We start from the raw sequence: 121,896 nt of genomic DNA, 5'->3' as shown, positions 1-121,896 counted from the left end.
CTGATTTTTGTTCTTCTGTAGTACAAGCCAGTTAGTTGGGTGTGCTTTCCCTTTTAATTATACTTTGTTCTCAAAACTGATTGGATTTTACCACTTTCGTTGAATGAAAAGGTCCTGTATAAATTTTAAGGTCCCTTTAAAAAAAAAATCTGTGTTAAAAGCCAAGTGATTTTAGGGTTTTGTTCATGGGCTTGCTGCTGGGGAGGAAAGGGCATAAAATAGTGACAATTCTTTTTCCTCCTGCTTGATAAGTGTAGGGGAGATTTACGTTGTGTATCGCAACCAGCAGCTATTCCAAGAAAAATCTCTAAGATGGTTACTTGGATCTGTGTACACTGCCCACCTGGTGGTTATGGAGTGAACTGTTACTTTAAAGAATAGTTTAAACAACAGCCATGTTTGGGGCAGGCTAATCTTGCAAAGAGAGCAGTACATATAACAGGAGTCTACAGTGTGATAAGGGGAAAATTCAGCTCACTGACTAGATGTTTTAATGTGCGAACTCTAGGGAAATAACATATTGACTATTCTGTTGTGCGCAAGAAAATTGAAGAACCCTTTGCAGACAGAGGGCTTGCAAAGGATTCTTTCTGTTTCTCTTAACCAAAATCTGTGGCAAGATGTTTGAAATCAGCAGGACGCTTAATGCTGCTTTGTTAAATAATGAGGTAATATTTTGTCACTTTTTCTGGGCAGCATCTGTTTTTTCTCCTTTTTCATATGTTGGTGAAGGATTCAGTTTAATCTTATGCAAGTAAGAGATTTTTTTTTTTAAAAAATCATTCTTCAATTTATTATTTTTTCTTTTTGATGCTTTTGGAGAATTGGGTTGTCTTTTATTTGCGGTTTCAATCGGCTGCTGTTGCCTAGGACATTATGCCACGTAAGGCTTCTAAACTGCACGGAGTAGGTAGTTATTAACGCTGAATTGGCTTCTGGTATAGTCCATCTGGGCTCTGTATGAGAGAGCTTGCTAGCGGCTACTGATGCTAAGATACCCGCAACCTTTGGGATGTATGCGTGGTGGAGAGGGGCTCAGTGATATGAGATCACTTCTTTTAAGGGAAACTGTCATTAATGAGTCAAGAAACTGCTCATTTATGGTAAGGAGAGGGAGGGGGGGGCTGGGAAACAACCCTGTGATTTCATTTTGATATTGGATTAGCTGTTTAAGACAAGTTTCTTTTTGTGGGGATGGAAGATTGCACTAAAAATATGCTTTGCTCAGGGGCTTGCTGGCTGATGCTGGAGAGACTGTATAGGGAATGTGATGCTTTACAAATGTCACCACCGTGATGCGGTGGTCAGTCCCTTTCCCTGAAAGATAAATGGTACTATTGGAAACACGAGAATAAGGTTGACTTTTTCAACAATAGGATTCTGCCTTTGTCTTGCCAGAGAGAGGCCTCTGAGGATGTTTGAGCATTTGTTTTAGTGTTTCTCGGAAAGGCTGCGTGTGTGGGGTGCTTTTTGGGAAAGCGGTCAGTGTGCGGAGTACCTGGATTCATAGATGGATAAGATTAGCTAATTTTTGAGAGGAGTAGCGTGTGATTATTGTTTCAGAAAAATGGCTGAATCTTGATATGCATAACGAATTTATAGTAACAAAGTAGGCTGAAGTTGAAAAGACTTAAAAATAATTTCTGGATGCCTTCTCTGGTGTTATTAACCCCTGAAGAGACCTTAAGTAAAAAATATGCATTACAGCTCTAACTTTAATATTTGATGTATGTTTGCACAGGAATCTGTGGTAATATACTAGCTGTTGTAGCATTTTGATGTCTGTTTTCAGTCTAATGGGTCACCTAAATTTGAGTCAGGAAATGTATCTTACAGGCTAGTTTAATCTATGCTAGTTTTTACTAAGCTACAAATGTGCTCAGAGAGATGCGTGGTGAGAGAAATCCTCTGCAGCCTTTCACATTGTTCATATTTTAATTGAATTCAGTGCTCATTCCACTAATAGATTGTATGATGTTTTTTAAATGTGATTTTTCTCCTTGCTTTGTTTGTGTATAGCTGGATTTTATGAGCTTTACTACATTTCATACGTTTTATTGGTGTGTTTAGTCTCTGTGTGTGTTTGAGCGTATCTATGGTTTAAAGAAATTTAAAATGTACTGAATGTCAGTCTCCAGCTTAGCAGTGTGGAGGGAATATTTATACTTTTAAAAAGATGAAACTTGTAGAACCATGATTTGATTTATGTGTTTTGAAAATGGTTTTGGTGGTTTGTAGCCAGGTTTTCTTTCTCTAGGAAAGAGCTAAGTGAGCTTATAATGTGGCCCATCCTAGCTTTCTCGGTTTTCAGCTCTTACATTTAAAAATGCTTTCAATGGTACTGAGTTTTTTTTAAAAAAATAAGGTAATTTAGTTGTTGAAATTAATCTGTGGATGGTAAAACTAAATGATCCTATGTATATTAATAGAGTAATACTTGGTTGCTTTAGTTGAGATAAATGGAAATTCAAGGTTTGTTGTAATTACAGAGTGCAATGCCTTGTTACTTAGTACAGAACATGCGTTAGGAAAATAGCTCTCAAGTAAAGAGAAAGAAATGAATGCTTCCCAACTTGTGAGAATTCTTACAGAACTTGCCGTGGTCGGAAGGGGGTAAAATATTGCTGCTTGGAAGTGAAGTTTTGTTAGTTTGTCAGTGGCAGCGAGCAGAGGATTAATGAGTGTGCATTGTTAAGTTGAGCACGTTTCTCTAAGGCTGGGAAAGAAAATTCTTTTAAATGCCCAAAGTTCGCCGTTGTTTTATTTCCTGTCGAGCTGAAGAATAATGAAGCGAGGTGGCAAAATAATTCTGAAATACTACTGTCGTTCGGGGGGAGCGCCCGATAAAGAGGTGTCTGCTGTACCTTAGACATTGTCAAGTGGCAGCAACATCAAATCCACTTCTTTAAAAATACGTATTTTAGAAAACCTCACCAGGCAGAAGGAAGGCGAGATGGGTTGATTATTAAAATCAATAGTACCTGAAAATAAATGCAGCTTTAAATGCACGTCAAAGTGCTTTTGTTGTGCCTTTAAGCCTAGAGGCAGATCATTAAATATGCATTTCTCCGGAAAGCAACTGTCGAAAAAGATAAGGTGGTTAAAATACGCCGGACCTGGGAGCGGGGCGCGCAGGAGGTAAGGAGATGTAGGCACTGGAGCATGGCCGAGGTATGGCACCGCCGGGCCCAGGGGTGGGAACAGGGGGAACCAAAAAAAAAAAAAAAAAAATTAAAAAAAAAAATACGGGGCTGCGTGTTGTTTCTTCAACCGGGCCTTAATTACTAGACACAAGCAGCAGTTCAGAAATCTGGTCTCTGTTGTTGTAGAGGTCACCGCATCATTAACATTGTCAATCTGGCAGCGGCTAATTTCAATAGCACCTGATGTCGCAACGCCTCCCCCCCCACACGCACCACACACACCCTCCCTCCCCCCTCCCGCTGCCCCCCGCGCGCGCGGCGCGCTCGGCCAATCAGCGCGCGGCGCCGCTGACAGATGGTCCCATAAATGGCGGTAAAGGGGCGACGGCGGCCGCCAGTCGCAGCAGGGCCCGCGCCGCTCCGCGCGCTCCGCTCCGCGCGTCCCGCCCCGCGCCGCTCCGCCCGCCGCCGGCGCCGCCGCCCTCCCGCCGCAGCACCACACTGAGACAACGAGATAATATACTTAGCTATTATTATTATTTATTATTTATTATTATTATTGTCGCTGCCGCTATTATTATTTTTATTATCGATAATAATTTCTCGCTGCACAAACGTCTAGCAGTGTGCTTTGTGGCTCTTCAAAAAAAAAAACAAAAAAGAGAATAATAATAATAAAATAATTCCCTGAAACCTTAGCAAAACCGTTAGAAGAGTTGAAGCCTTTCAAGACACCCAATATTTGCCATTAAGAATGGTTATGGTAGGTATTAGTAGTTTTAAAATCTGATTGTAGCGGGTTTATATAGAGGTAGATATAGAAGCTAACATACAGGTTTTCCCCGAATCTGCATCATTCTCAGTCTGTGTTTTCCCATGAATTTAGTTTTCTGCTACTGATCTGTTTGTACATGATCTCTCCCTTTCCCCCTCCCTTTCTCTTTCCCCCTCTCTCTCGCTCTCTCTCTTTCATATTTAATGTCTGCGTATCCTTTAATAAAGGATGTACTTTGTCATTTTAAGGTAATTGCGATTTCTCTCAGAATAAAGAGAAAAGCTCATTTCTAATGCAAGGCTGGTATGTGGCTAACTGAAATGCAAAAGGAAGAAGAGGCTTTTTTTTTTTTAAGGGTGGGGGAGAGTTAATTTCCACATTGACATTTTGAAGATACAAATGCAGAGCAAAATCCTTGGGGTGGGGGGGGGGGGGGGGAATGTTTAAAAAAAAAAAAAAGCCTCGAGATTGGTAATTTTGTTTTTGGTGGACTGCGCAATAGGTATGGTAATTTTAAAAGAGGGTGATTTATATGAGCTTCAGTAAATGCTGCATATTGTATTTCAAAGAGTTTCCTGTCGTGACCTCATAAAAAGAGGAGGAGGCTTGTATGTGTTGCAGTGCCTAGTATATGTCGATTTTGTTGCATCGTTGGGCAGCAGCGCTGTAAGAAGGAATGTCAGCTTTTACATAACGCTCTTTTTGCTTTTGACTCTGTGAGGGGCTGTAAGGGTCCATCTTTGTGATCACAGATGGAGTGGAATGGCTTGAAAATGGTAAGTGAACGGGGAGAGCCTGCTCGTGGGGTTTTGTCTCGTTTCTCGTGTGCCTCGCGAATTTCTTTTGTTCAGGGCTGCGGATCGTGAGTCATAAAATAAAATTAGAGAGCCTTGTTTATTTTCTTTTTTTTTTTTTCCGGTGGGATATGTCTGCCTGTGTGTGTGCATATGTATCTGTACATCCATTTACCGTGCCTAGCTGCGATGGCACTCCACAGCGTTTCCATTGAACGTTGCGTTTCAGTTGAGCGCGGATGGTCTCTGCTGACAGTCACGGTGTCATGGTACCGCGTGTGCCTGGCGGAGCGGGCGGCCGATGATGCCTTTTAATCTCCGTTCCTATTACACCAGCCTTAAATACAAACCTAATAATCGCCTCTAAAAATCCAGGTATCGCGTTTCCCATGGAGCCGGTGCTGTCGAGGATGGATGGGTGGATGGATGGAAGGATGGATGGATGGAAGCAAGGGTGTGTTTTTTTTGTGTCGGGGTGGGGGCTGGGGTTGGGGGGGTTAGGGGAGAGCCGTGTTGTTTTGTGCTTTTTTAAATGCCGGGAGAAGTCAAAGCCATTTATGTGAAAAATAGTATTTCTATTTTTAGCCCGTATTCTCCTGGCGGAGGAGCCCGGACGTGCTCATCTCGTCCCCTCTTTTGTGCTTTTCCTTACAGATTGTGCAAAATGGCATGATCAGACACACAACTGCGGGCACCGGGGCTGCGCCGAGCGGGGCGACCCGGGTGGGGGCTGGGGCCGCCCGCACAATACCCGGCCCTCCTGCCAGCCCCGGGATGGGGGGGCGCGGGGACCCCCCCTTCCCCCTAATTTAACGTTTTGCAGACTTTTGCCGCGGATATTTATTATAACCGGGGAAACAAAGCGACGGTCTTTTCCCATTCTTACAGGATTGTCTTTGTCTAGCTGCTTGTTTTGATGGGTGTAAAACAAATAAGATTAGACTGAGCAGCCGAACTGAAAGCGATAGCTGGGAGGAAAAGCCAATGAAAGGTTGCCGGGGAAACGAGCATAGGGGAAGCTGAGTGGGGGAGCAGGTGGCAATCATGTGGGAATACTGCAAACAGTGTAAAAAAAAAAACCCTAAAAAAAAAAAAAGCAGGGGCTACCTCGATTATCTCTGCTCTTCTTTGTGGCAGTCACAACTTTAATTATTCTTTATAAATAGGTGTTAATTACATTTCTGGCTCAGGCTTACAGTGATTTCTAGAAATCTGGTTTTAAGCATCTGTTCTTTCTCCTTTGCAAAAGAGGGTTATCTCTTTTTTTTCCTTCCCCCTCCCTGCTGTGAAATTGTACGTGCAAAAAATTGCAAGGAATCCTGTGAGGCAGTATAAAAAAAAATGTAAATTATATTGAATGAAGTTGACAGAGGTATAATAGTGAACTCCCACAGCTGATAGCTTCTGCAAATCATTTCTTAGAATTTTCCAGCAAATGTCCCTATGAGAACAGTAGGTAGAATGAATTTACCCTAAGCAGTGATTTTGTGTTAAGTGATATTGGTATTTTTACAAAATCAGATGGTTATATGGCAGAATAATCAGTTCAGGGGAGTTCACCATATTTTAGGGTTTAGGCACTGAGAGGAATTTACAGAAATACTGAAATTATTCTTCTCTTCGTCTCCGGCCCCACCTTTAGCCACAGTCTGTTCTCTATCTGCTGGAGCAATATCCACTTCCAGTGTCGGGCTCCTTGTGGCAACTCTACTTTTTAAACCACAGCTGAATATTTTGTTGATCGTGATGGTCTCTTAATTGTAGTGGCAAACAATACTGGGAAATAGCTGGTGGTGCTAGAAGTGTTAAAAAAGCGTAGTAGACTAGTAAGTGATAGACGGTAGCGTAAAAGATATAAAAATGTGGTTGCCCAGAAAATGTTCATCTATCACACATCAGGAGGCATAAGAAGCAAAGCAAGAATATAGAACACGCCTTTCTTTCTGTCTTCGGATTTGCAGATATTTTTACTTTATTCCTTTCTCTAGTGCAGGGTTACTTTGAATGCGAATTCAAGCAGGGATAGTAGTGCTTGGTTGAAATAGGAATAAAAAAGAATTAAATACCCTTTTTAATTTGTTTTGAGTATTGCTTCTGCTGCAGTCCTTTCTGTGAAAAAGTGATTGAATGGCCCTCTGAAAACTGCCCTGCTTTACAATGTAGAGGGGGAGAAAAAAAAATCTTGAGGGGGTGTGTGCGTGTGTAAAATTCCGTATTTTACAGTCTGTGCATGTGCAGAGATGCATTCTGACATGCATTGTAGTTGTACGTGAGAGTAAAATAATTTTTCTTCTGTCCAAAACAGAGATACTGTGTTCTAAATCTGTTAACTTAGTCATGACAATAAATAAGGGTGCCTTTTATTATACACAGCTGCATTGTTTGTTTTAAGAGTCATCAGCTAGTAGTTACATTTTCATTTTCTGTTCAATTTCGTGTTTCTACAAAGATTTAAAAATAATGAAATCCTTGTTTTATGGTGCACGTGTTCCTGCCCTGATCTTCCTCTTTTCTTTGTTTTAAGATTATATTAATGAATACAGCCTGCATGTACATAGTGACATTTTCTTTCTGCATGTAAAAGATTGCATTGTAAATCTTCCTATAGAAAAATAGCTCTTAAGTTAGTGAAACAGAATTAAGATTACTAGTAATTCTAAATGATGAAAATGTAAAACCTTTCTGTTGAGACAAAAAGATACAGAAAATATAGTTGTCCTTAGACATCACATTTTTCTTCTTTTAAAAACTGTTGTCTTGGTGTACTAGTCAGAGAGGAGGCAATCTTACAATTGGATATTGATGCAATGCGAATACCAGCCATCAGTTTAAAATCCTGTCCCCATGTACTCTGCTAATCAAGTTCCCATGTTAGGTACAGGGATGCCTCTCCACTGGTGACTGGCTTGGTAGCCTCCTTTGCTTTCTTACTCTTTATTAATATACCTTTTAGAGCTCTCTCAAAGTGAGCCCAAGCTGTTGTGACAAAGGATGGTTACAATGAGCTGGAAGGGGTGTACTTAAAAATCCCATTTGAATGGGTTTGAAATAGTCTTCATCATCTTCATTTGGTCCTGTTAAATATTGTGACTCTATTGAAAGAAAATCTAGTTGCATTAATCTTTTGTATATTTAATAGATTAATTTTTTTTTTAAATAACATCTTCTAATTTACAGAGAATGGTTTTTTTTTTCTCAGCCTTCCTATTTGGTATGCTGGGAGTGTACTAATTAAATGCAGGTTATTTTCTGTGAGTAATTGTCATACTGTTGGTACCTAACCTAGAGCCACTCTACACCCTGAGGTTTTTCAAAAGAAATACGGTATGATTGCATCCCGTATTCCGGCAGGGGAATTTGGTGTCTTCTTCGGGAGCTTGGACTTTGAAAACAATTTCAGCAAATAGCACAGGCAAGAAATGGACAGTGGCAGAGAGTATTATGGTGTGAGAGATGCAGATAACTTGACAGACCCATTTGTCCATTTTGGCAATCTGTGTCCTCTGGACGCCTCACTTACATGCCTGGACACATTTAAATGTACATTTGTTTGTCTGTGGGACAGCTAACTGGATACACTCCGATGCACTGGCAAATACTGCAATGCAGTATTTTTTCAATGTCATTGGGGTTTTGGGGGAGAAGTGGGCACAAACAGTTTTATTGCAAGTGAGGTGATGTTAAAAAGTGTGGTACCTCTGTAAGGGATAGGCCAGATTTTGCAAAATTCGCTAATCTGTGATGGAAAGTCACCTCTCCCCCTTGCACTCCTCTCGTTCTCTTGCTCTTTTCCTTTCTGTGTAGGGTGGAGGAAGAGATGGGTACGCGCGTATTTGTGTGTGTGTTTGTGCATGTGTATCTTCCCTTCCCATTTGAATGGTTGTTAAGGAGAACGCTGGGCTCTGGATGAGGAGGGAAAGGGTGTTTGTGTAATGTAACACTTCCCAACTGTTCCTGTAAATGTCCAGTTACCAGCGGTGTAGGACTTGGAGCAACTTTAAAAGAAGGCACATTTTTAATTTTCTGAGGAACTTTGTGAGGAGGAGGGCAGCGTTGCAATTCAGCAAGTATGATTGATAGATTAAATCCTAATAAAACATGTTTAAAGGGTGCCTGTACCTTGCCTTAGCCTTTGGGTATGTTTAACCATTTGAGATAATGTAAAGGGAAGATGTTGGAGAAACAGATACTTAGAGACTGCTTGCTTGCTTTTCCCCTCAAGTGATCAGTCTACTTTTTAAAATACTGGAATACTTTAGGTGCAAGGGGCTTTTGTAGGTCACTAGCTTTACAGCAAGAAGAAGAAAGGGGGGAGAAAAGGTCTCAATGTGTCAGAGGCAGTAATTGTATAAAATTAGCCATCTAGAAAAGGCAGGAAAGGCTTGGAGGAAAGAAGGAGGCACTAATATGTGAAACAGCACTGTGCTAGTCGGGGAGATAATGAGTGATAAATTTGAACTGGTGCAGTGGTGTGATGCCCATTAATTTCTCAGAACCTTGACTTTGCAGGTTTGTTACTCCGTTGTTCACACCTTTAATTATAACTAGTTTTGGATGATAGCTTAGGGCACTGAAGATGAGACCTTTTGTTTGTTGTTTACTCATTTAAATATTCAGAGTTTGCAATAGCATTGGAACATCAGTGTAAAAATTACATACTCTCAGATAAGATTATAATCAGAATGCAGTTAATTCTTGGAACTGCCTAACATTGTCTTATTTGTAGCATTTACGTTGCTTGCATGAAGTCATTAAGAATTAGCTCGGCCGTGTGAGGTTGAGCTTTATTTTCTGTAGTGAAAGTCTGTGTGCCCTAGTGGAACTCCTGTTGCGTTATTGCTTATTTAGAGCCCCAAAAAGTAGAGAGGAAGTGGAGAGCCTGTCTTACCTATTGTTCTACCCTTGACAGTGCCTTACATGATGACTTTCACCTCAGTGGCTAAGAAAATCTGTACAAGTCAGGAAATGCTGAGAACCAGTTAGGAATCATTAATTAAATGGGGAGAAAAGACAGAATATTAAGAAAATAATTAATTAAAACAAAGGATAGCTAAACCTTTGTATGTCCTCTCTGGGAAGGAGATGTAGTTGCACAGTGTAAAATACAAACCTGGCTTTGACAATATTTAGAGGCATAATGTATAGAAAATGCTGTAGCACGCCTTCGTTGCTAAGGCACGCGCAGTTGCGTCAGCAATGCTGTTGTGATGGGAAATTATTCGTCCTTGAGTTCTGGGGGAAAAATAAGCTTTCATTTATTTTATTCTTTTAAAATTAAACTTCTCTAATTGCTATAAAATTCCGTATATGTTGATGGTAGTTTTCCCAGTCTGGAGATGTGCGCCAGCATGTTTTCGGCGTCAGGGCGGTGACATTTGGTGGCTTTGGAGCATTGGGAACCCTTGGAGGTGTAGGCGGCGCGATAATGTGTGTTTGTTTCAAAGCAGACACCCGTGACTATGGGAGGTGGCTCTCGCTTGCAGTGCTTCGAGAAGGTTCCTCACGTAACGCGTCTGTGCCCACGTAAGTGATGTTGGTGTTGGCAGAGGGCAGCAACACCACTGGAGCCTTTCCAGTAGCGCCAGTCCTTCAGATCCAGCCGCTCTGCCGCGCACCTGGCGGCGCTCGCCGAGCCGCGCGAGGAAACCCAAACCGCTTCCCCGGGTTTTCGCTTCCTGAGGGACGCTTGGTGAGAAGGTCCCACCTGATCTCCATGTAGAGGTACCTAAAGGTTGCTGCTGGAGCAGGTAACTGTGCCCCGGTCCTACCTGTTGGCCTGTAGTTGCATGCACTCCCCTTTGGAGAGGCTGAGTGGTTTCCTGAGCACTTCCAAGTATTTTCTCCCAGGCTGAGTGCTGTTGAAAACCCTTTGTAGAGACATGAAGGATGAAGGACTCATGTCCTTCTTGCTCTTCTTCCTTTTAAGAATCTCTCATGGCTGCATTTTAGAAAACTAGCAAAGACAACAATTTACTCACAATTTATAATTGAAGGAGAACTACCTCCTCTTGTAATGTTATGTGGAATTGCCCAGCAAGGACATGGAATTTCTGCTACTGCTGGTCAGGACAGTTGCCGGAAGTCCTTGTTTCCCTACTGTTCTTAACAGCAAAACTGATGTTTGTGAGTTTGAGAGTTATTATCGGTAGACTAAACTTCATTGTAAGATTTGGCAATGAGGGTTTTTTTGTTTAATACATGGATTAATTAAGACTCTTGATGTCTATGAAGTGCTTGGTGTGTGGAAGTCAACCTGGTTCTAGTAGTTCTGATTAGAGAGGATCATAAAAACTACATGGGCAAAATACTAGCATACCTTTTTAAGGAGTTGAATGCTAATCTGGAGTGGAGGCCGGGCCTTTTTCAGTCCCCTTCAGCTGATACATAGATGCCCGTAGTCAGCAGCAGTTTAACATTAGATAATGTGAAATTCATGACTCAACGGCATGAAATAACCCATATTTAAGTCACTACACTGTGGTGGAGTGTTAACACTTTCTGTTTTGGGGATCAGAGGTATTTGGGGTATTTGGCTTTTCTGCCTGCTTGAAGGGTTTATAAATGTGACTGTTATTGCAGTACTGGTATTAATCTTCAACTGGTCCTTCTTAATCTTTTAATGGTGGTCGGTGACTTTTTCCTTTACTATGTGCAGAAGATCTTGTGGGCAAAGATGTTATTTCGGTAAAGCAGAAGGCACAGTCACGACTCCGTAGAAGTAATAATGTATGTAAATAAATGCTTCTTAAATAAAAATAGTTCTAATATATCTTTGTTCCAAATGAAGTTACTGGCAGTAGATGAGTAGGGGGAAGTTGATTTTTAGCAGAAAGCATGAATGCTGCAAATTCTTCCTAATATGCCTGTGCCAGCTATACTGTGACAATGTTGCTGTCGGTTCCCTTCCTGTGAGAGCAGCTGTTCAGGGAATTAAACTCTTTGCCTGATGCGGAGGGTCCTGAAAAATTCAGTGTGCAGCTACGGTGGTGGCTGTGGCCATTTTTAGTGTGGCCGTTGATAGGAACTAGCTCTGTGATCCAGCACAGTAGCATATTGTTCTTTAGCCTAACTGGGCCAGGACAGAATTATCATTCTGTATTTCGTGTGCTCTGCGAGAGATTCCGGAGAGCACTTCAGAATTTGACATTGTGTTTGATAATTTATAGAGCACAGTTTATATTTAACTGTAGACATACTAATCCAGGGAAAAAGAGTAGTATATTTTTAGATTCCTTTTTTTATTGTCTGTGCTTGTCATCACCCAACTACTGAAAGAAGTGCTCGCAAATGTAAATGCTCAGATAGAAATTGAGTTTAATTTCCATCGTTAGTCTTTGCTAAGTGCAAAAGTAAATATTACTTGTGTGATGTTCTTTGTGGTGATCAAGGCGCTTTGCAGCCATACGTAGCTGGTGCAGCTGCTGGAGGAGCCATGTTCTCCTCCAGCATTTCAGCACCAGGCTAGACCAGGACACTTGGGCTGAGTGCCTCCATGGCCAGGGTGCTTAGGTGATGTAGTAGTTTTAATAGTGACAGTGTGACTTCTGTCACCAGCCTGTTTGAGGTGAAGTGGATCCAGCTCCAGGATTAAAGCGCCTGCCTGTGGCTGCTGTGCATTGTAAGGAAAGCCTAGCCAACAGAGGACAGTAACTTGGTTTGTTTGACTTTTTTAATACTCAAGCATTAGTTTGTGTGTGTTTAGGCTGTTGGGATGTTTCCCCCTGCTGATGTCTAGTAGTGAATATTGTATTTCTAGCTGTCTTTTGCCATCTAAGTGAAATGTCATTTGTGGGGCTTAGAGTCAGGACAGCTGGTGTGGTCTGCATTGCCCCCTGTCCCCAAGCACCTGAACCTGAACAGGAGCTGAGCTTGGCAGGGCTCCCATTGGGTGCTTGAGCAGAATTGTTTGAACCAGGGGATTGTTATCCATGAGGTCTGCTCACCTTTTTAAGAGGAGTTTTGGTACATTTTTCATTTCTTGCTGTTCAGGGTATGTTTGTTAATTTACATTTATTAAGGAAGGTGTTTGGTTTGGCCTGTGGCATGCTTTTCTTCTATAGTACAGAGATTAATAGTTTATCTAGGATAAAACATAAGGATATGTTAGCCTGACCTATGAGAGATACGTACTCGATATTTTGTCCTTTATTGATGAATAATATATTCCTAATCTCTAATAAGTCTGAGTTTAGCACAGGTGCTTTCATGCATGAGATTGTTTGAATTTAAGCATTACTGAGATATTTATCACATGCAGTATGTTAAGACTTATGCTCATTTAAGCCATTTTTAGGTAGTTTTGTGAGACCATCTGAGTAAACAGCTACCTCTGTTTTCTCAAAGGTGTTTTGTGATATTTTGCTCACAGAAGCTTCTCAAACTTACAATTTCTATTATCTGCTCACTGTCTTTAAGATGGCATATTATTTTCAGTAGTTCATTGTAACTTTGTCTACCATAGGTATGTTAGAGAAGTAAGAATGCTTATGTTTTATGAGAAGGTTACTTCCTTAAGCAATGTTAGTGTGGTACAGAGCAGTAGACTAGCAGGTGAATTGTGGAAAAGGTGTAAATTTTTTTATTATTAATCTGGTTGAGTTTTAAGAGAAATACGGATAGCTTGCAGCAGGCAAACATTTCTAATGATGGAGATAGGACTTAGCTGAACATCATAGTTTCTATTTTGGGGTCTGTCTCGCTTAGACCTGCAAGCTGCAGTATCCATAGAGATGCTGTTGCCAGCAGTTGAGATGTACACATGTTGATTAGTGTTTCCTAATTGCATTTAGCAGTGTGTCTTCATTAACATCCTGTTGAGGACAGAGCCTTAAAACATCTTGGTTGGGTTGTGTGTTTCATTAAGCCATCCATTCCTGCCTAATAAAAGCCTGGCTTTGCATGAAAAATATATGGGCAACATTTTCAGAAGAGCTTATGGCTTAGGAGCTGAAAACCTATTGCAGTGAACTTTAATGAATATTAAATTGCTTAAGGGCTTCTGGAAATTGTAGCTTTTTGTTTCTAGAACTTCAGGAGAAATAATAGCAGTGGGGGGTAATGTTCCTAGGCTTCACGGAGAGCCTGCACTGTCCTTGCTTTGCTTTGCCTTCTGGTAAGTAGATGTTTCTAGGTTTCAGTATGACTCGTAACACAGGTTTCACTGACTAAACTCTGGGGTTGTAGATGATTCTAGATTATTTTCTTAAAGGGAGAAAAACATTAAAGTGGAATTGTGACAGGTCTACAACAGCTGAAGACTTGCAGCTGTCTGCTTCTTTCATGAACATGTACGTCCCCGTGGGAATCTGTGCGTCAGTACACAGTGCTACATGCATATTCCCAAGTCAGTAATAGAATTCAGTTACAGATTAGCAATATATAACTCAGTAATAGAGTCAGTAAACCAAACAAGTAAGTAGTGATTAGGAAACAAAACTGAGCTAAAAATAAAATTCAGAAAGTAACCAGGAATATAAAAAGACTCTCAATTTCCTTTGCTTTCATTTCAGCGTATTTTTAGGCTGCATGTCCTTTAGACTGAGAATCTGTCTTAAATGTTGATCTCTACCGTGTTCTTGCTGTCTAATATGTAAGCTTTTGAGAGAACCTCTTCAGTCCTTCAGAGTTTTCCTCATGTACTTAATGTTTTTGGTGGTAAATCTGTTGGGTTTTTTTTATCACCCCGTTAACACAGATTTCAAATCTGGTTTCTGTTAGTCACAGTTTCTTTTCTTCAAGAGGGACAATGCAGTCACTGGGAGACCCCTTGCCTTTGTGGTATCTAATAAACTCTGCAGCCCATGGAGAAAGAAGATGGTTTCATCAAATTTTGGCTTGGAGTGTCAATCAAAGAGCTCTTTTTGCTGAGACTAGATTTTTTTTTTTTTTTTATTCCTTTAGCCTTCATATGCATCTTGAAGAGAGCAAGTAGTAGCCTCAGTGAAAAGACAGGAGGGAATAAGAAGCAGTCTGTAATGATGAAATCACTAAAATAAAGCCCCTGTAAAATTTTAGGCACAGGGTTGCCTGGTATGAATTTGGCAGAAGTAGAAGTGTGATCTAAGAAGAAATAGATGTTCCTTCAGAACTGAAAGCCTGACCGTGTTGTCTTTATTTCAGCCCAAAAATAGTGCAGCCCTTTGAGCAGAGGCGGCGGGTGACCCCCGGAGACGCGGGTGGGCAGGAGCCATTGGTGGCCGTGTCCCAGGACAGAAGTAGGACACATCTCTGCCACCAGCCTCTGTTGCAGTCCTGTGGTCTGTGGGATCCAAGTGGTTGGAAGGGTTTTTAACCTGAGCTGGTTGGGTCCCCCATCTAGTAGACGGGACGCACCATTTTCCTCTCCTGGTGTTTTCGGTGATGGCTTTCTCCCAAGGTGTGTTCCAGAGTGGTGTTTGAATGCTGTGAAATCAAGGCTGTGTTTTCCCATCTCTTCATATATGAATTGCATTTAATGGCAGAAATTATCATAAACTCCAGTGAAACCCTTCTTAAAAAGGTAGGAGATAACTAGCTGGCATTCCTAAAGTCAGCTTGTCTTAATGAGAAGGACAATCCTGATCCAGGGACAGAACAAAACTTATGAAATGTCTGTGCCCATCACCTCTTACACCACTTTCTTCCCTACCATCTCCCAAGTGCTTCTGCTGTGGACTTCAATAAGATACTGGGAGAACACTGAAGAATAGAACCAAGCACCTCTGAGGTTTCCAACAGGCATAGTTACTCAATCTTTGCAAGAGGCAAAGAAAAAGCTGGAAGTAGTTGGAGGTAAAGCTCAGTAGAAGTTCATAAAGCATCTCACATTTTGTGGGCTGAGGCAATACATAAACACAGGATTATAACTATATTCTGCTTCTGGACAAACACTGTTCTTATAAATGTGCCACGCTTCCCAGAAACTGCTGTGCATGGAGTGCTTGTCTGTGCACCTGCTCCCCAGTTCTGAGTCTTTGCTCTGAGCTTTCCAGAGTGCTGAGCTGTATGAATGATAATTGTAGTTCTCCTCCTCCAATTTCTTACCCCCAGAGTACCTGCAGGAAGAGTAAGATGATGCCAAGTATGTGATATGGTGCCTTTGTTCCTATCTTCAGTGTAGTTATTGGATGTGTGGTTCCAAGAGTGTTTTCCCCTACTGCTCAACTAGTAGCTATTCATGTTGAAATAGTTGCAACTTATACTTTTTGCTCCCTACTCATTCTCTTTTGTTCTTAAAATTAAATACAAAACTGTAGAGCCCATACTTTGTGGGAACAGAAGACATTTATCTGAAACTCTCAAAAAAACTGTAGTCTGGTGTATCATTATTATACTGGTTTTCTTTTTGAAAAGGTTGTTAGGAGTTGTACTTTATCAGTGGGTTTAATGGTAGGGTGGTGCAATACAGGTCTGTCACAGCTTCCTGTGTATCTTCAGCAGTTTGCCTAGATACTTTCATCTGGTTTGACTTTTTTTATTTCACTTCTGTGAATTCTGGAATAAAAAGTAACAGGTTTTGACTGCTTTTCGTCACTGTGTTGGTAAAGCAGCAGTCCCTGCCTTACTGCCCATTTATACACCACATCTTGGTGCTGCCTTGGGTTATGTCCTTCAGGCACTGCTGTGATAACAAGTAATATTGCCAATAAACTTAGCATTCATTTTGCTGCAGATTGGGGACAGAATATTTTGGTTTAGCGTATTCATGCAAAAGCCTGTAATGGACTGGTTCAGGATAAATTTAGCTATTAAAGAAAATAATTTTCTCCTTTATTTGAACCAAGGCTTGCATCTTAAAATGAACACATTTGTTGTCTTCTCCATTTGGATCATTTTTGTGCTCTGTACAATTATTGTGGCACCCATAAATGTGAATTTGCTGAAAATGTTTGAACGCCATTTCAACCTGAGTGCAGCACACTCTGAAAGCAAGTTAAAACGGCTGTATCTGTGCCATGAGAGCCAGAGATTTGCCAGTTTTCTGAGCTGAGACTTTCAGCTATTTTTATGTTTAAAATATTAAATGTGACTTTTACTCCAAGGAAGGTGAAGATGTAGCATGTAGAAGTGTGTGTGAGTGGGGAACATATCAAAATATACTGAGGGTTAGATAATGACTTGTTTCTGGGGTATTGGATTTGCCTCCAGGCAGATAGACTTAAAAGCTTCATTTTCCTCCTTTATTTCATGTTCATGATGTATTTATTAGGTAAATAATAGCAAAGTCTAGTTGTGCAGTACGAAAGCTTTAATAAAAATGTAATTGACAGTGAAATTTGACAGTTGTTACAGTTAAGAGAATCTGTACTTGAGCTGCACACAGAGTATCATTTGCTGTTCCTGAGGTCACTTTAGAAAGAAGCCCACGTGTGGTCCATGTGCACCTGCTTCTTGCTCTGCCTGCAGTTGTGGTTTTGAACTAAGGAAGGCTTAAAATCACTTTGTTCTTTTCTTTTAACGCTCTGATGGCAAGGTGGCATGATGTGTCCTGAACATTCTGTGATCCAGTGCCTCATTCTGCAAAAATGTGCTAAATCCCCATGGAGCAAATAGCAGTTTGGTGCATTTTAAACTGGGGTGGGGTTCCTGGGCTGGAGCAGGGCTGAGGGACCTGGATGTGTTTGTGTGTTCTGCTCCATGCCCAGGGATCAGCCTCCTGGCTTTGGCATGGCTATTCATGGCTCAGCAGATGGCAAGGCTGTGGATGGACTGCTCAGGCAGCCCCTGTAAATGGGGTTTTTCTCACCTGCAGGAAAGTTCTGGGGGAACAGACTTGTACTGTGCTGACTTCCATTCAAAAGAGCAGATATGCAGGGAGTTAAAGCCTGTTCCTCATTGTATGAGGGAAACCTTTGTGAATCTACATTTATTTTCTTTGAGAGGTTTTGTTTGTTTCTTCTTTTGTCATCGTTTTTCACGAGATGGCTGTGGGACCTCTGCCATGGCACCATTTGTTTTCACTTGTAAAAGCAAACAACTTGCAATGCTAATTAAAGAGCTTTTTTTATATAAAGTAAGAGCTTTGCATTATTTATCTAAACTCTTTTTTTATGGGAGAATGTTCTGAGTTTGTTCATTAATGAACACTTAGAAATAATATAAAATTAGACCTCATGAATTCTTCATGAGGTGTAATTTGCCATGATCTTTTTTCTTGGCATTTAGGTGCTGTGAACTGTTCATTATTCATAGCTAACTTTTTTGACTTCTGAGTCCTCAAAATGGGTATGTCTGCTTGAATTTTCTGGGGTTTAGAATTTTTTTCAGATTTTGATTTCAGGAGAAGATTTTTTTTTCTGGTGTGTTTAGAAACACTTCTCTTTAGTGCCTAATAAATAACATTTATCCTTAAGATTTTTGTGATTTTTATTTTAATAAATACCAAATTAGTTTCTATTTATTGTGGACTATGGTCAGTGGGGTATACATAATTCAGATAGCAGGAATGAGTGCTGACTATTTGCTGAATGCAAGCTCCTTTTGCTGTACATCGGTGACAGCCTCATTTCAACATGCAGACCTTCTTTTAGACTGCTGAGAACAAATTTTGTAAATATAAAAAAAGTGTATTTACATTTACCGAGCCATTGGCTATTGCTTATGCATGCAATAGGGAGATAAGGCTGTCTTAAGTCTGTGGGTAGTTTTCCAAATGATTCATTAACTGTGCTTTGTAATGGTAGATGGATGTCACACATTTACTGTAATAAGTGAAGATTAGTGTCAGTTACTCCAGCTTGTAATAGTTGGTAATTGTAATAGTTCTGTTTATACATACAGGTATTTTTTGCGTTATTGTTGGAGCTAGTATTTTAGCAGGAATAAATTGAAATTAGTAGAATTAATTGAAAAAACAATGAAGATGTGATGGAAGTATTTCTGAAACATTAGTAATGTAGGAGTAGCTCTAATGGGTATTTGTGGCAGATACTCTGTGGGAGAGGTTTATACCAAGCCTTTTGGTAAGCAGTGTTTTGCAAAACACTGGCAAAGCTTCTGTTGTCTTCCCCAAAGCATTTATTTGTGAAATCTGTCAAACTAAAATACCTCATACTTTGCTGATACATTACCACAGTGAGAAAAGTAGTACACCAGGAAATGGTCATTTATTTAAAGCAGCAGTCTGATGAAATACATGCACAATTTGAAACACGTAACTTACAAAATCAGTGTTGAAATTCTGTCACAGATAGTATTTGTCAGCATTAGAATATTCAGATTATTGGTGGCTAGATGATCAAATGTCTATTAGCAGTAACTGCCATTTATTCCTTAAAGATGCTATTACCCTGTATATAGAGCATCATTGCAGTATTGGGAGTTTGGCAAGTTATTGCCCCCAAAAAAATAAAATGCCTCTTTATACCAGTAGCATGTGAATGCCACCACACATGACATTTGTGCTGTAATATTTCAGGAGCGGTAGTAACTGCCTAAATTGGGTCAGAAAAGGTCTACAAAAAGAGATGTTGCTCAGAGCACAGACATTGCTAAATTTACTTGCTTATGGAGGTTTAAGAATACCTTCATGGATAACAGTATATTTTGTTTTTAAAAAATTAACATAGGTGTTAAGTAACTCTTAAATTTTCAACATTTGTTTCACCTATATCCAAATAAGCCCTTGATGAGTTAGGTAGACTTAGTGCTTTATTTGATATTTTGGTAGAATTTAATTGCAGCCCAATACTTTTCTATATTTAAAAAAGTTATTACCAGTAATTTTAAAACACAGTAAGTTAACTGTGTGTCCTGGAAACTTGTGTATTGATTGTAAAAATACTCATATTGTGATACAGGTATCGAATTAAAAATTTAAACCTTGGTGTTGTGGATAGAGGAAAAAAAACATACAGCAACTGTCATGTTGAAATCTATTTGAATAAATAATATTCCTCTTATGTAATGTGCTGACTGATGTGGAATCAACAGCTACTTAATATTAAAAAGAGTGCTTGACAATAAACATCCCAGTGCATGCACACTGAACTCTGCCCGGGGTTTGAGCCTTCAGGCTTGTTGGGGACAGGACCAAATGTCTGGGAAGGAGAGCCAGGGCTTACCTTTTGGTTACCCTTAATAATGTGAGTTTCTACTCATGGCAGGAGTCAGTATGCACACCTAAAGTGTTATTCCTTGGTGCCTGCGAGAGATTCGAATACAAGCTCTGCTACAGTACTGCTTTTGCACAGAAATCACTCTGTAAATGGAGACTTAAAATTATGCAGTAAAAGAAAAAAATCTGAAGTCCTTTATCAGAAAGGCTTTTTATAATTCTTCAACATTTCTCTCTATCCATTATCTTTTTTTTTTATATGTATATAGAAAATGGATTTTCAGTAACCTATGACTTGGCAATAATTTGAAGGGCAAATAAGTGCCTTGGTTTTCTGTTCTACTATTAAAAAATCAGGAAAACCTAATTGGAATTGAGAGTAACTAGGAAGAAAACCTGGCACCTGGTGCAGAATTAGTTTATGCCAAGATACTTTGAAGTATATGAGGAAATGTACTTGTTCAGGAACAGATTTTTACCGAGCAGCTTACTCTTAATGTTCTGAATGTGTTAAATGTCTTGGGTTGAATTCTGTTCCTTTGCTTGGTGGGGAAAGTATGAATGCTGAAAATTTAACTAAAAGGCATTTGCAAAATGCCTAAGTAGGACACCAACCAGTTAGAAATTTTGTTTTCTTTCACAGATTTTAAAAGATCCAGGGTTATTGTCTACCGCGGGGAACTATAGATAGCTTTTGAGTCGGTTGCTAATAATAGATGATGTACCTTCCTCCGTGTGTCGTGCTGAAGTCCTGCTTCTGCTGAAACTGAAACCAGAGGTGTGGTGTCCCTGCCGGCTCCAGGGGGACAGGATCAGTCCCTAAAACTGCAGCTTGTCTTGTGGGGTTTTGTGTTGGGAAGAACATGGTCCAGTGATGTAGAGGCGCGCAGGAAGCTGCCGTTAACCATGTCAGCTGCTTCACTCACCCTCTGTCTGTGCCTTAGCGTCAGAACTGGGATTTTTTCCCCCAAATTTCAGTCGGGTGGCTGCCTGTAGGAGCAGGCTGTGCTGAGCGGGAGCACGGCCGCCTTGGGGTGCGAACCCCGGCCCCGCAGCAGCTGCTGGCGGAGCTCGGAGCCGTGGGGTCGCGGAGGTGCGGAGATCAAAGGATGATCTTCCAGCTGGAATTCCGAGCTGAACAGATTTAGCAGCATCTGAAGCGTTTAAGTAGTACGTGTGAGTAAATATATGGATGGAATTAGCTTGGAGAAGGGGAAGGAAGTATGGCCGATGCCGGGTAGAAGGGGGAATCTTGAAGGAAGAGTGTGTGGGGCTGGCACAGCTTGGCCAAGGATGCCAGCAGTACTTGGTGCTACGTGGCTGGTAAAATTGGCAGGGGGATTCTGGTTTGGATGTGCCCATGTCTTTCAAGAAGTGACTATTTTTGTGCGGTTTATTTTCAAAATGATTCTGCTGTGTGGTTTTAAGGCATTTCTGTTAAGCACAATGTGGCAAGGCTTCTTTTTATTTAAAAGCTGTTAAACCAAGTAGCTATTCCTGGGCTTGATAATAAAAATAATGGTAATTCAAAACTTATTTCCATTGATAAAAAAGAGGGTTATTTCCTAAATGAGGCATTAAACTAACACTGAAGCATTTCAATTAAAAAAAAAGACATGGCCAGAATATAACCTATTTAGACTCTGAGCCACCCTCATACAGTTAATTTTAGAATAGACACCCTTTTTTTGGGGTGTGTGTGTCCCCATCCTCCTGAATTACAGGCCTAATTTGTCACAATATGTACCTCCCTGGATTTAAAAAAGATAGCAAATTAAGTCTTGAGTAATTATAATAATTACAGGATCGGCAGAATACCAGGTTCAGAGTCTGTGGTGCCTTAGCCCTCTGTTCTCCCGTGTTTGTCACTGTCCCTGGGCAGTGCAATCTCCTGCCTGGGGCAGCAGTTTGCATTGCTGACTCTGGTGGAGGGAAGCTGAGCCCATCTGAGGGATGATCTTCGATTCCAGTGAAGCTGCACATCACAAACCTCAGCAGGCAGCAAAAGCCACCATTTGTATTGCTTTAATTTATCCAGAATTGAGGCTAAGCTGTCCCTTCCTTTGGCAGCACTGGGGAGGGTGAAGACTGGCTAGAACCCACAGTAGAGGCAAATTATTTAGAAAAAGCTTGAAGTACCCAGGTTTTTTTCTGCTTTCTTTGTCTGCCTGTGCAGTTTTGGGATGAAAACTTGTGTTCTGCAGATAAACATGCAGGCAGCTTTGCTCACGTGACGGGTGGCCCTGGTGACAATGGGGCTACTGTCCTGCAACACACTTTGCTTAACTGGGTTCTTATTTGTTGTTTTTTGCAAAGGTCTATTTAAGTCTCTTCCGTGAAAACTGGAGATTTGTGTTTCAAGATAGATGTACTTGTTATAATTGCAGCCTTCACCTGTGCCTGATAAGCCTTTCTTTGATTAAACCTTTTTGAGTCTAGTAAATTTCTGAAGACCTTTCTATCTGTGAAGATTGCAAATCCAGGGCTTTGTTATTTAAAGAGGTGTCAGTTCATTAGTGGAAAATATAGGTGGAGAATATAGGTCATCACTGGAGCCAGTCAATGGTGTGTCTTGGGACACCAAGTTTATTAATTGAAGGCAAGCTGAGTGACGACATGGTGCAGATTGACTGTGCCTGGTTAATGTTGTTGTCATTGCACTCTGTGATACAGTTATTAAATAGGTAAAATATTTTACCTTTTCGTATAGAGCCATACACTTACTTCATCTGATTTAATGGAACTATAATTTTAATTATGATTATTACCTTAAATTATAATTAAATTTATGTGGTTTAAATTTACATTTGTGAAAATGGCTGCGTGATGAAAGCAGAAATCAGCTTCGCATTAACAAAAAAAGGTTTTTTTTAACTGCATCTTAGTATATGCTCACAGCCAAAGACTAGCATGACCTACTTTGCAACAATAACAGAGGAATCAAGCCGGGTTTTTTTGTTGAAGTATCTAAATTGGCCATGAATGCTACCTACTCATTCGTTTGTGAGTATCTTTAAAAATAGCTATTGTATCTATGAAACTTAAGGGTGGTTTTTTTTCCCCTTTCTCTTATTTTGCTGTAGATAATTAGCACCATGGAGCCTCAGGTGTCGAATGGCCCTACTTCCAATACAACCAATGGACCCTCCAGCAACAGTAGAAACTGCCCTTCCCCCATGCAGACAGGGGCTGCTACAGATGACAGCAAAACCAACCTCATAGTCAACTATTTACCCCAGAACATGACCCAGGAGGAGTTCAGGAGTCTCTTCGGGAGCATTGGTGAAATCGAATCCTGCAAGCTCGTGAGAGACAAAATCACAGGTAAGCGCTTCGTGTTGTGGGTTTTGCCTGGTAAGGGTCAGCTTGTATTTGGGATCAGCAGAACCTTGGTGCTTTTGTATTGCAAGTGCCAACACAGGGAGTGCAGCAGATGCAGTGCTTAACTTCTGGGACAAGCCTTTCATTTTCAGTGCTGCACAGTGGATCTAGAACAGCTGAGAAGCCCCTTGTCTCTCAGCCTCTACAGATCTGGGAGAGGTCTGAACGTTGCTGGTCCACATGTGTGTTACACACTGTGCAGCTTCTTGCAGGAGAGCTTAGACAGTGGTCTTGCTTTCCTGTTCATTCTCATTTTTATTTAATGTGGACTTGTCTGAATGGCTTGAGCCAACTGACGGTTCCTAGTTTTGACTCTGCCATTTGAGTTTCACCAAACCCTCATTAGATTTCAGCCTGTTTAAGAGCACTCTAAAGTGAGGTGGTTCTGCATGTCCATCACAGCTTATTGACCATGGTATTCTGGAGCAGCAGTGGGCTATACTTGAGACGTGCTGCTCTGGATTTGCTTCAGACATCTGTAGATAATAGTTAATTAACTCTGGTCCCCAAAAACATTTTAGTTTGCAGGGATCCTTTTTTATATGAAGTAGCACCCGTAGGTAGGTGTCTTCAGAATGAAAGCCTCCCATGGCAGATGTTTCCTCAACAAGGAGAGGTCTGCACTGTCACTAGAGGAGGTGTGGATGGGTGCAGATGCACCTGGCCTAATCCATATCCTTGCTGCTGCAGCCAGGAATCCACTGGTGCACAAGATGGGATGAACAGTCAGCTTTTATAGGTTAGTTTTCTAGGTTGTGTGTCTACTCACACTGTAGGTGGGAGCAGCTGAAATTTCACTGCTGTTCAGTGCATCACCAGTGCTGTTATGTTTAGCACAGAGAGCAGCAGCCTTGGGAGGGAAAGGGTTCCAAAAAAGGACTGAGCTCTCCTCAGAGGCTCTCCTGGCAACTTGGGGGTGTGCTCTGTGGGAAGAGGCGCCATGGGAAGATGAAGAATTAAAATGCAAATCTTCATACCTGCTTCTATAACATCCTGGCAGCCATTGTATTGACAGCATTAGCATGATCTGCTTAGTGCTTTTCAACATGCAATGTTTTTTTTTGTTTACTTCCCGGCACACAGCAATGCTCTGGTTGAACACAAGGCACATAACAAATGGCAGTAGCTGCAGGGCAGTTTGAGTCCTCACAAGTGTAGTCCAGCAGAGCTTTCTTTAGCACGTTGACCGTGATGTATCTATTGCAGTAAATCTTCTGATTTGGCCACAGCTTCGGGTGTTCTAAAAAGAAGATTGAAAAATAGAATTGACTTTTATTTACTTCGGGTTTTTTTCTACAGGCCTTTCTTTTTCTTCTAGGCTGAAAATAATCTGAAAAATTTAACTGCAGGTTATTTCAGGCAGAAGTGAAACCTTCATCTACAGGAATCTAGGGTGCCTAGCTTGAATTTTCATCTTGTTTCATGGGCTTTTACTACTTGCTCTATCCCTCAAATTCACCATGATGGTCTTACAATATATTTTCAAGACTTAAGATATTCAGTGTTGTTTTCATAGGGAATGGGTTGTCTTTGGACAGAGAGCTGTTACTGCTTCAGCGAGGAGCAGTATTCTTTTTGTTTCATCCATCTCCAGGCTTTTGTCTTTCGGTTTGAAGATATGAGAAATTGGCTATATGATCTTTTGACTTATTCTTGGGTAGTTTTTTTGCCTATGCTTTTTCTTTCCATACAGAGTGCCTAAATCTATGATCACTAAAATACTTTAAAGGAACCAGTCTTTAGAAAAAACTTGTGCAGATGCCTTGAGGACATCACCCCTACATGTTATTTTAGGAGGTGATACAAGTACAAAAGAGCCATATTTGAAAAAAAAAAAATTGTTCTCCAAATTATCTGTGCTGTTTTTGAAAACAGAATTTCATCTGCCAAGGTTTTCAGGCCTGTTATCAAGGCATTGTGCAACATTACTGAATTTGAGGATGCATATTCATTCCTCACATTGAATTCAGAGTTAGTAAATCAAATGCAGTCCTCTGCCAGAAGCATGTTTTTAAGGTTCTTAGAACATGGAGAGTAACAAAATGGAATTGCACTGAGGTCATACCCAGCTCATCTTTCTGGATCATCACTGTAAGCATGTTCTTCATTAGGCCCCTGGACTGGTTTTTTGGGAGGGGAGGGGTGGAGGTATGCCAGTAGGCTGCAAGAGGAATGACTGGCTTTTCAGGGGTTCTTTGCTTTTTCCTTATTGAAAATCAATAGAAGTATTTCTCTATGACAGTGAAAGCTGTATTTCAAAAAGCCCAGTGAACTCTTAAGCTATTGCTGAAGCAGTGCAGATGTGAAGCAGTTAGGTTTTGCCTGCTTTTAGACTTTTCGTTGTTTCTGTTGAAAATTTTGTGGCTTTATTAAATCCAAGCTAAGCATGCTCAGTTTTGTTTTGCCTTTAAACAAATGTGGTGTTCTTTCTGTTAAAAGACTGGTTTGTCTTCATATACTGTAAGTTTGCTTCCTTCTTGCTGAGCTGAATTATCAGGCAAAGCAAAAAAAGTCAGAATAAAAAGCTGTAGAGAGAGCTTGCTTCAAGAAAAATAGAAAAGGTCATAAACCAAATCATGATTAAATAGTTCTCCTGGCAAAACCATAGTAGAAAATCTCCAATGTATTTCTGAAGCTAGGTAGCATTGAATTGGCTTATGTAAAATATTCCATTTCCTTAGTTAAGGAGCTGCAAAGTTTGGGGTTTTTTTTGGGGTTTTTTGGGGGATAATGTTGAGTCTTCTGAAATGTTGTTTTTTTTCAAGGAGTTAAAAGGTATCGAAAGTCTTTTTAAATATACTGGATCTCTCCAATAAAATTCATGACCTGAACTCTTTTATTAATTTTATATTTGATTAAACAATGACAGGAATAGTCATCTGCTCCAAGTCTTTTTGCAGTCTTAGAACAGTAGTAGGAGTTTTTAATAAAATTGGTTTATGGAGTTGCCCCCTCGCTTTGGAAAGGCACATGTTTAAACAAGCATATTCCTTTACAAAAAAACTATGCTAATTTGGTAGTACACCGCACTGAGTTGAATAGGAATGACAGCTTCTAAGACAGCCTTTAATTTGGTATTCAAAACCAAAATCGTAAACTTGGGTTTTGTTTGGTAGCTTCTCAGAACAGGCAGGATATACAGTAGCATTTTTTAAAGATGCTAATGACTTGAGAGAGGAGATGGAAGTCAGGCATACATTTTAATTATGGGGGAGGGGTTGCAATAGCAAAAATGGTTTGGGTTTTTTTTTTTCTACTGCAGAGATTTTAAAGGAATGAGACAAGGAAAAACAGACTGAAGATAGTTGCCTTCATTTGGCAGGGGTGTTTAATAAAAGCAGAACTTGTGGTTGTAAAGTGTGCTTATTAAATTCTTCATTTACACTACCTAATTAATTCTAGCATTTTAAATTAACAGTGAAACTGGTCCCTGCTGTACCATTTCATAGCTACAGCATATTTCGTCCAACAACCCAGTTGTTCAGGTTTAATCAGCTGCGCTCAAAAAATGAGAAGGAACTTGGGTAAAAAAAAAACCAGCTAAGTGGCATAAACATTTTAGAACAGCATTAGATGAGAGGAGGTGACTTCAGGGAGGAAACCTGTGGCTTTAGATGGATGTGAGTGAGGCCCAGAAATGCTAAGCTGGAGAGTGTTGCAGATGCTCTTTATTTCTTATTTTGTCTGAAGAAAACCAGTGACAAATATCTTCATTGCTTGAGGGAGAGGGCTTGAATTCATGGGAATTTTCAGAGAAGAAATGCCGAACTTGTTTTGTCCTGTGTTTGCAAACAAAAGATCCAGTCAGTGTAGTGTCCGTCAGACACTGTAAGTGCTGCTGCCCCTCCGAGTTGTCCTTGTTGACATAGTTTGTGTGTGGGAGAAGGGGATGTTTGTTACTATTTTTTTAATTAATTCGGTAGCTTTTTTTTTACCTTTTTTTGGGTTTTTTTTGTTTTTTGTTTTTTTTTTTGTTTCTCTGTAACTTATCCAGGAACTCTACCTCTTTGAATCTTCAGATGATTAGTATCCAAAAATCTTTGGCTTGCAAATCTTTTGCATCTTCAAATGATCCACTGTAAATAAACACTGTAAAGCAGAATATTTATTGATACAAGAGTTCTGTGTATCCCTTAAGTTATGGCAGGGTTTGCATAATTCTAGTGTGTGGTACAATTTGATGTTCTTTGCGTGTATAATCAGGAACTTTGTTGTTCTTCTGCCCCGAATGTAACTCTGTTGTATTTGGAGTTTTTTAATTGTTCTTTTTTGAATTTGCAATTCTTTTAAGATTATGTACAAAGACTGAAGCCTTTCACTTTAGTTTCAGGTATTTATAATAGTACTGATGCGGGTTTAGGTTAAAACTGCAGTTCAGAAATAATCATGACATAGTAAGTATAATTTAAATATCGCTGAGTGAAAAGGAGAGAGAGAAGCACTGAGTGCTTTACCTGTAGCCTTCTCTAGAAGGTATGGATCATCCACTCCTTCAAGGTTCACTCCTTCAAGCATACGACCCAAGAACCAAAACCTACTAAAATGGCAGAATCAGAAATCATGCAGCATTGTTAGAGTACAGGAAGGTATTTTTCACATGAGAAGTATGCAGTGCTCATTCCTCTGTGGAAAACAATAAATTGTTAACCTGGGAAGGCTGTTCTGCTCCTTCAATCAAGAAGTTTGTCCACACTGAGTTAAGTTGGTATCGTGCCCTCTAGAAATTTTTTCCCAACTTTCCTGTAAAATAAGAAGCCCGTATACAAAAGCTGCTTCTGTAAAAAGCAAAGACCCAGATTTTATTTAACCAAATGATGGGGAACTAGTGTGTTTCTATCTAGAACATGCTGTTCAGAGCTTCATGTTTGCAGTTTGCTGAAATTTAGAGCTTAATTAAGCAGTCTTAATTTCAGCATCTGCATTTGGAAAGCAAGGGATGGAGAAGGTCTGTATCCTCAGGAGCAGAAGCCGTTAATTGCGCACTGGTGGTGCCCAGGGAGGCAGGAGAGAAGGCAGGCAGGAATGGTCATGTTCTCCAGTAGGGTATTTCTGGGGTCTTACAGCAGATGTGCAGTAGCAGGAAAACACTGAAGCTTTCCCTGCTAAGCAGACATCATCTAGTATTGGCCCAGTGTTTGCAGCAGCAAAGTTTTATGTATTTTAATTGGAGATTTTGAAGCAGGATAGAGTAGATAACCAGAAGGTGCTAGTGGGTCCATCTGGGTTGGAGTCAAAGGAGGACTCTGGAATCTCCTCATAATGTGAAGAGACGAAGTAAAAATGGGACTAATGGCTAAATTTAGTTATAGGGAACAGGCCTTTGGTAAGGCAGTTTGTGACAATAGGTAACTATTGCATGGTTAAGTCTGCAGGTAAAACACTTAAGCTGGAAATTGCAGAGATATTAGCGAAATTGTGCTGCTTTGTCAAGGGGAGAAAAGATTTATTTTTATTTAAGGGAAATAGTTCACAGCTATTTATGCTTAGAAGCTGCAGATAGAACATGTATTCACTGAAAAATTCACATACAAAGGCTGGCGGTGTTTCATCTATCTTTTCTGTAATAATTTTGTAAAATGGTGTGCCGAAAGTGTCCTGTGGAAAGAAAAAAAAAACTCCATGTGCAGACTAATATATCTTACAGTGAAACCCAGCATTAGGGTAGCTGATCTGAGATGATAACTGACAGTCTAACCTGAGCATAAACTACTTCTGCATTTGATGTCCAATTCACTGATGGTGCTTTGGAAGTGCCTTCCATTTTGAGATATTACTGGTTCCAGTGGTTTTCCCCACGTAAAAGACATTAAACAGATAGGATTATAGAATGCAAGGATTATGTTAGATAAGACTTATAAACTCTTTAGAAAGTATGTAAACACTCATGCCTCATAGCATAAGCCCACCTAATAACAGGGTTTAGGAGAAAAATACCTTGTAGAGGTAGTTTATTCCCTTGTTGACTTGGAAGGGGTTTTTAGTAATTCTCTGTAAAGGAGTGGTAACTAGTCACTGATCTCTGATCATGTATTTGACACACATCTTGTTGCCCTGGACTGAGTGTTAGCAGCAATTTCATTGCTCTGGTAGAAGAGGAGAATTAATACAGTCCGATGTTCACCATAAATTGAGTATATATTTCTGGCATTTGGCTTGATTGCATTTAAAGGCCATATTTAGTAGTGCCCCTCAAATTGACTGTATAGGGGATCTCTGTAAGAAGCAGTGGAGTTCTTGCGTTTGACTTCCTTGAAAGCAAAAGACTTGGTATTTGCTGAAATAGGAAAAATATTTATACAGTGAAGTACTCAGCTAGGGTTCTTTTGTCTGAAAAAATAATACCAAATTAAGTTAATTGCCTTAGGTTTTTCAGGAAGTGACTGTATGTTGGCCTCACTGTATTTATTAGGTAACGGAGATTTGGAAGTTACTTCTTTGTGTTGAATGTATAGACAAATGCAGTGAGGAAAGAGTGGTCAGAGCAGTGTTAGTGCAGCTGAAAGTCAAGTGCCCAGAGAAGCAGAAGTTTAAGATAATGGAGTTTGGAACTGAAAAGAAATTTTCTGCTCATCAGATGGAATACAGACTATGCTTTATTTTTTCATTTTATGCAGAGAATGAAATATTAAAAGATATGGAAAACCAGACATGTTTCAGAGTCTTAAATTTAAAATCTAGAAATATTTTTTAAAGGACTAAATATATGGCTCTGAATGTTATTAAAGACCTTTGATAAATTGATCTTAATTTCATAGCCTAGTTATTTTTACAGCTTATTTCCTGAAGTATATTCTGTTCTGGAGCAGAGATAAACATAGTTTCCATGTTGCATATCCTTTTTAAGGGCTGCAGATTCAAGACAATCCCCAAATATTGATTATTTTAATGACCATTTGCATTAAGTGTCTGAACTTAGCACTGTGGGGGAGGAGAGACAGAAATGGTAGTGTCTCGGTGCTGGATCTCTAAAATGTTTTTTGTGTGGTTTGATGTCTGTGCTGAGCGCTGAGGAAAATGGTCAAATTAACATCCATCATTTTCTTTATCACTTCTCAGCAGTTCCCTGGTGCAGACTCTGTGCTGGCGAACAAAAGAATTTTGATTTTTTTATTATTGGAAAAAAGCAATTGAAATGAGAGTTGGGGCAAATAGGCAAAGAGCAAGCAGGCACGGCCCTTGTGCTGCAGAAGAGCTTTCTAATTAACTTCACTGGTTTCAATCCTGAGCTGCTTCTGAAGTGTAATAAATGCCTCTAATGTATATTTAGAGTATTGTTCAGTTTTTGCTGCTTGGTTTGAGTAAATAGCATCACCTTCCCATCAAGCCCAGTGTGGAAGGATTACCAGGGTGATTTTCCTCAACAGCACAAGCACGCCTACGCCCCTGAGCTCATGACCTCCTGATACAAGGTTACTTGTGAGGCTTTCCAGTGTGTCTGCTGACCTTCTACTCTGAGCCTTTTTTCCGTCCCTCCTGTCGCCTGCCTTGAAGAGAAGCTGTTGGGCAGGGAAAGGCCAGTGAAATGGCTCTGCTGCAACCTCTGTTGGTGGCACTCCACCCTTCACTTCTAGTGTTCCTTCTCCTTTTTGGATCGTTCTGCTCTCTCCTCCAGAAGCCCAGACCCTGTGCTTCAGCACTTGTGTGCAGCTGCTTCTCTCTGTAACTTTCTTTCCTTTTAGCCCAAGGAGAAAGGGGAGGAAAGAAATGTGAGTGCCAGGAAAGCTCTGGGAGACCGTCAGCCATTAGCAAGGCACTCCCAGCTGAGGCAGGGTCCTGTGGGGCAGCAGCAGACAGCACACCCAGGTTCCTGTCAGGGCTCCAAGGCTGACTTTCCCAGCTTTTCTCCATTGCCTGCTTCTCAAGGTGTTCTGCCCTCCAGCCACACCTAGGAGCAGCACAGCTGTACTGTGGCTGTTGCCTCTGCCTGGTTCCCCTGTGCTTTTGCTACACAGCTTGTCCAGAAAGAGAAGTGACCTGTGTAAAACCAGTCCAAATGCTTTGGAGAGTGATCCGCCTCCTGCTCTCCCTTTTCACAAGGCTAATTTTCACCAACACTGCATTTGGAGTTTCTTGTTGACTTTCAGAGGGTGTTCAGTAAACTCGTGACCGGGGTTACTTGACCTGCATGCAGTAGCTAGTTCTCTGAATCAGTGAGGCAAGGAGTCCTTGTCCCTTCTGTCTTGCAGAGCTGATCCATCATCAGTTGACTTCCCCCTAGCAAGCTGTTTGTTTTCTCTTCAGCCAAAAGAGTTCTGCCAAGGTGATCTTCACCTTGGCTTCTGGGAACAGTCAGTGTGAGACCTTCAGACCGGTATTGGGATCCACTGCTCCTAGGAGTGTGAATGTCCTCAGCATTCCTGCCTCTCCTCTGTTTTCTACCACCTCAGTTCATGTGCAGTCCCTAAGCTGATTGAAGTCATCATTCAGTTTCCATCCCCTCAGAATACATCCTTCAGATTTTTGCTGTTGGAGTTACTCTGTGACTTGAGGAAAGACCCATTTACATGATCAAGCCAACCTCTTTTCTATCTGTTTGTCAAATGAGATGCAGTTTGTTGAGGGCAAAGTTCCTGTTGGGATACTTATTGCATGGAGGCCTTGCCTGGCCTTAAATCCTTTTTTTTTTCTCCTTTGCTTCCAGAAAACTTCAGAAGTTCAATCTCATGGCTTGGAAACTTAGGCCACCATTCTAAACTGACTTACAGTTAAAACTTCTTAACTTTGAATTTTGCTGTTAAACAGAAGGATATATGGAGAGGATGTTTTCTACACCCTTAACACTGCTCACCACTTCTGTTCTCCTACATAAAGCGTGGTTTCTCTCGCTGCCTGAGCTGGGAGTCCAGCAGCCTTTGTGTGCAGCTCACTGGCAGTCCTATGCTTAGAGTCAGCACAGATAACCATCTCAGGAATCTGGGCTATTGGAAGTTGCTCTGATGCACAGTCTTTGCCAACAAATCTCTGGATTGCATCAGCATTCTCTTCATGTCCTGTGCTTCATTCCTGGAATAGTCATTGATAGGGTACTGCAGCCTCTGACTATTCAAACCATTTGTGATACAGCCTGAGTTGTTGTGGTTTTTTTTGACCTCTTCTGAATCTCTACATCTATTAAGAAAGGTTTTGTTCAGGTACCATGTTTGCCATTTCTGTGATGCTGCAGTCTCGTGGTCACTCTCCACTCATTCCTGTGAAATTCTCATTCTGTGGAAAGAGAAGAGAGAAACAAAGTATCATGGCCAGTTCATTTGTTTGGCTTTGCTCACTGGCACTGCTTTGGCTGACTCACTGCTGCTTGTTGTTGGATTCCTGAGCAGGATCCATCACTGACTTTGCAGATGTTGCTTCTTGTCTCTGCTAGGAATTTCAGTGCAAGTAACTGACTTGCAGGTGCTGCTGGAGGCAGGATATTGGACCAGGCAGACCTCTGCTTTGACACAGTCCTGCTGTTCTTATGACTCTCAGCATCTGTTTAATCAGTGGAATATATCAGCTTGAGGGGGGGGAAAAAACTGAACCCTTATTACTTTTATTCACAAGAGCCTAAACTGCCTTTTTTTTTTTCTAGTTAGGTGGTTTTCAAGGGGTGTTGCAAAAGCAGATGGACAAAAAGCTGCGTCATACTCACCTGCAAGCAAACAAATGGCAGCGTTGCCAGTGTGATTAATTGTTGCTGTTCTAGAGGGACTGCTGTTCCTGCAATACAAGCTCTCATCTCCCTGCTGCCCTATTCAGATAATTATGCTCACACACATTTGGAAGCACCTTAAGTTAGGTATCAACAGGCTTCCTTCCTCTTGCTGCAGAATTCTAGGCCCCAAAAAATGAGGCTGCCTCCTCCTTCCCTGGGAAGCTGTTGGCTGGATGGAGGGGGTGTATTGACTTTCCTGGCTGTGAGGATGGTAGGTAGGGCATGAGAAGATAGGACATGTAACAAGAAGTATTCTCCAGCAGTTCCTTTTTTAGACTCCTCTGTTCTCCTACTTGCTGTATCTGTGTCATTTCTATTTACCAGTGAATATCTTTGCCCAGTTCTGTTTCTTTAAACATTTTCCTGCTCCAGAAGCCACTTTGTGTTAACAAAAAAAAAAAACGCCAAAAACCTAGCCCCAAACATGAACAGCTTGGGAGCTTGACTGGTAACATATTTTTCCCTTATGCTTTCTGCTGCATTGGAATAGCTGCTCTGGTGCCTTCATTTTGGTTGTTGGTAGCATTGTGGTACTCACTTGCTCCAGGTTAGGTCTTTTGCCTGGAAATGAAAGGAACAAGTTTGACCACCTACCTGCTTAATATTGTGAAAAGCCTTTTATAAGAGTTGTGTATCAGAGAAATAGCACTTTTTTTAGTGGTGGTCAGCCAACAATGGCAGAAATCTGCCATCTTGAACAGAATTCTTCTGATGGAGAAAATTTACTGAGGAGCAGCATGTTGATGCTATTCTCAAAAAATTACCAAGATAAAGTGATAGAATGAAGTAGTATGTGCACACAAAGTCATAATATTTTCTCATTGAAGTGATTTTCATTACTTTTATTACCTGCAGGTACCTGAAAGGAATGTTGTAAACATTTGAAACCCAACTTGAATTCCTGCCCTTGCTTTAAGATTCTTGGAAGTTCTGCTTTAAAGCTGAAACCAATTTATCGTGAGGCTCCCTGCAGTCTATGTATCAGTGCATAGCAGAATTTTTATAGGTAGCATGTTTTGGAATATGATGAAGTAGCTTTACCTTTCTCAGCATCTTTCCAGGTGCTGTGTGAAGTCATCTACGTAAATCTAACTATTACAGATTAACCTTTTTAGCTGTCAGGTTGAAGCTTTTATTTGTGTTTCTGCTGATCAGATTAAAAATGCTGCAGTCATGAGTTGTTAATATTAAATTTTGTATTTCAGTCTGTAATAAATTACTTTCCTCTGTGCATTAGAAAAAGTGGTTAGTAGAGCTCAGAGTTTAATTAGTAGGCTGTTGATGAGACACAACAGGTATTGAGAGTCATTGTTCTGAATTATTGTGAAATTTGTTAGTGTTGTTATGGCTTTTGTTTTTTGCTGTTTGACAGAGGCTGAGGTACAAAACCTTAAATCTTGCTGAATTAAATCATTTAATGACAAAATTGCCAGGGCTTTTTGAGTTTGCAGTCAAACAGGTTTCAGATATTGATGCTGCAGTATAATATTATGTCCTACTTAATATGCTTGTTTTGCAAAACATACTCTTGTTTTTCTCCAGTTCTGTGTTTCTCTGCCATTTCCTTTAGACTGGAAGCATTACTGCCACCATTTTTACAGGAAATTATTCCAAGTTTGCTGATGCACTGGCTTTTTCAGATCTTGGCTGTGTCTTTCCCATGTTTTCTGCTTGCTTCCTTCTTATTGACAGAGTGTGTTCTTGGACTTTTAATAAAAATCTCTAGCCGATGAACCAAGATTTTTGTTGAGCCAGGGCTCTTTTCACTCTGCCGTTCTGTGACACTTCATGAAAATAGGAGCCCTGGTCGGTATGCAGGCTCTGTCCTATCTTCTACCACTCACTGCCTTCATTTTCTAGTGGAGCTTCTCATAAGCATTGACTCTGGGTGTCTGGCACTGCCCTTTTCCACACGAGTTTGGTACATTTGCTGAGTACGTGGTACGGTATGGGCTCACTGTACTCTGAACTCACTGTGCCTTTGGTTGAAGCCTAATTATTGAGCAGTGAATAATCACTTTCTCTTGGTTTTCCTTCAGCTTCTGGTCCATTGTTCAGTATTGAATTTTTAGTTGCATTCTACTTTCATCCAAATTTCAGAAGTGCCAGCATTTGGGATGTATGCAGGAGGGAAGATACATCTGCTGTAATGAAGCGTGTGCCTCTTCTGTGACCTGCTGGCTCATGCTCTTGGAGTGCCTTTTCTCTTTGGTTCCAGACAGTGATTCTTTCTACCCTCTTGTAATTTCATCTTTTTTTTTTTGAATAACAATATTAAAAGCAGCACACTTCTAATATTTCATCTTCAGTCATAGTCTTTACATTTGAAATATCTCTAGGCTTTTGTATCTCACTTTGGTCAAATTTCATCAAAGGATACCATATTTTAGTGTTTTAGCACTGAACACTTCTAAGCTTGTATCTTAAGTCACTCTTGAGCCTTAGGTCTTATTTTTAAAATGTCGTGACTGCAGAAATTTGCCTTCAGTTCGTTGCCTTCCTTTTCTCTGGTACGTATGTTCCTTTTTGGGGTTGTGTGGTCTTTTCCATTCTTCCTGTACTGCTTGTCCAGTGATGCTGTGTCCTTTCTCCCCAGTGTGACATCCCCTGTTTGGGACGAGAACTGCTTCCCACAGCGTAGTGCATGCTGAGTATAATGCAGTGACTTCTTTAATTCCTTTTGCAGATATTTTTTTTCCACACTGCTGATAACCATTTTTATGTGCTGCTACATCATTCAGGGGTATTTTTTTTCTGTTTCTATTTGTTTTCACTTTTTCTCACTGAATCTTGTTTTTACTTAGCCTGTTTGTTTCTCATGTCTGCATTCTTGTATTTAAGTTGTCTCTTCAGCATTGAATTTACTGTTCAGGATAGACAAGTCATGGCTGTTTCTTGTCCATTCATGCCTGTCCCCAGAACACTGGATTTTTATAGTACAGTCCCTGTTCTGTTCTGGGACAAAGCAGGGAGGAGTGCAGCCTTGCTCTTCTCGGAACAGCTGCTAATTCAGAGGCTGTGTGCTCCTTGAAGGAAGGGGGAGGAGAAGATGAAAAGAAGGGGAAGCAAGAGATGTCAACTGAGGGGAGCAAAATCCAAATATTTGCTCAGAAATGGAACTCACTTGTCTTGTGTATGTCAGGAGCAGTAGCTTTTCAAAACCTATTTAATCAGTTGCTTGCAGTAGTATGAACACACCCGTGCTGAAAATCCAGTTTTGCATTTAAAGAAACTTGATAAAAGCAAGCAAACAAAAAACAAAAAGGAGGATAATATATTCTACAGAACATGAAATGTGTGTGTTGCTTACAAGATATCTCTAGCCCAGCACAACTCTCAATGGGTCAATGATAAGGTTCCAATCTTAGAGGAGGGGAGCTGCAGTTTTAGCTCCCTGTTTTAGTGACTGTGTTATCTGCCCAAGTTCACCTTGGAAATTGTGATGCCTTTCAGTTTTTCTTCTCCATAATAGGAACAGAAGTGCTTTCCTCAGTGGTGTTTGTGAAGAAAGATGTGTTGCAGAGGTAAAATGCTTCCATGCTATGGTAATGGGAGCTGCAGAAGACTCCAGCCAAGTCAGCAGCATCTGTCTCAAAGTGCTACTGAAACTTTGCAGGCGAATTAGTCCATGTCCTCTGGCACAGCAGTGGCACAGCTGACTTGGTTGGACTCTGTAGTCTGCAGGTAAGAGCAAAGCCTTGTTTCATGTGAGATGCAGAGCATCTGAAATGATGGAAGCCTTTAGGAGACTGTAAGCCACAATTTTCAAGAGCAGATGTCTCACCTTGCTGGTGTGGTGAAGTATAAAATGGAATAGTTGCATGGTTTTGGAAGCCCTCTTGAAGTTTCTGTGGGGGTAGGATTTTTGGCAGGATCTGGTGGTGCTGGGCAGCAGCAGGCTGTCAAAGGGTGCTCCATCTTGTTCTCTGTTGGGAGTTGGATCTGTGGGGCCATTCTAAATTGAAAATGATTACTGTATCTAATTTAGAAAAATGGCAGCTACTGTGAATTGGTATTTAATTTAGACAAGAACTGCTACTGCTTCAGCATCTCTGACAATCAAGACATTAAATGACACCATCTTGCATTAAGAGATTGGTCAGAACTACAGCAGAGGACAAAACTCATGTCATCTCCTCTGGCACTGCCTGGAACAATAAAGCTTTCTAACAAAAGGGGCTGGGTGAATGATACTTCTTTCTGTTGTGGGGAGCTTGCAGATGGGCCTGGGGAGTCTTGCTTTGATTTTGAGGTCATTGTGCCCAGGTCCTCGTGGCTCCCTTCCAGTGACATGTGAAGGTCCCAGGCTTGCAGTTACCTCACCAGCACTAATTTGCTTTAGCTACATTTATAGGATTTGTTTCACATTTTGGGCAACACTTCCTTTTATTCCCCTTTTATTTTTCTAGGCTTGTTGTCATGGTATCTGGCACTTCCCATTCAGATATTAAAATTGAGTGAGTGGTGTCTGTATGTCTGGTTCATTTTCCCTCTCTTATCCTCTCCCCGAGGGAGAGTTTTACGTGGGATGTAGCACACTGTTTGCAAGGGCTTCCTTTGGGGGATTTTTTAATCACGTAGCAGCATCTCTGTTGGGGAGGGCCTGCTGCAAGGAGCCCCTTCCACTTGGGCTGGAGTTTATTAAATCCTATGTGCACAGGGCTCCCGTGGGACCTCATTGTGCAACTCGTGTCTCCCCTCGAGCTCCCCAAAAAGGCCCCTCTCCTGCATGAATGAGCTTTTAGCTGAGTCTCTCTGGCATTAAGGCAGTGATGGGAATGTTCTCTGTGCAGATACCTGATGGGCAGTGCCATAGTTGTTCAGGTACTGGGGCTCTGATGCCTTAGGAGGAGAGCTTGCTTGAGTGATCTTGTCCCATCTGAGGATCTTTGTGTCATTGTGTAGCCTTTGCAGGTGCTCTAGCTGTGGAACGTAGAGGATTTTTCTCAGAGGTACTTTATTTTTTTGTGAAATATAGGTGTGTTTCTTAGGAGGGGATCTGTTAAGAATGCATTTCATTGTTAGTCTGCAACATAGCTTTGCTCTCCAGTGGTATTTTAAGGATCTACTGAACTCGGATAATGCTGGTGGCTGTTTTTAACTGAGGACAAACCATGCTTGTTAATTGTAGGTGCACTTGTAGCATCACAGCATATCTGGGGCTCTAGATTGGATTGCATTTCAATACAGCTGACCTTTCCTAATGTATAGGAATGGGATCTTCTCAAAAGAACTAAGGATAATCCAAGCATAGTAATTTGATGGAAGGTTCCAAAACAAAGCTTGTACCCAGACACCTTCCTGCAAAAAACAAGTCATTTATCACTCATGCTTGTCTGGCTTTTGCTTTGAGAAAGATTGTGCATTTTTCCCTAAATTCTTGCAAAAAGTGAGAGTTCATGGGGGAAAATGTTTTCTTGTTTTTCATGGGCAGCATGTATTGAATGAATCCTAGTTTGTACAAACATAAGAAGTCTGTATTGTAAATAAGCTATAGACTAAATGGGTGCTGTGATAGAGCTGCACTAAGCACAGAACAAGTTACCCTTCATAGATGGGTTGCAGTGAATTGTGATAGTGACAGCCTTAGCTTAATTGTTTGGTCCTAGCAGCACCGTGTGCAGAAGATGCTTCCCTTCTGGTTTGGTTCTCCTGAGACTGCAGTGTGCATTGCTGGGGTGATAGCAGGTGATTCTCCTTGGTAAAGAGGTGGAAGATAAATGAGACTGACATTATTGGTATAAAAAGGAGCAGATTTTGAACTGGTCTCATGATCAGATCTCATTTTCCCTTGATCTGAATTTTCTCTCTATAGCTTACCTCCTTTTTAAGGTGAACAGTTCTATTTGTTGGTGACTATTGAGGAAACAACAAGAAAAAAAAATGAAAGTCATTCCACTTGACCCTCTTTGTACATTATGAATATATCATCTCAAGGATATTTATGTAACCTTCTCCAAAATCCTCTTCTTCATACAGCTTTTCGTATGAGTTGCAGTCACTCCTTTTCATCCCAGGAGTGTGTTTAAAAGACTTCTGAATTGGTTTGAAGGCTGACAGGGTGGTGTTCTGAAATGGACCTGCCTGCTGGAGCAGGGACTCCCTTGAATGTTAGAATTCTCTTTGGTTACTCTTGCTTAAAAGACAGAAGGCAATCTCCCTGCCATCCATCCATAGGTTCTATTTATTACAAACATCCCAATCTTGAGAAACACTGGGAAAAGTGGAAGAGTTACGTACCGATTTGCTTGGAAGAGCCACAGGTGGACAGCAAGTTGCTCTGGGCTTCTGCAATAGAGAGAAGCTAGCCCCGTGACAGGTTCCTTCCCTCAATTTCACCGAGGTTTGAACAGGCAAAAATGGATCTTGGGAGATGTGGAGAATTCGTGGTGAGCATTATTTATCTTTTGGTCCCAAAGGCAGAGTGACTGAGGGCTGTTACTGTCTGACGGCTCCTGCCTGGCTGATGCGAGATGAGCTGTCAGACGTGCCCTACTTCCGAAGGGAGGGATTGTGTCGGCGCTCGTGGTGCGGCTGTCAGGAGGGCAGCTTTAATTAGGTTTTACATTTGGGCAGGGGACAACAAAACCACAATTTGAGGCAGTTCGGATCGCTGCTGTCCTTGTGCTTGTTCTCATGAGTGACTTCTTATAGCTCTTTAATGTGATGTTACATTCCACAGTAATTTATTTCCAAATGAAAAGGATGTTTCTAACCATTTTTTAACTTACCTGGTCACAGGTGGGTGATTAAAAGTTGTACTCATCTCTAAGTTGCTCTTAGAATAGTTTCCTGCACTAGACTTTGAGAAAGTAGTTTGCTTCTGCTTTGCTTGTGGCAATGATCGTTCTTCACAGAACCAGCCGGAGCAGTGTATTTGTAGAGCTTCAGACTAGAAGAGATTATAGACCTCTTAACACATCCTGCCAAAGCGTTCCCTGGATTAATTGCTGCTTGAGCTAGAGCATAGCTTTCAGAAAAAAAAATCAAGCATTCAGAATTTTCAGTGGTAGAACTGACAAAATGGTTGGTAGGTACTTAAATTCGTGTTACCTTCAATGTCAAAACACAGAGCAAATGGCTTCCACAGGAAAACAGTTTTTGCTGTATTGTTTCTAGTCTGGTTTCACTTGCCAAGCAGTGAGATTTGGGATACATAACTCTATGGGCAAACATCAGTAAGAAAAAAAGTATTTCAGGTGAATACTAAGGTAGTAATGTTCAGGTTCAGCTTCCTTCAAATTACTATCACAACTTTTTTTATCAGGTAGGCAGATTGACCCCCTTATATCAACTGAACGAGTGCTTGTGCCCTAGTCAATTCTCATAGCCCCATCACCAAGGCATCAGTGTCTTGCTTGGAGCACATGCACCAGGACTGGGCTCTTCCTCAGCAAAGCACAGGCAGATCAGAAGCAGCAGTTTTTCTTTCCATTTCTGATTCTGTGACTTTTATGGCAAGAATAGTTCTAACTCTTGTGTCAATTTTGCAAGCTCAATGTAGCCTGTGTCAGTCTTTCATTTCAGCGTTCCTAAAGCATGTTAACTTGGTTTGTCAGGATGTAATCTTTGTGCTGTGCAAATGTGTGTATTTGTGATTTACTGAGGAACTTAAATTGCTTTGCGCTTTCTGTCTGTCCTCTTTGTACTTATCCTCTCCTCCTCCTGTCTTTCTGCAGTCAATTTTCTCAAGCAAGGAGTTTGGGTTTTTTCCACTTACTGGTGGAAATAAACAATTTTGGTCCAAGATCTGTTTCCTGAGATAGACCTGTAGGAAAGCATCTTTCTCGTGATTTCCTGTTCACAGTTCCCAGTAAGAGATCTGTTGGCTTTTTAATCCATTTAATGTGTGCCCTGTTAATTTTGTTTTAGTCAATTAATAAGCAGTGCTAAATCAAGTTCTTTAGAGAAGACCAAGTATATCAATGTTGATTAAATGGCATTCTTAAAATTTATAGGTCAAACTTGTAATCTCATCAAGAATGTTGTCAGTTCAGTTTGACAGAATCTATTTTCCATAGACTTAATTTGATTGACATTGATTTTATTACCCCTCACTAATTCTTTATTATTGAAGTCCAGTATTGAATATTCTGTAAATTTGCCTTGCTCAGCATTAGACTGCTGGACCTGTAAGTACTGGGCTGTCCAGTTCTCCCTCTTTGAATTCCAGTGCAAACATTTTTCCTCCAGGCTCCTGGAATTAGTTGATCACAAAAGAGCCATTGGCCCCTTTTTTTTTGGAGTCTGTTCTCTGCAAGTAATCCAGATCATTTCATTTAAACATCTATAACTTCAGGAGCTGCTGTTTAGCATTCACCTGGGTATATCTTCACATGCTTCTTCAGGTGTACATAATGCCTCTTGTCTCTGTAGTGTTACTATTAGTATCTCCTGGTGAGTCAGGATGAGTGTTAAGGGATCTTTTTTCAGTAACCCAAAAAAACTTTTGTTAAATATTTTGTTATTCCAACCTTTACTAGCCAGAGGGGTTTTATGCCCTTTTTTAATCTGTTTTCTGTGATATTTCTGTTCTAACTTACAAGGGGTTTTCTATGTGTTTTCCCTTTACCTCTTAAAATAAATACGGAATTGGCTAATGTAGACTGGCTCACAGAGGAAGTAAAGGAAGGTGCAGGTCTTGGACACTGCCTTTTTCACAGTGGCAAGTTTTTGGATGTATGGATAAAAATGATACATGGTGAATTGATTTTTTTTTTCTATCTTTCTCATTACTTGTTTTAAGCATAATTTTCAGCTCTGAAATGGAACTTTCTCAAATGCAAAACATGTACATTTCCAGCTTGGGCTTGGCTTTGCTTGTTTTGTTTTGGGTTTTTTTTTTTTAAGGCTGTCAAGTCCTTTAACTTCTAACCCTGTTGCTGCTCGTTTTTAGACCTATTCCTTACCAGATTCTGGGAGGTCCACTGTCCATTTTGTGCTGCTAGAGAAAACATTCAGAGCAGTGGGAATAGCAAGATAACAAGGTGTTGTTTTAGGATCATCTAGAAATATCTCTTGCCTGACCTACTGAATCACAGCATGTGATGAACTATTGGATTCCAAATCACAGAAAATATTTACTATTTACGGTGCTGTTCCTGGGAAGTGTAGCATGGGAATGAACTACAGTGTCTGTGTGGGATCCCACCGAGAGGTCCAGCTGCTTGCTTTGTGCTGCCAGATTGTGTCCAAAGAAGTGTTACCCTTTTGGAGAACATGCAGGAAGAGCACATGATGAAGAAAATAGGGAAGTTCATACTGTTTACTGTATTCTGGAACAAATCCTTTTCTTTCCTCACCTGTAACAGTTTTTAGTTCTTTCATATCTGGAGTCTGTTTTGTCTGACTTAAGGTACATTGCTCTTGAGAGGAATTTGAAACTCATGTTTTTAGCTGCATTTATAAATTTTTTTGGCTTCTTAACTGTAAATGTTTAGCGTAGTCAAACTTTATGTTGTTTTCCACAGTCATCATAAAGCTTTTCACAGACGAAAAACTAATGTGAGTCTTTCTTTTCAATTTTTTGAGACTGGGGTGTTTGTGTCAGTTTTCATACACATGATAATATTTTGGTGAGATGGTTTTGGTTACAAAGTAACCAAACAAAATACACCCCTGAAGTGGAAAGCTTTAAATGGGAAGTTTTTTTTTCCCTTCAGCTTCACTGGTACAGTGAAGTCTATGCCAGGACACAGCAGAAGATATTTGCTGATGGAAACAACTGCACTGAGCTTTCAATGGGCTGTGAAGGGTGTGGAGTTTGAGAGTTTTTAAGATAAAAGGGGTGTTCATTGAATTAACAGAAATTCAGTGTTCAAAATTCTGAGCATTCACCCTTTTTTGTGAGAGTACAGTACAGCTAATAGAGCAATCAGTGGGATATGAATTCATAACCAAATGCTTCTGAGTAACAGGCCTGCAATCCTGTTACAAATATCATATATTTCTTCATGTCCAAGAGTATATACACTAACAAGAAGAAATCCTGTTTCTGCAGACCTGTGGTATGACAGTGTAATAGTTTTCATTAAGCCAGGTTCTGCAGTCCTGCATGCAGACAAGACCAACTTTATTCGTTTTGGTATTTGTTATCCTTCACCTTGGAGAAAATAGATTTATCCATTGCTGCTTGGTAGTGAGAATGAGAGATGATGGTATCTAAACTGGAATGTTACTGGGGGACTAAAAAAAATGTTGTGTAATTGTGATCTCATTATTTTCTTGTATTGCCATTTATTTCTCTTTCCTACTGCTAGTGCTGTCTGTGGGTTTGCTGTCCGTGGTCTCTCTTGTGTAAGTACTTAGAGAAGCGAGAACATTTCTATGGGAGATTGTTGAAAAGCAGTGTATACATTGTAGAGGTTGGTCAGTCCATGTGCCTTGAGAATAACAGTGGCTGGATATGGAAGCCCAGGATCAGACATTGGCCATAAATCCCAGTCTCACATCAGCTACTCCTGCTTTCCATGTACCTTTGAAGCCCAGAGATGATTAATAGGGAAAGGATGCAAACACAGGTTATCCAGGCTCTGATCCTTGAGTCTCCTTCCCCCTATAAAAAGATGTTTGTTTCCTAGGGAATGGCTTTCCTCTCCCTATGATTGTTTAGGATTAAATGTATCAAAGATTTTATGTGTTCAGAGGCACGGGGATTTGGGCTGTATAAAATACCTCAGGTAGGCAAGCAGAAGAAGGCATGGCAGGGAAAGTATCTTTACAGTATTTTTGCTCCAGGCTTTGTGCTCAGCCAGACTTCAGGTCATTCTTGGTTAATGTCATGTAACTTGGGTAAGAATATTTTTGCTGAGATTAGTTCAGCTCTCCAGGAAGACAGAGTATGTTTTTATACTTTTTTCTGAACTTAAATTGATGGGACGGAATTGCTCTCTGGCTGTATTGTATGTTAAAACAGCCATTTCTTCTCCTTCGCCTGCATGTGGGCACTTCAGGCATGAACTGCAGTGTTTCCATGGATTTTTTTTTTAAGTCTTCCATTGCATAGTTAGCAGCTTTTAGGGCTTTGATCTGATTTCATAAGACAGAAGCGCTCCCTGTATTTGTGTTACAGCAAACGCTGTATTTTTGGTGGCGTCTGACTTTGAGAAACACACAGATGCTTTTTTGTAGTCCAGGAGACAAAGAAACAAAGCTTTGTGCTGGGAGGCAGGATCTGTGCCTCCAGGGGACATCAAGGCACTTGGTGTGCAGCTGCCTTCCCAACCTCCCCTTCCTCCTGGTGAGCAGGAGCTGGGTCGCTGCTTGCTGCTCCCGTGGCTAGAATTCTCCACAAATGCTGCTCCTCTCCTGGGGAGGCATTTTCACATGTTTCCTTTCTCACTGCCTGTGAGCAGGAGCATCCTGATCCCCTGCACATCGGTGCCGAGGGACAGGTGGTTTTTTGGCTTGCTGTGCCCCAGATACACAGAAGGGTGTATGAGAGGGAGCCTGACAGGATGGTTCACCTGCCTGCTTGGGCTTAGTGATTCTTGAAATGTGATTATCTGTGTGCGTTAAAGAGTTCATGTGCCTTAAAAAAAAAAAAGCTGTGTTTTCCAAACATGCAAAATAAGTTCAGTAGGATGCTGGAAGGAAGGGATCTGGAAGCGGCTGTCTGTCACATTGCATTAATAGAATTGGTGCTGCAAAGCTGCTGCTTGGGAATCGGGAAAAGATCCCTGTGGAGCAGGTTCTCCCAGCCCTGTGCAGCCCCACAGCCTCGTGTGTGTCTGTGATCCCTGCAGTGCCCACAGCACGGCCTCTGCAGCCCCGTGTCACTTAGCCAGTTATTAACCGGGTCTGTTCCTGCTGCAAACACACACACACACGCGGGTCTGGCTGGGCAAGCAGGAGCTGTTGAAAGGCTTTTGGCTGCTGCAGTGGCCTCCTGCCATCCCGTGCACAGCAGCAGTTGTTGCACTGTTTGGGTTTGCTGTCATCTCGAATGCTCCGAGGGGAGCTCTAATGTGGTCCCTCGCCCGGCTGCAATTTGGGCTGTCCCTTCTCCTATTTACTGGCTGCTCACTGAGCAGTAAAAAGAGATGTAAAGGTGCTTTTCTGTTCCTCAGCTCCTTCAAGGTTAGTGTAAAAATGCAGTATCCTAATTTTGCGGTTTAAATATTTCAAGGCTTGTTTATAAACAGCAGCAAAATTATACGTGTGTGTTTATTTAATTTTAAGAGGTGGCCTTGTTACTGGCAGGTCAGCCAGTTATATTTATTAGGAGCTCAGCACAAAACTATTAACACAGTTCTGTTGCTGTCAAGCCTCATACATGCTTTGCAGTAAACTCCTGGGGAAGGCAGGGTGAGGAGCTGCTGCTTCTCGTTCTTACAGAAGGATCTTCAGAGCAGCAGTTTAAAGTTGTGATGGCTCCCCCTGTATTAAGGAGATGAAGAAATGGTGAAAAGCAGCATAGAGACTGTAAGGGCAAGCAGGGATGAAATGAATAGTGTAAGAAAATTGTGCTTCCACTCTTGGAAGTTGTTCCTGTGCTGAAAAATACTGAGTCCTTTTTTTCTTTATTTCTTGTGTTTCAACAGGGCAGAGTTTAGGGTATGGATTCGTTAACTACATTGATCCAAAGGATGCAGAGAAAGCCATTAACACTTTAAATGGACTCAGACTCCAGACCAAAACCATAAAGGTAAGACAATATAAAATGCCTTTTGCTCAGTTCAGGAACGGGAGAAAGTAGTTGGAACTGTTTCTGGCAATTTCATCACTATTTTATCCTCCATTGTAAGGGGGTTAACGAGCTCCTCCTTGGAACAATGAGCAGACATGCAGAAGATGAAATCTCTCTTCTCTGAAATTGCTGCTATTGTTAAAGAGAGGGGAAAGTAACAGGAAGCTCTTTAAAGCATGACAGTGAGGCTGAAATGTAGAACAGAACAGCCAGAGTGATACCATTATCCATAAACAGGTGAAGTACCTGATGGTGTATTCACAAGTTACATGTTTCCTTATGTTTTCATGGGAAATACTTTGTCACAGAGTTCTCCTTTAGTGACACTCCTGTGATTATCAGGTGTTGAAAGCATGTTTCTCACAAGTTAGAATATGTCATTCTCAAAAAAAAAAAAATTCTCAATTTCCACATCCTTAATTTCATTTATTCTTCTAAAAGCTGGAGGCTTCCCACCGAAGTCTCTTATTTCATTGTTGTTAATAGACCATTAGTTATTCAATGACCTTCTTAAGTGGTCTCACAAGAAAAGCAAACTTCTACACTGTCACAGTTTTTGCTGCATGGCTGATAAAGCTGTTCTGGAACAGCTTACAGGAGATTTCCACATCCCAAATTCTGACAAATAATACAGCTTAAGGGATGTGAATCAAAAAATTGAACAGGAGCAAACAGCAGATCAGATTCAAATTATCTGAAACTGCTTTGATCATTTTTTTTGAATGCTGGCTTTTGATTTGCACCATTTTCTTAATTTTCTCTTCTGTAGTTAATTTGTATTTCAAAGCTCAAAGTGTTAATATAAAAATAGAAGTTTTACCGTACTGAATATTGGTACAAGTAATTTCAGTGATGTTGTATCTTGCAAAAAAAGATACGATGTAATGTAGCCAATACTGTAGGTTTTGGCAGTCTGGCTAAAGATTATGGTTTGGACAAAGTGGTGTTCTCTGAAGCAAAAATATTTCTTGGATTCTGGTGTATTTCTAAGGATTGTTTCAAGCAAGTTTTTCCCCTGATGTTTGATCAGTGAAGAGCAGAAGTGCTGAGCTGAGGGTTATGAAAGTGGTGGAGCAGCTGCACGGATGTCATGGAAAAGGCTGCTTCCAAACCTCCCTCAGACCATCCAGATTCCATCCCACAGATAGGCATGTGGGCCATACATCAAAATGCTCACAGCATGGTTTTGTAGAGCTAATGGAAACACTTACAGGAATATGTAAGGCAAGGCAGCAAAATCTACCATCTTATCGACTGCTGCAGGTGGAAATGCAGGCTTGGACTCAGCAGTTTCCACTTACAGTGAAAAGTTGCTCTCCAAATTGCTTTTAAAGGCATATTATCAGGGAAAAAATATTTTGAAAATGCTTATTAAGAACTCAGTAGAACTTGAAAAATCTAGATCAGTTTTTCATGCAGCACATGTATATTTTGAACATTATTCAGCCATAGGAAAGAACTGCATTTCCTGTCCCTAGGTACCTCTGTTGCTTTGCCTCTGTTTTTCTTTTTTGCAAACCAGAGCAATGCTATTACATTCATAGTATTTCAAGGTTACAGGAAACGCATGTGGTAAAAGGCCTCCAGAAACTGGAACCCACACAAATTATTATTATACATTTCTTACATGCAAAATTAAACCATTATGCTTTATCATTTGTAGTAAGTCTTTTGTTATCTGGGAACTTCCTATGTGAAATCTTATTCGTGGTACATTTTTTAAATTCAGAATAAATTTTAGAAATTCAGTGGTTTGTTTTGGGGTTTGCATGTTTATTGCTAGCATAGAATAAAAGCACATTGCGGGGGGTACTCTTGAAAGCTGGTAAAATTTAATAAAAAGCAAAGATATTGGTCTAATCTACATGCACAGGAGCTGCATAAGTTCTTCTATGGCTGGGAGGAAGCATAGGGTTTGGGATTTTTTTTAATAAAGTTGGGTTTATGCAGTGAAACAAACCAAAGGGAGCCTTCTATCCCGACAGCCAAAGTTTTGGCCCCAGGGACATCTGATCAGTAGTTTCCAACCCAGTTTTTCATTGCAGAATCGCATGCGATTACCTTACCTTTACCCCCTTGTTTTTTTTATATTTTTAATTATGTGTTGCTTCTGGAAATCCTGATAAATTAGGTCTGCTTTCCCTAGTACTGTGCAGTGGGGATGGAGCTTTCCCAGTGTTCACACTGAGGGATAAATCAGGGGTATTTAGTGCTGCTAGTGGCATTTGTGTTGCTGGAGATATCTCTGGTTTCCAAAGGGTTTCAAGGTGATGAGGAACCAGTACCCAGCACTGCTGAACCTCCTCACTTGCCCATTGCCCCCACATGCTGATTTCTAGCATCTCACTGTTATTCTTTGTAAGGTTGAAGTATTTAAACTTGTGCAAATTCTATTTAATTATCAGACCCAATTACTTTAGCTACTGATGCCCTTTACAGTTACTAAAAATGCACCATTGGTGCATTAAAAAAAACATCTCTCAAGAGAACATCTAGAAAGGAATTCGGTAGCCTATAGTTTTGTAGACTAAAAAATACTTAGTAGAACAACATTGAGCTGGAAAAGTACTGAAGATTACTTTGTTCTGCTTTCTTCATGAATGTGGCTGCGTTTTTTGCTTCAGAGTCAATCTGTAAATATCTTATTGATGGATGGGCTGAACCTTGGCCCCTGTCCATGTATGTTGGGTAGCTGCAATCCTCCAGGTGGAATTTCCCTGGCTGCCTTTTGGAAGCTGTTTTGATGGAAAGAAAGTTGAAATGAGTAATCTGTGAACGCCCTTTTACAGTGGCAAAATTACTTCTGCTTGCCAAGGTCACTGTGGTCCTGCTGGCTTTGTCCCATCTGTATCGTGGGCTCTGCTGTTCTTTGCACCTAGACTGAACATGAGGTGGATCTGGGGAGTTGTATTTGCACTCATTTTTGACCCCACAAGGCTTAATTCCTGTTTAAAAATAATATATGTATTTTATGCATGTGGCCCGAGATGCTGTCCTTTTCACTTCTGTAACATTTTTGTGGCAGCTTAATGTTCTCTCTCTCCTGATGCCTTGCAAAACAGCCATGCAGTCACAGGAGGAGCTGGCTTAATAGCAGGATCAGCAGAACAGCCAGGCACAGTCGGCTCTGATGTGTGGACTAAAATAACTGAAGAAATGTTCTTTTTATTCTGTCATTGTTATGATAAATAATCCCTTTTCACTCTAGCAGCTAAAATATTTATGTGCATTTTATTTAAGTCAATGATGCCCTTTCAAGTCAAAGTTGAGAGGTGACGATTTACAGAATATTTGTTGGGGAAGAGCATTGGAGGGAGTGTTGTGTTTGGTGGTAATAGGTTATACACATTTTGTTCCTCCTCAGCTGATCATAGTGCATATTTTATTTACGCCATTTCATAGCAGCATCATTTTGTGAGAGAGAAAAGCTTCACTTTATTTTTACAGCTGAAGCTTGACATAATTCTGCAAAACAGTTTAGAGTGAGGGAAGAGACCGTGTGTGTTGAAATAAATATATATTCCAGAAATTGAATCTATTTTTAGAAATTAAATTTGCCCATCCATAAAAGCATATGAAAGGTCACTGCTGCTGTTGAAGATTGCCTGGCAATTCAGTTGCATCAAATATCAGAAGGAAAATAAGATGTGTGATGCATGGGGTACAGATTGTTTAAACTGCTGCTTTGCCCTGAAAAAAGGACAACGCCTGAAAGGATGCGAAGGAAGTGTTTTACAATTACTTGGGGATTCAGGTGACCTGGCTTCATTGGAACAAGGGCAGAACAGTTTTGAAAGGAAGTTTGAAATCTAAAAAGAGCCAGTGACCCCCTGAAGTGCAGGCTTGTGCACCCCTCTCTTCCTTTTTCTCTGTTGCCTGAGAAATAGGTTTGCTTCTTCCTTCCCTCACTGGAGCAGGTACATGCTGTGACACTGCTGGAGCAAGGGGAGATGTCCCCAGAGAGGAGAGAAGGAATCTGGGTTCTCTGGGCCCTTGATAACCTCCAGTTTTTAAATCCATCATATCTATCCAGTGGTAAAATACTAAATGGATAAAATGATTCCTCTAGTTATTTTAATTTTCAGTTGAATTTAATGAATAGCATAGAAATTTAGGTTTCTGCTTTAGTCTCCTGTTGTGATCAATAGGTCTGGATGGTCCTAGTTTAAAATACAGCAAATAAGGCTGTGGGAGAAAGTAATGCTGCTTTTTCTGAAAATAAAGTAGTAACATTACTGCTGAAAGATCTTCCTATTTATCTTGGTTTCTGTGGCATTTTTCAAAATGCCAGCTATTTCCACAAAACTCAGGCTCTAAATCTGTCCATGTTAATTCTTGTAATTGTCCACAAAACTAAAAACCATCCTGTCACTGTAGGGTAACCAAATAACAGCAGCCTCAGACTTCTCTGTCCTACAAAGTCATTTGTCAAAAAGATTGCCTTCCAGCCGTGCTCAGCGGAGGAGGAGGAATTGCAGCAGGGAGTGCTGGGGAAGAGACTGCATCTCCTGCACCCCATCCTAGACTCCTGCAGAGGTGTGGGGGGAGCTCAACACAATTTGGGTGGCAGCCAGAAAGCTCTGGGCTGCTGACAGTGACGGTAGCAGAGCTCTGGTGTTGGGTGCCCTTGGTGCAATGCTTGGCCAAAACCCCGTGTTTTCCAACCATGTTCTTCCACAGCCTCCCCAGGGCCACCGAGCCTGCTGGGCACTGCCTGCAGCCTCCTATCCCTCTGGAGAAGTGGGATGTTGTGCAAGAGTGGTAAGGAGAGGGTGTACAGAGAGATCAGGGCAAGGCACAGGAGGAGCTTGGGTGCTCTGCAAGAAGGAATAGATGGAAGGTTGCTTTGTTTTGAAGGTGCTGGGAGTAGCTGAGTATATTGGACTGCAGCAAGGAGGGATTTGCTTTTTTGAGTGCCTTGTGTGCATTGGACCCCCTTTTTTCCCCTTTCCTGAAAATTCACATTACAGGCACAAACTGCAGATTTGGGATGCAGCTATTTTATGGCTCCATCTAAAATAAACTGCTTGTTCTCTTTTATGGTAGCTCACAGTTAGTCAAAGAGAGGGGTCATTTGCTGTGGCTGCTGCTCCCCAAGATAAAGTTCTGGACCAGAAGCTTGAAAGATGCTGCAGACCTGGAAAGCCTCAGCTAAGTTGACTCCTATTTTGCTCTTTAGGAGCCTCTATCAGTGTAACCCTTTGGACTTCGTAGTGCTTGTTAACAAACCCTTCTCCACTCTTTGTGCCTGTAATGATACTGGTGCTCAGCGGACCTTTCAGTGCTGCATTTGAAGCTTCAGCTTTGGTTCTGCTGCTTTCAGCAGGCACCAGAGAGTCTCTGCCTTTTAATTTCATGCATCTTCTCTTAATCGGGATTTCTCTTTTTACTGCCTCGGTTTTGCCAGTGAGTCCTTTTCACTCCACAGAGCCAGAGCAATTATTTCTCTTAGCCTTGCTCTTGATACAGCCAAGAGTGTTCCTAGGTTATTATCTATGGATGTCTTTCCTGAAATGATGGGATAGACCATTGTACCTGCAATTACAATTAATCTCTGTAAAATGGCATTGAATCGCTCAACAGTAAAGTGCATCGTCACTCCCCTCCATCCCCCAGCCAAGGGCTTAAGAGAAAAGATAGAGCAGTGCAAGCATCAGATGTGAAAGTATTCCAGATCCTGGTCTTCTGCCTCTGGACCAGCGGGCTTTTGTGTTTGCTTGTTCTGACAAAGCACAGAGCTTTCACAGGAGGGTGTCTCAAATCTGGTTTTGCACAAAATTAGGACACAGTTGAGGGTCTGGAAGTGGCTGTGGGGAAATGCCCCTTTCTGCCATAGCCCATTCATTGGTGCTAAGATAATTTTACTTCTAGTTCTGGATGTGCATTAAACAAGTGAGACTGTGCTTTATTTCTGTGTGTGAGGCTTTTGAGTGGTTGTGTTGAAGCTCTTCCAGTTTGTACTAGTGGAATAAGGGGCAGCAAGTGAGGGAAGGGTTGTCCCCATTTTAAACTGGACATCAGGCAGAAAAAAAGCCAAGTGACTCACCCTAAAAATAATGCAAGATATCTTGTATCATGGAGAGTCACAAAAGGACAAAGCAAAGTCTCTATATTAAGGTCACCAAGATGTGAATGTTACACAAACTTATAGAAAACTGCCCAGGGAGTCACTGACTGCCCCTTAGTTGCTCGTGGCAGGAGAGGTGCACTAGGTGAGTGACTTGGGGGTCTTTGGGTGCCTGTGCTGCACCCCAATTCAAGGCTCTTGCATGGTTTCCCATTCTTCAGGTGAGGAATGGTAGATGCAGAGCAAGACACATCTCGGAGAAGGTTGGTATCTGCAAAATTAGCTGCTGGGTTGCAGCTCAGGTGTGTCCAGGGCAGGGTGGCTGTGCTGGCAGAGCATATCATTCCAGGAGAGGATGATGCAGTTCCTCTTCAGAGCAGACCAGAGAGAAATTTTACAAGGAGGCTTCTAGAAATGGACTCAGATGTTTGAGAAGTCCAGGATTAGCACAGGAGTTGAAGGCTTCTCTTACAGGGAGCAGCAGCAAAGTGGTTAAGTGGCAGCATTCAAATGGCTGCTGTTGCTTGTTCCATAAGACAAATGGGATGCGTTCATGCCTCTGGGTGCCTTTGCTGTGGGCTCTGGCTTGGGAAGACCAGACTGCTTCAGTTTATGTTCTGAAGAGTCTCGAGGTTAGTAATTCTTCAAAAAGTTTTCTATATGGGGAAGCAGGTAAGAAATCAATAGGGAAGATAATTACTTGGAGATATTTTTTGTGCACCTGAAGAAAAATGTGCTTTGCTGTGGAAGGTATGAAATGCTGGACCTTCTGATGCTGCAGTGGTGTTGGGAAACAGTGGTGCAGCCTCTGGAGATAGCTGTTTATTATAAAGAGAAGCCCTTACACAGGCTAATGCTCAATGTCAGATGAGAAATGTCCTATTAAATGTTTTTCATAGTTATTATATATGTATTTATAGAAACTAACATCTGAGGCCAGCAAGCCATTAAATTAATTGTACAATATTTTATTATCTTCCTTGCAAATTTGACTGCAGAACTCCTAAATGATCTTATGCAGTGAAATCCAACACCATGGTTCGACCTTCAACCGTTGTACGAGCGGACAAACATTTTAATGCTGAGAAATGCCTGGGTCAAACAGTAGCTTGGTGTTCTCTAGCTCATTATTTGGAATCCTAGCCACCACAAGGAATTCATACTCTTTTCTTTTTCAACGCTCTGTTTCATTACAGGGTGCTAACACCGCCGTGAGCAAAAGAAGGGAAAAAAAATCATTTTTGACTGTGAATATAAAGAATTAATGCAATGTCCTCACGCAGCGCTTTGCGGTTTGCAGGGATAAAATGGGAGCTGGTTTTTGCTCCCATTTTAACTCACACAGCAGAAGGAGCTTCTGGTGTGATGGAGGGTCAGGGTGGGCGATTTCTTCCTTTGATAGCTCACACTCGGGAAGACATCCCGTCCTCAGCACTAACTGAATAATAGCTTGAAAGCAGGATGGCACACTCTAACCGATCGATTTGTCATTGGCTGACCTCAGAGGGAAGATGAAAAAGATTCAAAAGCAGATAAATAATTGACATTACTAGCCTTGAGTCCATTCAGCTCCGCAACCTTTTCTCCTTGATATTAAAGACGGCTGAGTTGCTTTTGGCAGCTTCTTTCTTTGGCTCAGGCTCCCCTGCAGCCTGAATGTTTGATTGCAGGAGGAAATAAAAACTAGACCTGAGCAGCAATAGGTGTTCACATGTGCTGTGAGTGGAGGGTTGGGAGTGTGAGCAGCCTCTCCTTCCTCTGCCTGCCTGCAAGGCCCACGAGAGCAGAGAGCCTTCTGTAAGTAGAAGTGTATATATATATATATAAAATGTCAGGCACTCATTGCTCTGGGAAGTAGTGTTTTTTGCATATCCCAATACTTTTCATCTTCCCTGTAACGTGGCATTTGGTTAATGAATGTGCCAGAGTGAGAAACCCAAAGGAAACCCCTGGCTGTTTGCCCAGGAACTTTATTCATTTTGCTGTTCTCAGTTTTGAGGAATAGGTAAGATCCCTACCCTCACTCCAGAGAGACTCCTAAATGTTTTTTAAGCTGTTATTTCTAAAGTAGGTTAAACTGTAGATGCCTCAACTCTTACAGTGCCCTCTCAAGGTGAGGCATTTGCAGAGTGGGGAGGGAGGTTCTGCTTTTCCAAATGCCCCAGCACCAAACCAAGCTGTAGGAAAAAGCACCATGTGATTATCCCTGGTGTCCCCTAGGGTCTGGATTGAGCCTTGTTACATAAAGTGGTGCCATCCATGCATGTTCTGGTCCTGGGTCCATCAGAGAGCTGTACAGGACCAGCAGGGAAGTGATGGAAATGCTGCACCCCATCAGGAGCTCGTGGGCTGTGGCACAAAATAATTTCTGCCTCAATGTCCTTCTCCCTTTCAGCACCTGAAGGTTTCTCCTCTTCTCATGTCTGCTTGAGCCTTTGTGCTGTGCGCCTGAGCTTGCCTCCATTGATGCAAATATTTTATCTAACCTCTATTTCATATTTCTTTCCCTGAAACTTCCACCTCCTCTCCCCAGCCTTCTCTGTAAATGTTAGATTTAAAAGGTTATGGACAAACATGTAAGTTAGAAAGAAATTGCCAAAAAGCTTAAAATGTAGACTCTTTAGAGTTTGTCTGCTATTATGCAGAGAAGATTGTGGAAGCAAATATTAGTCATTAACATAATTTTCTGTGTTGAGTCAACATCTATTTTTAGGTGTGGAGCGCTTAAAGACAACTCTTTGACACATAAAACACATAGACATCCATTTGACATCATCTGTGTTCAGGCTGAGGCTCGGGAAGAGGGGAAGACAATTGCTGAATGTATTGTATTTGTGAAGGGAACCCCCCCACTTCCTTCTTAGACACATTTTAAGATGTAATGCAGGAGAGTACTGATCTGTTTATATTGAAATAAATCAAAATGAAGTGCAGAATATTCTGCTTGGGTTCCAGTACTTTTTCAGATGTGCTGCAAAGTAATTCATGAACTGTGCTGAATATTTGCCATTAGGCTTTATCCAGGAAGTGTTTTTATTATGTTAAATGTGTTTATTCTAAATGTATATATTATTTCAAAAGTGCAGAAGGCTTTTTATGCACCTATTATAATTATAAATCTGATTCATAGGTAGAAGAGCAGTTAAGAAGCTTAAATTAGTAATTTTCCAACAGCACACATGCAGTGCCACAGCTAGATTTTCTTGTTTGCTTGGTCATAATATTTTATGGTCTGGTTCTGGGCTTTATAATGCAAGGGAACTTCTCGTGATAAATTGCAGATCCGACAATGAGTGTCAGTCTACAGCTCCCTGAGCAGATGTTCATTTAGTCTAATTTCACCAGTACTTTACTGTTCATCCAGAACAGATCTTGCCAGCTCAGGATGCAAACACAAAGAGAGAGAGCACAAAAGATCGCTCTGCAAATAACCTGATCTGTTTCAGACACTCGGAGGGGGAAAAGAGAAACATGCAGGAACTTCAGCGTGCGGGGCTGGTTACGGCAAATCATCCACACACCCACACCCGTGGGGGCAAATTTACAAAATTCCCCATGCGTGGGAAGGTGCACATTAATCCACCTCTGAACAATGGGTATTTTATCACTGCACTTCAGAACCCTTGTGTCTGCTTTAAGGTCTCTGCAGCTCTTCCTTTGTTCCTCCAGCCTTTCCTGGCTCTGCTGGTTTCACAGAACAGGTCCTGTCTGAACTGCAGGGTTATGTCTTGTGAAAGAACAGAACATTATCTGTCCGAAATGCCAAGGGTGGCTGTAGTTCACTAACACTCCTCTCCTTTTCTCTCCCTAGGTGTCATATGCCCGTCCAAGTTCAGCCTCCATCCGGGATGCGAACTTGTATGTCAGCGGCCTTCCCAAAACCATGACCCAGAAAGAATTAGAGCAGTTATTCTCACAATATGGGCGCATCATCACCTCACGGATTCTGGTTGATCAAGTCACAGGTTAAAAGAAAACTTTTCTTGATAAGTGCATGTTTTTTTTGGAAGTGGCAAAATTGCAAATGTCTGCGGCTGGGTTTTTGTGACTTCTAGTGTAAAATGCAATGCCTGTTTCCTTATAAATGTAACTAGAGGTAAAACTGCTGCCTCTTTAATCAGGGACTTTGAAAATACAGGATATTGTTTACTTAAAATCATTGGCATTGGGAAGAGGATTTTTCTTTACAGGACTTTTCTTAATTTGCAAACCACATATTGTGTGAAGTTGAACCCAACATTCAGTTTGCTCGTTGCATAAATGAGGCTGTTCCTACGAATATTCATCTCTTCACATGTTTTTACTTCCCAGGGGTTTCTCGAGGTGTGGGATTTATCCGTTTTGATAAGAGAATAGAGGCAGAAGAAGCCATAAAGGGACTAAATGGCCAGAAGCCTAGTGGTGCTACAGAACCAATTACTGTGAAGTTTGCCAATAACCCCAGCCAGAAAACAAGCCAGGCACTCCTTTCACAGCTGTATCAGTCTCCCAACAGACGCTACCCTGGACCACTTCACCACCAGGCTCAGAGATTCAGGTAATTACCTGGAAAAGAACTGAGGTTCCACCAGCGACAACGATGTGGGGCAGGTGCTGTGCAGGAAAATATGCTTTAGTTGCGTAGGCTGACCTGATTTTGTTTGTAAAATTAAATATTCTTTCCTGGAGAATGAGGAGGAAAATCTGCTGACAGCAGTAGTCATGTTGTATTTACTAAAACAGCTGAAGTACTGTACAATCAGATCTCATGAAGGCTCACAGAAAAAGGGAGGACAGAATAGAGTTACTCTGGTAATCAAATGAGCAGTGACTGTCCTGTTCTTTCTCTCTTTTTGGGTAATGCTTTTATTTTCTGCTGTATTACTACAGTTTTGATGCAGCTTAGACTTTGATGTTAATGACAGTGGATTGGTAGCAGGAAAAAAAGCTGAGTCTGTCCCAGTCAGCAGGAGTATCATTAAATTTATTAGCCTGAGATATCTGCTCTTAGTATAAAGAGCCCTTGTATTAGTCTTTGGTGTGAGTCTTCAGATGCTTTTGGGGATTTTTTATGCTTTGCATTCTGAATATACTGTTGCCATCTGATGCATAAGGCAGAGTTAGCAATATGTGATGTTCCTGTTACTTTCATACTTAATAGTTCTCAGGCAACCCGGCTTTCAAATGAAAAAGTCTGCCTTCAAGAAAGAAAACTTGGACATATTTGCATAACTGAGTTGCACACTGGCTTTAGAGAATTATTCAGGAGTAATTTTAGTTTGTCAGAGATGAAAAGTGCTAATGAATTAAAGATCATAAAAAGTCAGTCATTGGATACATTAAATTTACACTTGTTTTTGTGTCTTTGGCGTGCAGCTGTGTCCATTGAGGTTATCACTGAATCATTCCATGGACAGAAGGACTTTATTGTGCTGCCATGGAAAGCAGATGATTATATTCTGCAAAATTTGGTGGTCAATTTAGATTGACATGTCATGAAGGATTAATGCTAAATATATGTAATAAAATGGGGAGAATGTATTATACTAAAGCAAATTATCAAGAAGTTTTCCAATTCCAGCAGTTTTGGACTTAATATTTTATTTTTAAGTTAACTATAAATATAAGGTGAGCAGTTGAATTACAAAAAAAAAGGTTGAATTATTAAAAAAAAAAAAAGACAAATCCTAAGTGCATTTTTTAAAAGCAAGCTCTGGAGGTTAAGCTTTTCTCTAGACTCTAGACAAGTTTAAAAAAGGTTTTTAAATGCTCTGGTGGAAATTTAAGCACAACCTCAGACTTAACAAAGCAGGCCGGGAGTTGTTAGGCTCCTTAGATGTGTGGGAAACTTGTTGAACGTTTCTTCTTTGAAAATGGAACACTATTAATAATAGTTCCATTGAGCGATCTTGCCATCTGTGAGACATTAACCCAAAGACCCTCCTTCTCTTTTCAGGCTGGACAATTTGCTTAATATGGCCTATGGCGTAAAGAGGTAATTAGAATTCCACAGATTGCCAGATGTCCGTGTTGGCACAGATTGGTGCTACAATTTATTTTTTTTTTAATTCACTAACTTTATTTTTTTTATCCCTTCTTTTCTTCCACCAGCATGTCAAATTCTTTTTAAGTTTGGACTTCAGTTGGTTTTGTTACTTTAAAGGCCTCACGCACAAGTTCTGTGGGGTTTTTCAACCTTTTTTTATTTACAGGTGGGCTTCTCAAATGGTTTAGGTGCCACAGCTACAAGCATTGAAATTGCAGTTGCTCTGCTAAGTGGTGCTTTTTCTGGAATCAAAACTATTAACTTGAATTTTTAACAAATCTCTGATCTGATAATGGAAAATTTAAGTCAAAAATCAGAATTAGGCTGCTGTTGTCTCTCACGGTTAAGACCATCTTTCTCCCGCATCTGACATCATAAGTTTGACTTGAAAATACAGCTGTGTGCACCTCAATCAGCCCAAAGTTTCTTTTGTTACAGGTTTAATACTTTGAATTTTTTTTTTCAGTCCTTGAAATTTATTTTTTGTTTGTTTAAAATAGCTGTGTGTTTGTATGTGCACGCATGTGTGAAAGCTCAGCTGATCTGTCAACATTTCTGCTGTTCCATGAGTATGTTTGGTAGCTGAAATGAGATGATGTGTTGTTAGTGTTTCTTTTAATGGCAACATCAGCATAAGCAATGCTTGCAGCAGAACAAAGGTGTAGTCTTATTCCTGATGTTACCCTAAGATGTCCAGATTAAGATGAGAAAGTACTACTTAATCTTCTGAAATGGTCTACTCACCACACTTGAAAATTACTTGAGCTTTTTTTTGAAGCTCATCCTCTAAAAAGGTCTGGTAAGTATATCTTTACAGTAGCTAGTAGCAGACCGTAAGGTGGGGTTTAACCCCTCAGTAACTCAGTACAGCTCTGAACTCTTGAGTACTCACAAGAGCAAAGTCAAACCAGAGCTTCTCCCCAGCAGCAGCAGTGCTGGTGTTCATGGGCACGTTGGTTGTGTCGGGATATCCTCAGTGGTGATGGGGATACAGTGAGTCAGAACCCCCTGCCTCATTTTCCCCGACAGCCCTTCTCCTGTTTTCTCCCACCTTATTTGTTCCTTGATATCTTGTCAGAAACATGGAAACACGCCCAATTGAGTGTCTGTCCAGGTGCAGGTCAGTGTCAGAAGGATGGGTTTGTTCTGGGAGGTTTCCCTGGGTTTTTGCTGCTGCTGCTCCTTTGCTGGAATTGGGCTGGCGTGTGGTGCCAGGATAGGCTTAGCCTGAGCAGAGGAAAAGAGCAATTACCTGCCTTTATGGGTTATACATCTGCTTTCTCAACATTGTCTGCAGCGTTACTTTGAAAACACAGCAGTGTTCAAAGTCATTTTGCAGGCATCTTAAATTAGTTCTTATCTCCTCTCAGCAAACCTTGGCAATTGTACCTGCACTAGCAAAACCTGAATTTATAGGTGCAGGGTCTCAAAAAATACCACACTGATAATTTCTGAAGCTGCTTCAGAAACAGAAGATTGGCTCTCCCTGTGCTAACTGTGTGATACTGATGGAAAATGAGACATGCTGATGTGGAAAAAAGGTTTTATTGAGGCTAATTTCAGATCACTTGCTAGAAGCAAAGCTCCTTATGTGATAGGTGATCTTGTATTTGTGTCAATACACTTGCACCAGTTTCGTGCATGTTTTGTTGGATTTACAGCAGCTGCTGTGCTCATGGCACATAAATAGTAGAAAGCTGCATAGCTCCTAAAGGTTTCCAGGGAAAAGCTGCTCTCCAGTCAACTGTAGGAAACTTTAACCCTTTGCATCTGGGCAGCATTTCTTTAAAATGCAAGGGCTTATAATGCATCGTGACAGGCCCGGCTTTGCATTGTATGGGTTTTATTTCATCCTTACTTAGAGCATGGTATGAACCTCAGTGTTGTATTTCACATTACATTTAAACATTCCAGAAAAGCAGTGTTTGCTGGCTTATGTATGTTACTGGCACAGTCAGCACTGGCCAGCGATGGGCTTGAAGCCCCATCTTCTAGATTTCAAAATGAGCTGAAGCTGTTGGCTGGTACGAGCCCTGGCTGTGCCTTATTTCCAATCCTTATTTCCACCGGCACTGGAAGGAGCAGTAGAAATTGGCCTTGTCCAGCCTTTCTGTGCTGAACTGTTGTGATAGTGTCACTGGCTTCACTGTGCGGGAGAGAAACTAAAATGTTGAGATAAGGATTTGCAAAAGTGAAGTTGAGTTGGAAAATTGCCATGGATTTTTAATAAACTGTCTGCAAACCTTCCTGAGGATCTGATGCTGTGAGCATTTGTGAACTGCTCATTTACAGCACAGCTACACCCCAGTGATGATCCTCAGCTTAAGATGTATATTCCAAGTGTCTTCTTTTTCCCTGAATATACATAAAAAGTGCTGTCAGGCATCAACAGAACAGTGAGCAACCATCAAGTGTGTAGTTTCCTTTATGGTTATTTAATATACGCTGCATAATACTGTGCAGATTGCGAAATGTGGAAATTATTACAAGTGTAAAAAGTTTTGGAGAGCACAAGAACTCGCTCAGCAGCAGAGTCTCTCCCTCTGCTCCCTCAATCATCGCTCAGAAAATCCTGAGGAATTATTATTCCGTTCTGGTATTGAAACTCATCATATTGAAGGTACACGTGAAACTGGATTTTTAAGACATTTCCTCTGTGCAGTTGTTATTTTAAAACATATCCCAAAGTGTAGCTTCAGAAAGCATGTCAATTTTTTTTCCACACTGATGAAAGGAAAATTATGTTGATCCTGAGGGCTGATACTGCTTAACATCTTCATTAATAACCTGAGTCATGGGCTGTGCTGCTCCCTCCTCGCATTAGCGGGTGACACTAAATTGGTGAGGAGCAGGGGCTGTCACTGCTGCTGGCCATGGCTGCCACCAGGGAGACCTTGGAAACATGGTCTGCAGGAACATGCTGAAATTCAGGAAAGGCAAATGTAGAGTTTAGCCCCTGACTGCTGCCTTCAGCTGCCTACAAGGGGCTTTAGAAAGAAGGTGAAGCCAAGTTTTTTGCGGAGGTCAGACGCAGGAGGACAAGAATCAGCAGTGACAGGCTGCAGCAGGGGAAATTCCATTTGAGGAAAAGGGAAACTCATTCGCAGTGAGGATGGAGCCCTGCAGCAGGGGCTGCAGGAGCAGAGTTCCTGTCCTTGGAGATTTCCTAAGCTTCCCTCTGCAGGGCCATGAGCAGCAGGTCTCATTTGGGAAGTTTGCCTTGCTTGGAGCAGGAGGCTGATCAGATCATCTCCATAGATCCTGCCCAGCCTTTGTTATCCCGTGATGGATCTTTGTTCGTAAACACCAGGTTTTATCCGCTCTCTTCCGGATATTCGAGGTGAAGTCCCAAAGGACAGCGAGGGAGAAACAGTAGGGTGCTGTATTGAATTCTGGGAGTTAGTCCCTGCATTGACTTTTTGAAGGACCTAAAGCCTGTAATGGAAATGAAGCCTCACGGTATGAAGGTATCAGTTGATGTGCTTATTAATTGTATTTATGTTCCACTTATTCTACAATTGCTGCATAAACCTTCTTTCATATGTGGCTGGATTTAGGATTCTTTATTACCTGGATTTTTTCCCCAGTGTATGTCAATTAAGGACCATGTTAGGAGGAGAAATAAAATCTACCACTTAGAGACATCTCTCTAATAGTATTTTTAGCTGAAGAAGCTACCATTACAGCTGAATCCTGACAAAGGCATTTCTTATTAATCTTTAAAATAGGTCTTGAAGTTTGCTTGGGATTTTTCACTGCAGACTAGTAGGAGATGATGCATTAGATCTCTGTCCTGAAACTTATATCAGTGCTGGAAATAAGTGGCAAATTTCTACGGGCCCTTTTTACACGAGCTGTTGTTTATCACAGTGTGTGCAGGCCCTCTCTGACTCAGATTGTCCTCAAGCATTTCTTTTCTGAGGTCTTTGTACACATCTAAGCAGGGCTTGTCCTCGGAGGGAGATGCATTCATGCCCAGATTTGGAGATTTTATTTAGCACGGCTCCCCTCCGCTTCAGCAGTAGAGAGCAAGGGTGGCTCTGTGGTCATCTTCCAGGGACAGGATCCAGAACCTTCCGTACCATTGGCTTATTTACTTTAAAGTCTTGGAGCCCTATAGCTCGTGCCAAGAGATATATTTAGAATAGACCCCTCTTTTTGCTCGGTAGGTTTTCTCCGATCACAATTGATGGTATGACGAGCCTTGTGGGAATGAATATCCCTGGTCACACCGGGACTGGATGGTGCATCTTCGTCTACAACTTGTCTCCCGACTCGGATGAGAGCGTGCTGTGGCAGTTGTTTGGTCCCTTCGGAGCGGTCAATAATGTCAAGGTGATCCGTGATTTCAACACCAACAAGTGCAAGGGATTTGGCTTTGTCACCATGACCAACTACGACGAAGCTGCCATGGCCATTGCCAGCCTTAATGGATACCGTTTAGGAGACAGAGTATTGCAAGTTTCCTTTAAAACCAATAAAACCCACAAATCCTGAATTTCATATCCTTACTTACTAAAATATATATATATAAATATATATACGAACAAAACAAAACAAAAAAAAACTCTTCAAGGCTTATATTCAACCATGGACTTTATAAGCCAGTGTTGCCTAAGTATTAAAACATTGGATATCCTGTGAGGAACAGGAAAGGATTTTATAATGCTTAGAAAAAAAAAAAAACCTTTGATGCATTGAATGTTCTTTCATAGCTGTCGTTGTTGAATATAATATACATAGATAACAATGTGCAGGGATTTTTACCCGGCCAGCTAGTTTTACTACCTTCCTTGAAGGTGGGTCTTTTTAAGATGACCATTCACTCATTTGAAAAAATAATAAAACAAAAAACAATTTTTACGAACTAATGGGATTAAAAGCGAGAAAAAAAAGATTTTTGTTTTCTTTTCTGTTTTTTCAAAACATTGATTGAATCAGATTGGTAAACCCCCCACACAAATTAAAGAGGAACAATAAAAATTGCAAAAAGAAGAACATAATTTTGCAACTTTTTTTATTTTTCCTTTTTTCTTTTGTATCATGTGAACTAAACAGTCTTCTGTTAGGGAATGGGGTAACGGGGGATACCTGATGACATAACAATTTAAATAACATTAACAATGTTGCCAAAGAGGTGGTCTCTTTGCTGAAAATGGGTTTCAAGAAAAATCTATTTTTATAAAATATAAAGAATTTTTACAAGAGAATCTGGATTTGAGAAAAAATATTTTGACTGGCTAATTTAGGGGAAATTGACAACTTTGTCATGTTCATACTGCACTGGTAACTTTTTAGAGATCAAGATGTGTGTTTTAAACTGGATTAGTAGATTGTTTTTTGAAGGATGGGCTACAAACAGATGATCTTCGTATCTTTTCATAGCATGTAATAAAAATATTAAATACAGTACGGGAGAGTGTTCTTCCCAGGCACGCAGTTACCCACAGTCAAAACCCAAAAGCAAGGAGATGAGTTGCAAGACGGTTTTTCTTTAAGTCATCAGTATGGGATATCAGCAGAACAAAAGTTAAAAAAATTAATTTTTTGATCAAAAACTTCCTTGGTTTGAGCAGTAGGTGCTACAAAATTATTTACATATCTTAGTATCATAGTTAAATGTAATGTGTTTAGAAAAAAATACATTTGCTTTAAATTTGTTAAGAATTTTCAAATTCACTTTATAGCCCAAGCTAATATAATTGGGCTGTGTTGGCACATTTGGAACACTGTTTATGTTGCTTGAAACACTTATTTATTTAATTGCCGATGTGATGCATATGGCCAAAATCAAATATAGCTAGTTTGGCTAGTCTACTTATTTGTTTACTTAAACTATGGGAAGAAGCATATTATTGTGTCATTTTGTTGTGTGTGTATGTGTATATATAATATAAATATATATATATATAAAGTTATTTTTTCTTTTGGTTAATTTATTATAAGTTGTAACACTTTGCTAGTTTTGTTTGTATATGTCTTAAAATGTTTTCTTATGATACTTAAGTGACAGAGGTATCAAGGTAACTTGTGTAGAAATATTGTTTGATATATTGTCATGTTTGTTGTGAATATTTTTTCTTACTGCACAGTAGAAAAGAAAACAACTGGGTCTTTATTTTAATGTAATTCAGATTGGGGAAAACAGAGCTAAGGGAACAAAATGACTGAGGGGGTGCTCTCCCATGTCCAGTGCACTGATCATTTTAGTATGTTTGTGCTTTGTACGGTTATATATTTAAAACAAAAAAGGGTCATGCTCTTCCCTGAGTACTAGAAACAGTTACTCGCTATGCATAATCTAGTTGATAGTTAAATTTGCTATTGCTTTTCTTGTCTTGTTATATAAAATCTTTTCAATACAAGTTTAGTCTTAATGGTAATAAAACGTTATGGTTATTTATAACTTGTGCTTATTTTGTGCATTTTTTCCATGCTATACCCACTAACTGCATGTAGACTAAGTATTGTTTTTTCACACTGAAGAGGCAAACTTTTGTAGTAGACAAATAACTAAAAGCAAAGGCTGCATCATAATTTTATCAGTTTTTTACTTTAACAATGTTAGATTTTAGTTTAAAGGAACACTCATTCAATGTTCAGGGAAACCTTTATACATCATCTGCTATGAATGAGCGCAGTTTGCTGGGAAAGTTTTGATGCATTTGCTAAGCATTAGTGGGGAAGGCATGTCAGAATCTTTTCTCTACGATGTGTTTTACTATCTGAATAATAATAATAATTTAAAAAATCTTTCTTAGGACCAGGCAGTTGTATACTTTAGTTATAATGAATGACTTCATGTTAACCTTGCTAGTTTAGATCATTTCTGAGGGAAAGTATTGTAAATGTTTTTTTCATAACCTTGTTGTGTTTGAATTATTTGTACTTTAATTGTCCAGACAATAAATGAAAGTGTGTAGAATGGCTATGGACTTTCCACCTTTTTAAGTGTGTTCAGATGTTTTAGTGTTCCCAGCCGCACCTCAGCTGAGGTAGAGGTTTAGTCTCTGATTCCAGAAGCAAGGTCTTCAAGAGAGAAACGTTCTAGTCAAACCAGATTGAGCATATTCATGATTTGTTTTTCCTTCCGAAGGCCAGAAAGAATCGGCCGTTTAATTTAAGATGTTGAACACCAAATACCAAACTGTAACTTTCATTTATTTGAATGTGGAAGATGCTGAAGGGTTTCTACTATATACAGTATTTTTACACAATGAAAATATTAACTCAGTCAATATCAACACTTTAAATCATAGTGAGCAAATTTCAGTGATAACAGTTTTTAAGCCATCATTTAGTTTGACTTTTCTATGAATATGCTATGAATGTCATGCAATATGAAACAGTGTACATATTGTCTGATGTACAACAGTATATATGATCACATTCCAAATTTGATTCTTTTCACCATGTGTTATAACTAGAGTTGATACTTCTTTCAGTTGACTTGTTTGAATCTCATTAATACAAATATTCACTTCATGTTTATGTTCTGTAACATTCACTAATTGAGAATATGTACCTTGTAAAACTGCAGCATTGAATTTCGTAACTGAGATTAGGAAACTCTATCAGAGGGCTGGATGGACTGTGTGGTTCTTCAGCTCCTTCACCTATTAATAAACTCGTGTTTTTGTGAGATTAAGTTACCATGTTGGTTATAATAATTAATTTCAAGCCACAGAATGTTTGTTCTTAAATTTACAGCTTGCTTAATTCATCCTTAAATCCACCTCACCATGCCGTAGTAAAAAGCAGAAGTGGTTAATTTGGTCTGTTTAAAGACTTGGCTCTGAAAAACATCATCCTTCCATCTACCTATATATGTATATACACATATTTTGATCATATACATATATATACACTTTACAACGTGCATCCGCCCATTTTAAAAAACCCCTGCACTTTCCATTTAAGAAAGTGATATTTTATAACCAGCACTACTATGGTCCTGTCTGCTTTATAGCATTTGTTAGGGCTGTCACCTAATTTTTCTGCAGTCGTTCCTTCAGAAAGCAGTGAGACCAAAACCACTGTATGGAACACAGAACACAGCTGGCACTGGGGCCGGTTTTGATTATCTCCACACTTCCACTTAAGGGTTGGCTCCTTGTCTTTACATCTCACACGGAACCTGTTTCTCCATTCAGCAGCTTGGTGAGCTGAAGCACACCTGTAACATCAGAGAAAGGACTCTGCTACCTTTAGGGATCTGGGATGCAGAGTTCAGTCCCCCTTCTGAGGGCATCACGAATGGGAAAAGGATAAAAACAGTCTGAGACAGGTTCCTCCTATGGGAGCATTTTCAGAAAGTTTTACTGAAACACAGTTTCTGCCCAGCTGGGATCAGAACCACATTTCACTAACACACATTCAAAGTAATCAAGGTTTATATTTCCTTCTTGAAAGGGTAATCACTCTTTCTGCAATTAGTGAGCCTGCTGCATAAATGGAAAACCACCTGGGGGAGGGTGTATCAAGTGCATTCACTTTGTGTTCCACTTCAGCTTACCTTAGACACGGAGCTGGGCTTGGAACGCACTGAGAGGGGAGCATGTGCTGGGAAATAACGGCTGACGGTTCCAGGGGAGCAGTGAGCTACCCTTAAATTCAGACTGAGGCCATTCAGCTTTCCTGGTGCCCCTGAGCTTGTAGCAGCCAAACACACAAGTACTCTCGTGCTCCTCCTTTCCAGTGGGAAGGGTGGGTAGGGGGGTCTGGATGCACTGCATTAGGCAGAGGCAGCTGCCTGGGTACTTGGACAGGCCTCAGGATAACTGAGGGGAGAGGCACACCCAGGGCTGTTCCAGGGAAGACTTTCTCCATCACCAGGAGCCAGGCAAGGCTGTTACCTTGCACATCTCACTCCCGTGGCTACAGAGAGATGAGGTCAAAGTGTGGTGACAGCAAAGATTTGCTCCCTGCCCCGGAGATCTTGCAGACTGAGCTCCCTGCGCAGAAGTAATTCATTGTGCATACAGAGCAAAGTGAAAGGAGATCAAATCCAGCATAGCTTCACAAAAGCTCTGACATCTCAGACTAATACAGTATCTCTCTTCTAAAAATACCTGACTTCCTAAACCCAGGAGATGAGATGGAGCCACTCCAGCTGAGCCTCAGTAGCTCACAAGGGACACATCACCCGGGCACAAACAGGGACTGCCGCAGGAGGGAAACACAAGGCACCAGCCACACACAGACACAAATCCCGTGGGATGCTGCACCGGGGCATTGCTGCAGTGCAGCCCCATGCTCAGCACAGTGCCTTCATCCCAGGTGCTTCGGGGGTACCTTCAGCACCCAGGGGAGTGGTGGTGCAAGAGGTGCTTCTGAAGTCTCTCCAAGAAGCACTGTGTGCCACTGCTGTGCTCGAGAAATTCCAGTGGGATCGCGTGCAGCATGGCACCAGAGTGATCAGGAGGACAGAAACTGAAGAGTGACCAAGCTTGAATTGTTTCCACCTCCCATAAACACAAAACCTGTGTTTTAAAAAGCTTCTTCCTGTAAATCTTCCAGAGCTGAGCATTAGAAAGGGCTGTAAGAAGAAAAGTGCCCATAAGGAGGGCTCATACAAAGGCACCCTGATTTAACTCACCCACAGTTAAAGACAAGAAATCAGACTAGTTCTTCCAGATTAGCAATTTTCTGAAATACTCTTTCTACTCACAGTAGAAATAACTGGGAAGATGAATACACACACACACGCAACAGCTGCTTTTCAGACACAGTTGGAAGTTTTGCTTGCCACGCTCCTAAGGTATCACTGATATTTTTAAATGCCAGTCCAGCATATTTTAAAATATTTAATCTAAAATTTCATTGAGATTTTAAATATTACAGAGCTACAAATTTTTTCTTGTGCAGTAGCAAAAAATAAAATCCTAAAACCTCTATTCTATTCATTCCACAATAAACCTCCTGTCTCACATCACTGGGGTTTGGAGCTGCCAGCAAGCGAGACCCAGCTGCTGCTGCTCACAGGCAAACACAGTCTGAAGCAGGTTCATATTCCCCGTCTCAGCAAGAAAACCCATGTGCTAAGTGCAGCAATGCTCTGCCAGTGAGTCCAGAAGCTTGTTTTCGTCACCAGAACTACATGTCTTGTCCCCAAGCCCTCCAGCCAAGCCACCAGCCTCATGCTGCTGAGACCCCCGGGCCCTTGTCAGGTGTGACGTCCCCATCCTGCCACTGGGGCATCCTTGGGGTGAGCCCAGCCTTGCTCTGGAGTCTGAAGGACAAAGGGGACAGGATTTACTTCTCTGTCAATCCACCCCATGGCACAGGGTCCCCTGCACTGGGGACTCTCCCTGCAGGCCATTCTCTTTCCTGGCCCACAGCACCCACTGCGTCACGGAAAATAACCAAATTCCCCAAATTCCATTTCAGATAAGCCAGCCACAGTGGCCCAGTAGCCATCACTCAAGAGGAGGAGCAGGTGAACCACCACCTCTCGTCTTATTTTGTCCATCCTGAACACCACAACCATTCAGGCCCTGGGTTCCCCCTTTCCAAAGCCACCAGTGAGGCCCTGTCCTAGACAAAGCCACATTTTTGGTGCCACCCAAGGTTGCCCAAGCACGCGGTGCCATGGGGCTGCTGAGTGCCTGACCTCCACTGCAACGCTCCCAAGTTCTCTTTCTCCTCCAAAACCAGGCAGGAGCCTGAGAAGCTGCATGGCCAGAGCGCAGGTGCTTCATAATGACACAAGAGTTTATCAAATTAGAGGAAACAAAATTCCCCTAAACTCTGAAATTAACATAAGCAATGCCATTGGAAGAGCAGTTATTTACAAATAAATCCCCGCTAAGGAAAAAAGGGGTTGAGTTTGGAGCCTTGGCTGTGCTGGGGTATCACTCTGTGTGTCACTGAGTGTGGCTGAACTGCCCCAGAAACCTTCCCAAGCAGCGTCGAGGCAACCCAGCAGTCCCAAAATGCTAAATTTTATTTAGTGACTTTTAAACACACACAGTCATTACCTCCTCAGTCTGAACATCAGGACTGACTAGAGTTGCCACAATTCATTTGTTTTAAAGCAGCACTCAGACTTTTCTTCCTTGCATTTTGTTGGAATTGCACAGGTCCCAACAAAATGATATGCAAGAATTAGCTTTTTACGAACAATACAATTCTGATTTTAAATCAGCACATGAGACAATTAATTTTGTAAGATAAGGAATCTGTTGCAAATATACAGCAGTACACCCACACATCACCATCTGCTGTGGAGAATTAAATGTACAACTCACAAATTAAATCCTGCAAAGTTGGTGCAAAAAGGTCCTTGCCTTGAATTTAAACAAGGCTGTGGAAACCTGCAAACACATTGCAAAAGATCATGAAAACAATAACAAATTTGTCCATCTGTGAGTCAGTTCTAGCAGGGTTGGGGTTTTGGTTTGTTTTTTATATTGGTGCATTTGCAATAAATGTTGCAGCTCACAATGCAAGTTGTGTAAACCATATTTGAGCTCTCCTGGCCAGGAAAAGTCACTCTTGGAGGTGCTCCTTACAGGTCCCATAACTTTACCCCAGGTCTGCTATTCTTACAGGGAGGAAAAACAAAACAGAAAACAAAATTCCTTTTATTTCATACACAGTTTATTGAAGAAAAAATTATTGGCAAATATGACAATTGTTGTGGATGTTTTATTATTAGATTTATTAACAAACACTGTTCCACTGAAGTGAGGAAAAATAAATATCAACAATTACTGCTGCCATGAAAAAATTCTGACAAGCACAAATATCTGCATCCCTTTGACTCCCCTGGAGCCAAGCCTTCATTCTCTGATTTTTCCTCCCATGTTCTTCTAAAACACTGCTCTTAATTGTTTTTACACCTGGCAGAACCACCTGAGACTAAGTCACATTTCCTGATCTCCTGCACTGAGGAAGTGGCTATGAAACCTTGCTGGCCAAGAAAGGCAGTGAAGCCTCTGGACCAGGACACACCAGTGAAACACAGAGTTGGGTGTGAGGAGGAGGCTGGAGCAGCCTGGAAGCCAAACTCTTTGCACCGCTGCCTTTTTTGTGTTTGGCTTTGACCCCCAGGTCTGCTGGGCACTCGCTGGCAGCCACGGGCCTGAAATGAGCCTGGGACCTGCTCCTCACACTCTCACCAGCTGTGCACCTCAAAAAGTTGTCTTTTGCAGCATTGGGATGACCAAAGCTGTGCCAGTGATGAAATGCAAGTGCAGGTGCCCTTCTCTTTTCTTTTTTAATGGGATGCTGGGAAAACACACTGGCATTTTCCCTGGTTACTTTCCCTTGATTGTATCAATAAAAGAGCTATAAACACTGTCTCAAAGCACACACTTATGCCACAAGCCCATCAGCATCTGGAGTTATACCTGCACATCCCCAAACCATGGGGTAGGAAATACAAGGTACAGCATTCCCCTGCCATGGACAAAAATTGCTCTGGGTTGGTGTTCTCAGGGATTTTAGCAGGGTGGGGTTTTTTTTGAAAATGAAAAGATTTCCTAAACCTTTTCGGAGATGCATGTGCTGCTTTAACATCCACTTATCCTCTCACACACCTGGGAAGTGCTCTCGGTACACACACCCCGAGTATAATTTATGCTGAGGGGCCTGCTACATGTTTAACTCAGATAAAGTGTATCCGTAATTAAGAACTGCAGCATCAGAGGTGCAACGTGCGGGGAAATTTGCGGAAAGGATTCTATCAACGGAACGAATGCTGCCGAGGACTATTTAAAACCACAACCTAATCAGAATACTACGCCTCTCTATATATTTATATCAATATCACCCACCCTTTGACATCCCCAGCACTGCTAACACTCTGCCTGCAAGCCGACTTATCGCAGCTGCCTTGGGCACACTCGCATGCATAAAAAATCAAGTGACTTGATTAATCAGGGGAAGTTGCTGAATCATGGGCTTGCAGCCGTGCCTGCCTAGCCCTGGCTATCGATGGGAAACTGGCAGCCTGGGACTGGGATTAATCCCTATCAGCTGGTGCACAGACCTGTGTGGCCCTTTGCCAGCATTTTTTATGAGAAATAGAATCTTAAACATTTCAGGCCTGAAAAATAGCCGTGTCAAAGGGGTGGGAGTGTGTGTATGACAAGAGGCTCCAACCACAAGTGGCAAAAGGGAAGTGGAGCTCAGGAGAAGAGAGAGGAAAGCTGTCAGCAAGAAAATCCTGACTCCACCTGGAAGCACAGCCAAAGGCAGCAGCTGCAGGTGTATCCCAGCTCGAACAAACCCTGTCTGAAATTCAGCAGCCCCACCAAGGGAAGAGCAGGAAGAAGTGAAGGATGTGTGATACGGGTGGGGATGGAAAGCAAAAGTAGCCAGGCTGTAGCACCAGTGCAACCATACCAGGAAAATGGGAGCACTTCTGGGTCTCCTGGGTATGAGCTACCTTGCCTTGGGCTTTCAGAAGTCAGAGAGGCTGGGGAAAAAGAAAACTTTCCTTAACACATGAAGAGCAATTTGTCCAGAAGTAAAACAGATAAATGTCCAGGGGATATGTTTTATTTGACACTCCTTGTGGAGGCTCCTTGCAAGGTTTACCCTGCCCAGTGTCTAGCAAGCTTCACCTGCTCTCAGGACGGCTGGAGGCTTTGGGAGAAGGAGCTTCCTTTCTGTGCCAGCCTGTGTCTGGGAAAAAAAAAGCAAAAAGCCTTGGAAACAATTCACTGAGCCCTACAGGGACCATGTGCAGCAGCCTTGCTGTCTGGCCACGTCAGATGGGAATGGTGCTTTTTGTCTTGGCGTTCAAACCCTCCCATCCAAAGACATTATCCTTTGGTTGGACCTTCAGGTGAGACAAACAGCCACTACTCCTCTGAAGGACCCTGCCCCAGCTGCCTTCTGCTAGGAAATCAAGAAACTTTTTGTTTAAAGAAACACATTTGCCAAATCTTTACTGCCAGGCAGCTGGTCAAGGCTTTTGCTTTGCTTTTTCAGAGGGTAAGTTAAGTGTCCTTGTATGAGTGTCTGGAATAAAAAGAAAAGGAGGGCAAGCACCCTTTGTGCCAAACCTCTTATGCTTCCTCCAGTGTGACTCTGCTGCACTTGTGAATAATCATATTAACATATATTAGAGGCGTTGTGTGCCAGTAATGGAAGAGATTGTGAAACCACAGTACCTTATCTATTAAAATAGCCAGAGAAATAATATCATGTCAGCTAAATTAAAAAGCAGAGAAGACACCAGTCAGGTTGATCACTGCCTAAACCCAGTGTATCTTTGGCTACACACTTATATATTTCAATATGAACTGACTCTGTGTCTATTTTCAATATTAGGAGATAAAATACTGCTCTTTGCCATGTTATAAACCAAGTTTGTGCAATGGAACAGATTTTTAAAGCTAAGTTAAAACCTCTTGAGACTAAAGGGTTTATAATGGAAATGCTGACAGACTCTTAACTGGAGCACTGGGATCTCTCTTGCTATTATGACCAGATAAACCAACAAGGTAATTCAATGTAGTGTTCCAGCTCCAAGACACTAACACAGTCCTTCTGGTCCCAGGTGCTGAGGGGAAGTTAAATATAAAACTTAATGAAACTGCTGTGACTGACTACAGGGCTGGCTGGTTGCCCCTGCACCAGGGAAAGGTGAATTTCCCTCCTGGGAAGGTGTCTGAAAGGCAGGCAGTGACCGGCTGGTTCAAGTGCAAGCTCTGGCTGGAGCCTTCTAAACTTCACAGAAGTCAAATGGCTTTCTAAAGCCTAATGGGTGGCTAAAGTTGGAAAGCTGCAAGAATCAAACCCAGTCTCTGCACACACACCAGACCAAGAAGTGACTGGAAACACAGAGCATGTAGGTCTGACACTCCCCACACACACCACACAAGGTGCTGGGGGCAGGATCTCTGCTCACAGGGGCTGGGGGACACAGACCTGCCCTCCCTCCCTGCAAAATTGCCCCAGAAGCATTCAATTTAGAAACTCAAATGCCAGGGAATCCAGCTCTGCTCTCAAAGCAACAGCTTCAGGGGTGCTGGGGCGTGCATGGGTGCCACCCCTGGCCCCAGAGGCAGGACATAGCAGTGGGGTTGGGCTAAGCTGCCACAGCAGATCTCCAGCTTCTGTCCAAATAGACAGCAAAGCTGCCAGCATCAGAAATGCTGTTCATGCCACACTTTGACACCCAGAAAGCTTTGCTACTCCTTTTTGTGCCACTTATAATATTACCAAGACTACTGGGAGGTGCACACGCTGCCTCTACCTACACATGAAATCCCGAGCAAACGTCCCGAGGTTGGAGGGCTGGTAGCACTGCCTACTGTCAAGACCATCTGACATTTCCAATTACAAGCCTCTATTTTCAGCTGCTTATAACTGTCATATTTTGACCAGTAACTTGTCATTTTTCCATCCTGGGCATCTGCCGCAGGCTGAATTTTTTTGGAAAGCTTCAGCCAAAACAATATAGCTATTCCCAAGGGCAAGGCCAGGGAACAATGCACTGTTTTGTAATGGTAAAAGAGAAAAAGAACTGACATCCTCTTCTTTAAGATGCACCACGAGGCCTCACAGTTTGGATAGGGGAGTAGAAACTTAGTCGATCTGTGATCTTTGTATTAAGGATGTGCCTTTTTGTTACTGCCATGAAAATCTATGCAAGTGTGGCCAAGTGAAAGCATTTGGAAAAATTCCAACCTGACTTCTTCAGCAAACACTTTTCTTTCATTGAGAATCCTAAAAGCTCTGAGGATCCTGTTCTGCTGGGCTCATCTTGCCCTCCAGCATGTGCAGAAGGGAGTAGCCTCATCCCAAAGGCAAAGAGATGGGAAGAGAAAAGGCAGAACTGGAACAAGGAGGAGATGGAGGGGAGCAGGCAGAGTAATTTGCACCCACCAGAGTTGCTGGCTTTCCAGGGCTGGGAACGGGGTCCAGGATCCTGAGTCTCACCATCAGGAGGCTGCCAGGAAGTGCTGTGAGATCCCACTGTGCCCGCTCGGAAGCAGCAGCTTATACAGCTCCGAGCTCGGCGTGGCTTTTCCTGGGTTCACAGCCCAGCAGCAGGAGCTGCAGCTGGAAGTGCTCCACACTCTGGAAATCAGGTGCCAAAATGAGCAGCAAACATTTAGCAACCCCATGCAAAAGGCTGGGTTAAACACCCTTCCCAGGCCCACAGAGCTTTTGGCAGGTCCATCCAGGCAGCTGAACGGGGACAGCCTCCCGTGCCCAGCTGCATTCCCACAGCCCTCCCAACCTCCACAGCAAACAAAGCAGGCACCTGTGGGAAAAGCATCCCTGACTCACCTGTGCTCCCAAAGCCATCCTGGGCACCAGCCTCCCCTGCACCCAGGGTGGCAGGGGGAATGTGTGACACCAAAACCACACACAGGTGGGGCAGGAGGCTTCTGTTTGTGGATTCCCTAAATTTTTACTCCAGGAATACAATCCTTCATTATGCCCTTTGAATATGGAAATCATGGAGAGAGAAAATGGAGGGTGCTTTCTTTCTTGAGAGTTGTCTTTGACTGGCACATCCTTCCTTTACAGAAAGCTGATGTTTACTACTGCAATATATTTATTGTGAAACTCAGTTCATCTGCTGTAAGAAATTACTCAGACCATTAATTTTGGAAGCCAATGCTCAGAGATCACGAATGTTAAGAATTCTAATTATGTTTGGTCTGGAAAATTTAATGAATAAAAGAGACTTTTCATAAGAATCTCAAGCCATAATATTTTAATGCTATTGGCATTAATTAAAATATCTGGAATTTTTAAAGGAGCCCTCTCCTTCTCCCTTTAAATATTTTACTCCTACCATTAGAACAGACACAGAATTTTGCTAAAGCCACAAAAAAAAAGTGTTCTCTCTGGCTGATCATCTCATTTATAATCGTGTCATGGCAGGAACAACCTTTCGCTGAAATTTTGTTTATGCTTCAAAAATTTTTCTCCTAATAACATCTTCCCCACCCCCCCTCCCAAGCACTAGCAGGCCTGGATTTGTCTTCTGTGCAGGGATAGGTAGATAAAAGTCCAGATGATTTGGCATCCTGCAAGGGACTGAACTCTCAGTGCCTGATTAATGATACTATCCATCTCAGAAGGTAGTGATTCCCTCCTTTAGAGCTTAGGGGCAAAAAATAGCCTAACCTTTGAATTCATACTTCATCATCTTCCTCTGGCATTTGTGGCTTTCTGCAGGACGCAGGGCTCAGTGCTGCCCTGCTCCCCACACCAACCAGCAAGGCAAACACCCTGGGAAAGAGGGGACACTTGCTCCTCTGCTGCTTTGCAGGCACCCTGGGTTCCCATGGGTTTGGTGCCGTGCCCTGGGTGCACAGCAAAAGGAAATTTCTAGGGGAATCCTTGCACTGCAGGGTGGGCAGATTGTGACTGCCAAGGTCTCTGCTGCTTGTGCTGTGACCAGTGGCAGCAGTGCTGAATGCAGAGGTTAGAAACAACTGTGGCTCTGAGGTCTTGGGAAGTGGGCTTGTTCCCTGACTTGGGAGCTCAAATGAGCTCAGAAAGATAAAAGGAGATTTTTTGTCTCTGATCTTAAGCTCACGGGTTTTTACTTGGATTTTTCTTAGTATCTAAATATACAGTCACTTGCTAGTTAGTAATAGTGGGACCTCACCTTGTTTGATAGTGTTCTCAGTTTTTAGAGTGTCTAATTAAAAGAGGGACACAGGAACTGCCGGTGCTCAGCCATTGAGAGCCACTGAGTTTTCCAGGCACTGAACACGCCCAGAACTGCCTCAGATGGAACCAGCACTGTGCCATTGCCTGGGCAAGGCAGGGGAAGGTGAATGGAACATTAGGGGCAGTGAAGAAGCTGCCATGCCCTCAGTAACATTTAAAAAGCCATTTTCTCTTGAAAAGGCCACAACAGTAGTTGTGAAATTTGAAAAGTGAAAACAACAAAACAGCATTTTGCAGTGGATCGGGGGAAGCAATGTCCACAAGAACAGCAAATAACAGAAGGAGGAGGTTGAGCTTTATTTCTACCAAATTGGGCACAGCCTCCTCTGTCTCTGAGGTGCTTGGCACACGACAAGGCTGCTCCTGTTGGGACCCTGCACATCATCATTGCAGAGAGGCAGGTCACTGCTTCCTGGCAGCACTTTCTCCTCCAGCACAAACATGCAGATTCAGCAGGCTGCCAAGCCTGCCTGTGCTTATTTCTGTGCTGGGCACAGCCAGGTGTCACACAGGTGAGGTTGCACACAGACATACAGGAGGCCCAGAGGGCTTTTATCTATTTTCTCCATGTGGCTGAGAGAGCACTCAAAGGCACCTGCTGATTTTGTATGTTTGGTGCCGTGGAGAGGAAAATCGATGCGGGAGCTACAGATGGCTTCAGTGGTACAGGCTATTCCAGCCTGCTTTTCTGATGGAAACAGAACTGATTTACTCTTAGTGCCTTAACTTCACTGATCAGTATATTTCATTTCATTATTCAAAGGCAAACACTGAAGAAACGTGTTGTGAACATGCCTGGTTCTTTCAGGTGGAAGGAGGGAACCATTTGTGCAGCATTTCAGAGACTTGTTTTAGTGACTTTTTTCACATGGTTTCAGGAAGCTTTTCTTCTAATATTGAGCTGCCTTTCGCAGGTGTTTTTTTTCCCTACACCTTGGGATCCAGGATCATTTCCTTGTTTTTTCTGCACTCCAGTGCTATCAGCCATCCTCAAGTGTTTGTCTCATCACTTTCAAGACTGCACCCCTACCCAGGAAAACAGTGAGGGACAAACTTTCTGCTCTCTGCAGGAATTTCTCCCAATAAGCTGGAAAATAATGTTTGTTTGGCTCATATTCTTAGCTAGCTGCGGACTCCCCACTGATACCCCCTGCCCTGTCAATTGCTAACTAATCGTGCCTGCAGTAAAAGTAATCCAAACTGGGGAGTTATTCAGCAGCAGCAGAAGGATCCATTAAAACAGATTATGCTCCGTGCTCCATTTCTGTCCTCATCCCCCGGGATCACCCTGCCTAGGCTCTGCCCCAGGGCACACCCACGCTCTGCAAAGTCACCCTGGAGTGTCCCTTCAAAGGGCTGCGGGGCTCATCTCAAAGGGACAGGCCAAATCCAGGCCAGGGGGGCTGTCCCTGAGGGACCTGGCTGCCAGGTGATGTTAACAGGCAGGCTCTCCAGGAATGCTCAGGGGCAGGAAGCTGTCCAGGAGGCTGCTGCGATGGTTTTTCGGCTTTCTTATCCTTGACACTCAGGCAGCAAAGCAGCTCTGTATTTGGTTTGACTGAGGCTTCAAGGGGAGTAAACCCCTAAAGTATTCAGGCCCTAGGGAGGCAAAACTAAAATGCTCAGTAGTGATGTCCAGGAGCCAATTCAGCCTTGAAACTCAGTGGCTGCCTGGCATCAGGAGAGACCCCGGCCTGGAGGGAGGAGCAGAGTTTCTGAAGGCCTTTGCAACAAGCCTGTGGTATTTCACAAAGTCATAAACTCACAGAATAGTTTGGGTTGGAAGGGACCTTAGAAATCACCTTGTTCCACCCCCTGCCATGGGCAGGGGGACACCTTCTACTGTCCCAGGTTGCTCAGAGCCACATCCATCCTGGCCTTGGACACTTCAGGGATGGCACAGCCACAGCTTCTCTGGGCAGCCTGTGCCAGGGCCTGCCCTCCTCGCAGGGAGCAATTCCTTCCTAACAGCGAATCTATACCAGTTTAAAGCCATTCCCCCTTGTGAAAAGCCTCAATCCCTATTTACATCCCTTCCCCTGAGAGTGGATTGGTTACAAGGCCTTTATGTCTGTCCCCCTGGGTTTCGTTGCCCCTCTGAAGGCTCATCCCAGGCTCAGCCTTGCTCCAAACGTTGGCTTCCTGGAGATCCTGCTGTACAGAGTAACAAATACAGCCCTGTTACACCCATGAGCTTAATTCAGCCACCTCCAGCTGACATAGAACCACTACTAATAACACCTGAGGTGCCCTGTGGGGTCAAGAGGCCCTGGAGCTGGATGAGAGGGACAGTGATGAAATGGAGTCACCTCAGCTGGGCACTGCCTCAGCCGCCACTCCTGCTCCAGAGAGCGCTGTGCACATGGCTGGACCTTGCTGGGCTTCCTCTCCCCACTTTGTTTAATTGTGTGACATTAAAGCTACCCCTAAGCCAGTAGGACAGGCGTGTGCAGAATGTACCTATTTACCTTGCAGGTTTTTAAATTCAAATGGGTTATGTAAAGCAGCACAGTCTACACAATTTAAATTGGCCTGACTTCTGAAAGCTGCAGGTTCCAGGACCTGAAAGAAAGCCTGCAGCTAGGCTGAGTATCCAAGGGAGGTCCTCTTGGCATACAAAGATCAAGCACAATCTGAAATTCAAACATACCTTTACGCTTAGTTTTTATCTTATTTCAGTTTCACGCAAAATAATGTTGCCCTAGAAATGAAATTTCCCCGTATGTCTGGCACAGCTCTACAATGGCCATTTAGTGGAGCAGTAAAGCAAAGCACCAGGTACTTGACAGCTCTTTTTGTGTCACTCGCACCATGCCTTCTCATTCCAGAGAGCTGCTGCCATGTACTCCAACAGGGTTTCTTTGCTTTCCTGAAGCACTTACATGACTTAAGAGTTTGGTCATCTTTCCTGCTAATGGGAATTGAGGAATTGTACATAGGAAGAGCACACAGGTAGAAAGCCCTGCACATTAAAATCAGGCTTGCTCAGGACACCACTAATATCATCCACACAGCTCTGCAAAAGCAGTTTTTATTATTTTCCCCGCTTAACATGCTAGCATTAATATTTCATTACTAGATTTCACTATGATTTTTGTCCTGTTACTGTCTCAACCAATTTATTGCTTGAGAAGGTTATTTTTAATCTTCAGCAGTAACTGAGAATATACCCTCAGAAAACCTTTCCCAATGTGGAATTTCTTTGCTGTTTCATTATAATTGAGGTGATGCTGTATCCAACAGCTCTTTATGAGAACAAAATATATTTTAAGAGAAGAGGGAGGTTTATCAGTTTCTAGCTGAAAGTCTGCATTGCCCACTTGTCTTAATTTGTAATTATAGAATTTCAGACATTACGAATGACAAGAATGAGCTAAAAAGATGTGATTTGATACAGAAAGACTGGGTTTAGCACTGAGCACTCAGGCAACTGGCTTCTGAGGTGCTACAGCACTGGTGCTCCAGCAGTTTCCCTTTGAAAAATGAAGGTGTTTATTTGGGTTCTGATTCAAATAAGGTCAAGGATGTAAAAGCACAGGCAGCGTTAGGCCAGGTTTGTTCCTCTCTAGGTTTGTGATTTAGGGCCATGTCTCAGAGACAGTCCTGGCAGCCAGAGAATGAGAAAGGACCAAAGACTGCACAGAGAGTCTGGGCCTGACCCCATCTCCCACCAGCCTCGAGGCACCAGAAGAGGGTTGAGCACACAGTTGTGCACTAACTGTAAGAGGAAAAAAACAGGTCTCAAAAAAAGGTCTCTCAAAATCTGCTTCAGAGTTACAAAATGTTTCTCAGTGTCAAACACAAGCAATTAGTGTTATTTATTCATCCCCTTAAAACATCTCGCTCCCCAGTTCCAATTCCCTCCAGCCAGGTACTGCCAGTGATATTGCACCTCCCCTTAATTCCAGCCTGATGGATTTAGGACAGGATGTGCCATTTTGGTCCCTTATCCTGCTCTGGGGAGTCTGCTCTCTTTGCTTTGTGGACAACTTCTTTGTCCTAAGTGCAGGGTTATTTTCCCAGCTGTTGTGAGGATGAGGCAGGCATGCAGGCACTTCTCTACCAATCACTGGCATAAAGAAAAACTGACCCTTCACCAGCCAGGAAATTCAGACTATTCCCAAAGGTACACAGAAAGGCACAGGGATGCTGGCCTAGCATCAAGCAGATGATTTTCCTTTTTGTCCCCTTGGACAGAAACTCAAAATGTGCCCTTGTATGTTGTCACATCTCTTAAGGGGATCTTCCTTCCTGAGCTGCCCAAACCCTCCCTCCCCTAAATTCTACCTGGGGTAATACCACCCTCCATGTGTACCAAACCAGCCATGCAGGGGCTCTCCTGGGCTGCCTTGTACCCCTCCAGAGTGCATCCCCAGCAGTTCAGCCAAAGGAAAACATGGATCTGTGCATGTCTGTGCAGCCTGGGGCAGCATGAACCTTCATGGGCACCTGAAAGGGTCACTGAGGAACAAATCCCCACACCAGCCCCACGTCCCAGTGCAGCCTGTTCAGTGATAGTGGCACAACAGCTCTCCAGCAGACCTCAGGTACCTGCATTTCGAGGGGTTTTACTGCTCAAGTGCTTCTTCTAAAACCTCTTCTGGGGTAATCATAGCATAATCATCTAATTTGGGGAACTTAAAACCAATTCAGAGCAGAATCAAAGGACACAAATTTTTCACTCTGAGTTTTTATGGTTCTCAAAGCCTGCTGGTGAGTGGCCCAAACAGAAGAGATTGAATGAGTTCATCAGTACTTGGGCAAGTAGGTTTTGGGGAGAAACCAGGAGGTGAACTCATCCCTTTAACAGACTCCAGGAATGAAGCTAATCCAAATCAAATGGTCTGTCTTTGACACAGCATCAAGCAACTCATAAAAGCCTTCCTGGATTCTAAATATTGGGTACATTCTTCATGGGGAAGATGAGCAGCAGACCACATTTTCCATTGAAAACATTTTCTTCTGTAATTTTTCCTGATCTGAGAATTGTAACAAGTGCATAGAAATTACAAGCTGCTATAAAAATTACAGAGACTAAAACTACAATTTTATCCCCCTGCATTAGAACAATTTTAACATTGTTAGAGGAATATATCTCTGCAATTTTAAAATTATTTGAGTCATGACAGAAAGACTCACAACTGCAATATTTATCTTTCAGATTCATCTTAGGATGTTCCTGAAGACTTGTGAGATGTCACATTATATAGCATTTTGTGGGGACTGGAGAATGTCACTTTGACAAGCAACACATGTAAATTGGAGCCATTGATTATGGGGAATTTAATTTTATCTATTCTGTATTCATGGTACAATAAATAAAAAGACTTCAGTGGTCACTGTAGGACTGCAACAACTTCTACAGAAATGCAATTTATAGTTGCATATTTTTAACAGCGAGCTTCAGCGTACATTTGATTAAATTCTGCTTTCCAGTGCACTTAATGAGAATTCTAATTCTCTAGAGATTTCTATAGGCATGCCAGGTAAAGAGGAGTCTATCAAGTCAGAGCTGTGGTTGTTAGTACAAGGAGCTTGTTCCTTTGAAGAGAAATAAAATTCATAAGCATGCATGCATATATTTTAATATTGCCAAGATACATATTGGCAGAGCAATAAATAGTAAGAAGATTTATTAACCACTCTATTTCCCAATGTATACAAATGCAAGTGATACTTGTGAGGTACAACATCTTTTGGGCATGTGTTTGAATTGAGGGGCTGGAGCAAAGCTTATTTATTTTGGGTTCTCAGAAAAATTGAGGTTGATTCAGCCACTGAATTTCTTCAAGTTATCCCATTGATTTCCCTGCCTGCCCGATGAGGAAGGTGAAGGACTTCCTCTAAGGGATGCAATGTCAAGCCCTGACTGAGGGCCATCCACTTCTCTAAATAAACAGGCTCAAAAAAGAAAAAACCTTTTCTTACCTGCTCCTATTTGATATCTCTCTGCTCCAGCTCTCAGACCATGATCATTTTTATAAGGACTAACTCACTACCACAATCACCTTCTTACAGCAACTTGGAAATCACATTTACCCTTCCTGCTAGGAATATTGGGGGTGTCCAGAGAGGGCAGCTCCTTCCTATATCAATCTGTAGCCACAACCTCACCTCAGGTAAATTCTACAAGAGATAGTTTTGTTTTGGCAAGTGTTTTCCCTTGGCTGCAGAGGAAGGACAAGCCCTGCTGAACACAGGGGTGAGTTTGCCTTGTTCCAGTCTGCCTTGTTCGAGCCTGGGTGCTGGAGAGTGGGAGTGAAACCCTGGACACAGTCACCTCAGGGGCAAAACCCCTGCCATAGGAATGGGACCAAGACTTCCTCCATGCAGGAATAAGTGCATCTGCCAGGTCTGTAACAATTATGATGGCTGCTTGTCTCCAACCTTGTTCTGGATTCGCTGCAGGGTTTATTGATTGCTGGGTGTTTAAGTCATTTTTGGTGTGAAAGTATGAACAAGAGTATCTACCTCATATCACTTTTAATGTGCATCTTTCAAATTAACTGAGGAGTGCAGTAAATTTGCACCCACCTTTCTGATGGGGACCCAATGAGAGTTGCTATTCAGCATAGCAGAAGGGGGACACTGGCAAGACAGGGAGAGAGCAGAGAGTGTGAAGCTGTGCCCCACACTGCAGTCATCAGGTCACAGTGTTATTCTTCAGGTGACTTTTCTTGCTGTCACTACTATTAGGCCTGGAATTAAACTAAAATCGGTCTCCCCTAAAGAATATAATAAGGTTTACTTTTTGTCCTCTCAGCTGTTACACTCTGAACCAGTGGGTTATTGTAATACTGACCAATGCTCAATTTCTAATTTTTACACTGGAATTAAAAAAAACACGTTGGCAGAAAAAAAAAAACCCAACCATCCAAAAAACAACCAAACCCAAACCACAATAAAAGAACAAATTAAATATAGCTTATGCTTATGCTGATTTTCAGAAATAGGTTAATAAACATTGCTTAGATGAAAGGAGCTTCAAGCGTTAAAGAAAGAAATCAGAAGGTCTCACTTAAGTGATTTTTTGGCAGGAATCAAATTAACGAATATAATATGGATTGCTGACAAGGTGCTTGATCATTTCAGCAGCAAGGAATTTTTTATGTATATATTATATTTATTTATATAGATATATATGCATGAGTTTGTGTTTGAGTTGATTCCATTATCACTTCATTTGATAATGATAAATAGCATTTTTATTGAAAAGGAAAATATCATGAAGTCCTGATTTGCAAGAGCAAGTTAGAATGTATGACATTATAATGTCCTACTGCTTTTTCTTCTCCTTTAAAAAACACAAGCCTTCAATGCTAGCCCAAAAGGATGCAAACATTTTATTTATTGCGTAGACAATTTCCCTCTAATTCAATCTGCAAATAACAAAAAAGTACTTTTTTTTTTTTTTTTTTTTTTTTTTTTTTTTTTTTTTTGGAAGAGGGTGGAGGATAAACCAGAAAGCGAGACATAAAAGAGACTTAATTAGATCATGGAACTCTTTCTTAAGCAGTTCAGCATCTTAATTTCTGGTAAATTCAAGCAACATCCATCTGGGGGTTGATTCTGTCAGTCTGTATCTGTGTCTGTCTGCCTTTATCCATCTCTCTAGGCATCCATGGCTGTGGCTCCGGAGCGGCACCGAGCATCCCGAGCTGAGCGCGCAGCGAGCTGCAGGATCCAGCCCCTCTTTGACAATGATTGCGGCTGACACTGACAAGCACTTACACCCCATTCTCGGGCTCTTTTTGTTTGGCCTCACATACACGTGTTGTCTGGCAAAAGTTAAAAATAAAGCATTTAGGGCCGGGCTGTGGTCAGTTTTGCTGCGCCTCCGCAGTGCGAGGGGGAGGAAGGGGAGGGGAGGCTCCGCGTTCTGCACCACTCGCATCAAGGTCAGGCAGAACTGCTGCGAGAGCAGAGTCGGAGCCACCCGGAGCACGTGGTGTGCTAGAAAAGAGCTTTTCCTCCGAGAAAATCACCTAAAAATTTCCTCCTCATCACCTGCGGGTCCGGAGGGGCTGAGAGATGCTCAGGCGTCGCCCCCACTGACTCAGGCAGCAGATTTAGCTGGCCACACCCCGATGCAAGCAGCTCCTGAGCCTCGGGGCTCTTTGAAAATTTTCCATCAAAACTTTCAGGGGCAGTATCTGATTTCCTTGAAAATGTCAGCATGTTTTTATTTCATTCTGCTGGACAAATTAAATATGGACAATGGAAAAGATATTAACAGAAAGCCAGCAACCCTAATGGCAGGGGAAGGGGACAGTATGCATTTTGTCAATGAAAGCTGATATTTCCAGCTGAACATTTTGGATTCAAATGGTGATGGCCTGACCAGGCAAAATAATAACTGGACAAACCCACCTCTTCTTTATGAGGAGCTCTATTTCAGATATTTATGCAGTAAAGTTGACTGCTTCCCGACCCTCACCCCCACATTTCTCACTGCCAAAGAGGTGGATACAGGCAAAACATTTCCCTTTCCCCAGTTTCCCAAGGCTGTAAAATCTCCATGCTACCCCTGTGTGCCAAAGCTGCAGAACTGCTGTAACCCTGCTCTGTATCAGGGGTGCTGGGGCTCACCTGAGGGATTCAGGGGTAAAAGCTGAGCTGGAATTATGTGAATATGGCACCAGAATGAATGAGAACAGGAGAATGGGACAGAGTCCAGTGGTCACAGAGCCCAGTGTGCTGCTGCAGCAGACAGACTTCTGCTGCATCCCCCAGACACACACCCATCTCCCTCACTGAAATACTGACAGGGGTTCTCCCCACTGCTGCTGTGGAAGACTTTTCCTGAAACTCCCATCTTTTGTTGGAAACCTTCTTCTAAAATACAGGGTCACTTACTGATGACAAGCTTACAGTTATTTATGTATCAATATCGTCTAATCTTAAAACAATACCCTTCCTTCCTATTATGTCTATGGATGATTCTCTGCAGGCTTTAGTCTGCTGAGGCACAATCCCTCTTCTCCCATTGAACTGTCCACCATTCTCTGCTCCTTCTCTAGGCTGAATTTCTTTCTTTCGAACACAGGTGGTTACAACTGGTCACTACATTCCTGAAAAAGTCTTACTATGGCCTTCTAAAGGGTATTCATTTTTTCCCAGCTTGACTGGAAATGCTTCTTTTGAAATAGTGCCAAATATATGCCCTGTTCTGTATCTGTCCAACCAACAAGCCTTACCTTGTATTAGAAATTGTCATTAGTTCCCAGATACCTGACCTTGCCACTTGAACTGTTCAGGGTAATCCCATTTATATCATCCTGGTCCCTGAGGATATTCTGGTTTCCTGTATGCTGTCAGCCTCCTTGCTATTAACAAACCCTCCCACGCCCAGCCATCATCACATTTCTCCAGCAGGTTCTTTTTGTGCCTAGTTGATTAATGAAAATATTAAGTGATATTAGTCCCCAGACTGTGCCTTCAGAAACTCCACTTTTAGCTCTCTCCAGCTTGGTATTTCCTCTTTCAGCATCATCTGTTATTATCTCCTTTAGCCAGTTTCTATTTATTTTACAATCCTGGGCCTAATCTTCATCATTCCCAATCAAACAATTCCCCGTGTAGCTCTGTGTCAGATGTTTCTCTCACAGTGTATACACATCACATCTATTGCCGTTTTCTTTGTCTAAAAAGATCAGGATAATCTAAAGATTATCAAGTTAATCTCGTAAATCTGCTTTCAGTAAACCTATTCTGTGTGTTATCCTACTTCTGCCATTTGCTATGCTCTCTATTCCTCTGCTTTCCAAAAGCACTCTAATGCCTTGTGTACTACTGATGTCATGTTAATATGCCTACATTTAACTAGAACACAGGTTTTTTTCCTATTTGGAATACAAGAATCATATTTGAAATGTCTCTTGCCATTCCTACTTTAACACAGTTCTAAATACCCTTTAAGCAGAAGTGCAGTTTTGGATGCCAGTTCCTTCAGACAGCTGGGACACAGATGCTTGGAAACCACTCCTTGAATTTTACTTCTACCCCAAAGGCATCATTTTCACCCTTCCAAACTCACTCCCATGAAGCCAGTTTTCTCCCATCCAAGCTCAGAGCCTTTGTGCAAGTTGAACACGGAGCCACAAAACCATCTCAGTTTTGGAAAGCAGCTATACCAATCTTAAACCCATCCTCCCTCAAGCCAACCTCACGGCTGCTTTCCTTACTGTCATCTGATTTTGATGGCTGAAAACCCCACTGGTTTGGGTTTTTTAATTTCTTTTGCTACTTTTGAGTTGACTTCAATTCCCATTTTACCTCTGTGATTCTGGATCTTACACTTCCTGTTGATCACTGTTTCCATTCCTGGGAGACTTTACCGTTTTGAAATTTCATAATTTCCTCTCAGTAAAAATACCTGCAGTGGAACAATATCAGAAGAACATTATATTCTAAGGCATTGCCAAAATTTGTTATTATCATTTTTACAGTGTAACACAATTTCTTTATATTTATTGGCTTCAATAATGTCTTATATTTGAAAGCATTGCTCCACACATTCAGAACAGCAGATTCACTGAAGCTGAATGTCTGACTGGAAAGCAAACTTCTGGTGCTGTGAGCAGTTGGACCAGGGTTCTGTATGGCACATCCATCAAGCTAAACCCACCCATGCAAAGCGTCATTGCAGCTGGAAATGTGTCCCCATCAGAACAAAGCTCCTGGATTTAATCCTTCTCTGTCTCTGTGTTAAGTTTGCAAGCCAAAAGAGGATTTCTCTAATGTCACCTTTGAAATGTCACTTTCAGGTCTGCAGTCAAACCCTGCCTTTATAATTTCCTCCTCCCTAATCACCAGCATCAGGCTGGTTTAGCAAAGGGATGACAGCTCAGGACCCACTGCAAAGCCCGAAGTGTGAGCTCTTTTAAGGATCAGGCCCTTTAATTGGAACTGCAGAAGGGATATGGCAATCTATCCACTTCTCCATGGTAATTTTAACTTTGCAGGGCTTTGAGCTTAAAACTGTATTGTGAAGTCCAATGGAGATTGTGTTGACCAAATCTAGAATATGTTCTTGTCATATTTCCAGGTTAAACACAAGGCTCCACATTTGCAGAGCCCTTTCTCTGGGCATAGTCCCCCCTAGCAAGGTGCACAGCTCTGGAGCTTTGCAGGTTTGGGGAGTGGAAATGTCTCTGTAATACACAAAGAACCACGCTTCTGTTCCCACCACAGTTTAGTCTCCCAAGCAATCCCATGAATCCATAGCTTATTTCTATCAAATCAAAGGCTGGAACAAAAATTTTCAAGTGCTCTTGGCCACAGTAGTGATCTTGTTTCATAGAGGAGGAGATGTATTTTAAATATTTTTTTTGTAATACCAAATCAGTCCATTCCTAATATTTGGTATATTTATTAGATATGCTCAGGAATGCTTGATTGTAACTGTTAGTACCTTCTGGCAGGTTTCATGTATAGGAATGGAAACATACAGATTCAATGATTTATCTAATGACAGGACTGAGATAGAGCTGCCAAGTCAGAACCGAATCCACCATTTCAGCCTCATGCACGCGGTCAGCTCACTTTAATGCAAGATATATCTGTAACTCATTTCAAACTAACTGAAATCCTACCCTGCTTCATAAATCAGATTATAGTTTCTCTGTGAAGTAGGAATTAATTATTAAACATGGCTCCAATCTTAATTTTAAGTATCTCCTATTAGTACACAGCTATATCCTGGACTTAGTACCACTGAAAAGGCTATTCTTGTTGTAACATCTAAAAAAGATGATTAATGTCCTATACCTCTGGTCCTGTGGTATTGATTTGCTGCCCCACTTAACAGGAATATGTTGCTAAGGTAAGTGACTTATTTCTATCCCTTTCTTTATTGAATTGTCCTCTGAGTGAAGAAAGCTGGCTCCCCTGTACTGAAAATTATCTTGCTTCCCTTAACAAGATGGCAAAAAATAATATATTATTTCATGCTTCAACATTTCAAGTAAACCTTTCCATTTTGTTCACTGGCACACAAAGAAGAATATTTATTCAGATAACCACAAGGCCATATATAATAAATGGATAATGTGACTTTTAGCAGTAACTTTTTTCTATCATGAATTTTGCTTTGATACTTGTCTTCTGTTTCATTTAGAATTCCCAGCCCTTCATTATTAAATTATAGCCGACAAACTATTAAAATTTACCAATTAGAACTGACAGATACTTTTTTCAAAGTGAAGATTTAAGTGTTGATTTATTGCAAGAAAATATTCACATCCTTCGTGCACAAGCAGCATTTGCCCAGCTTGCTCACAGTAGCTGCTGGATTTACCAGCCCAGGCTCCCCCACGTTTGCAGGTGAAAGGAAGGGAAAGAGGGATGAGCAGTTTAACATGGAAAAAAGCCTTAGACATAAAAAAAAATCTCTGCCACAGATGGTTCTTGGCACTAAAGCGAAAAGTATAAATGGGATAACTTAAAGAGAAGGTTTCTAATCATAAGAGCAAAGTTGTTCTAGAAGAGACTTCTAGAAGAGTAGTGCAACAAAAGAAAGCCCAACTACCTGCAAGATGGAACTCAATATAAATGTACAGGGTTATGTGATTTGAGCACCAGTAACAACTGGAGGTTTGACTTCCTGCTTGTTTCCATTGTGAATTAACAATGCAACAATCAGACTTCTGCTTGAACCGTATTATCAATAACAATGGGTAATTTTATGGTTTGTGTATTGCTGGAGCTCAGGTCATCTTCCAAACTCCCCAAAGGAAATGCAATGAGTGCAACAGCAGCTAACGAGCTGGCGAGTTTGAAAATGTGGTTGAAGTGGAATGTGTTAAAAAGGAATGAGGTGGAAAGTGACTGGATCACAGCTTAGTCCAGGTCCAGGTCCAAACTTGTCTGGAAAAGCAAAGGTGGCAAACCACAGCAAAGCAAAATCTGAGATGTAGAGAGCAAAGAAAACTGCCCTCACACATAGCCAAGAAGGAAGACAGAGCTTGAACCATCAGGAGGAACCATCCCAGAACTGGGCGGAGGAGGAGGGAGGTCCCTGGTCACAAAACACTCATCTGCAGGTGAAGCCCACACGTGAAATCAGGTATCTGAGAGGGAGAAAGAGAGATAAAGGAATTCTGAAATTAGGTTTGCTTCCACAAATTAGTATAGGTTTGCAGGCTGAGGGAGAATGGGAGCCAGAGTTTTAACATCTAAATCCTTGCTGGTGGCTCTGTAACTTGGGTAGCAGCACAGTCACCTAAACACAAGTGGGGCTTTGAAGAATAAGCACATGATAACTCTGAAAAGGAGTCAGCACCTGTATTTACCTTCAAATTTTACTGATGAATATTTTGAAATCCTGAAAGTGACCCATTAAGATCCTTCTAGTTCTAGCCTTATTTCTATGATAAGATTCTTTTGACATGTTCTGAAACCTAGAGGCCAGTGACTAAATATATTTCCATACACTTTAACACCTGGTTGTATTAATCTACATTCCCACCAGGGTATACTTATTATTTTAAATAATAATTTTCAACAATTTAAAAAATATCATTTCTAAGTGAAAGGTGACACAAATCCATATTCTTTTCAGTGTTACACAGGAGGCTACAGCTACCTAAATCCATGTTCAAAGCAGAGATGGAAAAGACAGTACTTCTCTCATTATTTAGGTATGGAAAATAAGGAAGTTTGTCACTGAGATCATATTGTATTTCAGCCACTGCAAGGATAATTAGGAGTGGAGTATTGTTGTGACAGCCTCATGGTAGTGATCACCATCATCTGCCATTGTTGATCACACCAAAAAATTCAAAAATGAATTGGAAAGTAGATGTTTCTCACTCCTTATTCCTGTGATCAGGCTTCATATCCATCCTGGTATCAAATCAAAGGAGTCAGTTTTTAGGTCTTTCATATATCTATAGCATTTTGTTTTCCCTAGAAAACTGTGTCTGATGTCAATCTCTGCATTTAGTGTAAATGAAAAGTCATTTTCTAAGGGAAGGTCACTTCTGTAGACATGTCCATGCAGGAATGAAAAGTTTCCTCTTGTTTCAGACAGGTATTGCAGCCCACCTGACAACTACAGCCAGAGAAACTTTCTAGGTCAGTCAATCTTGGCAAAATTTCCAGCTACAAGCTTGCTGGTAATTAATTATTTTGAGAATGTTTATTAGGAAAAATTAGAATCCATATATAAAATTGTCCTATGCCAGGTGTGAATTTTCTAACTAAAAGTGGCAATCCTCAAGCTCCACAAAATGTGCACAGAGGTAATAAATCCAGCATTAAATAATAATTTCATTATGCCTTTGGCTATACAATGGTTTCAACTGCTTTTCCACATTATAACCAGTCACTGATATGTGTTCTTTACATCCATAATGAGGGCAAAAGAGTTAAATTCAGGAGTGGTTCTTCACAACACTTTTTTTTGACCAGAAGAACACCATAAGGAAACTTATCTTGCATTTCACTGCGACAATGTTTTCCTATCATTTCACTCAAATTATCATTCGTGTAGAGTATTTATTTTTAATTTAAAATTAAAACGCTGAATAATTAAGTACCACAGAGAATACTGATGTGTGGAACAAAGTGGGACAAATAGACTCTGTCTACAAGATTTCTATGATCCTCTCTCCATTAACATAAGCATGAGTTCTACTGGGTATTTACATATTAGATTTGGCAAGCAATAATACAATGAGAAGTAATTTCTGCATTAATATTTTTCTTTCAAATAAGACAAGTTCCTGAACTTGTCAAACATAAATGCAAAATTATGAAAAACAATCCTAACCAAAAACTCTTGTTATTAAAATGCATGGCAACTAATTATTGATCTGATGCTATTCTGTATAAAGAAGACATGCTTGACTGAACAAAAATATTTTAAAATCATTAATATACATGTGTTTATTTTACTGAGTCTAAATTGGAAGTGGTAGATTATTCTTATTGTCTAACGAATTAGGAAGTGTGACAATACTGCTGTACACCACTGATGTATGATATCTTTCTCCTTAAACTTATTAATTTCTATCAAATTAAAACTAAAACACTACTGCAAACCTTGAACAGCCACAGTATGAAAATCAAATGTGAATTGCTATTAGAAAAGCCACAGTACCTTAGATTGCTCCAGGCAAACACACAGAGATACAATACTAAACACTGTCTTTGTATAAGAAAGGAAAGGAAAAAATCTCTTGTGGGACGTGCTGCCAGTTGAAGCTGAAGCCCTGTCAAAACTGCAGTTCTTCTGTGGGAACATGGTGAAATCGAAAATCTTTGTGCAGCTGGGGTTTCTCTTCCCTTCAGTTTTCCACTTAAAACAAAAACCTAAGTGAAATTCAGTTCACTGCAGATTGCCAATGCATCATTTCACTCTAAGGACAGATTAATAATTTCTGAACTTATTTCAACTGAATTTCATGGTCAAGATATCCCGCAATTTTACACCTCCCCACAATGACCTTTATACTGTACTTATTTTACAAAATACCACTGGTAACGTTTTTTCCATTCCAACAAGCTTCAGGATACATATATCTTGATATTACTTTGCAATTACTGTGGTGTGGAGGGCTCTGTAAATAATCAATGACATGTAGCTCGTTCACTATAAAATTCTGAGGAGCATAGTACTGAAGACTGTTCATCTTTAATGCATTTTTACAAGTCAAAGTTAACCTTTATGGAAGGTACAAGCTCATTTCGATGGATTACTAAATCAGCCCTGCAAATCTAACTCTGGATAATCAGAAATGTACAGTATAACAATAGCAACATACCTGCTGCACAATGTGACTTCCCCACAGAAAGTGCTGTGACAGAACAACTCCATAGCCTGAACATCCCAAAAAGCTCTTTGATAATTTCTCTAAAAGCAGGTTCTGACACCCTTGGCATATTTCCTTTCTGTTATTCATGGGGGCAAAGTTGCAAATGCTGCTGTCACAGCTGAAAGTTTTTCTGAGTTTATATCCCAGTTACTGCCAGAACACACAAAGCACCCAAATGGTACGTGATGCACCCAGAGGCATCGAGTAGTTAAACAAATCCCCCAGAGCCTTCTCTTCCAGAGAATATTAACACATTGATACACTGCCTGCATATAGATATCCTATCTGAAAGTGCAGTGGTACATTGCTGTAAAAAGAGCCCAACATTCTGACTCCTGTACGTCCCTGATTTTAGGAAGAACTTGTCACCACCTGGGAGTAGTTGTCGTACAGCACTGCTGGGGAAAATTAGGAAAGTTCTTCTAGAAGGTGAAGTACACTCTAGGTTATTCTGGTGATCCAGGGGCCAGCTGGGTGGAGGACTGTCCACTGTGTCCACGAGCCCTTGATTTCTAAGCCTTTCCTTTGCCAGCATGAGGTGCTGCCCTGGAGACCATGAGCAATGAGTACCCTACAGAAAACATTCAGCCCTGGTCATTCCTTACCTCGTGGTTTAACAACTCTTTTGGCAAGGTATGAATTGCTCTAGACCTGTCTTCTCTTTGCAATCAGGCCTCTTACCCTTCCCTGTGCCCTGTTCCTGTTGTGTTGGTGCTGGGTATGGGACATTGTGCTGCTGTGATCCACTGCTCCTCACCAAGCTTCCTGCTGCCCAAGGCTCTTCTGGCAGGGCCAAATTGCTCTTGAATTGCTCTTGCTGTCCTTCTGCTGAGGTGTTTTATTGCTTTTGTAGATATTGATCTGCTTTTGGAAATATTGGAACCTCTTTCCATGAAAATGTCCAAGAGAAGAATTTCTTCAGGAATGATAAACTCCAAAACTATTCTCTGACAAATTCCCTATAAGCCATGGTTTTCAGAAGCACAGGAATGATTCATATGGAACAGGTTACCAATAAAGACTGGAACAAGCCATAGTTGCTTACTATGACATGCCATGAAAAGGGATATTCAGAGTTCTAAACCAATATTTTCACAGCCTGGAGCCTGTAGGCTATCTCTGGGACTGGTATCTCCCATCTGCTCTCTGACAGGAAAGCTCTATTAGAGTAGAGGTGTGACAGGCAGTACAGTGATTGTGTTATTTTGGTGAAGTCACTTTGCCATGTCAAACATAAAATCAGATTTCCCTGAAAACTGCTCACTAGATCTGAGCACAATTTTCCAACTTTCAGTTTAACAGGAGGCTCAATGCAATAGGAAACACCATTTTGAAGGGAATCATTTCATTTCATTTACAAAATAAGAGTATACTAAGATTTTCCTGCTGTTTACTCAGTAGAATGTACTTTTGATTTTGGCAAATACAGTTCCTTCCAACTGCATCAAAACTCCATTACAAATACAAAGTAATCAACAAAAAAGGGCTGATGCAAGCACATCACCACAGTACTGAGGATTTGGGTAAACAATTCTCCAAACCCTTTTCTTGCCTTCTCCCCCGTACAGTTATTCTTTCACCTTTATTACCTGCCACTGCTAGATGAGAAAAGCAAGAGTTTTATTTGTGTTGTGGTGGCACATAAGAGCTCATCTCATAAATGGACCCCACTGTTTTATGTTATATAAACCTCACAGTAACACATTATTTCTACAAATGAGCACAGTTAAAATTCTAACAATTGGTCTCACATTGATCTACTCCTTCATCTCAACCTTTCCCATCACCGAAAATTGACTAGGATATAAACATGCAAAAGCAGAAATAAAGATTTTTAATAGGTCAGATCCCTAAGAACTGGAGTAGCTTGGAGGAGGTCAATAGAGTTGTACTGATTTACAGCAGCTGAATAAGCATCTGCCATGGCATACTGGCCCCATATGTATGCATGGGAAGAAAAATTACTGCAAAAGTAAAGGAAAAAAAAAATCAGCATTACTTTTATAATGTTTTACATGAATCCCTAATGTAAGCAGCTCAATAAATGCTTTGAATCTCTACTGTAAAAATATAACGAATAGTGAAAATTGTGATGTTCTTTTGATGTAGTAAGTTGAGAGCTCTTTAATGAATCAACTTTAATTCTTTCAGATACTGATGGTTTACTTACCAAGGAACTTTGCTTTATTTTGAAATAAATGCGGTAATTTAAAACTACTTTGGTAAAAAAAGTGTAATGACAGCTGTAAACTGAAAAGTATAAAAGATGGAGGTTCAATGAATAAAGCATTTGCTCCTTCTTCTTTCCAGGTTCAGCTGATAGCTAAACAAGTGCTCTTTTCCAGGACTATTAGTTATTATCCCATAACAAATTGGTTGAGTTCAGCTCCTCATATGGTGGAAAGAAAAACTACATAAAAACCCCCAAATAAACTCTGGCTGTGATGAAGTGGTGGCAGAGCTCCATTATTTCCCATGTTCTCAGCTTGCTTCCAATCTTCATAAACTCACTATAATGGCAAAAATTGAGCAACAGAAATGGTGGTAAACTCTGGACTGCCAATTCTCTGTTATCTCATATCCTAAAGTCACACAAAACTGCAGTATTCACTCCTGATGTCTAAAATTATCAGCAACAGGAACACGATACAATGTGAGAGATGAGGACAAGCAGAGGATTATTTTCAGAGGTTTGGATTTGGTCATCAGTGAAAAACTGTTCACATGACCACCAACAATCTAATCTTATTTTCTCAACACATGAGGAAATGATTCATTATCTAATCTTATTTACATCATGAGCATCCAAGTCATTCTCTTACTCTCTTTTTTAATCCTTAAATCCCAGCTAAATGGATTATGCCAGTACAATTTGTGTTTCGAAATCCTACCTCTGATTGCCTTCTGGGCAGAAATAAATACCATCATATGTATTCAGTCTAAACTCTGGAATCAAGTCCTCGTGTGAGCTAAATTAGCAGAGCTTTGTCAGATGTATAGCAAGTTGCATCTACTTTATTTGTTTACAGCTATTGAAATATTGGCTCTTAGTGTAGGCAGAGAGACATTCAGGACTCTTCAGATATTTTCTTTACCACCTGAATGTAGTTAAGCATCATATTTTAGCAATTTGTTCAACTATTAAATATCTATAGCAATTAAAATCTATAACTATTAAATGAACATTAAAAATAGCCCTCAATGGCACCCTGTCGGTACCCAGGTTGAAATAAAGACAGAACGTGAAGTCTGAACAGCAGAAAGGAGTAGAGGAAGACTCTAGATGGTTACTGAAAAACTTTGGATGTACACCTTCTCTATTTTTCTAAGTGATCCAAGCAACCTGGAATATTTCCAGTCAAAAGGCATACTTTCTCCTGAAAGTCTTCATAGTGGCTTTGTTCTCAGAGGACACAGAATATTTTTTCAGAATACAATGTCTAGTTACAATAGAAAACCTCCAGGGAAATTCTGGCCCATGTTTTTAGCCCTTGTAAATCCTCTTCATACCTTTCTGGCTGCACTTGTTTACAAGGATTCATGAGAAATGTGGAAGTCACTTTTTTTTTTACCAGTAAGTGCAGGAGGCAAACTGGTTTAATGATGTGGAGGCAAACTGGTTTAATGATGTGGTGGCTGCTCCAGAAATCACCTCTGTCCTTCCCTCCAGCTTATTTAAAGCCAGGCAGGTCTCCTGGCCATGTCTCTGGATTTGGTCATCAGCAGCTTAAGTCTAATTGCTGCATAGAAGCATTGCCCTTGCTTGCAGGAAAATGGGATTACAACGAGCTTGTCATCTGAGCCCTTTATTTTGTTATATGGTCTCTATGGCCGTGGTATCCAGTGCACTCAGCATTAACAGGGAACCTGTCATCAGGGAGAAACTGAGGCAAAGACAAATTACATGACTTGCCCTGAAACTGAACTCAATTGAACTCAAACTGAACTCAAATTTCCTAAGTCCCAACCTGACAACTACTGGAATCATCTGTCACTAAAATAATAAGAAATTTAGAAGAAAATGGTATGCTCTGCTCATCCTCCTCTCTGCTCACCTACTATGTGTTTGATTCTGTTTCTTTACTCTGGATCAGTATCCTATAAATTTTTAAGAGCAAAGTGTCTCAGTTTATGATACGGTTCATAATTCTGAATCCATCTAAATACAAGGTTCCATGAAATCCTAGGAAGATTACATGCCAAAATGTTTGAGGGAAGAAAATTAGGCTTGGCTTTGTCCAAAAGATAGGATCATCCATATTTACCTGGACAGAAACTTTGTCCACATTACACATGAATTGTGGGGGTTGTGGGTTGGTTGGTCTGTTTGATATGGTAGTACTTTTTGGGGGATATTTTAGGAAAAATAAGAGCTTCTACCTCTGAGAAAATCAGACCACCAATTTAATCAGGATTTTAACATTCCCTATATCCCTACTCTGCTATCCTCAGACTGCCCCTTTCAATAATTTTCTCTCTATTTATTAAATAATAGAAGTGATGCTAAATAGGGCTGGTCATTGAAACTCTGAGAGATTTATGTTTATAGAAAAGCTTTGATAGTGCTAATGTAAATGTGAAGGGCATAAAGGAGGCACGAAATATAAAGCAGAAGAGAAGACAAATTCCAATTAAATCATCCAGGTTTTCAAAAAAATTTCACTGATTAGTTTCAATATCTGACTTCCTATTACATTGTCCTCTTGTTTTCTCTTCACAGAAAACTAGTGCATACACAGTAAATAATGTTGGTATTAACAAAGATGCACTAAATTTAAAAAAAGGATGATCTGGTAATGAAGTAGTTAACATGAAGAGGAAAAAGCCCTGGGTGTATTTGGCTGATCCTGCTCACGCTCTCAGTTCAACAGGCAGCAGCAGTGAAGGTTGGTAAGATGCTAGCACACATTAAGAAAGAGGCATATCTGTAACAAAGCCAGTAAAATCACATTTTTACTATGTAAGACCCTGTGGTGGTAGACCAAATCTGGAATATAATGTCCAATTTTGGTCATGAGAGTGGAAGACAGATGTAAATAAAATGGAGGAAGTACAGCAGAGGGCAACCAACATGATTAATGTACTGGAGAATGCTGGCAGAGTAGCTGAGAGAATGATGAAATGGGAATTATTTAGCCTCAAGGAAAGGTGATTAGGAGGTGAACTGACTGAAATATTTAAACTACCTGTGGGTTATTATAAAATTAAGCTTGAAGGTGAATTTGAAATTTTTTGACAGACCAGAAATAAGGGAGGCAGGATTAAATACACATTAAATTAATGTCCTCACAGGTCACTGGGCTACGCGTGTTGGCTGCATGAGATGCCAGCATGTGGAAACTGCAGCTCAGGCTTTGTGCTCCAACGTGTGGGCACACAGGGTCTTTGAACAACCTGGCATTACTGGTAGGAGCTGAAGGCTCAGCCAGTGACAGCATCAGCAGCAAACTTCCCTCTGGGCAGAGAGTGCAAGCCATGTCCATGTGGAATGGGGCTGCCTGCTCCTTTCCACACCTGCATAGTGGATAAAAGCCTGGATCCCGAATGGAGCAGTCAGTTCCCTGCCAACAGGACTGGTTTATGGGGTAACACATTCTGCATCACTGGATGCCACGCTCTGAACCTGAGGGGGGATTCATCCCAGCTGCCTTTGGCCACCCAAGGTAGGGCAAGGCACTGACTTTGAGCCGGTCCCCTGAGCTCCCACTGCAGGCACCGGAGGGAGGAACAGCAACTGAGGGGCTTGGAACACAAGCCCTGTGAGGAATGACTGAGGGAGCTGGGGGTGTTTAGCCTGGAGAAAAGGAGACTCAGGGATGACCTTATCACTCTCTACAGCACCTGAAAGGTGGCTGTGTCAGGTGGGGTTGGTCTCTTTCTCCAAGCTGCACTGACAGAACCAGAGGACACAGTCTCAAGCTGTGCCAAGGGAAATACAGGCTGGAAATTAGGAAAAAGTTTTTTACAGAAAGAGTGACAAAGTTCTGGAATGGCCTGCCCAGGGAGGTGGTGGAGTCACCATCCCTGGGTGCGTTTCAAAACAGACTGGATGATGCACTGGGTGCCATGGTGTAGTTGAGACGTTAGGGCTGGGTTGGACTCGACGATCTTGAACGTCTCTTCCAACCTGGTAATTCTGTGAATTCTGTGAACTGCCAGTGCAGAGCTTCCTGCCTGTCCTAAGGCAGGTGCCTAAGATGAGTAACATCAATTGCTCTCTGGAGGTGTCTTTTCTCTTTCCATTGTCTCTGCTGGCAGCCTCACATGGAACCAGGCTGGAATCCCAGTGCTAGGGACCTTTTTGGCAACCACTGCCATGATGCCTCTGAGCTGACATGAAGAGGAGAATCCATGAGCACACAGAAAAAACAGAGACTACTGAGAAGTGGGGGCCAGAATTTAGGTAGATGGCATTGAAAACAACATCTAAGTCCCCAGGGAGAAGTGAAGGAGATGATGAGGAGAGGTAAAGAGTTCAAGCTCACTTATAGTCATTCAGGAATCTGGGAGTTAAGCAAAAATTTTTGATGAACAAACAGTTCAGTTTGTCACTGATGGATGAAGGCTCTGGATCTGCATTGAGGCAGTCCTGACATGGTACTTAAACAATGCAGACTAAGAAAAATAAACTGCACATGAACAAAGAAATGAAGAGGGCACAGTGGCTATTAACAGTGAAATATGGTGTTTTTAATTAGCAAATGCTAATTGTAGGACTGGATATACAGTGGAATGGAAACATTGTATCTCAGGTGGAAGTAGGTGATAGCAAAATACTATTAATCTGAAAAGGTATAATGAGAAAAACAAAGTAAGAGAAAATGGAAAGGCTGATTGCTCCTTCCAGCAAGAAAATGTTATTATCAATAAAAAAATTAAGTGAAGCCTATTTTTTCTGTATTGGAACAAATTTTATACAGTATGTAGAATGCTTGAATTATATTTTTTGCGTTAAGATGCCTAAAAATGGATAATATTAATTTTCAAAATAATATAGACTTGAGTAAATCGTGGAAATCCAGTAATACAGAAAAAAAAATCTGCAGATTTCACAGCAGTGGTATAAGCAGGAGAAGGGGAACATAAGAAGGAAGAGCTAGAAAGTGAGTTATATGCATAAGTAAATCTTCAAAACAGAACATAAATGTGTAGATAGATTTAAAGATAACAAAAAATGTATCAAGCAGGATTACCAATTTTCACCATTTGAAAACTATGTTAACAATAATTGGGAGGGAAAAACCAGTAGCAAAACCATAATTTCTGATGGACTCTATTTCAGACTCTGTTGGGTTTACACCCCACCTGCGTGGGATCCTAGAGCATCATAATTGCCCTGGACTTTGTTTCCAAAAATGAACAAAGCTGAGCAATAAAACACACAATTAAAATTCAGTGATCATACCATTAGACCTGAAATATTTGTAAGGAAAAGGCAGTGACATCATGTAATGCTGTTATTAAAGTAAGACTCTAAAAGAACATAGAATAAATTTTTAAAATGTCTTGAACAAAGTGTTGGACAGAAAAGAGATTACAGTGTACTGGTAAATATTTAAGAGCAGGTAAAGATGATAAAATCAAAATTAATTCCATCAGAGCCCACCAGATTGCAGCTGAAGAGTTTGGAAGCTGCATACAGTTTTGCTGAAGCATAAAATCACAGATAAACAGGAGTAGTCACAAATACTGGGGAAAAACATTAACATTAGTGTCTGCACCATACCAAATCTATTGATTTTTTTAAGGTAACATAAAATGGTTTTATTTTACTGGGTGGAAACATAAACTGAATGTGAAGAGAAATTGCAGATATTGGAACTATTTACACTAAAAAAAGACTGAGGGGTTATGATAAAGTCAAAAAAGCAGTTTAACAGCTCTGCTCAGTTCCTTGTGATTGTTTTCGTCCTTCCAGAAGTACAAGGGATACACAATGAGACTGAACAGTTGCAAATTCAAAAACATTAACTTGATAACTCTGGTACTGCTCCCTCACCAAGACTCTGAAGGTAAACTGCAGCAAATAGGCAGTATGCACAAGACAATTCTCTTTTCTTTTTTTTTTTCCTTCTTTTAAATGGTTTTGAAGCACTTTGCTTCAGAACCTGCACCATCCTTCACCTATCAGGACAGGTAGGAAAGGATGATGGCCACAGTTATCCCATAATTGCGCCTCTGCCTGCAGGAACTGTCATAGATTGTTGTTAAGGGATGGGACAATGCAAATCCTTGTGAGTCAAACTGGGCAGTCAAATCTTCTTCTTTGTGTGTGTGTTTTTTTAGAAGAGAATAAAGGACATCTTAGAGAAGAGGGAAAGAATCCATCCATATTTCAAGCGCTAAAATTGCACATTTGTGTGTGTTTGTACAATGTATGCACATTTAAGAAACCCATGGGTTTTGCTGTGGAAACATAATTATTGTGAACTTAAAAACATCTAGACAGAAAGATATGACTCCTACCCTTACTTTCACCTTCCTATCAGAGAAGAAGGATGATGAACCGGCTCCTTTTAATAGCTCCAGAAAAATGGCAGCATGTTTCTGCTCACACACTGACAGGGAAGGACTTGACTGCTCGAAAAAATAGTGGTTGCCAGCTGTGCTCTGAGTAAAACTAGGGTTGGTCTGATAAAACTGCCAGTCCAAGTGCAATATAGGAAATGAAGCCTCGGCAATATCACGTAAGGAGAGGCTGAAATTTATTTCATATATTTTGTCAGAACTGAACTCTGAATATGGAAAGGTGGCTGCAAAGAGTGGAAGCTAATAACAGGGTGCTCCCAAAACACAGACTCGTGGCTGCGTGGCCCCTGGGACAGTCTCTTATCTTTCACAGGACCAAACGTGAACAAGGTGTTGGTGTAGCAACACCTTGTTTTGTTGCCCAGCCCATTTGCTCTGCGCCTTCAGGAGGAGCATGTGAGGGGACATGGATACCAGAGACATCTCCTGAAATGCTGCTGTGACCTGCAAGGCCGTGCAGCTCATTCCCACAGACAGTGGTGCAGGGAGGGATGGAAGCCCTTGGGTCCATGGAGATTCTCCACCCTCTTATGCCATGAACCTACAGCACGATGGGAAGGATGTCAGCTAAACTCCGTGCCTCAGTTTCCCACTTACAAACGAGGACAGCAAAGCATTTCTCCTGTGTAGTGTGGACTCACCATTACAGCCTAGAGTGTGTTCTGATCTCTCAGAAGTAAACACAGATGAACTGCACAGCATTACCAGTCTAAAATGGCAAACAAGAACTTAGGCTGTTAGGAGGCCTCAGCCTTTTCCTCCCACTTGTTTTCCACTCAGAATGCCCCAAACACATGGCGAGGACATAATGCTGCGATGGCAGCAAAGGAAGGGCCAGTGGGTACTGAAGTGTGGCTTTGTCAGTTTAATAAGCTGCTGCTCTTGCAAAAATGGCTGCAGTCTCTAAACTTAACCCCTGAGAACTTCAATTATTTTATCTACCAATCTTTTGGATTACTGACACCCTCTAAGGGAAAAGCTGTTGTCTTGGATTAGCCAAAGCAGCTACAATGCTGTCTTCCTTAGAGACGGAGGATGACTTAGCTGTCTTATCCTTGGAAAATCTATGTAATCCAAAGATTAATCCAGAAGACCCTGATCTCTTTACAGCAAAAGGCCATTCCTAACTGCTTTCTCTCTAGTAAAGCTAGCTCTTCACTTTCTCTTTCAGCCTAGAGTAAAAAGAGCTGTAATTGTCCTAATAAAAGCATTTTAGTGTCATGGATAGCAACTGTCATAATACAATTTCTTGCCTAGATAAAATTTATCCAGAGAATAAAATGGTTCCTACATTGCTCGCTATGAGAAAAAAGAGAGAGTTAATTGCTATCAGTTAAATGAAAGCATGGAGGAAACTGGATGAACAGCTTTCCCTTGGATCTCCTACAGGTGTCTTAGGCTACAAAATACTTGGTAGTGTATGTGTGTTGACTTTAAAATCATTGTGGGATACAAAATAATGCACATTGCCTCTCTGAGCTGCTTCATTAGCCTGATTTACCTCCAAGGTTCCTGTTTCAGGCAAGTCTGCTAGTCTTGCATACAAAAGGATCAGCCACAGAACTCTGCAGCGTGAGCCGAGCCTTTTGTCCTCCCAGTAAGATGGAATAAAGTACAAAACAAAAACAAACCTTCCCTGCTAAAGTAGCCTGTCAAATTAGCAGGGCATTTCAAATACAAAGATCTTCAAATCCTCCCTTCTGCTCTATTTTAGAGACAGAGGAGAAAAACCTTATTTAGCAACAAAACACAGTCCTTGAGACACATGGCTTTTAAAATACCTAATCGATCAATCTCTCCCTTCCTCCGTCCTTCCTTTAAGAGAGAAGATTGAATGTAGTTTGAAAAGAAATGTCCAAGAAAGCTCATCTGTGTGACAAAGCGAAAGCCAGACCTAAAGCAAACAGTAAAAGCTGAAAATGTCTCCACTCCTCTGGAAAATGTAGGCAAAGAGGCAGAGTCCTGGGGCAGGGTGTGGGAGCTCCACGGGCTGTCGAGGCGCACTGCAAATGAAGCCACATAAAGTATCTCACCTGCCCCTACCAGTGACTGGGGGACATTTCAGAGTGTGACCTTTTGAAATGTACATTAAATACTGTAGATCGTCTCCTCTCCTGAGGGCATCTGTAGCATGAAACTGAAGGTGGCCTCACAGTTGGCAGAAAGTGTGCGGGGCTTTCTGTTTACATTTATTTGTGTACAGACACTGGCTTGTTTGCTGCTTTTTTTCTAAATTACTGCCCTCTGCATTTCCTTCATTTTACATGCACTGCTGTTAAATCACTTTTTCTGATAAATATGGAAACATGATGAGTTGAAAAAATCCTTCCATGTCAATTCTGCAGTTCATATTCATGCTGAGATTGTATCTAATTTTGAAAATCTTCACACTTGTGCCCTGCCATCATGTGTAATCTTTTATGCATGGCTACCTCCACTGCTGCTGAAGCAGTTGCTATGCGACAGATGAACCTGCTCCGTGGGGCCCTGACATTAGTAAAAGCAAATTGACCACAGGAGCACTAATCTAGCATGAAAAGCAGTTGGTGCCGTGCATTTCCTAGAGAAGGATTACCTAATCAACAAGCAAAACCTCCTTTTAAACGTGAGCTGAATTACCTGGGTCTGGATTTCCCCGTTTCGCACCTTTTTGCTGCACCAAATCATCCTGAAGAGCGAAGCCTGCAAAGGTGCATTACTCAAGAGGAGCAGGGACTCACCTCAGATCAGATTCTTCAGCTCTCACCCTGGCCTGCTGGCAAATTTGTCACCTGAGCTGATAGTTCCTGTAACTTCTTTCTCCAAGGTTACCAAAAACTGGTAATGAAGACAAATAAAGACAAAAGATGGTCAGACTACAGTGAATGTCACCCTCTTATCACCTCACTGATAAACCACATGAGCTTTAAGTGTCAGAAAAGGGTTAGATGAGAAAGTGGTCACCTAATCCACATGGAACCCAGGCTATAATGCCTGCTCCAAAACCACCACAGCACACTGCTGCCATTTTTTGAGAAAGTGATCTCAAGGGAATTATACTTTGCCAGCCAGATCACTACTAACATCATTATTAGTGATTTAACCCTGCAAGTACTGGGCAATTTTCTTTGAATCCATCACCAAACGTATGATTATATCAGAGAAAATGAGTCCTGACTCACATAAAAGTTCAGCTGACCTCTATCTGGATGTTTCTGAGGAGGATAAGGCTGATAATCTACTGTTTTCTCCTAGAGGTTGAAAGGCTTTTTTAACCTTTATCTTGCCACAGGAGAAAAGAGCTGTTGGAAAACTTGACTTCAAAAGCCACTTTTGAAGAGGCAAAGGTTTTATCATGAGAAACATTTTCAGGACAATTACAGACACTCCTGGAGGATCCTCCAGATTTGGGAGATCCAAACTGGCCCAAGTGAGGTGTCTGCAACTTCATTACATTCCAGTGAGGTATGATTTTTTTGCATAAAAAAGCTTCCTGCCCTCCTGTTTCTAGTGTGATGCACCGCAAAGAAATCCAACAATCCAGTGTGCAATGCTCCAACGTGTCAGAATCATGAACCTGGATATTACAGGAACAGCAGCTCAGGTAGAACACCTGGGAATGCTACGGCCAAGGTTAAAATTATGTCTTGACGGAATTTTGACTGCACCCAGTTTGTACCAACAGCTCAACATGCTAACCTCTAAGTGTAGATAAAGAGAGGATTTGAGGACATGTTCACTGGGATAATACTGAAAACTGTTGCATCATAAGACTCAGAAAAGGATGTCAGATAGGAAAACAGAAATCACCTCTTACAAAATCTTAATCTCTTCCTTGACTCTTTGTTTTGCTCAGCTTCTGAACACAACAGCAAGTACAATACTTGCTGTTCTTAAACAAATAGTTTCATTTAGTTCATCAAATGAGTTTTATTTCTAGTGCTGCTACTGCTTATGACTAACTCTTGTTAGGGCTCGTGGTGCAAGGGTTCCTGACCATTCACTGAGTGAAGGGACTTGGTGGTACAACTTCCATTAGCCTTGATGGGATCCACACAGCTAAATCCCCACCCTGAATATTTAACCTCCATGGTCTCTGTCTCTTCTGATCTGTATAAAATGCCTTGAAGAGGGAAATAAATAAATGCATCTATGCTGCCTTTGGTGCAGTGCTTAAGCACATGGAGCAGAGGTTCAGCACACCTGCACCTGTGCTCAGGTGGGTCCTTCCCCACAGCCCCTCACTGCCACACACACCAGCACAAGAGAATTCTTCCTACCAGCTGAGCTTCTCTTCTGTGCAATGCTAGCAGCCTCCTGTGCAGGGCTGTCTCCTGCCACAGGCAAGGAGCCCTCATGTTCTGTGACGTAGGAGCTTCATTTAGACCCACCACAAATGAATTAGGATCTCGTGTAGGACCGGTGAGAGCCTGGGAGGTGGGAGGTCTCAGCTCACATTCATGCAGGAGTTATTTAGTTCATACCAAACCAGTGCTCCAGCACACATCTCAGGGCATCAGCAGACATCAGTGGCAGCATCATGCACTGGGTAAGTCCAAGAATTTCACACTGTACTTTTTGCCATATGCATTGACTGTGAAGCAACCTCTGTACCACAGAACCCCAACCTGCTGACTGGAACTTGGTCTCTAAAAAACACTCTGTGGTTTCAGGCAAATCTTCACTTCCCATGTCCAGACTTTACTGAGGTTACCACGTGCTGTAAATCTGCTGCCACCCAAGTTCTCATCCACAAGGGGCTGAACAACTTCAGCTGGTAATTCTGTGGTCTCCTTTAACTTGCTAGTCAAGGCAACAAACATCTCCTACAAACCAGGTTCAATATTCCTAATGAAAAGCCACTGCAAAACTGCTCCTCTGCCAGTTGGAGCTCCTACTGTTTTTATGGCCAGTTTAAGTACATCTTTTCTTGCCTTGGGTTTAACTAGTTCTTTTCCTCCTTCACTCATCCTTCCCACAGTAAGCATGCACATAATTTAGTGTCTATCCTTAAGAAGAAAAAAATTATACTCCTCTGGTCTTGACTTGAGCAGGCTCAGCAAGATTTTAGGCTGGGTGTTATGACATAAGGAGAAGAGCTGTGCAAGCCAACTCCAGTTCTAGAAAGCTCTAAAGGTGCTTCAGCACATCATTCCACCTGAGCAAGGTATTTATGCATTGCAGGGTGCTTCAGTGGAGCTTCAGGGCTACACTGAGGCTGCTATTTCCAGATTGGAGTGCACCATCTGGATGTAGGAGCTTGGGCAGGTGCTAGCTCAAGGCTTTCTTTGCTGTACTTCAATACACAGAATAGACACATCCCCACTTGTCAGGCAGGCTCTCCCCCTTGTCACCCACTGTCCTTTCCAGCACCTGTTTCAGCTTGACTTTGTTTTCCTTGAAGGAAAATTATGAGAATTATAAGGGCGAGATTGCCCTGAACTCATCAGTGTTTTGCACAATGGTCCTAATAATTCCCTCTTTCTCCTGGAAATACCTGTCTTAATGGATCCTGTGGCCACATATGGGGCTTCTGCCCATTCACGTTAATTTAATCTCTCCCATTGTTCATCAGAGCTTTTTTCCTGCCCTAACAGCCACTTCTTTTTTTGGAGCAGTGACACAAATTATCATTAAGCAGGGCAATGCTCAAACCCTCAAGGGCTACAATTAGGTTTCAGGGTTCCGCGTGGGAGGACTGCACCAGAATACTATAATCCTTTCTTTATTCTTTAATGATCATTACACTCTCTATGTATTAATAAAACTCATTTCCTATCCTTCTGGATATGCAAGACAAAAGTAATTAAAACAAAAATTAAGACGCTCTTGTTGTATATAATAACAACAAGGGTCCAAGCTCAGTTTTCAGTAGAGCTCCTACAGCTTGATTCTGTGCCCAAAAATGTCATTGAAAAATCTCATAGAATCACAGAATGCTTTGGGTTGGAAGGGACTTTAAAGATCATTTTGTTCCAACCCCTCTGCCCCAGGTAGGGGCAGCTTCCACTAGACCAGGTTGCTGAAAGCCCCATCCAACCTGGCAGTGAACATTTCCAGGTACACAGCTTCTCTGGGCAACCTTAGCCAGGGCCTCCCCACACTCACAGGGAAGAATTTTCTTCCCAATATCTAGTGTAAGGTTACCATTTTCAATTTAGAGCCATTGCCACTTGTCTTGTCTCTCCAGACCTTTCTCCAAAGCCCCTTTCCAGGTCTCTTGCAGCCACTTTAGGCACAGGAAGGTGCTCTAAGATCTCCCTGGAGCTTTCTCTTCTCCAGACTGAGCAATCCCAACTCAGCCTGTCCCCATAGGAGAGGTGCTCCAGCCCTCTGGTGATCTTTGTAGCCTCCTCTGGACTCACTGCAGCAGGGCCATGTCCTTCTGTGACCTTCTCTCACATTTTGGTGCCTCTGAGAGTTAAGTTTCTGTCCTTTTCTATATGGCTCACCAAGGGCTGGGAACAGAAATGCACGAACTTCAAAGTCAAAAATGGGAGGAGAGGAGTGTCCTAAAATATTTGAAGCCCAAACTTATATATTTCCTGTGATGAAAACTAATTATAAAATCAGAATGCATTACCATAATTGTTTATATCTATGTTTTAAGGAATTTGCTGTCTTCTGAATCTAATAAACGAAGGAACTGAAGCTTGACTGCTACAACAGTTTTTAATCTGTTTGGAAATTAATCCAAACAATGAAGAAATGCTTTCCAGTACTACAAGAAAACGTTACAGTAAGGAAAGAAAATGGAAGGGAAAGAGAAACCTTTAAAGAAAGAAAGAAAAAAAGAAACTAACAAAACATTTAATTATTATCTGGGGATAATTAGGGGCAGAGTGTTCCTGCTTCTCCTGGAGTGCAGGGTGGGAAACAAGGGCATAGGAAGCACTTTGGCTCTCTGACCCCACTCATCCCTGGCAGATGCCATACGTTGCTCCCCAAGGAAGGGGGGAGCCAGAGGCACTTGTGCACTGGCCAGGAGGGGTTGGCAGGTCACAGATGGGGTATTGTGATCCCACCCCTCATAAAGACTTGTGAGCTCCACTGTATCCCTAAGGTTCAGCTGCAGATGAATATGGTGCACTCCTGGCAAGCTAAATGTGAAATATCTGTCAAATATCACCATCTCTGTGTTTTCAGCCCTCTCAGCAAGGTATTCTTCAAGCACCTGCTCATACCTCTGCAGCTGAGGCAGATTAATTCACAGGATAAAACATCAGATAGAGAATAATTGCTTAAGAGCAGGCAAAGCAGACAGAGTTTTAGTATAACTGTGTTTAGAATTAGCACAGATCCTTCATCCTATTCTTGGCCATAAAAGAGAAATTAGTCTGTTTCCCATATCTCTCGCTTCTACAGCTGTTCACCTCATCACATTGTGCACAGAGTTGTTAGAGCTGCCGAAGATTAAACTAGTTTTTGGCAAAGATTGCAAGGTAGGCAGTTTTCTGTCAGATGGGGAGGACTGTGTAGGAGGTTAATAATATCAGGCACACCCAATGAGAGCAGTCATGGCACAGAGGCCAATAAAAGCCCTAAAATCAACAGCACTTTTGAAATTCATCTCAACCCAATTTTTCACAGACATGGTCAGGAGGCTTTCGTTTGCTTCCTCGTGAGAACCTGCTCGTATCACCTGAGCTCAGCTAATTTCTGTAGTTCAGGGTCAGCAAAGTCTCCAAGATCTGAATGAGCAAAGAGAGCCAATAAATGGTGGTTTTATCCTACTCATGACCTTCCAGGTGCACACACAAATGCAGCAGTGGAGAGAAGCAGGCCAGTTGTTAGTGCTGTTACCTGTGTTACACCTGTACAGGGCATCAAAAGCCAGCTTTGGTTCCAATCTTTCCAAGCAAGCACAGCTTCCAGCAGGAGCTAGGCTGCTAATTTCATGGTGCATCTCCTCTGCACAAAGCTGAGTGTCACTGATCCCATGCATGGATGCTGTGGCTCTCAATCCAGTATTAACACCCAGTTAATCACCAGCCAAAAACAGTAAACTCAGCAACTCCACAATGTGATATTGCAGGGAATGCTCCAGAAACTCTCTAAATGAAAGTTCTGTCTGACTCAGAAACAAATCCTCTGACATTTTGTCTGTAGAAGACAGCTAAAAATAACCTTTTAATCATGATTTGGCCAAAATAATCTCTAGCAAGGGTGAAACAATGAGTGTCCAAGCCTTGCTGTGGAATGAATATGTCAGAAGGGTGCCCAGCTGAGGCAGGGCTGGGTGCTGAAGGCAGAGGTCAGCTGGTTATCCACAAGGGAAGGTACAGTGGGGTGAATTTCTCACATTTTCTCAGCCAGCGTAAAGTTCTCTCCCTCTTCTCTTTTTGAGGATGAAAGTAGCATTTGTGGCTTGCTAAAAAAAAAAAAAAAAAAAAAAGAAGAAGCTTGCTAGAGAACATTCTATTTCTAATCCAGCTTGTGTGTATCTCCCACATGTTCTTGAATTTTCTGTGTCAATAGGTGTTTGTTGTACTCCTGTAAGGAATCTCAAATAGCTTTATAACACCATCTCCTCAGATGTCTCATTACTCCTAAAAACAATGTTGTGTTAGAAGTACTTGCTTGCTTTCATTTTTGTTCCAAGATTTAAAAAGGCAGCTGCTAGAGATCGATTTTCAGTTTTCAAAATACTCCACTCCTAAATAATACAGCATCATGTGCCTCTCAGATGGAGATCACAGTTTGGCTGCATGCTTAACCAAGCTGCTTTCCTTGGGAAAATATCACAGCTGGGATGTGACCTGCTTCAAATCCCATGCTATGGATCTAGACTTTGATTTCATTTCTGCAAGAAAGCAGTCCGCCTCAGTTTGTTAGCCCTTTGAGCAGGATTTACGTATTACTCACTCAGGCCAAGCACAGTGTTAGCCCTCAATAATAATAATGAGTTGTGAAAGGAGTTCATAACTGGATGTATGAGATAAAGAATATTTGAAGAGCAAAGGTTGACAATATTCTCAGGGATAATGGCATTATTTCAGGGAATCTCTCTAAGCAGCATGTCTAAGAGGAATTTGTCCCCCACAGACCACAGTGCCAGCCTGCACCTACTTTAGTTTCCCAGCCATTATCAAACCAGCATTTCTTCTTCAAACCCTTTGGAGCCATAGACCTTTTGAAAACACATACTCCCAGAAGGAGTCTAGCACTCCATATAAAATAAAGTAATTAAGCATAATAAAATAAAATATGAAGGCAACAAAGCCAGAGACTGATTAGCAATACCTATGCAAACCTTGCTATTTGAAAATTGCCACAGATTTTGTTGTACATTCTTCCTGCTAGGACAAGTACTTTGTAAATAATCACAATTTTGCTGCCTCAGAGAACGTGATTTCAGCTGCTTCCTGCTCAATATAGTGAACATCCAAATCACAGTGGAAAAAATTTCAATCAGAAATCTCTCAATTTTCACAAATTTCTTGCAGGTGCTCTGCATAGCTGCTCACACAGTGTATTCTGCATGCTTTCATGAACTGTTTGTTGTTGCTACCACAGGAAGCACTGGTGTGAGGAAATGAACTCCCTGGCATGGGAAACAGTACTCTTCTGACCTCTTTCAGCCTCTCCATTCTTGTATTCTCATCAAAAGATCTGTACACTGAAATCAGTGTGCACAAACTCAACATTTTTGAATCATACGTAGACATCAGCCTTTTTTCCTCCCTCCCATTTTCTTTTTTATGTCTTCCTGTGCCTGTAAATGCCCAGGAAAACTGTAGAGTATATCCTTTTGGGTCCCAATTAAGATTCTGAGCTGCTGTTCTCTGTATGATAACAACCTGAAGTGCTGACAACACGCTACCTGTCAACAGGCAAATGAAGGCCAACCATCTGTTCTACTATAAATTGTCTCCATTACTCTCAACTTGAAAATCTGCTTTAAAGACTCCCCAATTATCTAGTAACCTGAGCCAAACAATGCGGTGTTATTTTAACTAACATCGTCATTGTGTACAAGAAAAATAAACATAAAAAGCTCCGAACAAAGAAAGATTTTTGAAAAGTTGGTTTATATCTGATTTTGTGTGTACAGCTCTGATGTTTGTGCTGGAGCAGCTCAGAGTTGCAGAAGCAAAAAGTCTCAGATTGCTGCTGGTTGAAACCCTGAATTTCAATGGATAGGGAGCTGGCTATACTCTCCTACTCAGAAGCTTTTTTCTCAAACAGGTTTGGTTTGATTTTATTCCAGTTAAGCTGGGCTTGCATCTAGTCCCAGAATCTTCATGTCCAAAAGTAAAGATCAGCAAAACCAAGCACTAAAGCAAGGGTTCAGCTTCTGCCCTCTTACCTGTCCATAGAACATTCCCCATTCCTCAGGCTGTCCTCAAGCCCTTGTGTTGTTAGCTGTCTTCTTTCTTTGGGACATTCCCTGCTTGTTAAAACTCTGAAACCTCGATGGGAAGTTTAAAATGGGACCCAGTACAGAATTTATATTGTTACAAATGAACAGATGCACTGGGCTGATAATCTAACCCAGATTTCCCCGAATCAGTAACCAAAAACTTGCATCAGCAGCTGGGGCAAGCAAGCAGGCCAGTCTTAAATGCTGCTCAGGGGATTCATCTACTGATCACATCCAGTGATCATGTAACAGCACTCAGATTTTGAACACAGGACCCATTTACAGGATCCATTTTACTCACAGAGCCAGAAAGCTCAGTAGATTTCCTATGTACAAAGAAAATATATTTTAAAACTGTCCATAGTTTTTAATGCCTAGAGATTAAAGATAGCAAATTCATTGACTGAATGAAAAATGATAGAAAAGTGCATGGGCTTAGTTTGCAGATGCAAGAATTAGGATATGGGATTCCACTGGAAAACCTGCAGGCGTCTTCAGAACCATCTTAGGGTGCAGGTGGTAAATGGAAGATTCAAAGACAGCAAAAAAGAAATCCAAAATAGGGAGACATAGGCATGTAAATGTTTTTGTCATTGAGGTGACTTTTACAAGGCCATTCACCTGTATAAGGCCCTATTGACAAGAAAATAGTTGCAATTTGCAGTACTTAAATGACACAGAAACACTCCAAAACACTTAGCAACCAAACAACAGTACTTGATCCCATGCTATGGATCCAGCAACATGAAATGACTGCTTTTTATAAAGCCTTGTGTTGGAATAACAGTTTGTGCTCCATGGTATTTACTAGGGAAGTTAAACACAGAGAAAAATAAGATGGCACGGTTCCCTTCATTATGGATGGCTTTTTGAAGCCATATTCTTCATATTTCTTCATTCATACAAAAAAAAAAGGCAGGAACTTATATGTACCAGATATTTCCAAGAAATTCAGAAAATGAGGCAAAGATAAAAAACTGAATAAATGACTCTGAGTCATCAGTGTAACCATTGTAACACATAAATGAATCAGATCATTCAACACAAGGTGCAGCCTTCAACAGGGGTACAAATCTGTGCTTGTGTCATGACCCTTGAGATATTGTTTGCCATTCATGGACTTCATTTTTCCTCCTACAGATTTCTGTGTAAAGGAAAGTCTGCCTTCTGTTTTGATATACTAAATTATTTTGGGTTTTGCTGCCTGGCTGACCTGTTGGGAGTTTTTGGGTTTTGGTTAGGTTTGTCATTCTCCTTTGCAAAATCTGCAGCCAAGGTTTTGATCCAGGGCAGTTGTGTTTGCCTTTGCACCAGCACCACCAGTCTGCACTTGCTGCTGGCACTTACAACTTTCCACTGGTGCAAGTAGTCCTAGGAATTAAGACACCCAAGTATTTCCAAAGAGTAGAACACAGAACTGTTTGCATTTCTGCCAGCTTCCTGTGGTATATAATCTGAAAATGTGCAGATTGCTTAAATTAAGTTACTTGCTCTGGCAGCTATACCCAGTATGTATTGCATGAGTTTTGTCATACCCAATGCAGTGGAGGATCTGTGCACACACACCTGGGCCTCTGACCACCTCCCTGCAGTCTGGAAGTGCTCGGTGAATGGTCACTTAGTACAAGCTGGTTAAGTAGGTGACTCACTGAAGAGCTGATCCACCTCCAAACAAATGCTGTTACTAACTTGAGCCAAATTGGAACAATATCATATTATCTTAAATTTAGAATTACATCTGAAACAAGTCTGGAGATAATATAGGAAATCTATCTTATTAAATTTGTACAAAAGTCCCAAAGCAAGGACTATTTTACACTATGGAAGAGAAAGCAAGTGAAGAGCACCATTTTTCAATGTCTCAAACCAAAATAAGGCCAAATCAGGCACCAAATGTAGCCCAGGTTAGACCTCACAGGAGACCTCTGTGCTATTTCACACCGACATTCAATACTCACCTCTCTAGTCATCAACTATTTGGAGATTTGGGGCAGGGGGAGGATCTCCAAAGATAAAAGTCTAAACAAATAAAGCCAAGAACTTGTTTGAATCACACAATTGCTCATTCTGTGAACTGCAACTACCTCGTTTCTTGTTGCTTCAGTCAGGAACAGTTCACAAAGGACCTGGGTACCACCTTCTAAACAAGTATGTCAAAACAGCAATCCAGCCAGAAGTGAAATATGTGATATATAAATACCCATTAACTGATGTAATGTACAGTAGGGGAAGGAGGAAATGTATATTCAACTATGTGACAGGTATTTCAAAGCACCACATAATTAGCTTTGTTTAGTTATTTTAATTTTGTTTTTATTGGCAAGATGCAGCATAAAAAATCCACTAATTAGATAGGAAGTTCCCCTAAAGACATCTATCAACAGTTTCTATTAATACAGGCAACTGTGAGTAAGTAGGTAGGATGGAAAAACATTCAAAACCAACTTTTAGTTAATTAAATTGAGGTCTGGATGCAAAATACTTTTCCCCCATCAACAAATGTTCAGTCACATTTCTTAGAAAATTGGTGTGAAAAATAATCCTAAATCTGAGGAACCTGTCAGAATTTTGATTTCTATCTACTTTGTTCCTCATCACTTCAACACAGTAACACCAAATATATTATCTCTATGGCTTGCTGAGCTCCACAGAGAAATCCACTGTCTCCAGCAGTAAGCTGTGTATTCACCAATTAATGTGGGGTTTTATTGGGTTTTTTTATTTTTGTTGAGCTTGGGATACCAGGTATTTGAGGTGATAGCTTGTGTTCAGGTTTACATGTTTGATTTTTTTTATTTATGTTGTAGTTTTACAGTAGTGTGTTTTGTAGTTTTTTATTAATGAGGTATAAAATGGTTAACTATTTTTTGTTATAAGGTTTTTTTAAGGTTAGAATATTTAATTAAGAATGATACTTAAATTATTTTTATTTTTAAGTTAATAATTAATTATTCAAAGTCCGCAATGGGGACATTTTTGTTTAATTATAAAATACTTCTTAAACTTATGAAGAAGAAGGGTGTGTGATGTGTAGGGTGGTAAAACTTTTTTAACAATTGCACTCCTTAGCCTTACATAGTTACAAATTAATAGTAGTGGAAGTACCACCAACTGCTGAGTCTGGCTCCTCCCAGACAGAAAACTCAGATCTTTTTTTTTTTCTTCCCTTGACTAAAAAAATTTGCACAGACCTTTTGTGGTACTCAGGCTGGTCAGCAATTGGCCATGTTGCCATCTGAGGGCTCCTGGTCAGTTGAGGTTCAATGGTGCAGGAATGCATCAACAGCCTCCAAGGAAAGATTTAGACTGGGTGGGTGTCAGAAATACATGGCCACAACTTGGAGACAGTGTCCTCTGGTTCTAATGATGCCACAGAGCAGCAGGGAGGGAAGCAGGGCAGCAGCGGATGACTTAGCACACATTCATTGAATATTTGGAGTCTGTGTGCTGTTCTGCCTGGGCAGCCCAGAAAGGGCAGAAAACAGCCACATCCTCGTCACTGTGCAGGCTGGAGCAATGCCCTGTGGGCCCTTTGTGTGGAGCCTACGTAGACACCTGGCATGGCATTAACTCCACAACTGGGGTGCACAGCTGCAGTTTAAGCCCCGCTGAGCTTACCTGGGGTGTTTGCCTGTGTGTGCTGGGTGCAGGAACCTGCTGGGGCTGGAGAGAGCAGGCAGGATGGGCATCACCTGGCAAGAGCAGAGGCAACATGGACAAGCGCCTAAGCAGCAGAGGTGGTGATGGATCCCAAGAGTCCCTCCAGCCTTGTGGCCAGGCTCTGGGTGAGCAGGCACCCCAGCATGGAATCTGGATCCATGTGGAAATCTGGGGAGTGTCTCATTCCCACGCGGAGATGCCTGCGAGCCAGGCGGAGTCCAGCTGCTCGGGAGGGGAAGGATGCAGAGCCACTTAGAGGAGATTGACAAGGCAAGGTCTGCTGAAGGACAGTCAAACAGAGCCTATTCTCCCTGCAGATCTGGTACCAAGAGGGGCAGGTGAATGTCCAAGCTAGAAAAGAAACCCTGCTTTAATTCCTGCTGTACACGCACATAATGCAGGTAGCAGGAAAGGAGCGGCTGAGGAGTGAATTTGCTGAACAGATACAGCACACAGTGCTCTGTGTAGCATTCCTCCTCACATTTAGAAAATAACTAGATCTCATGCTTATTTTCCTTCCCTTCTCTATATCTAAATTCATATTCTTTACCACCTGCGTGTGCAGAATGGAATAAATAATGATTACCACTGTGATAGAGAACTACTGCTAAAATCCCAGTAAGTCATCAAATGGTTGTTACATGCAAAGATAATGCAGTCAATAGTGAGGCTTTTTCAGCAGGGTTAGGCAGCAACACTATATGTGCATGTTTTATTAGTTACAAAAATGGGTATTTCAGTATAAGCACCACATGTAGATCAAACTGACAGACTCCTTTGGGATTAAGCCCCATCGCCTTCTGAATGCAAGACAAGCATAAAACCACTGCAGCAACGGGGAAAAAAAAATCAGCTTGAAAATAATTAAACAGCAAGGCAGCCACCCATAATGATATTCAGCAGAACACATTAGGGACAGTTTGCTGGGAATGCACAAGAGCACTCCAGTTGTTTAATTAACATTGAAACGGCGGTTCCACAAGAACTAAAAATCCTGTTAATTTATGTGTCTCTTAATGATGCTCATTTAAATACTGTCAACTTTTCTCCAGTTTAATATTCATGATTTTTAGTCATTAAAACACCACTCTCAGCTTGTGGATTCACCGAGAAACACAAATTGTTTGATGATGATGTCAGTTCTTAAAAAAGTTTTTTTCCCCTTAAAGTGTAAATCTCTCAATGCTCATCACGAGGGTCATTGTAGTCTGGTCTATAAATACCATTTTTATCATTTGTATAATACAATAAACCACAATGTTCTCTCTCACCTTCAAAGATGAGCCCTGCTTGCATAGTCAGGAGTTATTTATGTAAAGGTAGTTATCTTTTTATGACGGAGCATCTCAGCTGGTTAATGTAATGGCTTTATATATTGGGATACTGGGCTCAAGTCCCACTTTAGATTATAAAAACTATTTTCATCCAGGGTAGGAAACATTACATTAAAGATAATTTTAGTGCTGGAAAGATGCTTGCAGCTGGATATTAAAAAGATACTGCCAATGTAGGCAGAAGTCAAATTTTGACCTCCCCAGAATCAGTAAAACCATGGTCTGAATGAACACTTGATTCCATGGAACCTTTGTTTACCCTGTCCTTTCCCTGTGTTGGCAAGTTCAGATAGTCTCCAATGCTGCCTCTTTGGCAGAAGCTATGATGAAGCCTCCTGTGACTGGGACTTCTCCAGAAAAATATTATGTATTGATCTTTTACGGTCAGAGAAAATCCATTAAGGTTTTTATAAATTGAAAGAATACGGCTTAATTGTACAGTTAATCTTTTCATTGTGTAATGAGAATTTAGATTTCAAGGAAAAGATGAACATTTTCAGCAAGACAGAGAGCAGGATGTTTGGAACAGAAGTACAGACAGCTACAGATGGACATTTCTTCCTTTACAAGGGCATTTCTTCCTACTTTTTTTATTCTAAGTACCAGCCCTTAACATCTTCTTAATTCCTTCCTCTGACGATGCCATGTTTTCCAGGGCAAGATATATTATTCCTTTTATTCTTCTTTTTAATACCCAAACAATTGGAAGTGCCTCTTATTAGATACTTTATTTTTTTCTCTAAGTGGATTGTAAAAAATATTAATGAAAGACACAGGTTCAGGCTTAAAAGAGGTCATGTACAAAGAGCAGATGAAATCTTGTTAGCACTCCAATTCCCACTGCATACTTTTAAGACCTAGCTGAGTTCCCTGTCTCAGGGTTTTTTTATTATTCCTGTCAGATTTCCAGTACACATTGAAATGCAACAGTGCCATATAATTTTTCTGAAAGACAGTTTGTTTGGCATTTTAGACAGACATCCAACACAACAAAATGTACTTTATTATACAGAGAGAAAAATATTCTGTGAACCAGGCAGCACAGAACTTACACTACCTGATTAGTAGCAAAGCCAATATTTATCACCTACTTCTGCTCATTTCAGTTTTTGCATTTTATTCTTTCCCTGTTGTTTCATATTTACAATCTGCACTTCATAACTAAATATCTTAATGTGGTTTACCTCTGAAAATAACAGTCGTAACTAGATGGTGTAGACATAATCTTAATTACAAAAATGCTATCCCCTGTCTGAAGTGCTTTTTATGCAGTTACTGTTGCTATTTTCTTCCAGAAGCATTTCAATTAAGCAAGTAATCTGTATTAACTTATTGTGTACACATTTTAATGTGATATACATTATTTTCAGCATCATTCATCCCTGAAGAGATCTTTCTATTTATTTTAGTAGTCTAAATGTTCTATTTTTTCAGCAAAGGATTCTTTTTTCATTATACCTTATGATGGCCTAATTATTAAATGCCATTCCTTGGGACCATAATTTTGGGATAAAGCCTGATACATAGTTCTAGCATGAAATATATGACCATATTTATTCTGCTTTAATCCATAATAGATTTTCTCCAGTAAAAAGGCATTATAGCTCCAGATTGATCTATGAATGGTCTATGCAATTCCAATGTTTCTGCTGTTTCTCATGTTGATCATAGAAAAAAAAATTAACATTTTCATTTTTAATTTCTCTTTTTTTTTTTTTTAACTAAAAAGGGATGCAAGTCTCAAGGTAAAATATGTTAATTCTATCTGTGGCAACTTCATCTGTTTACATCATTACAGATAAATTTGAGAACATAAACCTAATATGATAACTTACACAGCTCTTCCATTTTGGTATTTATACTTCCATTCCCAACCCTTTTGACATTGCTTTCAGGAGGCACTTGAAACTTAGGCATTGTCTGTAAACTGGTTCCCATGTGAAGGTTTCCATTACATTAAATTGGTATTTTGTATAGCCAGCATGAAGTAATCAGCATATGATATCTATTCCCAGTACATTTATTTACTAAACTTCTTCAGTGTCCCTAATCTTTGGCACTAATGGTTCAATAATTAAACAAATTATAATGAACAGTCTTCTCTTGTTCCTTGTTTTTGAAGCACTTGAACCCAATGCACAAGGAAAGTCGTTTCACATGCTAATTCAATTCTGGAAGCATTTTTCATGTTTCTCCAACATCCCAATTAAACACAGAGATGCTACCAAGGAAAACAGAACACTTTCTCTGGACCTATATATTGTGGAAAAGCCTCATTTTCAGAATCTGTAATGTCCTAAATGTTGCATAAGAATTTCTTGCACTTACCTAAGGGAATTCTTTTCCTAAAACACAGATTGGTTTGCATCAGCAGAAGCTTTCTTGTCTCTATCTCTTCCAAGACATAGTGGAAAACCTTTGGCTCAGGAGGGAGGTTGATTAGGTTCATCCTCGTTTGGAGGAGGAGTTTCTAAACTATTTTTAAGGGGGGAAAGTTGTCAGCTAAATGTTCAATTTCCACCAAGAAAAGAGAGCCCTCTGTAAGAAGGAAGGTGCTCATGTCCCAAATATTTCAGAGAGGCATCCAGTAGATCATGACTCTTCCCTATTTTTAATGTACCTATATCACGTTCTTCAGATGTTTTGAAGCCCTGCAATAGATCAGCTGACCTTCCATGTTCCCATATTTATTAATATGCATTTGTGCAGAGTTATGACACCTGCATCTTACAAATCTCTTCATTTTGCTTGACCTTGTTTCTGAGCACTCCTTGTTCTTGTAGCTGTCTTAGATCATCTATTAAAATTAAATCTGGCTGCTAACGTGTCTAACTTCTTCCCTATGGAGAAGAAAAAATGCCAGAGGCTACTGGTTTGCAAATAGAAGTTCTTTCTGGGCTTTGGCTCTTGTTTATGTCAGTAGTGGCTTTGTCTGAATGGATGTTTCACTTTTTTCCTCTCATGAAAATCTTTCTCATTATGGCTCCTGCAAAGCACAAACTTGTTGCTCTAAGTCTACGTTTGTGCCTATCTCATGTTTTTCCTAAATCCACTATGCAAGCAAACATATATCCCTTTATAATTGCTTTAAAGGCCCCTTCCTAGGATTCTGGAGATAAATTCTGTAAGAGATTGCCCAGCATATAATTATTGTGTGATTTTCTGGTTTATTCACTCTTTCTTTCAGTACTACTTAATCTCCCTCTTTTCCTCTGACATGGACTTTATTTTTATGAATACCAATGCACAGCCAGAGACACTGCTGTTCTTATTCTAATACTGAGAATCTCACATAATAGACTTCTTGATATCAAAATTAAATCACCTGGAGTATGTATTTTGAGAGATTCAGAGAAATAAATATATTCTGTTAAGTCATAGAAATCTCCCAAAGTCCATCAACTCTGGGGTTTATAAACTGATTCCAACATTTAAGCTTTTTCAGTGAAGCTGCTGGAAGACTTGTTTATGTATCCTGGGCTGGGCTGATGCAGCAACAATTATCTGTGAATCCAGAGCTGCTGCAAGCACTAATCAAACACTAAAATTTTATACGGGTAAACATCAGTGACAAAGTCATCTTCCTTGTGCATCTGGTTTAAAACTTTTACAGTCCAACGCTACTTGTACAGGCATTAATAAAAATACAGTTTTTAATAGCAGCAAAACCCTTCTATAGCGAGCTCCCTATGGTTTTTTGGTGCCATCAATTTTTTCCTTCAGGTAAGCTTCCTGATGAGTCACTACCCACATTTCTGTGTTTTACTGGTTTTGATCTGTGCTTTACTGAGGTTTAGTTTTGTTTGGGTTTTTTTCTTTTAAAAAAGGGTATTTTTAATTGCTTGCTTTTGCTCTGTTTTTAAAATCTGGTGTGCTGATTTCTGTTTTTAATGTTCCCATATTTAATAGCAATATTAAGCTTTATCTTTACTTAGTAGTAGCTCTTCATGATGCTTGTAGGGTGATTATATTGAACATTGTACCAAATTATAGCAAAACTTTAAACTATAGCTTAGCCCTATGCTACATTTTTGCTTTGTTCTATGTTTTCTGGTATCCATATTAGCAATGGCAAACTTTCATAATGTTAGCTCTCGTAGTTGTTACTTGTTATTTGTTGGAAATTTGTTTCTTAAACTGTATCTTTATAATTTTAGCACAAAACTCATTATATACATTTTTTTGCCACCAAGGCAGTATTTTTTCACAGCACAAGCACAGTGTTTTATTACATTCAAAAGGCATATGAATTCCCTTTCTCCTATAGTTAATGAGCCCTCAGGTGAAATACATTTAACTTGGGTCTAATCAGTGCCTATTTGTTCTTGCTTCCAGCAATGAGGTCAGGAACTTTTGGACTTCCCCTGGCACAGGGAAAGCATGGGTTTGACTTACTTGATACATATTTAGGGTTGTTGAGAACTCTGGAGCATAGTGCTCCTATGGAGATGTTTGCAGATTTCTGTTAATAAAGTCCCCTTGGTTGTGCTCTACTGTTGTCTCTTTTGATGTCCAGAAAACTAATCACTATAATAATATAACTCTGCTATGCCTGGATGACTTCATTTACTGCATCCCCAAACCCCGATACTTTCTGAATTTTATTTGACTATAATAATGCAAAGTTTCAGGCATCTGCTTGTCAAACAAGTTGTATGTCTGTGGCCACATTTTCAAACTCTGGTATTGTCCTCACACTCTTGTTTTTCAGTTCTATCCATTAGGTCACAGACTTCCCCTTGCTTGTTCCCTCTCTGTCCCCATGACTCTTGCATAATTGGTTTTACATTGGCCCACTTTCAGTTGGAGATGTGGAAGGTATCCCTTGCTAGCACTGTAAAATAGCCAATTTGCGGGTAGGAAGAATGTTCTCATTGAAGGTTGGAGGTGGATGTTTGAATCTCCTCAGCTGGAGCAAAATTTAACCTAAATTCCTTCATTCTGAGAACATTCTCATCACAAGCTTTTGCTGCTTTGTCCTGTTCTTTCCCATGCCCCTTGTGCATTTTAAGCATAGGAAGTATTACTGTCTTTGTACCTTGTTCAGAGAGTTCACTGACTACAGACCTCAAAGAACTCCTTAAATACAAAAGAGCCAGAGTTTTGGATGTTTCCACTTGCACTGCCTATTGCCTAGTTTAAGGTCTCTCCCATTGCTATGTTTGTTGGCTTAACTCTCTTTAGCCCCTTTACAGAAATCTCAAGCACATGACTTTTAAACTCTAATCCCACAGCTAAGAACCCAGTTTTTAGTCCAAGCACCAAGACCCCTAGCTCTTTTTGGAATCTATCCCATAAGTCTGGCATGTTTTTGTCCTGGATTCCTGAATCTGCAGCCTAAGAACCATCTATTTCCTACCCCAGACATAGCTCTAGTCCCAAGGAAGCATGTCCCTGCCAGGTTCACCTGGGGACAGCTTGACCTCTAGAAAAAAACTGACAGATTAGTGCTATGAGTTTTTCTTTCACAAAACAGTCAGGGAAAAAAAAGACATCTTTTCTTTAAAACAGTAATTAAGTAACCCTATCTCCTTCCTCCGAACAGCCTATTGAAGGAACATTTAAATAGAAGAAGGCAAAATCCTAATCCATTATATCATAATAATGACATATTGTTTGGCATGGGCAGAGAATTGTGCTGCAGTATAGTGATTAAAGCATCCATTTATAAAAATTATTTCAATTAGTGCATGAGTAAATATTTAAGTCAAAATTCAGCAGTGCTTAAGCATATGTTTAAATCACAGAGAGTATACAATCAGTGTGGTGCACACGTTCTGCTTGTCTACTGTTGAACATTTTGTAATACTTGGCATTAGATTGTTTTCATGGGTCAGAAGCGCAGAAGGAGATGAATTGAACCTAAAAAGATGCAGTGCACAGTAGATTGGCAGATATCTTTTGGCAGTTACCTTTTGGCAGTTAACTTTTTTTTTCTTTCTTTCCCCAAGTGAAAATCAAACTAAGATTCTAGATTCATAGGCATGAAGGGAAGGAGAGCACAGGCTTTCACCTTCTGGACCAGCAAGCAACTTCACTAGGATTTCCTTGCAAGAATGAACAATTACTTGGTCAGCAAGGACTTAACAGACATTGTGTTCTGCCCTGTACGTAGTTGAACTAGATCTTTGTATTCATCTCATTACAATGCAAAGCAGATTTTGGCCAAAACAGGTTTAGAATGAATTCATAACACTTTTTATAAAGTTTCATGGGAGATGCCTCAGTACAACTCCCTTCACCCCTTGTGAGGAGCTGGACTCTCACATTTCCAGATGTGCTGCTCCTGCTGACAGCCAGTCAGTGTCAAACTTACTGTCCAGAAAATTTCAGTGCAGATCCAGTGAAGATTCAGAGATCGGGTTTTATAAGGTTTTCATCTCCCTCCTGCCCTTCCTGAGGCAGCAATGCTCTCTTCAAAAGCAGGATTTAAATGAGAGGTGCAGCCCTGCAGTAATTTACAAACAGCACAGCAATTTACAAACATATTTCATTACAGTTATCTATTCAGAAAAATTAAAGTAAAATGTTTACCCTCCTAATTGACCATAGGGAACCAAATACTTTGTGAATGTAAATTATAACTGTGATTAAAATATAAGCTGCACTTTCTCAATATTCATAGTGATGTCTGGTACAAGCAGCATTAACATAAATTCATATATTTTCTTATCTCTCCAAACCCATACTTTTATTCAAATGAAAAGTTTATTATTTATTATTCTCTTGGTGGGAGTTGGGGTTTATGCCTCTATAAAGAATCTAAGCTGTCATATTGTCTTTATCCCATATTTGCCAGGTTGCCTTGTGGTTCATTTATTTGTTAAATGTATTGATCTTTTCCAGCCATTATGCACTTCATAAACAGCTGTGGACTAATTGGTATTCATGTGTTGGGAGTATTTTCTTATAGTACTGAAGTGATACAGTGGAGTTTATAACCAAATGATAGTTCAGTGTGCT

General features: G+C 41.1%; 1 protein-coding gene across 6 annotated transcripts; it reads left to right on the top strand.

The window, feature by feature from the left end:
* The first annotated feature begins 453 nt into the window (after window positions 1–453).
* ELAVL4 (ELAV like RNA binding protein 4) lies at window positions 454–65,250 on the top strand. 6 transcript variants are annotated; one of them, XM_038144446.1, is made up of 7 exons: window positions 454–668; window positions 22,830–23,070; window positions 45,361–45,464; window positions 55,385–55,538; window positions 55,885–56,110; window positions 57,509–57,547; window positions 61,768–65,250. In XM_038144446.1, exons 1-7 carry the CDS (start codon window positions 621–623, stop codon window positions 62,093–62,095), a joined length of 1,140 nt encoding a protein of 379 aa, XP_038000374.1. In that variant the 5' UTR covers window positions 454–620; the 3' UTR covers window positions 62,096–65,250. The 6 variants fall into 6 exon arrangements, with proteins under 6 accessions (XP_038000374.1, XP_038000373.1, XP_038000378.1 ...); XM_038144445.1 differs by lacking the exon at window positions 454–668 and adding an exon at window positions 954–1,103; XM_038144450.1 differs by lacking the exon at window positions 454–668 and adding an exon at window positions 3,047–3,138.
* Window positions 65,251–121,896: the final 56,646 nt, after the last annotated feature.

This window comes from Motacilla alba, chromosome 8, assembly GCF_015832195.1.
Source record: "Motacilla alba alba isolate MOTALB_02 chromosome 8, Motacilla_alba_V1.0_pri, whole genome shotgun sequence".
Classification (NCBI taxonomy): domain Eukaryota; kingdom Metazoa; phylum Chordata; class Aves; order Passeriformes; family Motacillidae; genus Motacilla; species Motacilla alba.
This window is presented reverse-complemented; position numbering and strand designations above follow the sequence as displayed.

Bases quoted from the DNA above. Each gene is read 5' to 3' on its own strand.
- ELAVL4 (XM_038144445.1), top strand. From the start codon at position 987: ATGCTAAGATACCCGCAACCTTTGGGATGTATGCGTGGTGGAGAGGGG. The intron at 55,539-55,884 runs GTTAAAAGAAAA...TTTACTTCCCAG, and splicing joins TCTGGTTGATCAAGTCACAG to GGGTTTCTCGAGGTGTGGGA. The intron at 56,111-57,508 runs GTAATTACCTGG...TTCTCTTTTCAG, and splicing joins CACCAGGCTCAGAGATTCAG to GCTGGACAATTTGCTTAATA.